The sequence below is a fragment of the Gadus morhua genome, chromosome 1, assembly GCF_902167405.1.
Source record: "Gadus morhua chromosome 1, gadMor3.0, whole genome shotgun sequence".
Lineage (NCBI taxonomy): Eukaryota > Metazoa > Chordata > Actinopteri > Gadiformes > Gadidae > Gadus > Gadus morhua.
In genome coordinates this window covers 4850980-4994272 of record NC_044048.1, presented here as the reverse complement: position 1 = coordinate 4994272, position 143293 = coordinate 4850980, and the positions used below count along the sequence as shown (strand labels likewise).

General features: G+C 46.1%; 6 protein-coding genes and 1 long non-coding RNA gene across 7 annotated transcripts in view; 5 read left to right on the top strand and 2 right to left on the bottom strand.

Annotated features, from left to right (window-relative positions):
- Nucleotides 1–8356, bottom strand: part of ccdc3b (coiled-coil domain containing 3b) — an 8958-nt gene extending 602 nt beyond the window's left edge. The window contains exons 1-3 of the mRNA XM_030363788.1: nt 7616–8356; nt 4115–4289; nt 1–727 (exon numbers count right to left, since the gene is read on the bottom strand). The exon at nt 1–727 is cut by the window's left edge and continues 602 nt beyond it. Of these exons, the coding sequence (XP_030219648.1) occupies nt 434–727; nt 4115–4289; nt 7616–7974 (828 nt within the window). The 5' untranslated portion in view covers nt 7975–8356 and the 3' untranslated portion in view covers nt 1–433. The remainder of the gene's footprint in view (nt 728–4114; nt 4290–7615) is intronic.
- Nucleotides 8357–15613: 7257 nt separating this feature from the next.
- On the top strand, nt 15614–30412 carry LOC115553347 (uncharacterized). Its single transcript, XR_003978448.1, has 3 exons — nt 15614–15674; nt 27663–27722; nt 27998–30412. It is a non-coding gene; the product is annotated as an uncharacterized LOC115553347 (long non-coding RNA).
- Nucleotides 30413–52027: 21615 nt separating this feature from the next.
- Nucleotides 52028–63211, top strand: LOC115543949 (inositol hexakisphosphate kinase 2). The gene is made up of 5 exons (XM_030356661.1): nt 52028–53074; nt 56339–56531; nt 58569–58747; nt 59422–59597; nt 60052–63211. The coding sequence occupies exons 1-5, from the start codon at nt 52798–52800 to the stop codon at nt 60742–60744; spliced, it is 1518 nt and encodes a 505-aa protein (XP_030212521.1). The 5' UTR covers nt 52028–52797; the 3' UTR covers nt 60745–63211.
- A 10148-nt stretch (nt 63212–73359) lies between these two features.
- LOC115546491 (protein transport protein Sec61 subunit alpha) lies at nt 73360–78035 on the top strand. Its single transcript, XM_030359993.1, has 12 exons — nt 73360–73549; nt 74371–74438; nt 74560–74625; nt 74746–74824; nt 74988–75119; nt 75228–75337; nt 75463–75616; nt 75716–75876; nt 76020–76217; nt 76476–76667; nt 76754–76830; nt 76936–78035. Exons 1-12 carry the CDS (start codon nt 73543–73545, stop codon nt 77120–77122), a joined length of 1431 nt encoding a protein of 476 aa, XP_030215853.1. The 5' UTR covers nt 73360–73542; the 3' UTR covers nt 77123–78035.
- Nucleotides 78036–78391: 356 nt separating this feature from the next.
- chchd4a (coiled-coil-helix-coiled-coil-helix domain containing 4a) lies at nt 78392–81293 on the top strand. Its single transcript, XM_030361522.1, has 3 exons — nt 78392–78579; nt 79015–79113; nt 79925–81293. The coding sequence occupies exons 1-3, from the start codon at nt 78558–78560 to the stop codon at nt 80263–80265; spliced, it is 462 nt and encodes a 153-aa protein (XP_030217382.1). The 5' UTR covers nt 78392–78557; the 3' UTR covers nt 80266–81293.
- Nucleotides 81294–81439: 146 nt separating this feature from the next.
- On the bottom strand, nt 81440–87989 carry si:dkey-202e22.2 (netrin-4). The gene is made up of 10 exons (XM_030361509.1): nt 87242–87989; nt 86196–86695; nt 85673–85993; nt 84548–84674; nt 83938–84126; nt 83441–83657; nt 83115–83245; nt 82960–83028; nt 82261–82431; nt 81440–81987 (listed from the first exon to the last, which is right to left on the bottom strand). The coding sequence occupies exons 1-10, from the start codon at nt 87363–87365 to the stop codon at nt 81851–81853; spliced, it is 1986 nt and encodes a 661-aa protein (XP_030217369.1). The 5' UTR covers nt 87366–87989; the 3' UTR covers nt 81440–81850.
- A 6678-nt stretch (nt 87990–94667) lies between these two features.
- dnah1 (dynein, axonemal, heavy chain 1) lies at nt 94668–143059 on the top strand. Its single transcript, XM_030357584.1, has 78 exons — nt 94668–94825; nt 95188–95248; nt 95326–95500; nt 95611–95773; nt 95882–96014; nt 96199–96351; nt 96818–97079; nt 97308–97465; nt 98380–98591; nt 98909–99207; nt 99936–100086; nt 100204–100397; nt 100764–100989; nt 101481–101600; nt 101683–101765; nt 102153–102294; nt 102968–103123; nt 103484–103682; nt 104230–104483; nt 104934–105146; nt 105345–105509; nt 105637–105758; nt 106550–106655; nt 107384–107563; nt 108281–108421; nt 109096–109259; nt 109334–109447; nt 109537–109725; nt 109836–109941; nt 110195–110308; nt 110398–110547; nt 110621–110707; nt 110794–110980; nt 111441–111532; nt 111635–111789; nt 111866–112043; nt 112434–112628; nt 112828–112947; nt 113192–113350; nt 114309–114413; nt 114494–114634; nt 117830–117990; nt 118153–118310; nt 118528–118701; nt 119020–119049; nt 119315–119493; nt 120973–121203; nt 121581–121777; nt 122216–122351; nt 122550–122758; nt 124007–124178; nt 124474–124665; nt 125009–125119; nt 125441–125626; nt 125805–125996; nt 126101–126268; nt 126382–126573; nt 126936–127067; nt 127823–127948; nt 128209–128328; nt 128643–128792; nt 128878–129038; nt 129345–129570; nt 130193–130388; nt 130705–130856; nt 130969–131165; nt 132081–132225; nt 133706–133864; nt 135131–135262; nt 135421–135591; nt 135723–135902; nt 136204–136380; nt 136774–136944; nt 137403–137533; nt 138424–138568; nt 139060–139266; nt 140866–141100; nt 142863–143059. The coding sequence occupies exons 3-78, from the start codon at nt 95364–95366 to the stop codon at nt 142982–142984; spliced, it is 12348 nt and encodes a 4115-aa protein (XP_030213444.1). The 5' UTR covers nt 94668–94825; nt 95188–95248; nt 95326–95363; the 3' UTR covers nt 142985–143059.
- Nucleotides 143060–143293: the final 234 nt, after the last annotated feature.

Here is a 143293-nt window from a genome sequence, read left to right as displayed (position 1 = left end):
TAAAAAAATGATATTCCAATAAGGACATCCAAATCCTTCAACGAATCCATCAGCCTAGAGCTCCTTCTTTGAAATCCCACCATGGCTCAATCCTTCGAGAAATGTTTAAGTATTTTGGTTTGTTTATAACGTGTATAATGACATAAGATCAAATTTTGCTTCAGTTAATCCTACTATGAAATGATATGAATGTAAGCATCAGCAACAAAAGTATAAGAATATAAAAGTAGTGCACTGGAGGACCAATCAGAGGCTCACACAGTCCAAACCAATGGCAGGACCTTATTCATCTTACTGAATGCACGGACATTGCTCAGCCTTATATTACATAACAAACAGTCCTAAATGTCCCTCCTAGGTGTCTAAGATGCTCTTTGAAAGACACAGCCGGGGTTGATAAAAAACAGCGATAACACAGAGTGTGTGTGGTACTTTAGTCCCTTAAGGTCTTGGTGAGGCCCTTCTTGAGCCGGGGGGTCCCCTGGTCCTGGCGGGTGTCCTGGTCTGGGTGGGCCTGAGGGTGTGCCTGGTAGAGCTGCTTGAGGCTGTGGGTCTGCTGTTCCTTGACGGTGGTCTCTTGCCTGGCCTGCCGCAGCAGTCGCTTCAGGGTCTTCACCTTCTCCCTCAGGTGTCCGTTGGCCTTCTCCAGGGTCCTCACCTTCACCGAGAGGGTCCTCACCTCCTCCTCTTCCTCAAACAGGGCCTTCTGCACTGCCGAGCAGAGCAGCTGCCCAGAAGAAAGAGCCATTACTTATGATTGGCCAATGATTCATGCAGATGGTTCAGTGTAAGGGGCCAATTGGGCCAATGTAAATATTGAATTAAAGGCCGTGTTGCATGGTTAATTTTCCAACGAATTTGCACAATTTGCTTGTTGGTAATAAACTTTTAAACTGTTATCCATTGTATTTGATGTTGTTGGGTATCACAAAACGGAATGTAATACAAAAAGATAAGTACTATTTTAGCGGTTTGTAATTGATTCTCATTTCCCCCTCAATGCATTGCATTACGTCACGTTGGGGAGACGACAGACCGAAGTCCGCCTTGAGACCCTTGAGACGCGTAAAGAGAAACTAGTAAGAGAGTGTTCAGCAGATTATACAGATAAATACAAAGATTTATAGATTGCCTAGATAGATAGACAGACAGACAGACAGACAGACAGACAGACAGACAGACAGACAGACAGACAGACAGACAGACAGACAGACAGACAGACAGACAGACAGACAGACAGATAGACAGATAGAGAGGCAGACAGCCAGATAGCTAGATAGCTAAATATATAGAAATATATAAAAAATGTTACAATTTGTAGTCAATTTATATAGTCAATTTATTTAAGCTCTCAACAGCATAAGCATACAGAGATTTACACAGTTCAAAGCCAGTCTGCATGAACTTTATGAAAACTGGATGGCAGGGGATGCGGAAAAGTAATACACCGCAGGAGGGGAACATGAGAGCCCCAGCTCGTCACATACTAGTAGCCTGGGTGCTCAAAGAGTGGAACAAGCTGGATACGGAGCAGGTGAAAAACTCCTTCAAGGTGTGTGCGTGCGTTGCGTGCGTGCCACTCTCTTCAAACCTGCCCAAGAGTTCAATGTCGTCATGGCTGTTACGTCTTTCTGACCAACCGCAGTACAAGGCCCACCTGGGCTATACCACTTGGGGAGGGGCTGCTCAGTTACGTCAGCCATCATGCATGTTATTTGTGGTTCATGCCACCTCTTCCTCATTCCAGTTAGATGCCATAGTTCTAGTACTAGGCTGAGGCTACCTTCCACCACGTCTCCCCAACGTGACGTCACCGCCGAATTGCGTTAAAAGAACTGGATGCATCCTTGGTAGTAACCAAAAACTGTAATCCAAAAACGACAAAACTGGACTTTAACACCATTTTCGGAGACATTTTTTAATGATACACATATCTTGAGTGCTTCATTTACCCTCGAAATCGACAGTGGTGGCTAACCTGCAACACAGCCTTTGTCTTAGGTTATATGAAGTGAATGCTGGTACAACCTGTTGACCCTTTTGATTTTCATTAATCATGCAAAAGCTTGTTCATTAATCATCAGCAAGGATGACATATACTGGCATATGCCAGATCACTATACAAACACTGACGGAGTGTTATTTTGGGCTGACGACCAATCATAACAGCCCAAACCTAACCCTATTTCCCATGCTAGGAACAACTGAATCTGATATGATCCTTTTTCTCACTTTCGCTACAACATCGAAGCCAATCTGAGGTTAAAGGCAAGAGTCAGTACATACATACACAACTCAACCCAAGTCAAACTCAATTCCAATATTGATTTCCTAGTTTAAAATAGTGCAGCATGTATTGGTGCACATGAAAGAAAGAAGACATTTCTTCTATTCTACATTTCTTGCCAGAGTCTACAATAAGTTGGTGCCCGGCTCTCCTCTGTAGAAAAGGCCAGGTGGTTCTCAATGCATGGCCGCCTCTCAGATGGGTGTAGATTTCCTTTTCCGATCCCAGTACTGCCACATGGGTCAGATAGAATCACGGCAGAACATTTGACTCGTATAACTGTGGGATAGGGTTTGAGGAAATGTAAAATATGTGCTGCCGGCCGCCTTCCCATATCGCTGATTAGTATCAGTTATTTTTCTTTTCTACCACGCTTTATCATACTTCCTATTACTTATGCCACACGGACCTCTGAAACTGAGCAATCTCTGACCTATACGGCACAATAAGGCACTATAAAGAATATAAAGTCTTACCTCTGTGGAAGTGATCATACATCACCCATGAGGCAAGCTATTTCCCAAAGGAGAATGCCTGTTTGTTAGCACGAATCCCGCTACAGAAAGCTGGGTGTTCTTCGGTCACAGGTTTGAATTTCATTCAAGGAGTCAATCTACAGATGGTTTCAATCCCTGTCTACCCTGATGTATTTTTCCGTCTAAGCTCCTGTGTGGACAAATACTTGGATAATTGGCCTTGGGAAAGCCCAGAGACGAAGCTTGAGATGCTGTGAGGAAATACAGCATTGACCTGCCTATTCTGTGGTTACTGCAACACTGGAAAGCAGCAATCTAAATGAAGCAAAGCATTACCAATACTTTTGTTGGAATGGAAGGCTTACCTGGTATTAATGTTCTAAAACTAAACTTAACTTCAACAACTCATCATGAAGGCAAGGATAGAATTGTAGGAATAGGATTAACCAGGGGATGTTGTACCAGACAACCCTAATTATTTTCCATTCCTATTCATGTCTATAATCCATAATCAATCCCAAATGCCATAAAGAAATCAAGGACATTTTGGAAAACCTGTGCATCCTTTGCAGGATGGTGAACCAATTTCTGGTTCATAAGGGACTTCATAAGAGGAGGCAGATGTTTCTCTGCACTACAACTGTTCACCAGAGTCTGGTAACTCTTAATCTGTACAGCATGCCAGCCATTACAAAACGCTGAGCATGAGAAGATCCAAATATGTTCACTGCATGCATCATAATTATTGACAGTTGTTATAAGATGGCTGATAAGATGCTGCTGTACTGTTGCCATAACGTTGTGTTGAATTGTTTGTTGCTGTTGGGAGTTCTTTTTTACTGAGCCAAAAGAGAAAAATAAAAGTGTTTGTAAGGAACAAGCTTTTAAGGCATGTTTCTCTTCAGCAGAGCTGGTGGTTGATTCTCACCACAGCACAGGCAGGTTTCACCAACTTAATACTCATGCATTGGACGCTGCATGAGGCGATCACGCAAAGGTTGATGTCAAGTCTATTATCCGTTCTTGCGTAGAGGAAGTAAAAACAAACGTGTTTTTCTTTAGTTCAGGAGAACCCTAAGCATGACATGAACCAGCTGTCTGGGTCAGCCCAGACGGCTCTGAGTGTAATCAGAGTCCCCGGTAGAGGGGTCATTAATGGAAAACTGAGCCACAATTTTGTCATCTTTTCCAAGAGAGATCCTGATTTATTTTCTCTTCCAAATAATCAGCGACATAGAAGGAAGGCAGAGCAGGGAAGACGGAGCGATGTCAATGCCGAGATAGTGCTACTAAATCCTCTGAATGTGAAACTCAATACTTTAGCGGTTCAGACGACCATTGTGCTTCTCACCCTGCTGTCCTCCTGAGCCTCCCACTCGGGGCTGTAGGTGTGGACCTGCGTCCCGGCCGTGCAGTTGGAGAACTGGAAGAGGCTGGAGAACATGTGGTGGCTCTCGGCCGTGTCGGGGAAGATGGGGTCCTGGAAGTTGACCCCATGGGGAAGGATGCTGTAGTTCTCATCCATCCTGGGGGGGAATCGGCAGGTAGTTATGGAGGTGGTTGGATTGCAAGTGATTGCATAGATACGTGCATACAATTCATGCACAGAGTAACACCCAGTGCATGTGAGAAACATACAGTACGTTAATAAGAACTGAGTAGTAGTAAAAGTTTGGATGGAAGCAGGAACACCATTCCATGCATGAATCATTATTAACTGGTTCTGCCTCTAGAGGCCCATTCGGTGTCGTTCGACAATGTGTTGAAATCATTGCACAAATGTGTGTATTTCTTCAAATATGACCTCTCCATATATTTGTGTAACAGTGCACAACGTATCTGGAATTTCAGTGTGTGGATTCAAATGATGCCTTTTTTGGATTATTTTCCTTAAAAATAAGATTCAGTCAAGAGTAAGATAAAAAGAGTGTCATTTGTTTGTTGGGGGCATTTATCTAGGTGAAGGTTAACACAACAAGTTTAAGCAAAGTAAGCAATGCAAAGCAGGTAGTGTGATAATACTCCTTACCAAACATTTAAAACAAACGTATAGCCAATTTAAGTTTTTATTTAGAAGATTAATACCCATTGGATGAGGGTAAGGCAGAGACCTTCATGTGAATAGGCTCTGCCTGGTACATATCTTCTCCTCCCCTATGGAGGGAGTAGGAGAGGAAGTCTGAGAAGCAGCATGGCTCCGATCCATCTGGATCCCATCTAGGGTCCCTTGTGGGACATCAAAAGCTTGACTAACCCTGTCCAGTCCATCATCACTCTGGGACTCTCAAGCCTGGGTGTGTGTATGAGTGTGTGTGGGTGTACATGTGTGTGTCTGTGTGTTTGCATTTGAATCTGTGCGTAGTACGTGTGTGTAAATGAATGCAGGGCGCACGTGTGTTTGAGCACACACAGGCTGAGTGTTTGTATACTTGATTTACTATACTTGAAATATACAAACACACCTTCCTATGTTTTCCATGTTTGTATAATCCTTAATTGTTTTGTTTTGGCTTGTGGGGCTTCTCATAATACAAATCAAATTTCTAGACCTCGCAACTCAGATAAGCTATGACTTCATTGTGTTGAAAGTTGTGCATCACGAAGGGGTGCAGTGTGATCTTTATTGGTTATAACAAGTCTCATGAACTCCTCCAACAGCATCTCACACACAAGACTACATGAACCCAACAATCATGGTATACTCCCCCAACACAAATGTAGCACACAATCTCCCATTATCCAACAGAGAAAATGGTAACCCTTTTATAAAATACAGAAACCACTTGTGGCATTTTGAAAATATCTCCACGCCACATTCATAAACACTTGAGGTATTTTTAACTCCTTTAAATGAAAGCTGATGTTTTTCTTTCTAGCTGGCCTGACCTCCTGACACTGGTCTTAATCTCAAGGGAGTAAATTACAGACTAGGAAGAACGACTGAGTACACGTCTCCTTCCCGGTCCACTGGGAGACCCCAACATGTATTTTTCTCCGTGCTTCAGTCTGACCAGCACTGGCACAGGGCTCTTTATCAGTGATTGATTGGGGAGGGTTATTTTGGTCTGGGAAGATGTTTTTGGGGATATTTTATCGCAGGAAATGGAACTCACTGGAGATTACAGAGAAAATGAATAAACTCTTGCTTTTTGATCCAAGGCCTTATTCTCAGTGTTGCAAATGAAAACAATAAAACACTCAAAGTGTAGGATTTATTTTTTATTTTTCAGATTTATCAGTGTTTTTTCTTTTGACTCAGTTGGACTTTGTCTTGCTGACTGAAAACAAATAGTCAAAAAAGATTGCACGTTTGCATGGACTCGTTGATTTAAGTTGACCCTGCCTCCGAGATTCATCCCGTTGCTTGCTGTTGAGTTTGCACTGTCTGTCCTAAATGACCGTAGTACACTGTAACAACAGTGAAGATAAATCTCATGGAGAAGCTGGCGTACCAAGGATGCATACAGGCTTACTTTGTAAACATTAGGGGTCAAACCCACAAGACTTTTGGCTGGGACTTAAACTCCTTGGAACCCTACACCACCCCCTTTCAAAGTGAGGTCATCACACCATACCTAGCATGGTACTCTTACTCATAAAACCATGACCGAAAACCTCTCGCTGACGTCCTTCATCATTCACACTGTGAATTGTGAATACGTGTCTGTCTGAGAATTCACTGCATCCTCCAAATGTTCCTGGCCATTTTTCAGGCCCCATTATGGAATTGAAAGAGGACCTCCGTGGTGAAGGTGGCGTCTGAATGCCTTTGCAACCCTGAGCCTTTATTGTAGGGTTACCCAGCCGACCGGCTGACACATGAGTTCTATGGGTCCTGATGAGTTTGTAGCAGAGGACTCAGGACGCTGACGCATGTAAGAGGGAGGAGGAGGCCATCATATCAAAAGCCATTATCAGGCTAACACTGGAGTTCAGACTCCTTCAGCTCCACATCCAATCTGCCTTGCTCTGTTATCCTGCAGGCTGGGACGCAGCCCGGGCGAGGTCCTATGGAAAGAGCTTGGTCCACAAGAACAAATGCATATTGAAACAAAAATATGCCTTTGTGTTTGTGTCATAACCACGATCCCTTGTCTCCCGGGTACCAAATCGACCAAAGATTAAACGATACAGATGTGCTGAGGAGTTCACAAATTCTATATTAGTGGATAGGCTATAGTGTGAGAGAAGGTCACAGTTTATAAGAACCCTTTAATCCCTCATCACTGCTATTGCAATCATCAAAACGCTTTCTCTTCTCCAAATGGGGTTCATGTTATTTAGGGTTAGGCCTATACAATTCTACCACAGGACACACACGCACACGCACACACACACACACACACACACACACACACACACACACACACACACACACACACACACACACACACACACACACGCATTGAAAAACATGGCCAAATAAATTCGCTACCCAAATATTCAACATTCATGGCAGCCAGATGTTTAGTTACATGAAGTAGGGCAGGGCAAACAATCGGACATGATGAAAATATATCGACCAAGGTGTTTCAGCAGTAGACATATCAGCATGATGGAAATCAATCAACAAGGTGTTTCAGCAGTAGACATTTAGTTTGACGAAAAGTTTGGGTCAGCAACACTCTGACTCAGAATTGTACCCAGCATTGCACATTCCACATGAAGGCCTGTTCATTTACCAATAGGATGAGGTTGAAACCCTTACGTTGATCAGATTCATGCATGTATTTATCATCCTGGGGGTAGCCTCAAGAAACACATGTACTACAATATACAAGTATATTTCAACATTTCAATATTCAAAATGTGGCGATCAAATGCAGGGCAAAGCTTGTCGGGTTTGTTTTACCTTAGGAAGAAATAATAGGAGTTGTTCTCTGTGACACTGTAGGTGAAGCATTGGAAGTAGCCCAGCCCGGTGATGTTGAGCCGGGACCCGGCGGGGATCTCCAGCATGCTACCCCAGGCCTGGTCGCAGAGCAGCTCCACCTCGGCGGTGTAAAACAGATCCGGGTCGTGCCTCCAGGGAAGAGAGTTGTACACGCTGTACGACTCCTGGTGCAGCGCGAGCACCTTGGCGAACACGATGATCTCCGCGAGTTCAGCGCGGCACGCCTCGGTCTGGGGTCTCCAGTCCCCGGCCAGCTGACACCCAAGGCCCACCTCCACATGCACCACTGCTAAGATAAACGTTACAATTATCCACATCTTCAGTGATCATTTAACTTTAACACACTAAGGAAAGTCTCCTACACGGTTGGGGATGATGCGTTAAGGTGCTGCAACCGTCCGGCGACCCGCGGGGTTTCTATCTAATAGCGCTGATTAAATAGAAGAAAAAATTGAAATGAATGTGAACAGAAACACAACGGGATGTAAAACGGGTCCCTTTGTCTTCCTCCAGTCCACTTTAACGCTAAAAAAAAAATTAGTCTGATTACACTAACCAGCATCTAATCAGCCCCTCGCGTATCCGACACATTTTCATATTTGTGATTCTAGCGCAGCAGCCCGAGCTAAAGTTTCCCCAAACACCGCTGTGCTATCAGGGAGCATTTAGATGAGGACTGAAATGAGTCACCCTGATCCCTTTAGAAAGTAAAATACATGATACTGATTTGGATTAGCAATTAAAAATGAGGGCATTTGACGCCCCCTCGTGGCACTAAAATATATTCACACACACACACAAACCCACGGACGCACACACACACACACACACACACACACACACACACACACACACACACACACACACACACACACACACACACACACACACACACACACACACACACACACACAGACAGACAGACAGACAGACAGACAGACAGACAGACAGACAGACAGACAGACAGACAGACAGACAGACAGACAGACAGACACACCATCAACTCAGGGCCCATCGCAGCAAGGTCCATCCTGCAGGTCCCTGAGCAGATGAGGGAAAGAGTAAAGGTGCCAGACAGTACCCCTGTTTGAAAGGGTAGAATGCAGAGGTGAGTGTTTGTTAGCCAGTATGTGCTGGTAGTTATCTGTATTGATATAGATCATTTAAGTCTTAAGACTAGACTTTGATGAAACGATTCAGAAGTTCCCCAAGGATACCTTATAGTTCAGTGAATCACAGTATTTAATACTTTTTTATAATGACGTCAAGTTTACTTCACAAGCAATGTGCTTTGCACTTGGGGACATATCAAATAGTAGTGCTGTCGAGGACAAGCAGGCTCACTGGGTAAGCCCAACATGTTCCCATAATTCAGCTGTGCTATCAGGTAGCATGAAATGAGTTGGAAATCACTCGTCTTTCAAACCTTAACGGTCCCATGGCATGCTACTTTATGGATGCTTATATATAGGTGTTAGTTGGCCCTTAATACAGTATTTGTAGATGTTCAAGAAATTCAGCCTTGGTGCAGAATTACAGCCACTACGAGCCAGTCCCACAATGAGCTTTCCACAAACCCGCCGTTTTTTAAAGGCGGGTCAAGGTGGGGGTTGGGGGTGTGGCTCTGAGCAGCTTGCCGCCAGGGTACCATGCGCTCATGTTTACAGTGGATGTATTGCAATGGCGAGGTGCAGACATCCTTTGGCCGTGTTCTGTAAATATTCTAGAATAGTCTGGGTGCTCCGGCGGGAGTCATGGAGCTCTACATCTAAATAATATCATATTATGCATAGATATCTATGTCATATAATATATATTATCACGGCCAAAAGCTGTGTGCGACTCCAGACGATATTATGAATCACAATCGACTGCGTCGGGTTCTCAGACATCTCTGGTTCTTCCACTTTCACATTAATCTGAAGTAGACTGAACCGCGACATGGAGGAGAAAGGGATTGTTGCCCGCGATTGTCTCCCGCCGGAGCCTCGCTGCCCGCACCGAGGCAGTGGTGCCCCGGCAGCGGGCAGCGGGGCTCCGGCGGGAGACAATCGCGGTCAACAATCCCTTTCTCCACCATGTCGCGGTGCAAGTACTTCAGGGAGTCAAAGCCATAGTTCCTTTCCCCCAATTCCTTCTCAACCATGGCTGAGATAACCCCCACTACGAGTCTCGTTGTGGAATTACCAGAGACGTCAGAGAACCCGACTTGTTATGCGCAATAACACCAACAGCAGAACGGTTATCCCAATAACCAAGAAGTGTACAACAGTCATAGCTCATTGTCTCATTGGCGGGCCAAATTCTCTGGGCGGGCAAAGCAGAGAAGGGGAGGTAACCTGGCACCTTATGACGACATAAGGGGCCAAATTCGAAATTGGAGCGCCTGAGCTTTCATTTTTCAAAGGCGGAGAAGGATACCTAGTGCTTGTTTTACACCTAACGCCTTTTCTAGCTACTGGGGTACCATAGGCAAGCTAGGGGAACTCATATCAATGTTAGAAAATATCATAAAGTGAAATGTTCATGCCATGGGACCTTTAAAAACCTGTTTGGATCAACCATTAAAACTACCTTTGGCGCCCCCAAGCGGCACCACGACATTCTTGCATGTGTGGTCAATTTGACAATGAATGCAATGCAACTGCACTGACTGTATCATACAGTCAGTGCAGGGGCACTGCATTCACTGTATATAGTGAAATATACACTGTAATACAGTCAAATGATGTGTTGACATGACTATACTGTTTCTATATTGTCATAATGCCTGCAGAAGTGAGCAGGTGGTTTTCAGTGGGACAACGGCCTTGAGGAGCTGCTGTCCAGAGTGACTGCAGCTGAAGAGAGAGAGCGCGGCAGATTGCACTCATGGAACTGACCGTGGGTCAGTTCCATCAGAAAACTCACCCATCAGAAAACTCACCCGTCAGAAGAAGGGTGAGTTTTCTATTCAGTAGATAATTAACTAAAACATTCAATGTATAAATCTGAGTATGTGCAGATGCCTCTAACACTGTTAATCTATAATTGTTTTGAAGATGTTATAATAACCTACGGCAACTATCTTAAGACTTGATGAAAAGAAGGACAATGGTTTAGAAAACCTAAAGGGTTTGAGAGGCAGTGATCAATGTGAGCCCACAATGAGGTGCTTAAAGGAGAAATCCGGTGTAAAATGGATCTGGGATATGTTTAACATGATAACGAGTTTGGATGTTTGTTTGGGAGCAAAAAAGCGCATGTAGTTGGCATTCTTAAGTTGGCTGTTTTTAGCCAATTCAATCAAAACGCTATAAACTTGGAACGATGGGGGCATGTGTTAAGGTATAATCTAAATCGCTATTTTCAACCACTAAAAAGGCTAGAAGTAGCCGACACTTCTTTTGTACTATAATAAGGGTCTTTACATATAAAACGAGGCATTGATAACTTTGTAAGTGTACAGATTGTTTATTAAAAAGGACATTTTATACACAGTAGTTCACCCGTCGTGTCTTTAAGGCTCGATAGGTTGATTGACGAACACAGAGATTGTGACATCCGTGAACCACACGCAAGCTCTGTGTTCACCAATGAACTTATCAGCTCCGCCGTCATCGCATTGACTTCCATTGTTTGCTGGAAATAGCTTTTAGGAAGAAAAAAATCTCGCCTACCGCTATTTCCCTCCCGGAGCTCCCGGAACTTTGGCCTTGAATTTCTGCAGTCCATATTGAAACGCGACATGGAGGAGAAAGGGATTGCCCTCCGTGAGCTGAGCGGCCGGGCTGCCGCCGAGCTCCCCCCGCCGGAGCTGCTCATCCGCTGGTCCACAAATAGCTATGCTCTGATTGGAGGGGGGTGGGGAAGTGGGAGGTAATATTCAAAATGTACCCCCTTCCTCAAAAAGTAATGTACAGACTTTTTTCAAAGATTGTATGCGTGTGGGAGCACCAGAGACCCAAAACAACACCCCCAATCCCAGGAAAAGTTGCGTTTTCATAATATGTCCCCTTTAATCTTATCTTAAAAGTATAAAATATTTGAAAAAAACAGAAAAGAAGCGCGATTCCAAGCTCATGAACATTTAAAAATTGAAATTGAGTCTCTAGGTAAAAAATTTAGGAAGGAGATAGGTCCCAAGGTTTGTAGAGAATAAGAAAGAAAGAAAGAAAGAAAGAAAGAAAGAAAGAAAGAAAGAAAGAAAGAAAGAAAGAAAGGAAGAAAAAACTTAAGAAGAACAATAGTTGAGCGCTGCATACAGCACTCACCTAATAAAACTTAAAAAGAACAATAGTTGAACGCTGCATGCTCGCAACCAAACCTGGTCAGGAGCAGCTTTTCAGCGAGTCTACCCGGAGATCGGCTACTTATATCGGCGTGCGCAGCTTCCTAGCCCCTCCTCCGATAATGGCGTCACCATTTGTGGGTGTTCCCATGGACCTCGACGCACTTATCGTACAGGCGTCTCTCCGGAGACAGAGGGTTTTTCGGGACAGTACCGATCCCTTGGCATTGTCTGACGATATTCTTTATGAGAGATACAGATTCGGCATTTATTTAAGGCATTTATTTAATGGTCAAGATATTATTAATCAATGGCGTAAATATTGACGGTGCAACCGGTGCAGCTGCCCGGTAGGCACGGTCCAAAAGAATTGAACAGTGCTCGGGCAACGACTGATGACGTTTCACGAGTCCACGAGCACACGAGCACGCACAAGTACGCGAATTGAGAAACCTGTCTATAGCTGTGTTCGAAATCGTTCCCTATACACTCGTTCCCTATTCCCTATATAGTGTACATGGTATAGTGCACTATATAGGGAATAGGGAACGAGAATTCGGACACTACGCCCAACATTTCTAAACGTCATTTGCGTCAGTAAATGCGCCTGGTATTTGTGTGACGTGATGCGCCGACATCATCTAAACAAACCGGGCTGGAGGTTGTATTGATGTTGAATGTTACATTTCCTTGTTCAAGTTTTTTTAAATTAATTTTGAATGTTAAATCCCAAATAAATTGTTGACATTTCTAAACACAAGCCGGAGACTCCATCATTAAATGTATTCGTTTTCGCGGTTATTCAGCTTCTTCTTCTCCCCTGGAAAAATACAACCGCATTGCATTGTGGTATACGGGAGTAACATGTAGGGAACATCGTATGTACCCTATTTTAAGTTCACTATATAGTGCCCTATATAGTGGACCACTGAGAATTCGAACACCCTACAAAATGGCGTGCACCCTATTTAGTGCACTACATCCATGATAGGGAACGATTTCGAACACATCTTATGTGAGAAACGGCTTGGGCCTTTAAGAAACTGCCGTAAAGCAGTACCTCTGACAGCATGATAATGTGTGACGTCATCGGATGTTTTTAACGCCTTTTTAGAAAAGATACGTGACCTTAAAAAATGCAATATTCAGCTAAGTTTATTATCTTAGCCCCTCCTTTTGAACGCAACTTTCAAATTACTTGACAAAAAATTACATCGTGAGAAAAGTGGATTCTGAGGATAAAACCCCATAGGCTCCCATTCAATCTGGACTCGCCTGCGAGCGCCCCGCGTAGACAGAGATTATTACTGCAACCAGTCCAGAAAACCGGAACTAACCAGCGAGTGCCCATTCTCCTCATATTAGACATTCTCTGCTGTAGCTAAGTCATATAGTAATGATGTCGCCGGTGAATGTGTAATATCCTCTATCCTAAAGAATGGACCGATAGCTTTATAATCTTTAGGTTGGCTTTTACTGAACACTAGTCCGTACAATGAGTATGACATTCAACTGTCTACTACCACACTAAACTACCCAGTGCTTCACCTATGCATTGCTGCCACCTAGGGGACAGAACGGAGATACAATTCCCCAACTACTACAGTGACATGGGAAGGTCCAGTCATTAGTACTGTACGAGTATTTATTAGTACAAACCTGGCCACTGTAAGCTGTTTTTTTTCGTAGGATAAATCGGGGAATCTCATAAATATTCATGATATTTATGAGATTGATTGGCAGATGAAGGCGCTACGTGATTGGCTGGTGTGCGTTGGCTGGTGTGTTTGACTCAATGAGCAGATATCGACCACACCATCTGAGGTAATGTAAAGTAAAACATATTGGCACATATTAGCACCACACTTATGTGCCTTAATATCAGGGCAGCCCACAAAGGCCTCGGCGATGGAGCACCCCTAGCATATGACGGGGAGAAAGAGGAGGGCTCCTCGTTGTTTGGCCCAATGTGTGGTAGTAAACATGGTGGAACATACTAATCACACTGATTATTTTCATGATGATTCAAAATAATTGTGTGTAATGATGGGCTCTGTCATTATTGTCAAGATTATTAACTGTTTTAAGATGTTTGCAGTCCATGATGTCAGACACTAGTATAACCAGAGTGTAATTAATATTTCCTTGAGAGCATTTTAGGCCTCAGACTCTCTCTCTCTCTCTCTCTCTCTCTCTCTCTCTCTCTCTCTCTCTCTCTCTCTCTCTCTCTCTCTCTCTCTCTCTCTCTCTCTCTCTCTCTATATATATATATATATATATATATATATATATATATATATATATATATATAAATAAAAAGCCTGCACGTGATCCACCCTTCCCAAGAAATAAATAGGACCAGGGGTACCGACCCTATCCACCACCCAGGCCGACCAGAGGCCACCTCGGTCAGCCTGGGCACCAGGGAGGCCTGGGTGTGCTGAGGCCTGTTTCAGGTAGCTGGTTTAACTCTTGAGTTTAATCCTGCGCTCCGAGTTGGTTGACTCAGAGTTCAGGGTTGAAAAGAAACTCTGTGTTTTCGGTTTCAGAACAGGTGATCAGCGTTGGGTTAATCAACTCTGAGTATGTTCACTCTGGGTTGAGGGCGTGCCTGTTGACTATAAAGAGCCATCATCAATGGATCTCTGATAACATGATCAAACATGGACCAAAAGCGTAGATCCACTTACTTTCTCCCACGGAATTGGAAATTCTAATGAACGCGTATGCCGAGCAGTTACCCAGAGAGAGCTTGGCCTGAAATAGCTGAACAAGTCAATGCGTGAGTAAAATAAATTGGTAAAATAAAATAAAATAAGAGGAAAGTTTAATATCTTCCACTTAATCAATATGTAAATTGTGTGTATGTGTGTGTGTCAATTTACGCAACCCAGAATTGCCCCAAGAGGACTTGGCGGCAAATGAAGATGAAGTACAAAAATATAGTTCAAACAGGTAAACTAATGTTGAATTGAAATCAAATCAATTGTGCTGTTTTGCCTGCTGTACCTAATTTAACAGCTATATTCAACATGTGATGGGCCTATATTTAAGCAGTAAATGTAAGTATTACATTTCCCAGCCACCCCCAACACTGCCAATATTTAATAGGATTTAGATATATTAGAAGGCTACACCTAGGCAAAATGCATTATATATATATATATATATATATATATATAATGCATTTTGCCTAGGTGTAGCCTTCTAATATATCTAAATCCTATTAAATATTGGATATATATATATATATATATATATATATATATATATAGTCTTCAAAATAGCGCTTACTGAATATTAGGGTAACATTTTCCTCTATGTTAGCAAATCGAAAAAAAGCAGAGGCCCGGAAGACTGGAGGGGGTCCACCTCTGCAGCCCTCACAGAGGCTGAGGAGATGGCCCTCAGACAACAGAGTATGCGTCATGTGGCTGAGGGCATCCCTGGGGGGAGCTCCTCTGATCCCCCCCCCACCCCCCAGGATAGAAGTGCCTTTATAAGAGGTTGGTTATTCAAAATAATTAAATATGTACACGCAACCCAGCATGTTGCAAATTAGATGGGGCAATATTCTGCGGCTGCGCTCAAGTAATAATTTCACTGTCTAATCATCTTCTTCCAGTTACTGATGGCGTCATCGCCCTACTTGAACCAGATGCCCTCACCAACCTCCATGCAATTGTAACAATTCAAAAGATGCAAAAGGATGCTTTGGAGATCCACATTTTGGAACATAAGTTAAAGGTGAGTGAGGTGCAAACTGGGATACTGTTCCCTGCTCTACTGTATTTTCAGGAAATAAAGAAATCCTAGAGTAGTAAGTAGATTGTCTTTATTAGAACACGGGCTGTGGTGGGACAAGTTATTTTGTTGAACAGTTTACTCAAAGGGTTTTACTTCAGTGAACAATGCAGACGATTATGCTGAGCATGTGCATGTAGAGAAGAACAGCATCTGGTTAAAAGCAGTACCAGGGTCTTTTCTGCCTTGCATTCTTAAAATTAGTTTCTTGACTTGCATGCAAGTCAAGAAACTAATTTAATCTAATCTAATCCCTGCCGGCGATTTTCATTGGATTAGGAAATTATGGGCGGGACTATTTTGTCCCGCTCACGGACGCTCTGTCATCTACGGATACGAATACTTTTGCTACACATTTACCACCTAGGGGTGTTGCAAAACAACCTGCAAAAAACCCCACAGCTGAGACTTGCAGGAGCAGATTCGAGCAGTTGTAAAATGGTTTTGTGCTCGCTCATTAAAATGCTGAATTAACATAGCGTTCACAGATGTGCAACTTCTGATGCATTTGTTCAAATTTGGTTTTACGAATGCACACCTTTTGGGCATGTTCTCAGATTATGAAACACGGGTGTGCGAATGTGTTTTGCACCAACTGCGCTGCAATAATTGTAGCAAAAGGATTTGTGCACCTGTAACACAGATTAGCGTACTCGTAGACCCTATTTTGTGTTTACAATGGTATAAAAAATATATATTTTTTTTTTTACGACTACAAATGTACTGTTACACATTTGTGACTTTAGAGTACACATGCAAAATAAATATATACGACTTCAAATTTACTGTGACTTTAGTGTACGCATTCAAATTCTGCAGTTACAGGTGCTAAAGACTTTTGCTACAATAATACCTTCATACAAAACCAGCTACCTGAAACAGGCCTCTGCTCTGGAGCCCGACAACTCGGAACTTAGGCTGTTGAGTAGGGGCGTACCCACATGGGCCAGGGGGGGCCACGTCCCCTCCTGGCCCCCCGAGTATGACCGTTTCCTGAACGGAAATGGTCTAAAAGGAAATATATTGATTATTAGTTTGATCGAACTTTGACTTATTATTCTTATTCAAAGTGTTATACTTTGACCCCCCCCCCCCCCCCCCCATTCACGTAGCGCCTTCTGTTCTCCCAAGCCCCTCCCCCAGCTGTCCTGGTGATTCGCCACCCACTGATTGACAGGTAGAACATTCCAATACATGCACATGGAACAACTGGGATAACAGACAACAATATACATTAGTAAACACATAACACACAAATTCTTAAAGAGTCCCTGGGTCTCTACAATAAGATTTAAGTAACAATATTACCCATGATTTTATACAAATCTTTTTACTTTTTAAATCTTTTTATCTGATATTCTTTATGAATACATCATATACATCTAGTTTTGTATGGATAAAGCCTATATCATATGACTGGAAGGCTGGTTCAGCCTCTTCGTGAGTGGTTGATTCCTGTTTACTGTTTGCCAGACCTCCTCTGGGTGAAAGCTGTGGGACAGGAGTGCAGATCTTGGCTCAAGGCCCCCTCATCAGTCATGGATTTGCGTCATCTCCATTGAAACCTGAGTGAATGGCCCAGGGCTCTCTGTGATGGTGTGGTAGCCAAGCAATGCTGTGATAATGAACACATTTCAAAGGTAGAAAAAGTTGACACAGGCAAGAAGAGCAAGATAGAGTGTGTGTGAGTTTGTGTGTGAGCAAACGTCCATGTGTGTACATGTGTGTTTGAGCGTACATCTTAACATGATTCAGTAACAAAAGGTTTTCTCCAGAGTTTTCAGCTTTTATTGCTAGATGCTCAATAAATTCACCTGCGAAACTGGCCAATGCATGCTGATATGCACACGGTGTGAGCTCTGGTCAGGACAGCCAAGGCTTTTGTTCTCTTATTAACGGGGGCTGCATTGAGTTGCGTTCCAGTTCAGTTCAAAGCAGGTCTCACAGGCAGACCAGTAAACAAGCAACAACACTCCAAGGGTTGCATAACTGGGGGAAGTGTTGACTTCTACAAGAACAAATTCTCTCCTCCTTAATGTCCTGTTCTGCCATACTGAGCCTGCTTAATTGTAGTGCTGTGTCAGTGACTCGACAAAGACAGAAAAGATAGATGACATTATAACTAGATTAAGAGTAATTCACCTCCATCGTCATCGGTCAATCGACAGCTGCTTAGTGGTTGGGTGGGTGTCTAGTCAGAAAATAAGATTATATTAATATTCAAACAATAGCCAATCTATAACCTTAATCCCCTGAGGTGATTTGGAAATGTATAATTTCCTTTAAGGATTATTTTGCCACAACAACCCTTAAACTGATCTGTCTAAAGGCTTTGTCTGGTCATCTTCAATTAATGCTAATAGAGTAATAAACCTTTTGTGTCAATATTTCCTGTAAACACAGCAGTCAATCGCAAAACAAACCAGAAGTGCTACATCACTGGAGTCCAGCCAACATGTAAAAGGGCAGCATGTGACCTCCGGCTGTTTGCTTTTTCTCTGTGGGACCAATGGGATGCATTGTCCGCTTGGTCCGTGAGAGTAGAGACTAAGCAACCCACACACTGCTGCCAGAACAAGCTCTAGTCCAGACAGTAGGGGGCTTGTTCGGGGCTCACTCTATCTGAGGGGGAGAGGGTAATTATCGGCTCCTTTCACGCAGTGTCGCAACGCCCTTCTGACCTTTTTGAATGCCTTCATGGAGATATTTACATCAAAAACACTGTTCTATAATTAGTGAACTGTTGCCCGGTTTCCTCCAAACACTGCTTGTAGCTTCGTTGATGATGCATATTGTTGAGTTGATATGTCCTTAGCTCATAATAATAATAATAATATATAATGGATCGTTCTGGCAATGTTTGGGGGATGCATCTGTGTCTCTAAATGGTCCTAGATGTGATTTGTTATGAATATATATATGTGTTTGTTTAGGTAGCCTGTACGGTCATTAGTTTGGCGCTCTTGCAAAATAGATCTCAGTGACACATTTTTGTTTAGGGGAAAAAAATGTGACGCATCCAGAAGGCTTCCTTCTCCCGTTTCAAGTTTCAACCTTTGGCTGACATGTGAGAATTACATTGGGGTAAATGCCATGCTGACCAAAGAGCTGCACCAAAAAAGAGTGTTAGGCTAGGATTATGACTCGGGCCAGCGGGGCGTAAGATAAAGGCTACATGATTATCAGTAGGTGTGCCTGGTGACTGTTTGACTGTATAGGTCACACAGAGTGTAGAACACACACTCGCACACACTATAACTATCTTCCTCCGAAAAAGGGCACTTCTCATATTGGCGCCATTACCTAATTGCTATAGGAAGCATCCAACCCTAAGGGGGTTTTATGTTACAAATGGTAAATCATCCAAGTTATCAGTTTATTATTTGTGTCCTCTTTTAACTCCATTTATTTAACCTGCTATGAATACAAATTACATCAAGACAACGTTCTCCAGTCTCATCCCGGGTCATCCTAGCGATATAAATATCCGGAAAAGTTAGGACGCATCAACGGTACTCCTCTATGTCATTTATCACATTGCATTATGAATCATTGTGGTTTTATGCGTTTAAATGGGTTAATAAAACTACCAGCAACATCAGTGAATTGGGTGAAAAAAATTGAAAAAAAATTGAGTGATTAGCTCCACTCAGGCTTGCTAGCCAAAACAGAGGGGCACTGGTAGGTTTATGAGTGCCCTGGTTTCAAACTAATGCTAGAATTCCCGGATTTTGAACTTGTGCCACTTGCCATAATGTCATCCGCATATGATCTCAAATATAATCATTGAACGCATTATGTAATCATTGTGCTGCCTCTCATGCCCTGAGCCATTGCGGTCTTGACCTCCCCCTGACCCTTCAGCAGTGCTCCTTGCAGCCCTTCTCCCTCCCTTCTGACCCAGACCCCCGGGCTGTGGTCCAATCGGAGAGCTGCTGACAGTCGCTAGTCTATCATTAGGGATTAGTTCATCAGAACTGGAGTGAACACAATTCAAGCGCTGTGGAGAAAGTGACTCCTCATCCCTACATTCTAGGAGCTCAAATGTTACCGAGCAACATTTGTTGTCCAAGCAGGCAGCCTGTTTAGAGAGTAAAGTTTGTTTGTAAAAGTCCAAATGTCAAGGGATTGTTTACCTTTAAAGACTTGGAGACATTGTAAAGCTGTGTGCCTTGTCTGAGGATCAGAAAACGTGTATGGAGTGAAGTGTTGATAACTGAAGTCCACCATAGTTTATTTAACCTGTTGCGAGGTATTTGAACACACAAACACACACCCACACACAGAAGGCAAATCGCTTCCCATGGTGGTCAGTCCCCTCTCCTGTTAATCAGTTCTCTGGTGTCTAAGGTTACACCTACACTCACACACTCAGACACATCCATTGGCAGGCTTACCCTCTCTGCTCGTGCGACATACAGTCACATTAGTGAGTTGAGCAGACTGGCAGACCACACACAGGGGTGAGATTAATTATATATAGCAGGGTATTGGCGCCGTTTTGGTGTGATTCAATCCTGCCACGCGAACATGCAGTTCCTGTTGCCTTGAGATCGCATGCAGGACTTGTGACGTGATGCAGTCCTGCTCATTTACACTGTGCTTTATGTCAATTAGTCCCGTCATATACGCGGTATTTGACTCACTGACCGCATATTATCTATGTATGTATTTAGAAATCGATTGAAATGTTATATGGATGCGTTGGGTTAGGTTTACTCTGTTTGTAATTATAGTCCATTGTATTCTGCCCACTCTAAAATCGCCTAATGTGTTCTTGTTTGCTCTTGTTTCCTCTTTCTGCCCTTTCCGCAACACTGGCCAGCTAGCGCTACCTTCTTATTAGCAATGCACAATAACTTAACTTAACAATAGACAAGCACAACGAATGAATATAAATCAGTAAGACATCCCCAAAACCAGGCGACTGAAAAAAACTGTTCTCTGCAATGTGCTAATTCTCATGATACGCACTCCAGTATCCCATTGTCACAAAGTATGGTGCATTAATGGAGCTTCCAATATTAACAGTCACAAGTGACCCAACACATGACATCTCGTCTCTTCATCTCAGACTTCTGATGCAAGTGTGTGTGTGTGTGTTTGTGTGTTTGTTTTAATCCTGTCACCATGCAGTACGACTTTTTGTTATGACCTTGACCTGTGCCAGAACCTTCAGACCTCCCTAGAGCGGGTTGAAGGCGTGGGACATAGAGGGACGGGAGGACATGTTGTTCTGCTGGAGAGGAAAGGTCACAGCCCACTGTCTGGACCACTTAGCCTGGTCTGGGCTCAGCGCCAACGTCAACACCGCTTTGACCTTTATAATAATTCATGTTGTTGATCTTAATCGAACCGGTGGGAGTCTACCATTCACATCGATGGCTCTAGCTTGTTCCTTGTCATTCGAGCATGTACTTTGAAAGGAATCCTATTGCTGCACTGCTCACACTACACATGCGGATCGGAATGGTTTGATGAGCGTTGGATGAAGGTGGCAGATGGTTGACGCTAAAGGGATGCAGCATTTGTCATCGAGAGGGCAACGGTCACAGGGCTTTGGCATGCCATGGTCAGTCGACCTGCTTAGGTTTCTAGATTAATGGCAGCAGAATTCGGTTATTTTGCCAACTACATTCCTCTAACCATATCTCTGTCAGTCTGTGGGTCTCTCTTGAGCTCACTCTCTGTCTTTGTTTCTTGCCCTGTCGTCTCCCTCTCTGTCTCTGGCATCCAGCCCTGCGTTGGGCGTCTCATTAGGGACCCCTTTGTTCAGGGATTACTCTGGTTATATTTAACCTCACTTCTGCCTTTCCTTGATTGCAGAGGCAGTTGCTGGTGCTAGTGCTGCTTCACATAATCCCATACAAATCTTTTGGATACATTTGATGTGATCTCATCCCAGCGTGACAAGGTTACTGCCAAATTAACAAGATGTTGCTTCTGCCTTGCACTGCATCAAATCTGAACAATGTAGAACAGTGTGCAATGTAGAATCATGCCTCAGTTTATCAACATCCCGATTGCTTACCACGTATTAACATACATTCATCAATCATGAAGGATTATACGGGTTGTCATTTGGGTCACAATGGTCAAGCCCTTGTCGATGCTGGTGGGCTCTTGTTTTTGTTTGGCTTCTGGCCAACTCTGCTAGGTTACATTCTCTCTCTCTCTGCCTATCTCTGTTTCACTCCCCATGTGTTGTTGTTGGACCCCTGCCTCGGTTCGATCATCTGCTCCATAGGTGGTCTTCAATAATGGTGTGACATACTTTCTCCCAGCCCAAACATTCTGTCTGGAGAGTGCTGGAAAAACACCAAGCTAGAGGGTTAGTGTAAGTGATGGGGTTAGTGTGAGTGATGGGGTTAGTGTGAGTGAGAGGGTTAGTGTGAGAGATGGGGTTAGTGTGAGTGATGGGGTCAGTGTGAGTGATGGGGTCAGTGTGAGTGATAGGGTTAGTGTGAGTGTGAGTGATGGGGTTAGTGTGAGTGAGAGGGTTAGTATGAGTGAGAGGGTTAGTATGAGTGATGGGGTTAGTGTGAGTGATGGGGTTAGTGTGAGTGATGGGGTTAGTGTGAATGATGGGGTTAGTGTGAGTGAGAGGGTTAGTGTGAGTGATGGGGTTAGTGTGAGTGATGGGGTTAGTGTGAGTGATGGGGTTAGTGTGAGTGATGGGGTTAGTGTGAGTGATGGGGTTAGTGTGAGTGATGGGGTCAGTGTGAGTGATGGGGTCAGTGTGAGTGATGGGGTCAGTGTGAGAGATGGGGTTAGTGTGAGTGATGGGGTTAGTGTGAATGATGGGGTTAGTGTGAGTGAGAGGGTTAGTGTGACTGAGAGGGTTAGTGTGAGTGATGGGGTTAGTGTGAGTGAGAGGGTTAGTGTGAGTGAGAGGGTTAGTGTGAATGATGGGGTTAGTGTGAGTGATGGGGTTAGTGTGAGTGATGGGGTCAGTGTGAGTGATGGGGTCAGTGTGAGTGAGAGGGTTAGTGTGAGTGAGAGGGTTAGTGTGAGTGATGGGGTTAGTGTGAGTGATACGGTTAGTGTGAATGATGGGGTTAGTGTGAGTGTGAGTGATGGGGTTAGTGTGAGAGATGGGGTTAGTGTGAGTGATGGGGTTAGTGTAAGTGATGGGGTCAGTGTGAGTGATGGGGTCAATGTGAGTGATGGGGTCAATGTGAGTGATAGGGTTAGTGTGAGTGAGAGGGTTAGTGTGAGTGATGGGGTTAGTGTGAGTGATGGGGTTAGTGTGAGTGATGGGGTTAGTGTGAGAGATGGGGTTAGTGTGAGTGATGGGGTTAGTGTGAGTGAGAGGGTTAGTGTGAGTGATACGGTTAGTGTGAATGATGGGGTTAGTGTGAGTTTGAGTGATGGGGTTAGTGTGAGAGATGGGGTTAGTGTGAGTGATGGGGTTAGTGTGAGTGATGGGGTTAGTGTGAGTGATGGGGTTAGTGTGAGTGATGGGGTTAGTGTGAGTGATAGGGTTAGTGTGAGTGTGAGTGATGGGGTTAGTGTGAGTGAGAGGGTTAGTGTGAGTGATACGGTTAGTGTGAATGATGGGGTTAGTGTGAGTGATGGGGTTAGTGTGAATGATGGGGTTAGTGTGAGTGATGGGGTCAATGTGAGTGATGGGGTTAGTGTGAGTGATAGGGTTAGTGTGAGTGTGAGTGATGGGGTTAGTGTGAGTGAGAGGGTTAGTGTGAGTGATACGGTTAGTGTGAATGATGGGGTTAGTGTGAGTGATGGGGTTAGTGTGAATGATGGGGTTAGTGTGAGTGATGGGGTCAATGTGAGTGATAGGGTTAGTGTGAGTGATAGGGTTAGTGTGAGTGTGAGTGATGGGGTTAGTGTGAGTGATACGGTTAGTGTGAATGATGGGGTTAGTGTGAATGATGGGGTTTGTATGAGTGATGGGGTTAGTGTGAGTGAGAGGGTTAGTGTGAGTGATACGGTTAGTGTGAATGATGGGGTTAGTGTGAATGATGGGGTTTGTATGAGTGATGGGGTTTGTATGAGTGATGGGGTTAGTGTGAGTGATGGGGTTAGTGTGAGTGATGGGGTTAGTGTGAGTGAGAGGGTTAGTGTGAGTGAGAGGGTTAGTGTGAATGATGGGGTCAGTGTGAGTGAGAGGGTTAGTGTGAGTGAGAGGGTTAGTGTGAGTGATGGGGTTAGTGTGAGTGATACGGTTAGTGTGAATGATGGGGTTAGTGTGAGTGTGAGTGATGGGGTTAGTGTGAGAGATGGGGTTAGTGTGAGTGATGGGGTTAGTGTAAGTGATGGGGTCAGTGTGAGTGATGGGGTTAGTGTGAGTGAGAGGGTTAGTGTGAGTGAGAGGGTTAGTGTGAGTGATGGGGTTAGTGTGAGTGAGAGGGTTAGTGTGAGTGAGAGGGTTAGTGTGAATGATGGGGTTAGTGTGAGTGATGGGGTTAGTGTGAGTGATGGGGTCAGTGTGAGTGATGGGGTCAGTGTGAGTGAGAGGGTTAGTGTGAGTGAGAGGGTTAGTGTGAGTGATGGGGTTAGTGTGAGTGATACGGTTAGTGTGAATGATGGGGTTAGTGTGAGTGTGAGTGATGGGGTTAGTGTGAGAGATGGGGTTAGTGTGAGTGATGGGGTTAGTGTAAGTGATGGGGTCAGTGTGAGTGATGGGGTCAATGTGAGTGATGGGGTCAATGTGAGTGATAGGGTTAGTGTGAGTGAGAGGGTTAGTGTGAGTGATGGGGTTAGTGTGAGTGATGGGGTTAGTGTGAGTGATGGGGTTAGTGTGAGTGATGGGGTTAGTGTGAGTGATGGGGTTAGTGTGAGTGAGAGGGTTAGTGTGAGTGATACGGTTAGTGTGAATGATGGGGTTAGTGTGAGTTTGAGTGATGGGGTTAGTGTGAGTGATGGGGTTAGTGTGAGTGATGGGGTTAGTGTGAGTGATGGGGTTAGTGTGAGTGATGGGGTTAGTGTGAGTGATGGGGTTAGTGTGAGTGATAGGGTTAGTGTGAGTGTGAGTGATGGGGTTAGTGTGAGTGAGAGGGTTAGTGTGAGTGATACGGTTAGTGTGAATGATGGGGTTAGTGTGAGTGATGGGGTTAGTGTGAATGATGGGGTTAGTGTGAGTGATGGGGTCAATGTGAGTGATGGGGTTAGTGTGAGTGATAGGGTTAGTGTGAGTGTGAGTGATGGGGTTAGTGTGAGTGAGAGGGTTAGTGTGAGTGATACGGTTAGTGTGAATGATGGGGTTAGTGTGAGTGATGGGGTTAGTGTGAGTGATGGGGTTAGTGTGAGTGATGGGGTCAATGTGAGTGATAGGGTTAGTGTGAGTGATAGGGTTAGTGTGAGTGTGAGTGATGGGGTTAGTGTGAGTGATACGGTTAGTGTGAATGATGGGGTTAGTGTGAATGATGGGGTTTGTATGAGTGATGGGGTTAGTGTGAGTGAGAGGGTTAGTGTGAGTGATACGGTTAGTGTGAATGATGGGGTTAGTGTGAATGATGGGGTTTGTATGAGTGATGGGGTTTGTATGAGTGATGGGGTTAGTGTGAGTGATGGGGTTAGTGTGAGTGATGGGGTTAGTGTGAGTGAGAGGGTAAGTGTGAGTGATAGGGTTAGTGTGAGTGAGAGGGTTAGTGTGAGTGGGGTTAGTGTGAGTGAGAGGGTTAGTGTGAGTGATGGGGTTAGTGTGAGTGAGAGGGTTAGTGTGAGTAATGGGGTTAGTTTGAGTGATGGGGTTAGTGTGAGTGATGGGGTTAGTGTGAGTGATAGGGTTAGTGTGAGTGTGAGTGATGGGGTTAGTGTGAGTGATACGGTTAGTGTGAATGATGGGGTTAGTGTGAATGATGGGGTTTGTATGAGTGATGGGGTTAGTGTGAGTGAGAGGGTTAGTGTGAGTGATACGGTTAGTGTGAATGATGGGGTTAGTGTGAATGATGGGGTTTGTATGAGTGATGGGGTTTGTATGAGTGATGGGGTTAGTGTGAGTGATGGGGTTAGTGTGAGTGATGGGGTTAGTGTGAGTGAGAGGGTTAGTGTGAGTGATAGGGTTAGTGTGAGTGAGAGGGTTAGTGTGAGTGGGGTTAGTGTGAGTGAGAGGGTTAGTGTGAGTGATGGGGTTAGTGTGAGTGAGAGGGTTAGTGTGAGTAATGGGGTTAGTTTGAGTGATGGGGTTAGTGTGAGTGATGGGGTTAGTGTGAGTGATGGGGTTAGTGTGAGTGATGGGGTCAGTGTGAGTGAGAGGGTCAGTGTGAGTGAGAGGGTCAGTGTGAGTGAGAGGGTTAGTGTGAGTGATAGGGTTAGTGTGAGTGATGGGGTTAGTGTGAGTGAGAGGGTTAGTGTGAGTGATGGGGTTAGTGTGAGTGATGGGGTTAGTGTGAGTGATGGGGTTCGTGTGAGTGGCCCTCATTTATCAAACAAACATAGAAATTTAATTAAATTAATTAAATAATAGATTAAATGTAAAATTTCTGTTATCCAGCTTAAAACATTTCACATATATGCTATTGTTTGCATTGCATTAGAGTTATTTTATTCCGAATAAGGTGAAGAAAAAATGGTCCGACATGAAGCTCAGCACCAAAAAACGTGTTGCGGCTGTGAAGCGGGCCAAGCAAGAAACGGGAGGAGGCCGGTGCAGTGCGACTGCAGCGTAACTCACCGAGATGACTCTGACCATGTAGTGCGCCCTGATGTAGACGATGCCCAACGTTGCTTTTTTGGAAAATAAAAGAATCGTGCGTGCCCCCAGGCCATCGGGCTACCATGTTCAGGATTGACATTCTGGCATCGCAAATAATCTGAACATTAACTGAATGGTAGCTTTTGCGGTTGATGTACGTGTAATCATTAATAGATGGTGGCTTCATACGCACATGGGTATACTCAACCGCACCAATCACATTTGGAAACCTAGCAATAGCATAAAAATCCTGTTTGATTCCAGTTTGCTGATCGTTATTATATGGGAATTTAATATAATATTCGGAGAGGGACATTATAGCTGCCAAAACTGCTGGCATGGTTCGGCTAATACTTGGCTGGGAAATACCAGACCTGTCCCCGATCTCCCGCTGAAAGGTCCCGGTGGCCAAAAAACCTCAAGGTAGAGCACACCTGCACTGGCACAGGTATTGCGTTTGGTCGCCTAGTTTCTCGCCTTAACTGTGGCTCCAAAGCATTGCATAGCTCCATCAGGAGATGCCGTGGGAGACGAAAACGGCTCAAGAGCCATTCATCACTCTCCATAAAAAAATCGGCGCGGTCTCGAAAAACTCTCTCTCGTCTTAGACGTGCGTTGAGGTCCTCTAACAGAGCCAGATCTGCCATCGCTGAGACTCGACCACTTATTTGGCAAATCTTCTGTTTATATAGACAGCTGAATAAACATTTCACCTGTCACATTCTAATTATTTTCATAGCTATACTGTTTTTAATTAGGCCTGACTTTAATTGTTTGAACGGCTGGGCTAATTCCAATTTATTTAGTAATTAATACAGATGTGCAACATGGGCTACTTTGCTGCACTATTCATCAGTGAAATACCCGTATGTTGCGCCAAAAAAACTTGCGTACACGAGCTCAGACCTGACTTGAGATTTCATCGCATGAGCGTACGTCCATTTTACGCACGTTTTCTGTCGTACGCTCGTTTGATAAATGAGCGCCAGTGTGTATTATGAGTACTGATAAAATGGATGGACCATGTTCTTGGTGTAAATACTGTAGTTTGGTTAAACCAAAGTGGTTGCGATAATTTCAGCTGCTACAAAGATAACTAGGATCCGTTTGACGGTGGAAGGATCAGGGGTTGATTTATTTGAGGTAGAGGAGACAGCTACCGAAGCAGATTCAGTATAAACGACCTTGACCTGTGTCATTGTCAAAATGTTTTCAATGTAGACACATATTTAGAGATTTGTTGTATTATTAACTGCCTGTCTTTATCTTTACAGATATCTGGCACCTATACAAAAAACTGTGCTGGACCATTTTGAAACCACAGTTGTAATTGGGTTGGTGTTTGTTGTTTTTAATACTTCTTTGTAGCATAAGACTGTATCAGTGATGTATCTCAGCAAAACGTCCGTAAATGCTAAAGCTATGAATCAATTTAAGTTTGGCTCCCATTGCTGGCTTATGAGGCTTATTTTCCAAGACCTTTTTCTATTTGATATGTTTTTCTATGACTTATAAAAGCAACACTTAATTAGCAACCTTAGTTAACATTTAAAAGGTGAATAATATACTGCACAAATGTCAAAGAAACGATTGAATGATGTCTTCACAGGGCTGACACAAAGGCTGTGCGAGGATTGTGGTTGAAGACCAGCCGACCCGAAGACCCGTAGGTGTAAGGGGTCGGGAGAGGACCCAAATGCAGCACACGTAGGCAGGCAGACAGTCGGTAATGACCTTTATTTAACACGTTCTTTATGGACAGTTTGAAGATATGGGGTCAACTTGCAGGAGTCAGCACAACAGGCAGGTGTGCTTGGCAAAGGCAGATCCGTTGTTGGTAGTGATGGCCAAAATGAAAAGACTCTTCGGAGCACGTACCAAGCAAAAAGGGGAGTTCCAGATGAAGCTTGTGTCGAGGCTTGTGTCGTTCCCATAATAATCAAGTGACCAATGACAAACAAAGCCTCGGTTTATGAGGGTGACGTTTGAAGCTTCGTTTGGGACCCACGCGAGTCAACCCTCTCGACTCAGACAAGACTGTTTCGGAATGCAGTTCCAGAGTCTAGTTCACGGACAAAGCGTTTCTGTGTTACAAAATAAGAACTTTAATTTAGTATGTACATTGAAAGTAGCCTACCTAAGTTTGTTGGCGGCGGAAGGAAGGGTCGATCCCCGGGACAGAGACAGAGCAGGCAGGTCGGGGACAGGCAGGGTCGATACCAGGGAATCAGTCGGGAAAAAATGCTGGAGAGACTAATACGGATGACATAGGACAATCTGGCACTGAGTGAACTGAGAGGGGAGTCTATATACCGGATTGATTAGTGATCAGAGGCAGCTGAGCGCAAAACAGGTGAGGAGAGTTGGACTGATGATCGGAGAGTGGCAGGCAGGCAGGTGAGGAGAAGGGAGGGCCGGTGGAAAAACCCTGGTAGCTAAGGTGAATGAGATGACTGAGAGGGGAGCTCATGACAGTAGGATTGAATTAATCTGCATGTACCAGGTAGGACTGGACCAGCAGTGCACCCCTCAACACCCCTACAGCCATCAAGGTTGTCCCTCTCCCCTCCCTTGCATCTTCTCCTTGATCAAATTCTCTTCCACTTTGTCTTTCTTTTTGCCTCCATTTCTGGGTGATACGATGATGAGAGCAGTTTACACTTGCTTGACGTAACAGATCGAGGTAAAGAGAGATGGTGAAGATGACAAATGGATCTGTCATCTTCACCTCAGGGAAAGGGGTGCTGACGGCCAAGTCTCTGCTGCTAGAGCTAAACTATCCAAAGGCTCCGTTTGGATAAGATAATGGAGACCTGTGGGGTATACTACGAACCTCGCTGAACATACCCAGGCGCTCTTGGGAAAAACTGGATTGACAAACGAAACTCGCAATCAGACTTAAATGGTACTACGAAGCTCACTTAGGATTCGATTTGTCAATCCAGGTTTTCCGCTTTAGGGTCAATGCGCGTTCACATAAAAGGGGTGTATATCGCATAATTTTACTCACCTTTACAAACTCGATAGAATAAGAGCAGTATATTTCACTCAAGAGGAACAGATAGTCATAATGAACTCCTATGGGGAGTTCAATAATCAGATAACAGCTAGGGGCAACACAGTTGCACATAATAAGGCTTTGGGGGTGTGCTGGCAAAAAACAGGCAATTAAGTTTAAATTCGTAGATGAAAAGATTCTGCATGTTGTCTGAAAAAGTACTATGCCAAATGCAGAATTGTTTGTTATTAATCCCAATAGAGTGATGATGATTTCAAAATGCACATGGTCCACAGGAACACCCAGAAATGTTGACGATATAACCCGATAGATTTAGGCTCCGCTTACACGAGGACGCTTGCGGGTAAAAACAACCAAATATTTTATCTGAAGTGCCTTTCGTTTACATGGTGACTGCGTTTTCGGTGTTGTGTGATAGTGTATCACAGCAACACACTTTTGCGTCACCGTATGCACGCAGATTTCCTCATTCCCATCTGACCCTGGCATACCCAGTTGCTCACCCGCTTTTGATGCTGGTATAATTCTACCAAGCTAGGTGTGAGAAAGCTAGAATGCTTGGAAAGGGAACCAGGGGGGGGGGGGGGGGGGGGGGGAGCACCACAGGGTTGGGGTGAGGGTGAGTTGTACGATGATTGATAGCTAGCAAAGATAACTGATCCAACTCTGGTGTCCTCCTGTTAGCCCGTATAGAGCTCTAGACCTTCTATCGCGGGTCTCTACAAAAAAATCAAAATCATCAGTCTTCCTGCAACATACAGTATTCACATAAAGCACTTACAGAAGCACTTACAAACATCTTGAGGTTTAGAGAGGACATGATCAGATGACAATATTTATGTGGCTTCATTGAAAGAGCTGTCATTTGTTTTAGCAAACGTTAGTACGTACTCTCTCTGAGCACTGAGAGGGGGAGAGCATTGAGAGGGGAGAGCAGAGAGAGAGAGAGAGAGAGAGAGAGAGAGAGAGAGAGAGAGAGAGAGAGAGAGAGAGAGAGAGAGAGAGAGAGAGAGAGAGAGAGAGAGAGAGAGAGAGAGAGAGAGAGAGCACTGAGAGAGAGAGAGAGAGAGAGAGAGAGAGAGAGAGAGAGAGAGAGCACTGAGAGAGAGAGAGAGAGCACTGAGAGAGAGAGAGAGAGAGAGAGAGAGAGAGAGAGAGAGAGAGAGAGAGAGAGAGAGCGCACTGAGAGAGAGAGAGCGAGCGCACTGAGAGAGAGAGAGCGAGCGCACTGAGAGAGAGAGAGCGAGCGAGAGAGAGAGAGAGAGAGAGAGCGCACTGAGAGAGAGAGAGAGAGCGAGAGAGAGAGAGAGCACTGAGAGAGAGAGAGCACTGAGAGAGAGAGAGCACTGAGAGAGAGAGAGAGAGAGAGAGCACTGAGAGAGAGAGCACTGAGAGAGAGAGAGAGAGCACTGAGAGAGAGAGAGAGAGAGAGAGAGAGAGAGAGAGAGAGAGAGAGAGAGAGAGAGAGAGAGAGAGAGAGAGAGAGAGAGAGAGAGAGAGAGAGAGAGCGCACTGAGAGAGAGAGAGAGATAGAGCGCACTGAGAGAGAGAGCACTGAGAGAGAGAGAGAGAGAGAGAGAGAGAGAGAGAGAGCGCACTGAGAGAGAGAGAGAGAGCACTGAGAGAGAGAGAGAGAGAGAGAGAGAGAGCACTGAGAGAGAGACAGAGAGAGAGCACTGAGAGAGAGAGAGAGAGAGAGAGAGAGAGAGAGAGAGAGAGAGAGAGAGAGAGAGAGAGAGAGAGAGAGAGAGAGCACTGAGAGAGAGAGAGAGAGAGAGAGAGAGAGAGAGAGAGAGAGAGAGAGAGAGAGAGAGAGAGAGAGAGAGCGAGCACTGAGAGAGAGAGAGAGAGAGAGAGAGAGAGAGAGAGAGAGAGAGAGCACTGAGAGAGAGAGAGAGGAGAGAGAGAGAGCACTGAGAGAGAGAGCACTGAGAGAGAGAGCACAGAGAGAGAGAGAGAGAGAGAGAGAGAGAGAGAGAGAGAGAGAGAGAGAGAGAGAGAGAGAGAGAGCACTGAGGCAGTGCTCTCTGGTCGATATTTTCACCAAAATGCTCAGTAATAATCATTAACTAACAATTTACTTCCAATTAATTAAAAGTTCATTTAATGCTATATTAGTCATTTACTAAACGGTTTTCATGTTTCACTTTATTTCATCCCATACATGGGAAATTAACTTGTTACAGCAGCCCATGGAATATAAAATATGCAATAAAATAATAAGATAATAATAAGATAATACAAAATAATACAAAATAAAATACAAACAAAAAGATCACACAGTGATTACAATTTCATGCCATAAGGGCATTAGTGCACACGCCCAGGAGCTACACAATACATGAGGCCAAGAGGTGCCTCACTACAGAATAAATACTTAGTCACACATGTACAGTGGAAAGTCTACATTATTACATTCTTATTTAAAGTATTGCATTATTATTTAGGTGAAGGCATTTTTGGTTGCCCAATATTTCATACCAGATGTGTTAAAAGAGTCAGATGACAGATGGAATAAAAACATTCCTTCTTGCATGCTGGGTGTAATAGTCTCTTACTCAAGGAACTGTTGTGTGCTGCCTCTGTCTCGTGGAGAGGATCAGAGGAATTGGACCTGATGGATGCCAATTTCTCCAACATTCCTCCTCTCCCCTACCACCTCAACAGGCTCCAGTGTACAGCCTAGGACAGAGCCATCCCTTCCCACCAGGTGTGTAGTCTCTTCCTGTCCCTCTCAGTGGACCCACGACCCCGACAGACTACTGCATAAAAAATTACAGATGCAACAACAGTGTCATAAAAAGTCCTTAACAGCGGCCTGCACGCCCCAAAAGACCTCAATCTTCTCAGCAAGTGCAGACGACTTTGGCCCTTCTTGTACAAGGCATCTGTGTTATGTGACCAGTCCAGTTTATTGTTGAGGTGAGCCCCCAGGTATTTGTAGACTGATACAACCTCAATGTCGCCTCCCTGGATGTTCACTGGTGCAATTGGTGGTGCCTTCCGGCTGAAGTGAGGCCCGCCTCTCCCTATAAGCAGAGTACGCAGAGTGCGTAGGGCAGCAAGTACCTGGGGGGGGCAACAAAAATTAAAGTTTGTAAAAAATAAAATACAATTATTACATTATTGAGTGACAAAAATATATAAATTAGCTATGAAGTGGCCCACCGTTGTTTTTTCTTAATTGTATAACCTATCACTCAATTTCGGCAGATTTCTAATACATAAAATTTGGTAATTTTATGTATTTCGGTAGTGCACCAAAACGGCCAGCATCGGCCCTGGCTGAAGTCAATCTCCATCTCCTTTGTCATACTGGTGTTCATCTGAAGATGTTTTTTTCCACACCATTCAACAAAGCTGGTGATGACCCCCCTGTACTCCAGCTTATTCCCCTTTTTAACACAGCCAAAAACAATTGTTGGCTATGTTATCAGAGAACTTCTGGAGATGACAACTGTATGTAATGTATCTGAACAGAAAGGGGCACAGGGCCTTGTGGGGTCCCTGTGCAGAGTACCACATCCGAGTCACAGCCACGCAGCCTCACGTACTGTGGTCTGTTGGCGAGGTGGTCCATGATCCAGGCAGCAAGATGACAGTAGTTAACATGAACATTATTCCCTTAGTTACCATTATCCCCATTATAAACATGACCACCATGCTTATTACTGCATGCATTAACTCATGTGAATGAACGTTTTATTAGTGTACCTTTATTGTAAAGTGAAACCGCCTTGTTGAACCTAAGATTCAAATATTATTAAAGAATAAATCTTTAACAATTCTGAGATATCTGATGGTCACAATATGTATAGATATTTGAATGGATGGTCAGCCATTTCTTGTTGTGTTATTGGTTGATCAGAATATTCCTTCAGCCTCCTGAATGGATAGTTGTGAAACCTGCTCATTAACTACATCACACTGCAAAAAGCAAAGCAAATAACTTCAAGGACTCATTCAGCAGTGTTTTCGTCAGGAAGAGGTCAGCTTTTATCTGCATGTTGATACACAACACAGAGGCAATGTGTCTCTCAGAAGTAGGATGGGCACATGCATGGGGCCTTGGCTGTCTAGTAGTATCCACTAGGCAGCCTGAACAGCCAGCCACAGTCTATTTCGGGGTGCCTTGGATATGTGGGGACCTCGAAGGCTTATCTGGTGTTAGGTGATGGGAGACGATTGGCCCAGGGGATGACCCTGCAAATCACCACACAGGTGACATAATCTCCTGTTGAACACACCATAACATGGATTATGGTGGATTCTTTTAGTGTGTGTGTGTGTGTGTGTGTGTGTGTGTGTGTGTGTGTGTGTGTGTGTGTGTGTGTGTGTGTGTGTGTGTGTGTGTGTGTGTGTGTGTGTGTGTGTGTGTATGCATGTGTGTGTACTTGCATGATTTCCATCTTGCATCATGCATGTCAATATTTGTGGTTTGTTATGTTGATGCTCTTGCCATGTGTTTACCAGAAAGAGACTCCTGGTGAACCCTATCAGACTATTTATCTCTGGCTGTAAATCCTTTAAGACCATTAACAGAACATCGCTACTCAACAACAGTTCTCAGAACATGAAGATAAACACTTAGTGAACACATAAGACATCTGAATTCTTACACAAGCAACAAAATGTTGTTCTGCTGGATTGTGTGTGTGTGTGTGTGTGTGTGTGTGTGTGTGTGTGTGTGTGTGTGTGTGTGTGTGTGTGTGTGTGTGTGTGTGTGTGTGTGTGTGTGTGTGGCAGGGTGAGAAAAACACACACACAAACACAAACACACACACCCAGGACCCACACAAGGTACCCTTAGCATACCTTGAGATTTCAGGGAGCTTTTCTCCACCAACCTGTTAAATTTGATTATATGCATACAAGGCCAGGTGTGAGTGTGTTTAGCCATCACAAGACGTTTCAAGATCTGACTTGCCCTGTTACTTATGGACATCATAAGTGGGAGAGTCCATCCATTGGTAAGATGGATGGGCTGGTAGGCTTATCTATCCATCATGCATCCAAGTGGACAGAGGCGCCGCATCCCATTAGGCATACCAGGCAACTGCCTGGGGCCCCGCAATTGTTTGGGGGCCCCAGGCCACGGGGGGGGGCCCCTAGAGCAAAAAAAAAAAAAAAAAAAAATCGCTCCACCCCCCCCCCCGTAAACAATCGCTCCATACACCAACAATCGCTCCACACACACCCCCCCCACCCCCGTCAACAATCGCTCCACACACCAACAATCGCTCCACCCCCCCCCCCCCCCCGTCAACAATCCTCTGCCTAGGGCCCCCACACTACCTAGAATCGCCCATGCAAGTGGATGCCCACTTGTGATGTCGTCAAGTCACAGGATTTTGAAATGGCTAATCACACTTAGCTGGTGGTAAAATAGGAGCTCTTTAAACAACCCTCCATTTTGACTACAGTTCGTAAATGTCGATGGTTGTTAAATTTCATCCCTCCGTTCTGATGTGGAGGTGAGTGTAGCAGGATCAGCAGAAATGATAAGAGAACTGTCTTTGATTTTGGAAGCGGACACCGAGTGGCACTAGAAGGCCGAACACGGCTGCACAATCCGCAACCAGAACCTGTACCCTACCTCATTGTAACGTCAACAATCTTTGATTTTCCCAACAGTCACTATGTCAAATTAGACAATAAGTGCATGCCCACTAGACGTTTGACCACGACCCATTCCGTCCTATGTGACCTAGCATCAATTTCCCCATGAGAGCATTCAATATTTAATGAATCAACATCTGTACACGTTGTAGATGTTGTCAGACAATGCAGTAACGGTAAATAAATTCAAGCATGCTTGAATTTCCTTCGGGGCATCACTTGGGTACGACGTTCTGACGTTCAAAGGTTGTCTGTGACGCCACCATCTTGTTGGAATCTAGCTGAATTTGTGTAGTGATCCCGGCATTAAAGAGTGAACAGGATAAACCACAAATAGATGCATCCGGCTTTCTCGTCTTGACGCCTTTCCACGCCCCCTCCACACCACAGGGAGGTTAATGAGTTTAGAGGAAGCCTTTGGGTTTTATTTAGGCCTGTGGGTTTTGAATAAACACACATGCACTGTGCCTGTGTTGTGCACTGCTTGTCTATGGCCTTCCCTCATCCCTCTCTATCTGTTTTGTCTGGCTGTCTGTGTTTACTCGTGGTCATGGGTCATGGTTCATATTCTCACAGATCTCCACAGGCAGCAGGTTCAAAGGCCTAGCTGGTGATTTTTGGGTTTATTATGTGGTGGTTCACTACCTTTGAAGTTACCTTTGATTTCCCTGAAGTGAAAAGTTCAACATAAAAATAGTGGTTCCACTTGTAAAAGCTGATCCACCCTGTTTTTGTAATTTATTTACAAAAAAAACAAAACAAAACTGAATTTCTGTACTCTAAGTCACTGTACTCTAACTGAATTTCTTGAAATATCATTGGTCCCCAATGATAGGCAGTGGCCCCAAGGTTTAATGTATCCCACATTTCCCAAGAAACATAAATGGTAGATATTGGTAGGCTAACAGGGAAATAAAAATAAAAATATATTTCCTTTAAACTTTATATCAAGACACTGGCATGACCCAGCTGATTTGGATTTGGCATTCCGTTGATCAAGTAAGTGTTAAACAGATTCTTATTTTCTTCAGATCAGATTTTGTCAAGTTAGGCCCCGTCCACACGAAGCCGATTTCATGGCGAAACCGCAAAGGTCTTGTACGGTTCGGCCTTCCGTCCACACGAAGCCGGCGAATCCGCTGACCGAAACCGCAAACTTCTGAAACCATCAAATCTATCCGGTTTCGTTTTGGTTTCGTGTGGACGCCTGAAACCGACTGAAACCGCAAACCATGACGTCATCGCCCCACCCCTCGACCTCCTAGCCAATGGCTCTTAAGCCCGCTGAGTCTCAGAAATCACAACAAAAAAGATGATGGCGGACTACAAGCTTGTAATCGTTCTGCAGCATATCATCACAATGTTGGGTTGCTAAGCCATTATTTATTGAGAATCTAGTTCGCCATCGTAGAAGAGCTGTTTGTTTGTGTTGTTAGTGGTTCGGGGGGCAGCCTTTATGCGCATGCTCGCCTCTTCTTCTTCTGGATTTGTGTACCAGAAGCAGCGCCCCTTATGGGCCTGGAATGTTTACTACAGCGTTTCTACAGATCTATCCGGTTTCGCTTGGCTTCGTCTTTACGGAGATACTTCGAAACCGGATAGATCGAAACCGTAACGGTTTCGCCCGTTTCGGCTTCGTGTGGAAGGGGCCTTACATACTCAGTAACCATCCCCCCTCTTTTCACTTAAGTTCTTTACTTCCTCCAACCCTCTTCTTCTCTCCACCAGTCTTCCTTCTGGCTTTGGTCACATTGGTCTATTTCTCACGCCCGTACCTGTATGTCCCGTCCTGGTTCAAGCAAAGCAAGGTCTAAGTCTTCTCTGTCCTCTCTGTTTGGGATTATAAAGATTAGTGCCTATTCTGCGCTCCCCTCGACCGCGTTGCTTCCGACTGAACTGTAAACACACACGCACGCATGCGTGCATGGAAACACACACACAATTACAGACAGACAAACACTTATACGTATACCGCACACAGAAACACACACACACACACACACACACACACACACACACACACACACTCCAAACGGTTCACAAGGTACTTCCAAGGAAAGTGTGATTGTTCTTTTAAAATGTATCTGGCTCTTTTCAAAATGTCCCCAGCTTGATTGGGGCATGGTCGGCTGGGTAGCACGTGGAGTGACTGTGGACACCCAGGCTGCCTACACCACTATTGTCAGCCCCCAGACGGCTTGTGGGGGAGGATCCTCATGAAGCTGCACTAGGGCCCGTCCGACTGGATTAATCCAATCTAATTTTCCTGCCAGGATAATCTGTGTCGGAAAAATGGAGCGATTAAAGTTTCCACTTCGGCAAGAGCAATCAACCTCTTACCGCTCCACCACCCTCTATCCAACTCATCATCCTCTATATAGACTGTCCTCCGGTCATACAAACTGACCCGGGCTGCTTGGCCACTTCACAATTTATAATTCCATCTTCATTTCTATGAGCCTCATATTTTCCTCCTACTGCCAAGGGCTCGCTGATGAGTGTACTTTATAATTCCCATATTTATTATGTTTCTGGCATGGCCAATGCCTTTGTTAGCTGAAGCTGGGATCTTGGTGTTTCTCAGTGGGTCAAGGTGTTGGAGTGAATATGGATACGCCAAGAGGCTGGGAATAAGCTTTCATTTTCTCCACCTTGCAGAGTCAGCTAAAAATTCTTTGTTATGTGGCTTCCAAATGTTACCAAACCCCCTGTTTCAACTCGAATTCAAAGACTTCTAAATTGAAAAGATTGTTTTGGGATAAAAGTTATAAGAAGGAGAACCCTTGTTTTTCCCCAATGGTTACAGCTAACGGCACCAACTAGTACCATCATTGGTGTTCTAATCATCAATATATTAAAGGTTGGGTAGGTGATTTGCGAAACGCCAGCAGATTTTGAAAATACACAACTCAAATGGTCCTACCCCCTCTCCTTCAACGCTGACTCTGACTCCACCCATTCCAAGTACCTGGACGCGCAATCATGCACGAGCGCGAACAGAGATGCGCGAGAGCGAGCCAGGCTAGCGTAGGTTTTCGTTTAACAACATGGCACTACATTCAGCTGTAAGTTGCACCTAGTACCGCGGGAAGTAGGAGTGCTGGGGGTGCTGCAACACCCCCTGTCCGAGGCCCTGTCTTATCACAGAAAACGATCATTTCTAAAAACTCCGGCAAAAGTGGAGATTTCTGAAAACGCCGGTTATGTGTTGTCGTGTCAACGGGGAGAAACGGGATTTTAGGTTCTGAAGCGTCACATTATGTACCAGGAAATGCTTAACGTCATGTGAGCGCCCGCTGTACCGTATTGGTCCGAATATAAACACAAACCCCATTGTAAGACGACCTATATTTGGAAAAAAGATTTGAAGACCAGATCCGTTTTTTATGAATAAATAAATTGTATTCATTGAAATAATATACGAAAATAAAAAGGCATAGAATAAGACACTGCATTGCCACTAAACAGTGGTGCAAATAGGCCGTACTGATGTGTACACCAAAGACTATTCCTGACACTCCTCTGCCCCGCTGTGTTCGCTCTGGCTGTGGTCGCTCCGAACTGTTTCGGCCCGTGGCAAAGCGAGTCATCCTCGCTGCTGTCCAAGGCATTTTGAGACGCAGCATTTATTTAATGCTCATATGACCTAGTGCTGAAAAAAGGTTATATGAAAAAGTGTGAGGGTAGCGGTGGTGCGCTAAACTTGTTCTGTGAGCAGCTGGATGTGAACGATCGATTTTCAACTGTCCGCGCATGCACTGGTGTAATTGAGCTGCGCTGCTATACATCTTTTTTTTATCAATGTAACGAGTTGCGAGTCTAGTGCAGGCTGAGTTTTTTTTTTTCCCAGCACCCCCTGCTGAGAATACGTTCTCGCTGCTATGGTTGGACCAGATGTTATAAACATTAAACGGTCACATAAATCATTACTATTTTTAGAAAATGTATGTTTGTTTCATATAATTGTATTGGAAGTCCTGGTTTTCACTAGGGTTGCCGCGGTGTGGACATTTTCACACCGAGTAATACACTCGTCTCCACACCGGTATTACCGAGTATAAACGGTATAAACTTTGAAACTAGGTCAACCGCCACACAAGCATCGGTTTTTAGACCCTTCTCGTCCTTCAGTTGCCGCCAACGTTCGAAAGCAGCGCCTAGGATTATTCTTGATTTCAGTTTTTCTCTTTCAGCGTTTTTATTATCAATTACTCTCTGAAAAAGAGTTTTCCTTCTCTTTGCTGGTGGTGGTGGTGGTGGTGGGGATGGTGGCGTCTTGTCTGCCATGGAAATTGTCTTCTACTGCTAGGTCCAAATGTGGATTAACTAGTTCCAGTAGCTACCGCAGGATAACAACAAACAGGAGCTTGCTCTGGGTCACGAGCTCTGGGTCACGAGTACTGCACGAAGGGGTCGCGCGCGGGGCGCGGGGGAGGGGGAGTGCAGTACGACCGTTTGATTGACGTACTTACTGTCCAATGCAACTCGGTGGCAATGGAAATGATTGGCTGGAGTTTTTCGAGCCCTGCCCGTTCCACAGATGATTGACTTGTTTAATTTTCATGTCAGTACTTCTAACTCAGTGGCTGTAAGCGGGTTATGATAAGGATTTCAAGTAATTTTGCAAAAATGGCCTAAAAAGCAAATCACCTATCCAACCTTTAAGTTCACCACACGCCGTGTTCGAGACACTCTCCCTGGGAGAAAGCCAACATTAGCCCTATACATCACCGCAGCTGTGTTACAAGCCTACTCTTTCGATGTTTGGTAATTCGACGTTCAACATGCGTCAGCTTGACGCGTTTCGGCCGTTGCAGGTTTGAGCCTGACACAGTTGGAAGCTCAGTTGAAAATGACAAACCTGCATGGACCCCCTTTGGGAATTGTTCATCTTTGGTCAATGCACCCGGATAATCCACAACGCGTTAGTGCTTCCTTGTAGTTTTGTGTCTGTCTGAGAACAAAGTAGAACAAGTCATCAAAGTGTGAGCTGTTAAGGTTGTTTATCACTCTTGCCACACAGGTACACCTGACCACTGTCCCACACCAATCCGAACCACCTCGACTGACTCCTTTCTAAGCAGAGGAGCAGCGGCTCTACTCTGAGTTCCTCACAGATGGCTGAGCTTCTCACCCTATCAACACCTTCAGTGTCTAAACGAGGAGATTCACTGAGTCCATAGTTCATCATACTGGCTGGAAGGTAGTATCCCTGCCACTTGATGACCAAATCTTTATGACTCTGATGAAGCTCCGTGATAACTATACCAACCTTCATCTTGCTCAGCTCTTCCAGTGTAGCTCTACTTGTGTGGCAAATTCAGTGCTTACATTCATCCATGTTCTCCATGAGTTGTGGTTCAAGGATATCCTGACCAATGTGCCAAGTCGGAAGAAAACCCTGTCAAGCTTACACTCGTCATTCCAGATGAATCAGAACTGCAGGATGATCATAGATTTAAAGAAAGTTTAAATTGATACTCCTGCCTCTATGGACCTTCAGAAGGACACCTTCTCCAAATACGAAGGCATGCAATTATTTCAAATCTTGATAGGTGTGGCGCCAAATGCTGTCTTCACGTACTGTATCAAATTCTATCCTGGATCGGTCTCTGACAAGGCCATCGTGGCTGAGAGTGGAATCCAGGAGGTCTTCAAGTCAGGTGATCTCATACTTGTTGATTAAGGGTTTCTAATGCCATTGTGTCTAATGTCTAATGTAAGGAGTCGGTGTCAACATGATTTGGAAAGTGACTTTCAGCTTGCAGTTCCACAGTGGAATACAATTGATTTGAATTGGTGTTGGAATCTCTTTGAGCAGAATGTAACTAAGCTACATAACAAATTCTATGACTTTTTATACCCTAAGGAATTGATCACTATTGTATTCCTCTGATGTTTTGGACCATTAGCTTCACTGTTACCAACTACTGACAGGTGAGAACGCTGATCCATTGCCTCCCAAAAAATGTTAAACCTTACAGCTAACCAAACTTAGTTATAGCTCAAACTTTCCTTAAGCCTTTGTTGTTATCAGCATTAAGCTAGACGTGTAATGCAATTTTTTTTTAGAATAGTTTTTTTTGAATTATCGTAGGCCTACAACTCATGTCAGCTACCAGCTACTAGCCAGCCTGCAAAACTCACCACAGCCCTGTACGTCTTCTCTTTCACACTGGCCCTGGCAGATCCCAAATGCTGGCCCTCACAAACCCTACACGTAAGTACGTGACCTGACCTAGGCCCCGTCCACACGGGCGTGGCGGCTGGTGATCAAAAATGTTGGTGGGGCACAGTAATAGACAGGGGGTCTGGGGTTCCCCCCCCCCCAAAAAAATCTGAATTGAATAGATTTGATTTCCTGTATTCTGGTGCATTTTTTGGGATGGCCACTACCTATCACCTATTACCTACTATTCATTCAGATTCATAGCCTACATCCTGACTTGCCGGGCTTGGACAAGCTTATACTGCATATACAGATCTACTTTATGGCCATTCCACCAGCCATTGCTATTTGACCCATTGTTGTTATTCTGATATTGACGCAAATCATGATCACTGTCCTATAGCGTCCATTTTTTGTGAGTCTCAATGTCTAATTCAAATGCATTTAGAAATATGGGACAGTTGCTTAATTTTGTTTATATGCTACAGGCCGAAATACTAAATTAATATATAACTTACTTGCTCCTTTTAAGTAGGCCTATAACATTGCTTGGGGAGTCCAATTCCGCTACTGAAATGCAATTAACACAATTAAACGAGGATAAACGCTATGTATTTTAGTTGATTTATTTCTTATTGATAATAGTTGATTAATAGTTTGCAGATATATTCCAGTGAATATTTCACTGAGGGGCGGCGCCCTAGCGCCCTCCACTGACCAACCGCCACTGGCAAAAACGATCTCTTCCCCTCTGTTTCCTTGCCAACATTTCAGGAATTTTTCTGCAAAGACGGACTCATTGCAAGCACGCATCTAGCTGTAGAAACACTGTAGTACATAAATAAGAACAACTTTCCATTTGTTCACTTTCTTTAATGAAAGATAGCAGTGAAATGACAATAACCAAACATGTCATGAGCAGCTAAAGGTGCTGGTATGTTTACATCTAAATAGTCATTAACTTCCGGTTCCGTTATGTGTAACAACATAGAGGTCCGTAGTGCAATATTCCCTATCTCCCCCTGAGCCTTTAACACTCTAACACAAAGGCTGATTAAAACAACAAAACAGCACCAAACGAATGGTTGGACGCACTATGCGCCACAAAAACGAGCGGAAGGCCCAACATGAACACACTGCCCACAGAACCCATCAAAGACTACCCCATAGCAAAGTCCTTATGCCAGGCAGGCACACCGGCACTCCTGGTGGACCGGCGCAAGTCTGTCGCCGGCGGCACATCGGGTGGCGGTGGGAGAGGGGCCATAGGGGCCACAAAGCCCGGCAGTGGCGTACCAAGGACGCCCTGGGCCGGCACCACTGGCACGATAGGGGTGGGCTGCATCCCGCGCCGGGGAGAGCCTGCAGGTGGCAGTGCCGGTGGTGGAGCGGGCCCTGACTCCGTCACAGGCCTCACCGGGCCGCTCACAAGACCAGGCAGCCGCGGCGTTGCACTAAGTGCTGGTACAGCGACACGAGACGCCAGATCGTCATAGATCGATCGAGGCGGGGGCCGGTCGCTGTGGACCGGGTAGAACTTGCGCAGAAATCTTCGGTTCCGATGTGAGATCCTGCCCGATCCGTCAATCTTGATCACGTACTGATCGTGCTGGCGCACCTCAACGACACTGCCCGTCCTGTCCCACTTGTTAGGGTGAGGTCCCGTCTGGTTCTGTACGCGGACAAGGTCCCCCACCTCGAGAGGAGGGAGGCGTTTGGTGTGCTCTGCCCAAGCGTCAGCTGTGCGGATGTGGCGTTTGCGGAGGGCCTCCTCCCTTGCCGTCAGCGTCTCACGCCATGTTACGTGCGGCCTGTACCTCCCGGGTGGAATCGGGATGAAGTCGCGGATGGGCCGGCCGAAGACACACATCGCTGGGGATAGCTTTGTGTCAGGGTCCGGCGTATTACGGTACTGGAGTATCGCCCTCTGCACAGCGTCGGTGTCGAGTTCGCCTTTCGGGCCTGTATTGTCAGTGATGAGCCGCTTCATCGTCTTCACCCCGATCTCTGCGCGGCAGTTGCTGTGGGGGAAGGCCACCGATGAGAGGCGGTGGTGTACGCCCCATCTGTGAAGGAAAGACCTGGTCTCGGCGGAGGTGAACTCTGGCCCCCCGTCCGATGCAAGCTCCTCCGGAGTCCCGTACGTGGCAAAGGCACGGCGTAGGTGGCATATGAGGTCTGCGGCGCCACCCGTCGACCTCGAGATGATTGGCCAATTCGAGTAGCGGTCGACTATCACAAGATAGTGCACACCCCTGTGCATGAAAAAGTCTGAACACACTGCCTGGAAGGGGTAAATGGCCATGACAGGCGGGGTCGGCGGCGCCGCGGGCTGAGAGGGCGCCATCCGGTGGCAGTGTTCACAGTTATTCCGAGTGGCGCAGATGTCAGCCGACATGCCTGGCCAGAACACAGACGACTCCGCGCGGGCGGTCATCATGGAGACGCCTTGGTGGGCAGCGTGCAGGGCGCTCAGCACTTCGCCACGGAGTGAGGGTGGTATGACTACCCTATCCTTGTACAGGACCACCCCATCAGCTGATGTGATATCCTCGCGGTACTGGTGGAAGCCACGAATCGCCGCCGGCATCCCAGCCCTTGACTCGGGGAAGCTGTCTGCCGCCATCTCCTCCAACGTGCGCATATCGTCGCTGCTGCTCATGGCCTCCCTGACACGGTCCCATGTCACGGACTGCAGCGATTCCAGCCCCGCAGCGCACCAGGCCAGGTCGCCCTCCTCAACATCATCGGCCACCGGCCCTGCCCACCGTATGAGAGACAGCACATCAGCGTGTGCGCTGGGTGAGAGGTGGGTCACCATGGCGGCATTGTCGTCTGGAAGATCCATGGGCGACGGGCACGGTGTGCCGACCGGCCTGCGCGACATGGCATCTGCAGCCCTGTTCTTCATCCCGGGGACATGAATGATGCGGAAATGATAGCGCAGGGTCTTCTCCTTGAGGTTCCTGAGACGGGGGTTGGGTATGTCGTCGAGTGCTCTGTCGCCAAGGAGTTTGAGTAACGGCTTGTGGTCGACTGCCACAATCAGGTCCCTGCAGCCCAACACGAAGTAGCGCGCTTTGTCCAAGGCGTCAGCGACCGCAAGCGCCTCGCCCTCTACAGGCGCGTATCTGGACTCGGCCGCGTGTGTGAACCTGCTGCCAACCAGGGTCACCTTCCATCCATCAGCGCAGCAGAAGGGCCTGACCGGCATGCACTGACAGTGCTTCTGGAACAGCCAGAAGCCGACGCCCTCCTTTGACCAGTCCGTGGCGAGGCATGTTGGCTTGGACTTGTCAAAGATGCGGACGCCGCGCTCGATCTCCTGGACGATCTCTTCCTTTGATTCGCGGAAAACGTTCTCTAATTCCGGAGACCACTCGAAGCGTACCCCATGCAGTAGGAGTTTCCGGAACGGTTGCATGCGTTCGGCCATACTGAAGGCGTAGGCCACCTGGTTGACCAGTCCGAACCAGGACCTGACATCGGTGACGTTGCGCGGTCGTGGGAAGTCTCGGATAGCCTCCAGGTAACGGCTGCATGGCCGTACGTCGGACATGGTGATTGTGAAGCCCGCGAAGTCCACCGAGGGTGCGGCGAAGACAAATTTTTCCGGGTTGAGGATGATTCCGTTCCTGCCACAAACGTCCAGCCATTGTGCCGCCTGGAAGTAACTCTCCTCAACTGTATCAGCCCACAGGAGTGTGTCGTCCACACACTTGGTCTTGTTGCCGATGTCCGCAACCACCTCATCATAGCGCCGTGAGTAACCGTCTCCCGACGCTATGTACCCCTGTGGCGCCGAAAGGTACCGGTAGCGCCCCCACGGTGTGATGAACGTCGTCTTGTGGCGGTCATCTTCATGCAGTGGGACGCTGTGGTAGCCATTCCAGGCGTCGAATACAGTCTTGCATTTCCCACTGGGCACCTGTCTCGCCTGGTGGAAGGGAGATTGCGTGTGGTGGGTCTCACGGAGCGCATGCTTGTTCAGTGCTTGGAAATCGACGGTACGTCGTGGCTTGCCGTTCTTCTTTGCGCAGATCACCATGCGGTGACACCACGTCACTGGCGTGCCAATGGGCACTTCTTCCAGCACGCCAAGACGAACGTCCTGGTCAAGGCCCGCCTTCACCTCACCTTGCCAGTGTATGGCGACTGGGATGGGGGTGTGGCAGGCGACCGGCGTTGCATTCTCATTGAGCATGAGACGAAGAGGTGGACCAGACATTCTCGGCAAGGGCTGTTGGGGACATGTATTGAATGTGCTCTGAGCGTATAGTCGAAGTAAGTGTTTCCGTAGAGCTCCCCTGTTAGCCTCCGTGGCCGGCATGGGGAGCGTGGTTGGCTTGGTCGGAGGTTCGGCACGCCGCGGGCAGTCACATGGGTCTGAGGTCGCAAGGTTGACCTCCCCGAGTGTTGGGAACCTGTCTGAGATCATGCCCAGGTCCACACAGGCTGTACGAGACAGGAATATACGGTCTGAGGTGTCAGTCACGTACGCGATCTGGCGCGTCTCCGATCTCCGGGCGTCGCTGCTGTTACCAGCGAACCTGACGACGGCGGCCCCGAGGATCCGTATGCCTTCATTATTCGCGGCCTTCATGGTCATGGATACAGGAATGAGGTCGTCTGTGTTCAGGCCCATCTGTTGGGCGACCTTGACGCCGATCAGGCAGCTCTGGCACCCCGTGTCAGCCATGGCAGGCAGGGTCACAGTGCGGGTGCGTTTCCGGAGGTCGAGGCCCAGTGCTTTGTAATCCTCGTTTTCAATGCTGAGTGTGAGGTGGATGTATGGCTGTGAGTTGGACGGGCGCTTCATCCACTTGTCACACATGTCATCATACAGGTGGTGAGCGAGGGGGAGTGTGCTTACCATGTCGGCGGTGCTGGTAAGTGTGCACAGCTCGCCGAAGGCGGTCGCCTGCTGTTCGTCGCACACCCAATCAGTCTCCTCCGGTGCGGGCCTAGATGACCGGCCACCCAGGCAGGCCTTGTCGAGGTGGTTTTGACGGTTGCATTTCCGGCATGTCTTGCCGTACGCGGGGCACTCGGCGCGCCTGGCACGCCACTGAGGCGTCTTGCCGTGGCCTGCCTCGCCGCAGTAGATGCACGTCCCCTCGGCCTTGACCTTGGATTGCTCCGCTCTGGCGCCCCCTCTGGCGCGGACGTCCTGCTGCTTCCCCCGTCGATATGAGCTGCTGATAGAGTCCGTGCTCTGAGGGTTAAGCAGGCGTGACGCTGAGCGCTTTCCGGACTCTTTGGCTTCGATGTACTCTATTATGTCCTTTAGTGGCATATCCTGATTCTTTTCGCCAAGCAGATCGAGCTGTATTTCTTGGTCTGCTATGCCGCGGGCGATCACATCGCGCAATATTTCCTCTGTGAAGTCATTGACTTGGTCACACCCCTCCTTAGTGCATGTCATTTCGTATTTACACGTGCCTGCCTGCCCCTTTAAGCGAGCATGAAATGATCGGATGGGCTCTTCGTGTCCCTGTCGCATGTTAGATAGGGCCACTCGAGCTACCATTGTGTTTTCTGCACGGACAGAGAGTGACCTTATGACCGGGAGAACGTCCTTTTCATCACTGTCCACTAGGCTTTTGCCTGCAGCACGGGTGAGGTCTTTTCTCAGATCCTCCTCACAGCACTCCAGCAGTTGTGTGACAACATCTGATCCAATTAATTTAGTGCCCCTCTTGTACTCACCCCAGCGGGTTAGGAAGTATGACCAGGTCTCGGCTGTTCCAGCCAATGCTATGGACGGGCGCCTGAGTTTCTCCACTTTGCCGTTTGCGCGCGGTTCCCTGGGGACTGCAGTGTGTGTGGTCGCGTGTATGTTCAGCATGGCCACCACCACCGCTACTTCCGCATGTGTAGCCACATAGTCACACTCCTCGATAGGGCAAGGCACATCCATCCTTGGTTCCACAGTTTTATAAAAAAATATATATTTTTTTATTTTTTCATGCGCTCATATATTCAGGTTCCCGGGCGACGTTACTTGTAAATACACTCGCGGCCCACTTGTTCGTTTGATCGCATTTTTTCGCGACGTCGGAGGTGTCTGCTTGGCTTCATCCAGGTGTTTGGTTATAAATAAGAACAACTTTCCATTTGTTGAATGAAAGATAGCAGTGAAATGACAATAACCAAACATGTCATGAGCAGCTAAAGGTGCTGGTATGTTTACATCTAAATAGTCATTAACTTCCGGTTCCGTTATGTGTAACAACATAGAGGTCCATAGTGCAATATTCCCTAGTACATATTCAAGGCCTCTATGTGGCGCTGGTTCTCCACCAAAAAAAGAAGTTGAGGCGGAGAATGCGTATCAAGCCTGCGCGCTGTATACAAACATAGAGTCGAGGATGATAAAGCAGTTGTTAAACCGAATCTAGATCAAGGGTCTCAAACTCATCTTACCTGGGGGCCGCTGGAGGTAGAGTCTGGGTCAGGCTGGGCCACAACAAGTATTCCACAGAAAACATTTCATAGTGGTCAGTGGAAACCGGGACACTTTAGCGTCCTTTGGCTTTTGTCGGGACTCAGGACACACAACTCAAAATTGGGACTGTCCCGGCAAAACCGGGACATCTGGTCAGTGGTCACCCTATCACAAGTGATAAAAAAAAGCGTGGCAAGCGACTCAGCAAAAATGTGCGTTTGACAACAACACGCGGGCCGCAGTAACACTAAACTTTGATGTCAAGTAGGGGGCCACAAAATATCATCCCGTGGACGTAAATTGGCCCCCGGGGCTGCGAGTTTGAGACCCCTGTTCTAGATTGAGCAGAAAATGCTTTACAGTCTAATTTACAGTTAGTAGGGGAGAGCCAGGTCGATTGAAACACGGGACAATTGAAACACAGCGATTTCCTCGAAAACCACGCAAGTCTTTGCGTTACCAAGTTCAGCACCAGTCACTAAGATCAGCACGCAAGACTGACTAACCCCGGGAAATTTTGTGTAATGACGTCATACCGTTCAAATGTTATCCCCGCAAACCTGTTTTTGAGTGAGGCAAGTAAAATCTTCTGTGAGGTAGTTTTTTTGTAATAAACAGTTGTGTTTTTTGTTTCATGGCAATGTCAGAGTTTTGAAGTTAAGAGGCAAAAAAGGTGCCAGTAGTTGCTGTCGGGACGATTGAAACACTTGTTTGTAATTTCCCGCACGTCAAGTTTGTTTACAATAAATAACAGGATGTTGAACTATGTATCCCTTAACATGACTTAGGACAGGGAAATAGGTAAATTAAATGATATATAGTCGTCCAACTGGTATAAAAGAAGAAAGGTGAGTTTTAATCGAAACTTGCATCTTGACAATTATGCACAGTACAAAAATATTAAAATTACTTAAAATATTTTTGAGCTATTTAAATTATGAGATATTATGTGAAATTTTAGCAATGACGAGTACGCTAGTATGCTGTCCGGTATGTTGCATAAAAACCAGAGTAAGGTCAATAGTTTCTGTTTAAAATATGCTGTTTCATTCGTCCCACATATGTGTTTCAAACGTCCCGATAGGCGGGGCGTTTAAAACAAGTGTCAACTTACGTTCAAAGTAAAAAAACAGCGCGATCATCCAACATGTATTAAATTATACTTGTATTATGCCGGCCATGCATTCCTTTGAAAACTGTTAAACGGCGCCGGGCAACATCAGGGAGAGATTTGCTTCCGCGTCATGGGAGCCAGCCACGCCCTAGTGCATGACGTGCTGAATGCAGAAATATTCTCGTTGTCTAGCATTGTTAGCATTGTAGCTTCATAAGCGAGAGGTCTGTCTACACATCCCTCGGAGACTTTAAGTGATAAAAAGTAAAAGGAAAACCTCGGACACGAGAAGTTAACGGAGCCGTGCACTGAGCCCTTTCGGATGCCGGACCGAAACAACATTTGTTTCACTACGACTCCTTCAGCTGCCCGACCCTCCTTCTTCCGCAAAAAAAACAAAAAAACAACGGCTAATAAAACGCTTGAGGTGATTTCTGGGCCCCTGGAATCGAGGGACCCGTCCACAGCCCACGTAAACAGCTGCAATACCAGTCTTGGCCACTGAGCACTGGTGGATTGCGGAAGTATGCACTGCTCCAGGGGGGCTGATCCTAACACGAAAACGCAGGGCAGTTTTTTCTATTTTTTCACCCTCGGACCTGGTTTCAAAAAAGTGAAAACGCCTGATCCGTCTCGTCTGGACCGTCTGCCCAAAGACTTCTGCGTTTTCACAAAAAAATCGTTTCCGTGTGGACGGGGCCTTATAGCGGTTTTCACCCCTTTGGACACTCTTGTCCTCATCTTGCCCTCCAAAAAAATCTTGTCAGAAAGGGAAATCATGTTTGCTATGTACTAAACTTATTGATTGCTCTTCCTATCATTATCACGCCATTACTACTTATTTTTATAATTTGTAACTGAGTAACTAATTTAGTAACTTTTTGGGAGAAGTTACTAATAACTGTAACTAATAACTCTTTTTTAAGTAATTTGCCCAACACTGGTGGTAAACGATCAGGTCAGTTGTAGCAAGCGACCACTTTTGCGGGTGTAGTAAACGTTTCCATGGCACCAGTGAGCTCCACCAATCAAAGACGTAGGGTTACACTTTAAGATTGTTGGTAGTGTAGTGCTTCTATATAACATCATGAATAAAACATGTATACCATCGTTTCACAATATAACGGTGCGTGGTAAGGCTTTTAATCAAAAGCTCTATGGAGAAAATTAATGAGATCTTTCCTTCCGCAACCACAGTGTTGCGCTCTATAGGGCCTCCCGGCTCTGCAGGTATACATATTCTCCTTTTGGTTTCCACACTCCCATTGACTTTAGAATGAATGTGCAATGATTTGCACAAATATTGAATCCGAGTTTTACTTTTCCACAAAAACCTAAAATGTATTTTTGTCCATACGAATTATGTAGCATGACTATCTAACATCGGCTTGTAAACTATTGGGTGGATTCGCCGATCAAGTGACCAACGTAGTTTTGAGAAAATCTCTTTTTCTCTTTTTAATTTTGAGACAAATGTCTTGCTCTCTCTCTCTCTCTCTCTCTCTCTCTCTCTCTCTCTCTCTCTCTCTCTCTCTCTCTCTCTCTCTCTCTCTCTCTCTAAATTCAATAGATTCAATTCAATTAAAAAAAGTTTTATTAGCCTGATAAATAAACAATTTACATTGCCAAAGCAGGTGAACAATAAAGAGGTCAAAGTATAAAACGTTAAATACAAAATATATATACATATAAGATATTATACAAGTACTCAATATATAAAAAGTACAATGTTGGATTTTATAAAAAAAGAAATTAGTATTTTCTATAAACAGAAAAACTAAAGATACACTCTAAAACACAATATTTACAATATGGAGGTTGTGTGCAATAGTTTAATCAATGTGGGAAAAAAAAGAGTCCAGGCGGGAGTTTGAGGTCCTTCTCTCATCACAACTCTCTCTTTAACTGTGTGCGTGTGCATGTGTGCGTGTGGGACGTCCTTAGGGGGGGGGGTAAATTAGGATGATTCCAGGGGCGCAGCACTGACGGGGGCGCCCCAGAGGACACTGGTGGAATTATTAATGCAAAAAAAGAAAAAAAGTTTTATTTTTCGGATTAAATCATCAAATTAAGGTGTTTTGTTGTAGTTTGTTTCTCAATTTTTACAAAATCATTAGAAAGTCTTCACCCTATTATCACCCCTCTCGTTTGTCATTATTTGGTACAGCCCAAGTCTTACGCTACTGCAGAGCAAATTAGCAGCCAGGCAGATCATTGTGAAGCAAGTGCAGACTGCTAGTGTCTTAAACTAGCAGTCTAATGTCAGTTTGTGTGTATCCCGGTCGGTGAAATGAAGAAGTCAGGTTGTCAGGGGAGGAAAGAGAGAGAGGAAAGAGCTCAAAGCGGTCGACAGTTCGTCACCCAGTTTTATTTATTTTTAACAGTCCATACTGCTTACCAGCATGATGATAACATTTATGGAAACAGATTTTGAATACTTTGATTGGCTGCATTACAATATTAGCAGACATTAAACTAAGGATACTTACATTTTAGCTGACTTTTAAGTTTTAAATCAGCTAAAATTACAAGTAGTCTACCCTTAGATTAATAGCTACTATTTATTGTAGGCTAATGCAGCAAATCAACACATACAAATACATATTTAGTCATGCCCAGCTCAATCCAATCAAATAGACTGTTGACAACATTGTTTAATATGTTCAGATAATTATGAGACATATTCTGAATTATATGATGTATCTTAGAGTCAGGGCCCTCTTCAAGCCATGATGAACCCACAGAAGAAACCAGTGAGGTTGAAATAGAAGAAGGGGAGAAGGAGGACAGTCTAAGTAGAAGCAGCACTGTCACAGTCTATTATCTTATTTCTGTCTATAGTAACTACAACCCAGGTAAATGTGTAACTAAATACTAACTAACTATCTAGTGTACAAAGTAGCCTAGGTAAGTAGATAGGTTTATCATTTTGTTATTCAGTTGTTATTCATTTTCTTCTGATGATAATGACTACCCAATTTTGACCCAGTATTACCCAATATTGAATGATTATTAAATGTGAATGAATATATAACATAGAAATGTAGGCTATATATACATTTTTTTTTGATGAAAGTATATATATTTTTTGGGTTGGGTGGGGGGGGGCTCCATAACTGAATTTTGTCAGGGGGCCCAGAATTCCTAGGGACGTCCCTGCGTGTGTGTGCGCGTGTGTGTGTGTGCGCGTGTGTGTGTGTGCGTGTGCGTGTGCGTGCGTGTGCGTGTGCGTGTGTGTGTGTGTGTGTGTGTGTGTGTGTGTGTGTGTTTGCTAACTCGCTCTCTGCATACTCGCTCTCCCCTCCCCCAAGCCTCCTCCTCCTCGTCTTTGTTTGCTCTCTCCTTTCCCTCGAACGTTCACCGGTCAACGCTCTGCTTCTACCTCTTCTGATTGGCTGATCAGGCAGACAGTAGGCGGGCTCAGGGCCAAAAATCTGCTCTGCCTCTTCTGATTGGTGGGGGTGCAGGCTCAGCGTCACGCAGCAGGAGGTCTAGTGTAGAGCGAGCTGAGCTGTCAGACACTCTGAAACTGCAGTGGAGAAATCAGTAGGACCTATCTCTCTCTGCCACTGCAGCAACGGACTAAACTCCTAAGCCGTTTGTTTTGGACTCTAAACCGACGGGGAACACGCAGGAGTCCAACTGCTACTCAAGGACACAAAAAAGGAGAAGTGGACACAGCTTCGCCGAGCTGAGCCCTTTTTTTTTCCATCAAATCTTCGCTTTCCTGCGTTGCTTTGTTGTTTCACCAGGAGGACCCCTTCCCCCCTCTCTGCAACAACCAACAGCCCCTCCACGGAGTACACGGATGGGCGAGTCCTGCTAGCAACCACAACACCTGAACCAACGCACATAAAGCACCTTCTCCGGCAGGCCACACTGTATCTCAGTTAGTAGCTCTGCGTGCGTGGTTGTGTGCGCGTGCACGTCTGTGAGCGTGCACAGCTCCTCTTTGCCCGGAGACGACTCCCTGGCACGGTGTGTGTGCACGCGTGCAAGGAGGCTAATGCCAGCGGTAGCGTGGTCGGGACCAGAGGAGGATGAGTCCGGCTGTGGATGCTCAGGGCCGGGGGGGCTCGGGCGCAGAGCCGCCGCAGAAACTACTGCAGCCGCAGCAGCCGCAGCCACAGCCGCAGCCGCAGCACTGCTACCTGGAGAAGGGGGTGATGCTTGAGCCCTTCATCCACCAGGTGGGGGGGCACTCGTGCGTGCTGCGCTTTGGGGAGCAGACCATCTGCAAGCCCCTCATCCCCCGAGAGTACCAGTTCTACAAGAGCCTGCCGCCGCCCATGAGGGAGTTCACCCCGCAGTACAGAGGTACAGTACACAACACAACACAGAGGTACACACACACACACACACACACACACAGTACACAATACAGCGGTACAGTTCACAACACAGGTACAGTACACAACACTGGGGTACAGTACACAACACTGAGGTACAGTACACAATACAAAACGGAGGTACAGTACATAACACGGAGGTACAGTACACAACACGAGACGGAGGCACAGTACACAATACAGAGGTACAGTACACAATACAGAGGTACAGTACACAATACAGAGGTGCAGTACACAATACAGGTGCAGTACACAATACAGAGGTACAGTACACAATACAGAGGTACAGTTCACAATACAGAGGTACTTTACACAACACGGAGGCACAGTACACAATACAGAGGTACACAACACAGGGTTGCAGTACACAACACAGAGGTACAGTGCACAACACAAGAGAGGTACAGTACACAACACGGGTTCATGTTTAACGAACTGATTGGGTTGTGTGGCTGTTGTTGAATTCTGTTGGGTGGCAGTGGTTCGTTTCTGTTGTGTGGCTGTTGTTCATGTCTGTTGTGGGGCTGTTTTTCCTTTCGGTTGTGTGTCTGTTCCCCTTCATCATGTTAGCCACCACTCTCTCACAATATTAATAAGTAATTGGGTGTAATGATTACAGTTCCTCTTATTTGCTTTGGCTCATTTCTTGAAACAACAAGTGTTGACATTCTCAGACTCCACCTGCATTGGTCAATGTTGCTTCTATGGTACAGCACAAAAGCATGCATTACTAACTCATAACTCATAATTCAAAACAAAGCTATTGTTTCAGATAAAAAAGAAAACTCAAAATGAACCCCCTACGCATTCTGTAAACAATGGTGGTCAAATGTTTAGATGTTGGGTAAGTATGGCAGTGGACCCTGGAAATGTTCCTTTCATCCACATCTCAGTCTTCACAGACACTGAATGTTTTCTCTACTAGAATGACATTTTTGTCTAGCTATCTGAATGCTGTTGTGTATCAAACGGAATGATAGCAATCCTTGAACAGTTCAAGGATTTACATTACACACTTTGCACTCACATTTCCAACAATGGAATCAATCAGACAATCAAATCTGTGCTTAGTGGTCTGGAGGTTTGCAGATTTTGTTTTGAAGATGTTTATGATAATTTCAGAATTGTCTCCACTCTCCACTCCCAGATGTGGAGGAGACATAGATAACCCGCTCCTTTAGAAAGGAGGCTTTTACATGTTAAACACCATGTCAACAACATGTCTCCAAAAGGGCCTCAATATGTATTTTATTTTGACCTTAGACCTTTTCTTTGATTGTTCATGTTTGGTATATAGCCTGCAATTTACACTTCCTTCTCTGCTTATATATGAGGAATACATCAATGTACATTTTGTTTAAAAAAAAATGCTTATTGTGAAGCATACAGTTAAAAAATATAGATATATTGTTATTATTAATATTCTTAATTGTATTATTGTTATAAGATTATTATTTGATCTTTATTATAAATTATTCTCTTTATATTTTATTATTTATAGATATTTTCTTGATGTGTCATTGACTCTTATGGATTTATGCAATGCATGCGAGCCAGTATCTTCGGGTGCATGTTTTGCCATTTGTCACTTTTTTGGGTGCGCCCTGTGGATTGGACAGGTGTCACCCTTTGGGTCATGTGATATAAGTCATCTCACCCATTTTTTTCAATGCCTGATGGAGATCCCTAGAGATGTAAATGTTGCCTGTTAATAAATCCACTTCTTGAGCATTTAAACAGTGTGCAGACCATCCCTTTTTTCTCATTTCAGAATTGTGCCAAGCAATTGAGAAAAACGATCTTGCCATCCTTTATTTGTGTCGTATGTTGAGGACTTGACCAGCTGAGGGTACTGTAGCAGGGACTCCTTAGAACCCCCAGGTAGCCTATATAGACGATGTATGTAAGATGCTACAAGCGAGAGGGTATAGTTGCGTGGCCGCTGGCCAGGTGTTTCTGTTCCAGTCTCTCGGCGGATCCTGCCTGACCTGGTTACACCCTACACAGGGTTGTCCCTTTCTGGTACTTATGTTACGAAGGCAACACACAGAGAGAGACAGAGAGAGAGAGAAAATGAAAATGAACAACACAATACCAAAAATGTAATAACGCACACTGGATGTATGTGTTGACGTAATGGACGGTGTCCCTTTACAAGGTGAAGCAGGAAGTACCAGATATGTGAACTGTTGGTGGACCGGTTAAGGTTTATATGCTGTGCTCTGCTTAGTCAACAAAACAGACACTCTGACACAACGCACCAAATGCACATACTCGGCAGATATTTTCCACCACTCTAAATGATTCAGAGCGCGTGGCAGGTGATATCTGAGATACGGTGACATCAGCCAGTAGGAAAAACACGGGTGCGGGGCTGTGAACAGACGAGGGCTGTAGGGTAGTCTTCCCTCAGCCTGCGTCCTACCTGCCTACTGGTCTGTCCTCCTGGTTGGAAACCAAACACAGCCCTGATTCGCACAAGCCCCTTGGGAGCATGGGGGGTGGGGGGGTGGGGGTGTGTGTGTGTGTGAGTTTGTATGTGTGTGCGTGTGTGTGCACGTACAGAGGGTGTCGGGGGAGGGGCTTCCTTTACCTCTTTAATATCTTGTCTCTGGCTTAATGTGTCTCATCTGGCTTCCCATATACCACTATTAAAGTTTGATAGGACCCACATGAAATTATGTTTATTAGCATTCGTTTTTCGAGTTTAGGTTCTCGATTTCCATGTCAATACATGGATTTATACTTCGGAGTTTTTATTGAAATATTGCTCATCGTTCTTTCCCATTCCCACGGATTCTGAATGCTTGAAATTAGAAAGTGCTGTAGGAGTCAAGAAGCGTCTGTGTGTGTCTTTAAGGGGAGTTGAGAGAAGCACTGCACGTTTAATTTTACTGTCTCACCAGCTTTACAGTAGAGGGTTTGAATGCCCACAACTTTATATTGTTTAATCTCTCTCTATGTCTCTCTCTCTCTCTCTCTCTCTCTCTCTCTCTCTCTCTCTCTCTCTCTCTCTCTCTCTCTCTCTCTCTCTCTCTCTCTCTCTCTCTCTCTCTCTCTCTCTCTCTCTCTCTCTCTCCGTCTCTCTCTCTCTCTCTCTCTCTCTCTCTCTCTCTCTCTCTCTCCGTCTCTCTCTCTGTCTGTCTGTGTCTCTCTCTCTATCTGTCTCTGTCTGTCTGTCTGTGTGTGTCTCTCACTCTCACTCTCTCTGTGTCTCTGTGTTTCTCTTCAGGTGTAGTCTCTGTGAGCTTCGAGGAGGATGACGAGGGTAACCTGTGCCTCATTGCCTACCCGCTCCACAGCGACCAGGAGACCAAGGAGCTGGCGGTCGATAGCCAGCCCAAGAACAAGATTCTCCAGTGGGTGAACGACAACCAGGCCATGGAAGTCTGCAGCCATAACTCCCAGAAAGACAAGGACGAGAGGTGAGAGGGAGAGAGGGGAGGGTGGACATAAGACGGCGGGTAGGAGTGCCTATCTTTAGAGTTGTCCCACAAATCACACTTAAGATTGATATATACAGGCTAAAAGGTCTTACTGGTGGGGTTTGCCGTCAGACCCGGGGTAATTATAATAATATATAATTAATAAATAAGCAGCTTTTCAAGATAACACCTGGAACAGGCAATTTTAACTAACCAAATATTAAAAAATAAATAAAGTGCTAAACAACATTGTCAAAACAACAACTGAGCAGTCAAATAATTAGTGTAATTTTAACTATACAAATATTAACAAATTAAATAAAGTGCATGTCTAACAACAACTGAATATATTCAAAATGTATATATATATTTTAGATCTTAAAAAATTATTGATAAATATATTCACTTTCTTTCGCTTCATGTTTGTTTAAAACAATCATGCTGCTGGAGAATGGCATCTGTAAGCGTGATAACACCAACGTGGCCAGCACTAGTAAACTAAAGTGTCTGCAAAGGTTTCAAATCAACACTTGTCAGACTGGCCTTACCAATATCTTGGTAGAATATCTCAACAGAATAACATAGGACTGCTGGATTAGGGTTAGAGAGAATGCTATGTCTCCAGGATGGTGACGGGAGCGTGTGGAGAGCTGGCTCACACTGACGTAAAGGCTGATGCAAACAATCCAGCGAGTTACTGGAGGCTGGCAATGCTCCTGAGAACAATATGTCAACAACAGTCACGCACAGGGCTCCTCCTAGCTACTAGGACAGCGTACTATACTAGCCCATTATGCTGCTATTAATACTGCTACGGTGACACCACAGCACAGGGCGTTGGCATCGGGACAAAGGCTTCACAGGACCCAAGATAAGCACAATGGTTCCCACACACACACTCAGACAACCACAGGCACACACCCGTGCTACCTCACGGCGATAGGCCCCAGCTGCAGAGCACAGTCCCGTTCCAAGTGCCAGGGCCACGGAGTAATATCACACTCAACTCTTTGTAGACCAGTCAGGAATCCAACCCGTGCACTTTCTGGCAAACGACACCTGCGTGAGCGCACGTGTCACTCATGAAGATATCCGGAGGTGCGGACTTGTACTCAACGCAGAGGTGAAGGGACTATAATGTCTAGCATTGTTTAGTAGAAGTGAGAGAAGTTATATAGTGGTCACCCGGGTCCTGTATAACAATCAAAACCATGAATTAACAGACCTCTTTTGTGTTTCTTCTCTTTGAGTTATTCCTTGCCCTTAAGAGATTTCAGGTTTAGGGTTTGTGTTGTAACATGTTGCCTGTGAAACCCTTTGAGACTAAATGGGATTAAAGGCCCCTGCCGACTAGGAGCCTTTCAAAGTCGGGGATGACTTTGGCGGTTCAAACTGCACGTCATGCCTCGCTGTTGGGTCCGTACTGCGACTGGGACCTTGTGGGGGTTACACACATGATTTTATCTGAAACAAGCATTTCGAGCACAGTTACAAGCCTGTGTTTTTGCTGGTAAAAGGACAGCAGTTGTTTGAGCCATTTCTAATTCCAAAATAATCCTGGGTTTGTGTTTGTCAAAAATGGGTCCTCAGACCCAACATTACATGACAATCAGTATCACCTCCCCCCCCCCCCCGCTGACTGTTTCAGCCCTTCTATCGGGGGGATTGTCGCCTAGTGTCAAGGTACCTTAAGGGCTTTACCAATACCATGGACTTAAGCGGTTGTTGTACTTCTGGAAAGAGGGAGTAATTGATCAAGAGTGTGATACAGTGTTTCCTCAATCGTCACCATATTTGGAAGTTACCGGGATTTCCCCGCGTACGTGGGCGGAGACAAAGGCATATAAGATCTAAGAAATCTGCATATCACAGATTTAACAATTACCCAATAAGTATCACAGATAAACATTGCCCAATAATAAATAATAAATAAAGTAAAACATAACCCAATAATAATAAACCCAGAGATACATGCCCTGTTTTTCCCTTGTATTTTCCTGGTAAAAGCGGACTCCTAATCCTTCCATGTGGTTCCAGTGTCCAGCGTCGGGCGGAGAAGGTGGAGCTGGAGTGGCTGCAGCAGGCGGAGGTGCTCTACTACCGGCTGGAGCGCAGCAAGAGCAGCGCCCTCACCCAGCACAACCCCTGGAGCCTCCAGTGTCACCAGAAGCACCTGCAGACCATGAAGGACAACGCTAAGCAGCGCAACCAGTACCGTATCCTTCAGCTGCCTGCGTGTGTGTGTGTGGGAACTTAACCGTAGCATACCAGCAACCTGTGTTAACCTCCATACGATTTAATAAAACAGAACGTTAGTAGAGGAGGCCTAGAATCATTTTGTCTTATAAGTGTGGAGAATTGATGCTGTCCAAGGCCCTTCACAGTCTCACATCGAGAATTTATTTGACCGGTTCAAATCCCATCGACTGATAACCCGTCAGATAAACGGTCAATAAACGAGCTTAGCCCTTGGTGTGGAGGCCCAGTGGGGCTCAATGGTCCCCCCAGAGCTGGGCTTGTTGTTGTCTTGATACCTAGCCATCAAGGTGGCCATGGTCTTGCCCATCGGAGAGTAATTCCTTTTAGAGAGTTGTTCTCTCTGACTCCAGCTTCACATGCTCCAATGACAGGCCTGGTTAAAAATAGCCCTGGCCCCCTATCATTGGATATGGTTTGATGAGGCTCGATATCGTATGGGATGTTGTGATCTCCTTTGACTCCTGATAGTCTCTTTGCCGTGTCCAGGTCACTGCTAATGTTATGTTATACAGTCAGTGGGGGGGGGGGGGGTCCTGGTGTGAGTGAGGTTGTTCTGCTTTGGGGCGGCGCGGTCACGTCCGAAACATGGGGGTGTTGTCCCTTGACCCTTGACCCCCCGGCCTCCTCCCAGGGTTCATCCTGCTGGAGAACCTGACGTGGCGCCATGCCGTGCCCTGCGTGCTGGACCTGAAGATGGGCACGCGGCAGCACGGAGACGACGCCTCCGAGGAGAAGAAGGCCCTCCACATGCGCAAGTGTCAGCAGAGCACGTCGGCCACCATCGGGGTCCGGCTGGGGGGCATGCAGGTAGACCTCTGGGGGGTCTCCCCCCCCCCCCCCTCCCAGGAGGACGGGGGCGGTGGAGGGCTCAGGCCACTCTCTCAGCCGTCTATGGGACCTGATTACCTCACTGCCTCGTCGCCCTGGTCCCACCGGGCTCAGGGAGGCTCGGCTTGAGAGGGAACTCAAACGAGTGTGTTACGCAATACACTACCGTTCAATAGTTTGGAAACAAGAGATTACATTTTTTAATCATAATCATAATATTGCATCAATATTGACAACATGAATCTGGTTCCTGTTTACCAGCAATCAAACCAAAGTGTGTTTTCTACTGAATTAACTGTTGAGCGTCCCAATAACTCTGACCGTCTCTCTCGCTCTCTCTCTCTCTCTCTCTCTCTCTCTCTCTCTCTCTCTCTCTCTCTCTCTCTCTCGCTCTCTCGCTCTCTCTCTCTTTCCCCCCCCCCCCCCCCCCCAGGTGTACCGCTCGGACTCCGGCCAGCTGATGTTCATGAACAAGTACCACGGCCGTAAGCTGAGCCTGCCGGGCTTCAAGGAGGCCCTGTTCCAGTTCTTCCACGACGGGCTGCGGCTGCGCGGCGAGCTGCTCTCCCCCGTCCTGCGGCGGCTGCAGCAGATGCAGGCGGCGCTGGCGGCGTGCGAGTCGTACCGCTTCTACTCCAGCTCGCTGCTCATCATCTACGACGGCGAGCCGCGCCCCGGGCACGCGCGCCGCCGCCGCCGCTCGGAGCACGGGCTCTCCGAGGAGGAGGAGGAGGAGGAGGAGGAGGAAGACGAGGACGAGGAGGATGAGGACAAGGCGGGCGACGAAGGGGCGGGAGGGTTGGAGGAGGATAACGAGGACGGCGAGGGCGAGGAGGTCAGCGTGGCGGGAGCGCTCGGTTTCGCGCACGGCTCCCCGCCGCCCGGCAGCGCAAGCTGCTCCGGCGGCGGTGCCAGCGGCGGCACGGCAACCGGCCGGCAGAGGGCGGGCCCCTCGGACCCCCGCCGGCCCTCGGTGGACGTGCGGATGATAGATTTTGCCCACACCACGTGCCGGGACTACCGGGAGGACAGCGTGGTCCATGAGGGCCAGGACAGCGGCTACATCTTTGGCCTCCAAAACCTGATCACCATCATCTCAGAGCTGGAGGAGCACAGCTCCGACTAGACCCCACTGCACACACACATGTACACAGCCTTACATTACAAAGACACACACACACACACACACACACACACATATAGAAACACATAGATGCACACACACATATAACCAGCCTTACATGCACACATACACACACACAAACACTCAAGCACACTTTTGATTCTTCTTGGAACAAAAGTGTGACTGGTCTCTGCACAAGGGGAGAGGTTGTACCTGGGGTTTTGGTGTCTCCGGTCCGGTTGTGTCGAGGAGACCCCCAGCCACCTGACGGTCTCCCGGTCAGCATGTTTGGTGCTTCTTTGCGTCACATTCACGCGTGTTCGTCTTTGGGATACTAAGGGATTCTTTTTTTCTGCTTTGTTTCAAGTTGTTAACTTTTAAGGTTCAAGGTTTATAAACCCCGAAGCTTGACACTACCTCCTGCAGATCGGCCCCAGCCTATCTAATAGGCTCAGTAACATCTCAATCGGAGTAATATCCCACTCAAAACGCTTTTTAGACCAACTGAGACTCTAACCCTGGCCCTTTCTGGCTGAAAACCCCCCGCGTTGGTGCTGGTATCGTTCTGGAGGTTTCCCGATAGTGTTGGTCTAAGGGATTTGGTTCTTGTGTACAGTGACTAAGCCAGCGTCCAATGACTGGCACCCCTTCCTATTCTTTTTTTGTTTTGTTTGGTTTTATTTGTTAACTTTAGAAGTTCTCGGTTAAGTCCTCCTAGCTTCATGTTTATCACAATAGAGCATCGCTGACGTCAGGGACAATAACAGCCCCTTCTCGACCCATGCATCCTTCCCCATGTCTCATTCCAAAGAAAGCGGCAGACATTTGGTTGACCATCCCGCACATGGACACTGGGTGCCTGTTGTGGGCCGTGGTACAGACAGACAGACAGACAGACAGACAGACAGACAGACAGACAGACAGACAGACAGACAGACAGACAGACAGTGGTGGGTTTGGTATTGAGGCGGTGGATGGCAGAAGGCCCCATGGTCTGTCTCCTCCTTCTGATCCCTCCTCCAGCTCCTTTTCATCCAGCCCTCCCCTCAACCCCCCCCGCCCTACATTTTGAAGAGACTATATTCATATAGAGTTCAGAAACAGATCCTATAGAGTTATTTATTTATTGACTTGTTTCCTAAGATAAAACTAAAAACAAAAGCTAAAAACAAAATAAGAATGTCAATGAAGGACACTACATTCCATGTTATTAATGTGACAATAATGATATTAATAAATATTGTTATTTAACATGTTCCAGATACCTCTATCTTGTATATCTGTGTTGTCCACAGCTGGTCAGAAGGAGAAATAAAGACTTGGTTTGTGGAAAACCATCTTGTCTTGTTATCTATTGTCAGGCAACTCCTTTAGTTTGTGTGATGATGATGATGATGATGATGATGATGATGATGATGATGATGATGATGATGAAGATCTGCAAGAACTGCAACTCAATATTTCTTGAGTGCCAATCCCATGACTTGCTGAGTGGAAAAATTGTTGAAGCGTACCATTGCGCGTCTGCTAGCAGCCCTGTTTTTAGTAGCATGTGACAGATCTGCTCCAGGATTATAATGGCGTATGGGTCTAAAATAGCACTGTGGGTCATGTTTTTAATTGTGTCTGTCCCACCCCTAATAGTCCTCTCTACTTTTACATAATAACATTGTTCGTAGGATATATGGCATTATTTCTAATATATGAAGAGCCAATAGCTCCCAAAGGCTGGTTTTGACTAAAAGTATTGTTTGGGAAGGGGTTTGCTCTGAATGTGTAGTTCTCTAGTCTATTCAACATTGAAAAAATTCATCTAAATAGACATCCACCAAGATAAGCAAATGATTGTATGTATATGTGTCTATTCCTGGGTGGGCAGTGGTTGTTTGGAGTTCATTGGATAACGCTGTTATCAAGTGACTTGGTGGTGATGTAGGCCAGCTTCTGGTGCTCTGGGACAATCTGGAGTCTTCCGCGTAAAGACGCTCAGTGCTAATCTGTAGCTAAAGCCAGCTAGATGAAGTGCTCTAGGCTGTGTGTGTGCGTGAGATGTGTGTGTGTGAGATATTTTGTTATACTGCCCTGTTTAATGCAAATCGGATGTATTTTTAATGCTGGAAAATGGACAGATAAGAGAGATGTTGACGGACTGACAATGTAGAGTGAGCGAGGTTCCCTAAGCTGGAGCAGAAGACCGATGTAGGGTTAGTCAGGTGGTGGTGGTGATGGGGGGGAGGCACTGTGGGAGTTGTGTAACAGCACAAAGGTCAGTGTGTTGTTTGTGCACTCATTCTGTCATCCTATTGTGTGGTTGTTTGTGTCATCATAATAATCATCATTTTATTAGATATAATATATTTTATCTATCAAGTTTATATCTATATTTCATACAAATGTATGTGTGGAGGTATTGTAAGTCTATATATATATGTGCTTTTCAATACATACATTAAACCATACACGGGTGTTATGCATGATTCAGATTCCAGTTGATATTGTCGGTTCTTTGCGTTTGTGTGACTGCGTGTGTGACTGTAGGACTGGCCCCTTTCATGTTTAGGATTGCATGTTGCATGGAGTCCAGTGGCAAGCAGCGTTTAGCATCACTATGGCAACAGTGACAGGGTTATGTGCCTCAGCTGGAATCAGCAGGACAGAAGAGAGTCCTACATGTTCAAACTGGAGGAGTTGGAGCCTGAACCAACTGAAGTGTCCTTAAAATAAATACGAGGACAGAAATACTTTGACAATAACTCAAAATAACATGAGTGTTCGCTCATGTTATGGTTTAAAATAATATCTGTTCCGTTTCTCAATGTTTCGATAAAGGCTCAATCTTATTAGTTTTGGAGCTTCTCTTTAAAAATCACCTCATTTCAAAAGGCCTGAAGGTAACCGGTTTGAGGATGTGATTTGAGCATTTGCTGTGGATTTGTTATTCAAAGCAGGCTTTTATCAACAACCACCAAACAACATGTTTTTATACAAATAGGCTTTATTTTGAATACTGAGTTCCTAGTTCTGCTCGCCTGACATCGCCTGGCATCTCTTGTACAAATACATATACAAATGTGTATTAATTTGGAATAACCCCAGTTAATTTTCGAATTCCAAGGGCTTTGTCAATAAAGTGACATCAATGGCGCAGACCAAAATGCCTCTGGACGCAATTTGATAGACCTGGCTAAAATCAATCAGAGCACATAACGTCTGACATAGCTCTGAGGTTTGTTAAACTTGGTAAATGATTACTGTTTCTTATCAACGAAAACTTCAACCATTCAGAACTGGAAAGGATTCTGAGAGAGAACACTTTCGAGTTTGTTTAATACTGTCGCGATAGGGGATTAAACAAACCATACCACAGCCATCAACTGCAGCCATCTTGGTTGTCTATGAAAATCAAATCCACAGCAATCCCACAGGGTGCTCCTCTTTACCAGATCGCATCAAACCTGCCTCATTGTAGATAACCGGTTCTGACTGGCCTGACTCAGGCCAGGTCGGCTGGAAATCAGTGTGATCGGGACCACGTAGCAGATGACACTGGCTCAAATGTGACATCAAGCTGACACTGCTGGCATTGCCAAGAGGCCTGCTTACAGAATGCGGGCCATGGCGATGATGGCACTGTTTATGTGATGGCACAACACATGTGGGCCGATTGTGGATAGAGTTATGGTTATGGGGGCAGATCTTCCTCATATTAACTTGCCCCCATTTGTTCTCTAACAACAAATGTCTAGCCTCACCCAACATAGCTAAGTCGGCCTGGCCCAGTTAATCCATTTCCAGCCGGCCCACATGCAGCAGAGAATGACAGGCCATGAGTGGTCCACATCTGTTGCGTCAAAGCAGGTCCATGGATAGGCCATAATGCTACGGTATCTCAGCCAACAGTATGTCCACAGAATGCCCTATGCTGGACCAGAAAAGGTCCAACACTGGCACCAGATGTCAGCCTCAAGTATACCTTAACAAGCCTCGTAATAACAAGTCCCCCTATTTGGCCCAGAATGCCCCCACTCTGTACAATAACAAAAACATTTATTCAGCTGTTAGTTGTTGCATTTGGAAATATTAACTACAACCATAGGGCTAAGATAATCTTAATAACTGGCAAATATATGATCTCGGATTCAAAGAATATAATTCTTTAGAACTCTGAGATTAAATGAGTTAGAATTCTGAGACTAGAATTAGAATTCTGAGAATAAAGTCAGAATGCTGACGACACAGTCAGAATTCTGACTTTAAAAGCCTGACTTTATCCTCATAGTTTTGACTTTGAACCCGGAACAAAAAAAATAAATCACATTTTGCACAAACCTCTTCCGCAACAAGAAACCATTGTTTGTCTTTAATATTCAAAGCAGGGGGAACTGGTTTCAGAAAAATAACTCAAAAACAATTATTTGTATGTCGCATGCACTGCATGTTCAGTTACAGGAAGAAGTCCACAGAGGGGGGAAAGAGACAAGAGGTAATTAGCATGTTGCATAACTGCTCCATGGTCTGCTCTGGGCTCACGGAAACAGACTTTTAAAACCATTGCACACTCTGGCCTTCATTACCATACTGAAGAACCAGGGGGACAAACACACCAACAGTTGACCAGCTGCTGTTGGATGCACCCCAAGGTAATGTGCGAACGATCATCTACTTATTTTACAGACAATACATTATATTGCAGCAATTTAGTCCAGGATTAAATGGGTTTTGGTCAACAAGTCATTGGGAAATGTCTCTTGAACTACGGTATCTCAGCCAACAGTATGTCCACAGAATGCCCTATGCTATGCTATAACACTGGCACCAGATGTCAGCCTCAAGTATACCTTAATCAAGCCTCGTAATAACAAGTCCCCCTATTTGGCCTAGAATGCCCCCACTCTGTACAATAACAAAAACATTTATTCAGCTCTTAGTTGTTGCATTTGGAAATATTAACGACATTTTTAATTACCGGCAAATATATTATCTCATATTCAAATCTAGTCTAATTAACAATTGTCCAATATGACGGTTTCGCATTTTACACTTATATCATATAATAATATATACCATCCAAAAAGTTATAATTAGAATATAGAAATAAGAGAATGCAAAGAAATATCTTGCATATAATAATAAAAAGGTTGTTTGTGGAACCAGGAATTGTTATTATATGGCAAATAAACCCAGTCTGAATTAAATTAAAGAAATATATGAAACTTTAACATGACTGGAGAATGGAATTACTAAGGGTCAGAAATACAGCATCATGCATAAAAACATAGTCATTATCCTTTCTTCATATTCAAAATAAACAACTAACAAAACTGAAATTGTGACTTTCAAGAGTCAGATATGCATCACGCTTCAGAGATTGTCTCGTCCTACTTTCTGATCATCCTTCCCTTTCTTCCCATTCCTATAAGGGCCCAGCTGAAGCCACCTATTAATATTCTATTAAATCTCTCAGTCTGTGGCCCCAGAAGCCAGAAAACTATCTCTCAGCCGCAAAATCAAAGAATTATAAAGTCACTACTATCATAATTGGGCCTTTAAACCCCAGAAGGTCTTGATCAACAATATTTTGAACCACTGGCATAATCACCTGAACATGTCTTCAAACAATTGAGTTTCTATAGTGAATAACAATACTGCAATAAAAATATGTTCATTTTAGGATTCATAATATAGTATTTTCTTTTACATTTTGTGTAGCATATATTGGAAACGCTAGTTTTCTTATTGTTGCCTCAGGAAAACTTTGTGCAGAGAGAGGAGCTTTCCGGAGCAGTATCGTGGTCGATGTGGATATGATATGCAGCTTCAACGGAAATGATGACCTTGGTCAATATTTCTGTGAATATATGAACTGCTATTCCCAAGAAATGGAAATTAGACTTTCTCTTTAGCAGAAAGGAGCAGTTCAACCCTTTCCTTCTCATAGGGAACTCATCATAGAACAGTGAGAACCGTGGGGCAGGTTGGATTGGTAGTGAAATATTGACCTTTTTAGTGGCGATGGAGGCTTTTATAGGCTCTGATCACTTTTACTAAGTAGACAATAAACGTAGCAATTTGGAACTATTGTGAAGCATTATTAGGAGTGATCGAAGAAAAGGCTAAGGAAAGTTAAACTGAACTGTGAGCTTTACATCGGGGAACATGGAAGCACATAGAGGCGTCGTCAGCCCCTTTTTACTGGGGCACGTGCCCCATTAAAAGTCTCCAGTGCCCCAGTAAAATTCCATTGATCATTATTAAATTAATCTGCAGAAGCGCCGCTCTCGCTATGGAATCGGCAGGATTCATCAAGTGCATCTCCTGCTGCCTCGGGAGTCTTCAGTCGAGCCTGCCTCTTACCAGCCAATCAAAAAACGAAAGGGGCTACATAAAAGCCAATCAGAAAATAGCCCTATTGTATCTGGGTAAGATTTAACGCAACAACCAATGAAAAAAATCAGTTATTTACGGATTCGTCCACGTGACTCTTCTGAATGTTTCAGTGGTAAAGTGTGTAAAGTATGACCAAAGTGTTTCTTTCTGTTCAATAGTAGATAGAACTTTATCAATCCCCTGTAGGAGAAATTTGTTAATAAAACAATAATGGTAAAAAAATAAGGAATCTCCCACTTCCGGCTTCCATGAAAGAGAACCATACTAATTCACACAATAGCGTTGATGCAAATCTAGCATTAAAGGTTAATTTAAGGAAGTTCTCTCCAGTCACGCCGAAACTAGTTTGCTAGTAGTAGCGCTTTAATTTGCAGTGTAAGAGAATTCTGAGAAATCTGAATACTGACAAAATTCTCAGAATTCTGACACTGCAATTTATTTGCACGCTACGACTAGTGAACTACTTTAAAAAAAAAACTCGACACTGCGACCAGGCGACAAATGACTGGTGAGAACCTTCTTAAATTAACCTTTAATGCTGGATTTAATTATCAGAATTCGGATTTTATCCAAGTATTCTGACTTTATTATCAGAATGCTGAATTGTATCTCACAATTCAGAGTTTATTAGCCTATTCGATTTCTGAATTAAAATTCTTGTGATGAATAATCTACATTTGTACAGTCGATGTGCAGCACTTTAATTCCCGTCAACTTTGTTTTCTAACACCAGCATTTCCACAACTATGCTCATGTTCGTGACTGCTATAGGCCTACAAAACCATTTATAGTGCATCTATTTTTCTGCTGGGTAGTGATAGTCGCCCTAAATGCAGCTTTAATTTGGGCTCTGATTCTGAATAAATGCCGCTGCTGAACTGTGTGAATAAATAAAGGGAACTGAAATCTAAAGAAGACACGTGGTTTTGATGTAGGCCTACCGTGAATTCCAGCTGAAAGTGGAACATTGCTGCCATCAGGGGAAATTAATGTAACCTAGGCATATTGTAAGTAGCTTTCAATTCCTTGTTTTTTTGTTGATCATGTTTCGTTGGAAACCACGGGAGCTGGAAACAGCCCAGAGTAAGTCATCTCCTTTTTTAACGTTACAACAAATTCACAACTTGTTTGACATAAACAATGACAACTTGATTGCTGTTAAAGAATGTTGCCCACATAATTAGCACCAGTTTTTCAATACTGAGCGTCTGTAGCCTGTAGTTTTATAGCACACACACACACACACACACACACACACACACACACACACACACACACACACACACACACACACACACACACACACACACACACACACACACACACACACACACACACACCATGCGTGCACGCACACACGCGGAAAATGAATAATGAATGAAAAATTGTCTGTCTTCAAAACTTGAGGAAGTTTTAGTGGACAAAAACTTCCTTAACACAAAAAAGGAAATTATGGATATACAGGGTGTTTTTAACATACTGGATCCAACAATGTTCCCAACACTGACACAGATAATTCAGATCATTGCACTCACAATTCCTGTAAACAGTTGTAGTTGTGAGCGATCTTTCAGTGTGTCGAGAAGGCTCCACACCTGGCTTAGGTCAACCATGGGGCAAGGAAGGCTTCACCAACTTTCTCTTTTGTCCATTGAAAAGGATAAACTATGCAAAGTGAGTCAAAGCCACGTTATTGACCGCTTTGCCACCATGAAGGCGCGGCGATACAGCTTAATAGTGAAAAAATAATCATTTAAAAAGGCTCTATGCGGTAGTGTATGGCCTTATTTAGTTTAATTTAAGAGCTTTGATGGTTCTATAACATTTTCCAGGTTGATTGGTGGCAATGAGCCACCTCACCTTAAGTCAGAAATTCTATTAGTTTTAAACCTTGTTTCTTGCCTTTTTAGTACATGTCGTTCTGGCAAAATTATGCTGTTTCCACACAGCTTCTAAATAAATATAGATGTGTAGACTTCTCCTGATAAAGAGGTGAAGGTCATAAAGAGACTTTTTGTTTATTTGTCAGTTACCTTATTTGTAAATCTTTGAGATGTGTATGTGTTTAAATAAATATAATTGTACGGTACTCATGAATCCGTCTTTGCGTCTTTACCTTTACCAGTGCTTTAATATAGCCTACAATATGTCAGTGACAATGATTTTGAAGCTCGTACATACCCTTCTGTATCCATCTATTTCATATTGTGCACACGTAAAAAAAAAAAAGTTGGCAGTTGGGGGCCTGTGCCCCAGTAAAACTCTAGGTCTAGCAACGCCCCTTATTCTCTAGACCAGACGTGATCAATCATCGGCACCGCTTGGATGTTAGAAGTTTACCCTAAAGACAGGCCTCAAATAAATTAAAGCTACCTTCTTTTAAATAGCAGAGGCGTGGTTTGATACAAATAGAGACCTGTAGCCTTTCCTAAACAAAGCCTCCTACCTGATATGAAAAGTTGCTTCTGGATAAAAGCGTCTACAAAATGACAAGACATCTTGTTGCAGTCTACTGTTCGAATAATATCCCTATTATTCATGGTTAAATATTTCTGCTGTTAGAATATTAGCCCTGTTTAAACATTTAATAACTAAAAATAAATGCTGAAGACATCAAACACACAAGTCTTTCCACTTGTCGGATAGCGCTTTCACCTTATATTATCAAACTCTTCGATTATTTTAATTGAAGGTAGAGGATTCAGGTTACATTTTACATACTCTGAGATCTCAGTTTAAAGACATAATTCTGACTTCAAAAGTTTTCTGAGATTAAGGTCAGAATTCTGAGCATAAAGTCAGAACTCTGACCATAAAGCCAGAATTCCGACTTTAAAAGCCTGACTTTATTTCTCCGAATTTTTGCTTTAAACCCAGAACTGTTATAACTGTGATATAAGCGAGTGTGTTGGCAGTGGGGAGCTTGATGTACACTATTGGCACCTGGCACCGTTTCAAACAGGGGCTGGAGCCAAATCTCACTCCCTGACTGTGATACAAGAGAGCTGACGGTGGACATAAAGTAAAGATAGTACTGCGCTTTCTATACATTCACTCCCTTTTGCTGTTCATCCAGAACTGATCTTTATATATTCTGACATAGACATATTCTGGAGAGAGAGAAAGAGAGAGAGAGAGCGAGAGAGAGAGAGAGAGAGAGAGAGAGAGAGAGAGAGAGAGAGAGAGAGAGAGAGAGAGAGAGAGAGAGAGAGAGAGAGAGAGAGAGAGAGAGAGAGAGAGAGAGAAAGGGAGAGAGAGAGAGAGAGAGAGAGAGAGAGAGAGAGAGAGAGAGAGAGAGAGAGAGAGAGAGAGAGAGAGAGAGAGAGAGAGAGAGAGAGAGAGAGAGAATTACACTGTGTTTTGGCCTTTAGTTATTTAATCCACAGCTTTTTGGCCAATTAAACATATGGATTCTGGGATCTGGAACTTGACTTGAAGAGGGTATTGTTTTAACATTGTCTGTTGCCACCAGGGGTTTGATTTGCAGTACAGTTATAATAAAGTCAACAGTTTTCCAGTTTTGGACCATCTAAGCTCCTGTGACAGAGTGACTCACACTACTCACACTCATCCCTGCCTGTGTGAGATTCTGTGTGAGTATTTGCTCATCTCAGAAGTGAACAACAAGAATTACTGAATAGCCGATCTATTTACATACCCATATCCCGTGCATCAAGAGGTTCCCATATCTCCTTCCCGCACCTCATAGCCGTCATGTGCCATGGCTGGTAGGAAGCCCCAATTGGGCTTCACATTAGGATCCATAGGACCTCTCCCCCTCTTTACAGATCACATTGCCACTCACCCTTGTTGCAACAACTGGCTTGTAGCAAATGTTCAGTGGGGAGAGGTTGAAGGTTTCCATGGTCTGAATGTGTGAAAGAAAACGGTTCGCCACAGCTGACTAATTCCAGAGCTTGGTTGTTGACGTCTTACTTATATCTCAACAGCAGGCGTGTGTGTGTGTGTGTGTGTGTGTGTGTGTGTGTGTGTGTGTGTGTGTGTGTGTGTGTGTGTGTGTGTGTGTGTGTGTGTGTGTGTGTGTGTGTGTGTGTGTGTGTTTGTGTGTGTTAGTGCACTTGTGCTTGCTTGGTATTTGTGTGAGTGCATGCATGCTGCGTGTCTGTGTGGTTCTATGTATGTACAGTTATGTACATGCATAGTACGTACACTCTAAAGTTTTCAGTACTTATGCTACTATGCTTAGAACAACATTCCAATCTACATTTAATTGATTTAACTTGGATATACTTCTCCAATGTGTGATTTTTGTTACTGTGGGTGATGGTGAACCATCACTTAATACAAGATTAATCATAGGATCAAGACATAACAGCACAGATTGACTCATTATTCACGCTTATTATTCAGAGTCAGTCATCATAGTATTTAATATTGATTATTGATAAGTGCTTCTACTTCGTGGAACATGATGTATTGTAGGCCGGGTATATCCAATAGAGATCACCAATATAGCCCAAAGGACACTATAGCTTTGTTTTGAAAGCAGACAGTACATCGAGGGTCAAAAGGAACAATCAATAGGATAACATAACCTTCTAGTAGTCCCACCACGGCTCTACATACGCAAAAGGGACAATTCCTGAAATCACCAGTAGTAGTTCAAATATGCTTCTGCTATTTTTGTTGTATCTTGAAGAGCCCATAAATGTCTGATATTAACATGTTGGTATTGTGATAAAAACCTCTAGAGGAAGTTATACTAAGGGATTGGGCTTGAAGGCTGAATAAACTAAGTTATGAGGTCTTGATTTATTAACATACTTTACATTCCAACACATTGGCTGAAATTATTTAAATAGCCCATAAACAATTTCAACATAAATAGTGTGGAACATGTTAATTCAATGTCTTCAACGGTCACTCATTGTCAGTGTGCTCTAACAAGTTGGGACCATTTCTACATAGGATATTATTCTCTCTATTATAGACTGTATGTTTTTCTGTTGCCATATCTCCCTGGGACCTACAGGCTTAAACGATGGGAAACATGACCAAACAAGAAATGTGGCGAGAACCGTGAAATTACAAATTTTGTGTTCAAAGGTGTCTGTTCTGTTTTTTTCAAGTTGTTTGATCATCTCTCTCTCTCTCTCTCTCTCTCTCCCTCTCTCTCTCTCTCTCTCTCTCTCTCTCTCTCTCTCTCTCTCTCTCTCTCTCTCTCTCTCTCTCTCTCTCTCTCTCTCTCTCTCTCTCTCTCTCTCAAGCTTTTTCTATCAAACAAACGTGCACCATGTCTAACACATGTGCACCATGGACATATAAGTATAATTTTCACACTCAATTCCGTCAAACGTGGCAAGCAGACTCATAATGGAATTCATGGTGGTTGTTTTTTTATAATGGTAGAACAACACTGAACCCTTGTGGCAGAGAATATTACTGTTAAAATAAACGCAGCTCAAAGCAAAACGCCGTGGCAGCAGCGTTACCTAGTTTTGACATTCTAAACATAGGTCTGTAATCCTCAGGTGGTTTCCTTAACTTGGTGAAAGTAAGCCTAAACTTTATCTATATTTATGAAATTGCATCAAAAAATGACGAGCGCTCAATTATTTTGTTGATAGTAATGACATCAGAATCTCTGATTCTGAAGGCCTAATGTGAAGGCCTATGTCAGCCAAAAAGGCCTAATATTCTTACATTAAAAGGCCTGTATTTTTTCTTTATCATTATGTTATCGACTTACAATTAACGGGCTGTTGCTGTAAGAGCAGGTCTGGGCCTTTAAATCAATGTCGAAGGATGACTAATCTACTTCTCTTATTCTGCTTCCCCATACATTAACGGTGTGATTTTTCATTTGAGAAAACGGAACGAATAATCACTTAAACTGTAAATGACTCACCCTCCCACATTCAGATTGTATTGCTTTATTAGAAAACATATATATACATATGGAAACATAAATATGTGTTTGCATATAAAAAATAGAACAATATATATAAAAACTAATATTATACACTAGAAAATGCAATTCTTGCAGAGAATGAGGTGAGTGCTGTAGTGCAAAGTGAGGTTGTAAATATGTTTTTTCAGTTAACAATTTTACAAGTTACGGAGTCTGAAGTAGTTGAGGCGTCAGAGAATGAGCGTCGGCTTCGCCTTATTGTATGCACAATACATTGTGTAGAGTAAAGTATGTGAACGTGAAGGCAACAGCTGTGCCCTGGGAACGCCTCAGCGCTGCCTGGCTGTATTGAACGTTGGAGACGCTACACTACAGCACACTACACGAAACCATACTACACTACTGACGTGTAGCAGCGGCTCAGTGTGGTGACGTGTCTCTCCGCCGGTCCTTCTTTTGGCTGCACGGTGCCACACACACACTGCTGTGCTGACCATTCACAGTGGCACCGGGAACACAACGGGGACAGGATCAAGGACATCATGGGGAGTGAGTAGTCGTTTGGATCTCTGCACATGCATTCGTGCACGAAAAACATACATTGATCGTGTTATTGGACTATTGCACAGAGATATATCTCTTTAGCATGTTAGCTTGATGTTGCTAGCTTGCAGAGTACAGCCTGATGTACCTCTACAGCCATCTAGCTGCTAGCTGACACTAGCTGCTGCAACCAACTTAACGTTTCTAAAATTGGGCTTTGCACAAAAAAGTGTTTATTAACCGTCCACATAGGGAGATATGGTATAGTTCAGTGCTTTATCAGGTAGATCATGCTGTAACGTTAATGACCAACAAAATATTAATATTGTAGCTCAGGGCAGTTTACGTTAGCAACATTTTAAATGTAATTCATTGTGTCCTTCCAGTTTGTCTTTAACACTTTACTGTAAGGACGCATATCTTCGGAGTAATTATTTTAGTAGTTGCTTAGAATAAACCGAGAAGTGGAATAAACAAAGCGAACCCTTCTTCTGTCAGTCAATCTCACAGATTGACAGGCACGTCTTTATCGAGTTATTGTTACAAGAAGTTCTGGATCTTTTAAACTCCTTTTTTAAAATATAAAATCGAACAAATCTCAGCTACAGATTAAATAAATGAAACTTCTTGCTTTGACTGCAGGTACATAGATGCTACATACAATGATGACGTAGCCTCTGGGGACAAGTTTAGGATGACGAGAAACATCCAACTCGTTGTTGTTTAAAATGTAGCGGTTCTTTGCTGTTACTGTTAAACACAAAAAACGATCTCCTAATTGAATACTGATCTGTTCTTTTTTCATTTAAATGCATTTTTTTCTGCAGTCAAATTTTTGGAAGTAATCAAGCCGTTCTGCGCGGTTCTGCCTGAGATCCAGAAACCAGAAAGAAAGGTAGGAATCTTTTTCACTTTTCAGATGTAATTTCAAACTATTACCTACGGTTTTTTTATGTGTTGTTTAAAATCTGAAGGTCATGGTAGTTACACCTTTTCCGATTTTTATAATTATACAGATTCAATTCAGGGAAAAGGTGCTATGGACAGCCATCACCCTCTTCATATTTCTTGTGTGCTGCCAGGTTGGTACCCCCATACATTCTTTTAACGCTCAATCGAAGACATTGAATATTTCTTTGATGTTGTCAACGGTCCAAATGAATACACATTGCTCAGGATTGTGTTCCATGCTGTCCCATCAGATCCCACTGTTTGGCATCATGTCATCAGATTCAGCCGATCCCTTCTACTGGATGAGAGTAATCCTGGCTTCCAACAGAGGTGAATGACCTCCTCGCCCTTATCTAAGGCGTCGATTGAATTTTGGCAGCTACCTTATCAAACAGCACGAAGGGGCTGAGCACAGAAGTAATTATTCTCAGGAGCAGTGAATTAATTGATAAGGGATTCCACCATGTATACTTAATGATGTTGTGGCACATAGGTACTCTCATGGAGCTGGGTATCTCACCCATCGTCACCTCGGGCCTGATCATGCAGCTGCTGGCTGGAGCTAAGATCATAGAGGTGGGGGACACCCCGAAGGACCGGGCCCTCTTCAATGGAGCTCAGAAACGTACGCCTTCTTACCGCTACTCTGCCACCTTCCTCTGAATTCTGAATTACAAACTTGGTAGTATAAACGTTTGGGTGTTAAGTGACATCAATGAATTTATTGTTCCAGTGTTCGGTATGATCATCACCATCGGGCAGGCCATCGTTTATGTGATGACTGGCATGTACGGTGACCCTTCTGAGATGGGCGCCGGCATTTGCTTGGTCATCATCATCCAGGTGAATAAACACTCAGACCCCTGCCCTTCTATCGGAGTGTCAAAATATCCCGACCAAGGTTTGGGGATTTTGATATTATTGATGTTAAATAAAAACGCCTGACCTTGTGCTCCTGATCGTGACAGCTGTTTGTGGCCGGTCTGATCGTCCTGCTTCTGGATGAGCTGCTGCAGAAGGGCTATGGCCTGGGCTCTGGGATCTCCCTCTTCATAGCCACCAACATCTGTGAGACCATTGTGTGGAAGGCGTTCAGCCCAACCACAGTCAACACTGGCAGAGGTACGCCTGAAGGAGAAACTAAACGTCAATACCCTTGTTCTCAACTGGAACACTGCTGCCTTATTGTACTGGTTTCTCTCTAATGTTGTTGTTTTTTAGGCACCGAGTTTGAGGGCGCCATCATCGCTCTGTTTCATCTGCTGGCCACCCGTACTGACAAGGTGCGAGCCTTGAGGGAGGCCTTCTACAGGCAGAACCTGCCCAACCTCATGAACCTCATTGCCACAGTCTTCGTGTTTGCTGTAGTCATATACTTCCAGGTTTGTGTTCCACTCAAGCCCACTTCATGAATTATACACCGTTATGTACCTTTCAAATAAAATATCTTTTGATTCATGAATAAAAGTTATCATAAGGTCAATAGATGAATTGGAACCAATCCTTTGCTGTGTTTGTAATTCAGGGCTTCAGGGTAGACCTGCCCATCAAGTCGGCCCGCTACCGTGGTCAGTACAACACCTACCCCATCAAGCTGTTCTACACCTCCAACATCCCCATCATCCTGCAGTCTGCGCTCGTCTCCAACCTTTACGTCATCTCCCAGATGCTCTCCACGCGCTTTAGCGGGAACTTCTTGGTCAACCTTCTTGGAACCTGGTCTGTAAGTATACACTGGTTTTTGATGTTTTCCGATCTCTACGACCGGCAGTTTCAGCCATATGTTGCTTGTTGTTGCTTATATTATTATCGACCAAGCACAGGAATGGTCAGACTGGATGTCTTAGGTGCTTTATGACTGTTGTACTGGGCGGTGCATTTGTTTCCCATTCTTCTGACTGTATTGACTGCAGGAGGGTAGAGTCCAGCCTTTCCAAGCCTCACAAAATGTCCAAGCCTCACAAAATGTCTCCTTGTTTAGGACACGTCGACTGGTGGACCGGCGCGAGCGTACCCAGTAGGAGGTCTTTGCTACTTCCTTTCACCCCCGGAGTCGTTTGGTTCAGTCCTGGACGACCCGGTTCACGCTACCATCTACATAGTCTTCATGCTGGGATCCTGTGCCTTCTTCTCCAAGACCTGGATTGAGGTCTCGGGGTCCTCTGCAAAAGATGTAAGAATCATTGAGTTAGTTTTTAGTGCATTAAAGCAGTGCAAACACTTACCTTTCATGAGATTATAATGTTGTGTGTGTCCCAGGTGGCTAAGCAGCTTAAGGAGCAGCAGATGGTCATGAGGGGCCACAGAGAGACCTCCATGGTGCATGAACTCAACAGGTAACACAAAACGATCAAGCATAGAAACTGTCCCCTAATGTCCATTATTATTGCTGATTTTGAACTGCCAGCACCGTGAGTATCTATTTGGATTTCTCTTTCTAGGTACATTCCCACGGCTGCGGCCTTCGGGGGCCTGTGCATAGGAGGTCTGTCCGTCATGGCCGACTTCCTGGGGGCCATCGGCTCCGGCACGGGTATCCTCTTGGCTGTGACCATCATCTATCAGTACTTTGAGATCTTCGTCAAGGAACAGAGTGAAATGGGAAGCATGGGAGGACTGTTCTTCTAGAATCACCCATCGTCCAGACAGACACACAGCAAACTCTTCCTCTATTTTTTTTGTCAGTTTTTATTTTGCTTTTATGAAACACAATCATCAACATCATCATCATAAGAAAAAGTGATTCAGAAACCGGGATTCTGCCGCTTTCTTTTCGTCATCAAGTCTCCTCTCCGTGGTGTCCTTCATGGGTACAAGGAAGGTCCAACTGGAGAAGATGGCTGGGTGGCGTTTTTCGTTCGGAGGTCCAGCATAACGTTGTGTTTATTCTGTATCGTTCCCGATGTTCATCCGTCAACAGGCTGCCTCGAGTCCCCACGGTCTTCCCATGCTGAAGAATACCTAAAGCACATATGCGAGAGGTAGTGTCACGGACCGGCCTCAGGGGTGGTTCATTGCTGCTCGTTAAATGAACGCTCACGACGGTTAAGTGCCGAGTCACAACGTAAAGCACTGAACTTGGACATTTTGTGGGAGGAAGAGAACAGAAGCCATGTCACACTCATTTCAGGTCATCAGAAGCCACGCCTGAGATATATTCGAGGATCGTAAACGCCAAGTAAAGCTACCTGGGATACCTGGTAGAGCATACCTGGGATGGTTTTATTGGAATCTCTACGCTGGCTTCTAGCAATTTATCTTTTACCTTTTGTATTTGTATGTTTTTAAGAAACAATGGACTATGTTTATTATCAGGCCGATCTTAAACAGGGGCACACGGCTTGCTGGTTGTCTCTGGGTCCTAAAGGGATGTTTGTCTGTGTCGTCATGCTCTTCTATTTTGACAGATTCGCCGCACAATACTGCCCAGACATGGTTGGCTGAGGGTGGGTTTGGTAAGGATGAAAGGGGGGTTCATTATTGTTTTTACTTTCTCTACAAGACATAATTGTTATTAAAAGAAAAGTTTTTTTCAAACGGTCATTGTGTCTTTTTGGTTCCATGTTCAGTGTATAGGTTATACTAATTTGAGCTTCTTATTCCATTCATTTAGTTGAGTTCTGCTTATCAAACAGATCAAACTTACTGCTTATAACTCCTGTAAAGGTGATCAAAAATATCCCAGTGCGCATCCTAATTGTGCTTATGGAGCTAATCATGTGCAGCATTATAACATTATTTAATCACAAATATTGGTCTGTATTAATGTTTTGAGTCCAAAGTTGAACTATAATTTCTCTATGACAAATATGCAAGTTAGAAAATACATAGAAAATACCTGCTACAATATAGTCTCAGCCCATTGGCTGTATGTATCGCTGACGTCAGATCGCGTGGTGACGTCAGTCTTGTGCGACCCGACTCCGTCGCGTTGACAGGTCAGAAGGGTAACAGTTGTCTAGAACTGAGTGGCTATCCAATGTTACGTCTTAGATTGAGAAAGTAATCTACGAAAGCATCGGCTCCTGCAGAAGAGTGTCGCAGGACATTGATAGTCACCGGGATGTCGTACTGCAGAGAAGAAGGTAAAGTGATCTCAGTGGGTTTCATTCATCGAAGAGGTGAATGTCATTGAGGAGCCTCCATGCTGGTGGTATGTAACGTTGACTGGTCTGCATAGTGGGCCAAGGGGAAGCGAGCCTTTTTGTTCTTCTGTTTTAAAGCGGGACTATCGACCGGTATCATGTTAATTCTAATAAAAACACAAACCAACCCTCTTCATTAGCTCGTTATAGTGTATGGACCAGGAGGTAGGCTCTGCTCACCTTCCGGTCCACACTGGCCCAGGAATAGGTTTCTGAATTAGTTGCTTGACTCAAGTACAGTACACCTCATGGAATTTAATTATACTACTTCAGAAAGTCATTCCTTTAGAGAATTGGACGATATCAATGGACGTGTCCTGATAATAGCTTATCTTATACCCCAAAGAACCCTATTCAAAATATATTATCCCTCAGGCAAAGATCGCATCATCTTCGTGACCAAAGAGGACCATGAGGCCCCCAGCAACGCTGAGTTGATCGCAGATGACCCCAACGATCCGTACGAAGAGCAAGGTGTGTATAACTGATGCTCAGGCCGATCACTCGAGGTCGTGCTGTTGTACTGAATATCAGAAAGGCTTTGATTATCTTCGCCAGTCGGTCTACGGCTTCGTACCTACGACTGAATCACATTCAGTACAACAGCACTCCCTCTCGTGTGACATTGCTTAAATAGCCAATAAATAAATGATCAGCAAAGGGAGGATATGATTAACATTTATTTCTTATCATTGGTGATTATTTTTCTCTCACTTACTACTTAACACTTTTTCCTAATATTCCATAATTATAATAAACAGATGAATTTACTTTTGATCAGTTGTGCAGGTAATGTGCCAAATGGAAGGTTAGCTTAACTCCTCATGTTTGTTGGTTCCTCGTGGTTGTTTATTCCTCGTAGTTGTTTATTCCTCATGTATGTTACTCATATAAATGTAATGGCGTCCATCTTGCCCACATCCCGCCCCACCTTACTGTGTCTCCATTGTAACAAATGTTTTTCAAGGCATGTATAAAATGCCTGCTTAGTACTTCAGTGACCGACCGACGCTATGCTTAAAAGAAGAGTATAGGAAGCGTTTTGTTGGTGTCAAAGACAGTTGTACTAATCACTATCTATACAAGGTCATTTCCCACACAGGACCAGATCTAACTCATAATACATCCACACACCAGACGGGCATGATATCGCAGCAGTGAGAAAACAAGTATCTAGTTTCATGTCACCAAATCTCCATAAAGCCTAAACTACATCCCAGCCATCTTTTTGTGTCGAGACGTCGAAGTATCTTAAGATAATTTTCTCCCCACATCTTTCCCCTAGGCTTGATCCTGCCAAATGGAGAGGTCAACTGGAACTGCCCATGTCTCGGGGGCATGGCCAGTGGGCCCTGTGGTTCTCAGTTCAAGGAGGCGTTCTCCTGTTTCCACTACAGTAAGGAGGAGGTGAAGGGGTCCGAGTGCATAGACAACTTCCGTGCCATGCAGGAATGCATGCAGAGGTACCCCGAGCTCTACCCCCAAGATGAAGATAGTGAAAGCAGCCCCCCCCAGGGGCAGTCCGGCTCCGCCCCTCCTACTGACTCTGATCCTCCTGCCTCAACGACCCAGTCTGCTCCCTCTTCTGACAGTGAAGCACCTTCAGAAGGACAGAATGCCAGCTAAGAAGAGCCCCATCTACGGCTTCCCTGTTACCTCTGTCTGACGCCCGGTGGAGACCACTCTCCAGACAGGAGACATCGGTGTGTGTGTGTGGTGCAATTCATCCAGACATGTCGTCTGGTTCAGAAGAAGAAACGTATGACCGGGATTGATGGATAATAAGTGAACCCTACAATGTAACACCAAGACAAGTGGAGGAATTTTATCTTAGATGGCTTCGTCTGTTCATTTCTTAAAGGTCATGCGGTTATAAGTTTTACATTGGAACAGCTACAGAAAAAAATTATCAATGACAATTTATTTTGATGTCTTTGTCAATGCTTCAATCAGTTGATGAGTTTCTTGTCCATTGTGTGTTAATTATCAATGTGCTCCTGTTACCGTGTGACTGCTTTCCACTAGTTGTTTAATATGACGCTTGGCACATCGTCCTATGAGATACTTGAGGAATCTTTACTGTCGTCTGTCTTTTGCATAATAGTGTATTTCTGAGCAGTTGAGTTCATTGTTGACATGTATCACTGTAAAGTTTTAATTCACTTTCCATCTGAAGAGACCAAAGTATAGTGAACCTTTTTAGGCAAAAATAACTGTTGGGGAAATTATTGTCCATGTCTGAATTGGGAACCATTCATATGAAGGTTATTTATCACTGATGTGTAAACTGGGTGAATTTGAGATTTTGAATTAGTGACGCGTGTCATTTGGACAAGAAATTACCAATCAATTTTCTGTGGAATATTCAGTGTCTCACTGGTATCTTCCTGCACTTGTAGTCCAACCCCTTTGGCACAACATTATCCAACAACGTTGTGTCCTATGTTCTTGCAACATTGATGGTCACCTAGAAAGCATTGTGAAATCAGCACGGCTCAGTATAAATGGAAGATACATTACAAGTTTCTTTTCCGGCACTGTATGGATGAGACTCAGAAAGGGTAACCATTTGAATTACCTGCCATGCACGCCTTAATGGACAACACAGTTATTTTATATGTAATCCACATTAAACTTAAATTGACCAACATCTACCAACAACTTTATTTTCTTGTGCTGCATGCCTCAAACTCGAAGGGATCCAAGGAAATGGAAATCTGAGAAGAGTAACATTGGCATGTGTTCGTAAGAGATCCAAATAACTTACCCCCTCTCTTTGAACAAATGACCGTATTCCAAAAACATAGAAACTGTTTATTAGTTATTTTAAATCCAAATGTAACTACGTCAGAAAAGTTTTCTGCATCCACCCTTTAATATAAGAGGTTTCTGCTCGCCCTCATATAAAGCCTGCAGCAGGCAGACACCCAGCCGGCTACTGTATCACACTCCAAAGCCTGTCGGATCTCTTCCTCCCCTGCCCTGTGTTAATACCATGCTTTACTTAGAGATACATTAGGAGAGTTACACATTCTCACTGCACACAGCCTGGTACTAGGCAGGGCTTTCAGGGATACACCCAGTACTGGCAACTGAAGGTGGAAGTAGATCCAAACGAGCGCCTACTTGTTTTTGCATCCCTGTATTGTCCACTGATTCCGTATGACCACGTTGACAACCATCATCTTTGTTTATGGTTTAGGATTGTGGCTCATGGACATTCATGCCTGAGGCCCTTTGATAGGTTCAAGCCTAGTCTGGGTGTCCAGAGTGCCACCACACTCTGCAAAGTGACTAGTAATCGGCCAGTCTCGGGATCCTCTGGGCCAGCCAGAAGATAATCCATACCTGGAGAAGGGACGCAGGCATCTGTCAAAGGTACTTTTGTGATAAATACAAACAAGTAGTTGGTTCTATGTCAAATAACGTAGAACATAGCTAGAAAATGTCTACACCCAAAGAACATATGCTTTGCTTTAAAAACTCAATAGAGCGCAATATACCATAATGTTGTACATTAAAGACTGACATCACTGCCAACGTCCATTGCACAGCAGTCTCCACACACGTTGCTGTCACATGGTAGATCACGTGATCAGTTCATCGGAATAGCGTACCTACCTGGGTTGAGGATGGGACAGGTGCAGCCGCGACTGGTCCAGGTGAGAGGGTAGACACTGAGGGTCCCCAGAGACAGGGGCACCTGTCCAGAACGCAGGACCTTGCGAACCTTGACCTGCACCTCTGCATGGCTGCCCTTGTCATGGGCGGACAGCACACTGATCCTGATCACTGCAGTGAGACACACACAGTGCACAGACAACACAATACATGGGGAGTGACTTACAAGTAATTTCCCAACTCCTGTTATGTTTAGAGTTGCAAATCGCATGCATGAAAACATTACCACTCATTGAAGTTATCGATTAATCATAATTAATGAAATAGAAGACGATGTCCTTCTCAGTTTAATTTTTATTTAAACAATTCCAGTGCCATATTAGTAATGTGATATATACATTTTTGAAGCACAAACAATTTCAACCAACAGAATAACAAACAATGAGCTTCTCGCCCAAAATGGCTGCACTCCTTTAGTCCTTTGCCGGTCCTTGAGTAGTAAACGTAACAAATGTCGAAAAGGGGCACAATTACTGCCATTTCAGGAATAACAAGGAAAAGCAAAGCAAACCCAAATTCTAAGAAATTGTACATAAAAAATAGATTGTCGGCTGAGACATTTTGAATCAGTTGAACACCTAACAGCGATTAATTGACGGTTAATCATTAACATCCCTGGTTCATAGTCATGCTCCCTACCATAGTCGTGTTTGGCTTTACAGAGGTCAGACAGACTCCTCAGCTTCCTCTCCTTACAGGCACACTTTCCTGTGAAGGATCATCAGAACATTAGAACAACGAATCATAGCGGCATTATTCCCGCTCTACCAGACACGCCGGAGCACCAGGGTTACCTGTGGAGCGCAGGGCGGAGACGGCCAGGTCCTTGGGCCACACCGCCTCCCCTTCATGGGTGAACATAGGCTCCCCATCAGGGATTCTTCCCCCAATGGGTACGTGGACAATCTGATTGTCTGCGTAGCTCCTATAATATAAAAGATACATATGATCAACGGTTATTTTGTATACGTTATATCGTTAATTCTGTATTAGAATGTGTGTCGTAAGTAGATTGCTATTTTTTTTTTTTACACAAAACTATATTTGATGAACAGTACTGTTGACTTCTGTGAAAAGTGAGTAACATTAATAGCAGATCAGTAAATGCTTTTTTCTCCACCTGTCTAGGCACTGGCCGGTCTTGGGGTCGCAGGCCTGGGGGCAGACACAGGGCTGACAGCCCTTCGCACCGAGGCCCCAGTGTCCAGGCATGCACTGGCTGCATCTCACACCTCCCACCCCAGCTTTACAGGTACACTGACCACTTCTAGGGTTGCACCAGGGCCCCTCCTCTCTGTGCTGCAGCGACAGAGAGCCCAGAGGGTCACACCGGCACCCTGAGGAAGAAGGAAGGAAGACAGCTAGACTCATCTATAGCCCTCTTGCTGCTGTCAGCATGTGCAGTTACACATAATCCCCTGCAGAGGGAGCTGCTGGATAACTGATTCCCAGAGCAGTACGTTATGTCCTCCATCACAATAACTTGTAGTTTAATAGCTTGATGCTTAATGGCTTGACAACACAACATACAAAAGTCTGATCAAATCAGTCGAATCAACTCTTCTCCCTGACCGACTAAAGCAACACCACCCATCACCACGGACTGCGGTCTCATACGTATGCAGGTGTGGGGTGAGTTCAGGGGCAGGGAGGGTTGGCGGTGGTAACCGCGACGACAGCGCTGACACCGGCGCCCCACGGTGTTGTGACGGCAGTCGTCGCACACGCCCCCACTGGTGCCTTCGGAGGACAGCCACGTCCGTTGGGAGAGATGGCAGCTGTCCGCATGGCCGTGGCACTCACACTCTGAGGGGAAGAGGGAACAACAGAAGACATGAGCAATGTTATTTCTTATGGCGTCTCTTTCACATGTGTGTACTGTGATCTCGGCACTACAACAGTAAAGTCGTCAACCAACCATTACCATTTTAAGCATTGCAGGTCTCTCAGTTTGCGTATAATAGAGAGGCAGAAGGATGTAGTGGCTGGGGTGTTTGACTGCCAGCCAATAGGTTCAGCGTTTTACCCACAATGTCTACCTACAGCCCTCCTTGCAAGGCTTAAACCCACCTGTTCCTTGATGATATGGATCTGAATTCACTCTACATGTATTTAAATAAAATAATCTGCTAAATAAGATTATAGTACTAAATAGTTCAAAGACTGGACAAATAAGTCAACCAACTGCCACTTTGAGAGACAGTTGTTGTGTCTTCAAGTCACTCACTCTGACAGCCGTTGGGCGCTCCGCTGCTGCCATTGGCCGGTCTCCAAGGACGATCGTTGTAGAGCGGGGAGCACCTCTCACAGTGGTCCCCCGCGGTGTGGTGACTGCACACACACCTCCCGGCCACCTGAGGGGACACAGCCGCTGGTCACTGAGATCCTCTCACTGAGTTACAATCACAGAGGGAATAGGCAGGACGGGCCGTAAATCACTGCCAGACGGCCACTGGAAACATGCGGTAGGTCAGCGAGGTATGTAGGGTTATTATTGCACATCTCCCGTACGTTCCACAGCTGGACAAAACATCTGCACACCTGTGTTGACAATCCTGTAAGCGCTCATGTGCCAATGCAATGACATAACGACAGACACACATGCAGGCATACACACGAACGCACACATACACACACACACAAGCACACACACACGCACACACACACACACACACACACGCACACACACACACACACACACACACACACTCACACACACACACACACACACACACACACACACACACACACACACACACACACACATACACACCCGTACACACACACACACACACACACACACACACACACACACACACACACACACACACACACACACACACACTCACACACACACTCTCACACACACACACACACACACACACACAACACACACCCGTACACATACACACACACACACACACACACACACTCACACACACACTCACACAATACACTATGCACATACACACTCACAAACACACTCACACGATGCACATACACACACACATACATACCCACACATGCATACTTAGTCACATACACACACATACACACAGATGACTCACAGACACATTTACACATGCATACTCACGTACAGAGACACAAGCTTACTCTTTCTCACACACACACACACACACACACACACACACACACACACACACACACACACACACACACACACACACACACACACACACACACACACACACACACACACACACACACACACATAAACACACATACACATGCATACAGACACACTCACACAACCACAACCAGAAGCACAACACACACATTGTGAGTATTCCTCCTCTAGTCCATCACAACGACTCGTTCCTCGGTTTCTCACCCAGTTGCTGTCCCGTGGCAGGGCCTGGCTGACGTTGTGGGACACACAGTGCTCCCCGTGGCCGTGGCACAGGCAGGTTCCTCTGGCCAGCAGGGTGTAGATGGAGTAGTAGGGTGCCGAGACGGGATCCTGCGTCGCCGTGGGAACTCGGGTTGAGTTGGACGGCCTCCCCCCCTCCTCTGGGGGGTCCAGATGGGCGGGGCAGCCCTGAGCCTTGAGGAGTCTGACGCGGAGGTTGGTGACACTGAGCCGGGCGAGGGTCTCTGGGCTGTAGGGGTCGGTCGCCCTGATGCTGCTGGAGCTCAAGGTCCGCACTATCACCTGGGCACAGAGACACCGGGCACAACTCAATCCCGCTCTCTCTGCAGCCTTCCTCTGAGAATCCTTGAGCAAGAGGCCCCTACCTGCGCCTCAATGACCTGAGTCTGGATTTGGGTTCCCTTTGGATAAAGGCAACTGCTAAATTAGCAAACAGTCAACGATGGTCTTAAAGTCCTCAATGGCTCATGATGCGTCCACTCACCTCCCCGCCAGTGCAGGGTGTAGCTTTGCTGTAGCGGGAAGTACAAGGGGCGCCGGGCTCGGTGACATCGTCCAGGAGACCAAACTCCAGGCTGCAGTTGTGGGCAAACAGTTTGAGGGTCTCCCAGGTTCGTCCAAAGTCCCCCGAGCGCTCCACAGCCATGGCCCTGGGCCGCGGCGAGTGGAACCGTAGGAACACATGGGACAGACAGAAGCGGGTCTCTAGATCCAAGCGGATCTCATCCCGCTCAGTTTGGGGACGGGCTGCGCCCGATGCCCACCAGGTACCGGGGTGGGAGAAGGGGTCGTCGGTCATGTGCGCGGGGGGATGGGGGTCTTCGGGGCAGGGCCTTGGGCTCTCGAGGGCCCCTTGGTGGCGGGAGGGGCATGGCCGCAGCAGGGGGCGGGCGTCTCCGTAGCAGCCTGTGAGGGTGGTCAGAGTCCGGCCGCTGGCCAGGTTCCCGAGGGGCGGACTGCAGGCATGACCCGCACACCTGGAGGCTGAGAAGGCAGAGGGAGGGACGGATTACATTCTGGAGGAGACTGAGGGGGAACAAAGGTTTTCAAGGAGAATCCTTCAAAAGCTCAGGGTGTATTCTCGGTAGAGATGGTAGGGATACGTCTCTTGGATGTGCGCATCAGTTGTGCCACATCAAATATTTAAACCTAGAGCCTTGCTACTGTTATATGGTACGAAGTCTGGTATAACCGCCATGGGGCAAAAGCTTTACAGATGCATACAATACATGTTTAATAAAACAGATATTAAATTGCTTCCTTTAGATTATGAGTAGGCCTACTACCTTTTCCCGAAGGAAGAGCTTGACGAGTCTCTTGTTGCATCTATTTAAAACTCACAGAATGATCTCCATAAAGCTATCAGATTAACCACACGATTGACCTATTACCCGTGATAAGGTAAGATAAAGGCTAGAAGTTTAAACATTCACTACAACAAAAGAAAACATTGATAGGTAAATAAATATCCCACCATTTCAATACGATTTGATCAATATTAAACCAATATAGTAACCGAATCCACATTACCTGCCCCGGTGCGCATCAGCGCAACAGACAGCCAAACCAGAACTGCTTGCATCTGGAGTCGACTCCAAACCTCCATGCAGTGAACGCACTCTCCTCTGTTTCCTTTATTGTCTACACTTGCCATAGGAAAGGAGTGTTGACATCATGTGCCTTTATCTCCCTCACGACCAATGCATTTCCTTTAACGGGCAATTGCGCAATGTCCTCAAGACGCGCACATGCATCAGTCCACGAATAATTCTACAATTATTAACATCCAAATAGTAGAGCATCCATGTATATGCAGGCTTTGTCCTTGTTGCGACAGGTCGTGTGTCCGAGAACCTGGCAGCAGGTGGTCAGCCGCCGGGAGAGGTTGTGATGGATTCTGCGCTTTAGAATTTTTTTTCATGTCCAAATTCCAGCTGTTTGAACCGTTCACTGTTTGTTAAATAAGAAAAAAAAAAAATGAACAAAGGAGGGACAGCGCTGACCTCCGGGTCTCGCACGAGGCAGTGGACACGGGGACGCCGTGCGCATCCACAAGTCTGAACCTCCCTGTGGAAAACGAGCTGCTCTTGTCCTCCACTTGCGGTAATTCGAGTCATCCACAAGGATTCCGCTGAAGAGCGTGAGCACTCACTAAGGCGACGGGCGCGAGCAGTCAGTAAATAGGAGAGAGCAGTCAGTCAGTAGAAAACAATGAGCAGTCAGTAAGCAGAAGAGAATGAGAATGAGTAGAAGGGCGTGAGGAGTCAGTCAGTAGGAGAGCCCGAGCAGTCAGTCATTAGAAGAGCGTGAGCAGTCAGAAAGAAGAAGAGCTTGAGCAGTCAGTAGGAGAGCTTGAGCAGTCATGGAATAACCTTCCCCAACATATTAGGGTAGCAGGGCCTGTGGATGCTTTTAAATCTAGGTTGAAGTCATTTTTGTTTTCAAAACACTGGAGTGTAATCTGTTGTTGTTGTCCTAAGTCATTATTGTTCTTGTCCTAAGTCATTATTTGTTTTAAGACTTTTTGTTCATCAATGTTCTTATCAATGCATTGATGTTGTTTTTTTATCTGGAAGTGTTCTGAGACCATTTGGATGGTGCACTTAAAATAATAAATTGATTGATTGATTGATAAGTAAAAGAGCGTGAGCAGTCAGTCAGTAGGAGAGTGTGAGCAGATAGTAAGTTGAAGAGCGTGAGCAGTCAGTAAGCAGAAGCCCTTTGTTGGGGTAAGACGCTGAACGTGGTTAATGTGAACCAGCCGCGCAGTGCATACCAGTCAGACCAGGTCCCGCCGTAACCAGAGCCTCATAATAGGGGCGAGGAAAATTTGTTTATCTACTCCTGTTTTTCTACAGCAGTAATTCCATCTTGCACGTCTCTTTGAAATTAAATTAGAAGAAACGTCAGGCAGAGCTGGCATGAAAGAAAAAATACTTTCATGTTCCCGACTCCCAATGACACCAGGAGCTTTACTGCCATTCATTCACGTTCAGAATCTCCTGTCTCACCGCACGTCTCAACAGACGACTGCACTACAAAGAAATGACACACGTGTTCCTTCTAGTGATGGCATATGAAACACTTTCTATTTAATTGTCTTCCCACTAATGATATCAACATCTTCATGGAGCTGGCAGTGAACTCCCGCCCCTCCGTTAAGGTCAAGACATAAACAACAAGCCTCTCAGGTTTTATTGCACAAAGTAGCTCCAAAATTGGAATGGAGTACCAAATTGAAATGTTATATAAATCTCCTTAATGTGATGCAAATGTTTTTTGCTGAACAGCTAATCGAAAAAGTTCAGAATCAAAAGTGAAAATGGCAAAGAATGAGCTAGCGTCTCGATGCAAGATGTTAAGAACATCTTGAACGCTGCAGAGACAACAAGGCATTCTACTAAAGAGAGGTACAAAGAAAGAGTCAAGTCTTTGTATTACACTTCACCAGCTTTCGCTCCCGCAAGAGATCCCAGCTGTCTGGGACCAGAAAAACAGAACAGAGAGAAACTGTATGATTCAGAAACCCATTCTTTATAAAGAACACTTAAAGTGCATCATTCTGTAACAACTTTCTGTAACTTAAAGTGCATCATTCTGTAACAACTTTCTGTAACTTAAAGTGCATCATTCTGTAACAACTTTCGAACCAAAATTTTGTTTGAAAGCGTGACGACAAAAAATTATCTGGTTGATGTAACGATGTTGTATTGCCAAGTAGTCAGCGAGTTAAGCAAGGATACCTCATGACACCCTGAACACAACACACATACAGTATAGTTCTACCAGTATATTAAGATTAGCGAGTTAAGTAAGGATACCCCATGACACACTGAACACAATACACATACAGTATAGTTATATCAGTATGATATGTTCAGCGAGTTAGGTAAGGACACCTGATGAGACACTTTATGTCCTGACCGTCTCCCTGTGCGTGCGTACATGCTCTCAGAGATGTTGATATGTACTGATCTTCTTCCCTGTGCGTGCGTACATGCTCTCAGATGTTAATATGTACTCATCGTAGCCCCTGTGTGTGCGTACATGCTCTCAGTGATGTTAATATGTACTCATCGCGGCCCCCAGCCGCGAGGGGTCAAATACCAGGCAGACGAGGTCAGAGGGATCTCCTCCCAGACCCGTGACCCTCCCTCTAATTGCTCCTCTTTCTCTCATTTAGCGGGGCTTAGCCGCGGCGGGGTTAGGGAGGCTGTGGCTGCTCCCTCCTGGGACCCCCTCTTCCTTCCTCCCTCTCCCCCGTGGTGTTTGTTCACGGCGCTGCTCAAACATGCGTGACTTTCGAGGAACATGGGGTGTAACTTATGGCTTCTCCCTCCCCCCTTCCTCCACCTGTCTCCTAACTGATATAGTTGTGTCACCGCGTCAGCTCCAATGTTCTTACAGGAACAAAGCTCATTAAGTTGCCCTCTGGCATGACCTGACCGGCCATCCATGTGTGTCCATAGACACACGTAGACAGACGTGATCGCAGACTGGGAGACAAAACTGGGAGGCTGTGTTACCAACAAAGGTCAAGTTGGCAGTTATAATATTCTACCTCATAGGTCTAGTTCAAGGTATACATCTTTTTTTGCTGTTTGATGTACTTTTCTATTCCCTTCCTTTTTATAAGCTAGTTTTAAAGGTGATTTGGTCAAGTTAGCAGTTGACTGTAATGTTCAGAAAGGGTTTAATTTGAAGATAATCTGGTGGAGTAGTGGTGCCATATTTATAGCTGAAGCTGTTTCAAATTGTAACTGCAAATGCAGAAAAATGGCCAAAATATAAACTCTTACTGGTCTGCTATAGCATAATGAATGCATGATGTCTGCACCATTATCAAGATGCAGCTGACCACATGCTACTGATCTTACTTGTGATTATAACTACGAACAAACACATCCACACATATCTATCTTACTACTTGTACATTCTTACAATCAAATGCAACCACCTGTTTACAGATTTACTCAGCTTTCCTTTGCCCAACCAATTAAAGACAACAAGGCCATTGGTGTTTTTCTCAAACCAATTATTTAATAACAGGCAGACCTCTTTGATGATTCTTCCTCATAATTCATATCTGGACCACTGAAATGGAGAAGCCCTTTGAACGGGGCTCCATTGGTGATAAAAGAGCAGTTGAACAAGATCCCTCACGGTCGGGACAGTCGAGGGCGATAAATAAATACAACGTACGTACAAAAGAACACGCAAAATTCCACAAAAGGTAGTGCTTACCCCATCTCCCACATACACATGTTCATACATGTTGCGTGCAGAATTTAGAGCTACCAGCACCTCGTATGTGAAATATTTTACAACCCTTGTGGTTTCTGACATTTGAGTGCTGAAGTGGCTTTGGTCCCCCCCCATAAAGGTCACTGGGAGAACTGGGCAGAATGGGAGGGGAAAATAAGAGGCAGATGTTCCTACTAGGCTCATGTCTGGACACTTTTATGCTTTAGGGTCCTTTCCCGATCATTAAGCCTTTGCTTAACTAGCATGCCGCAGGTCTACCTGTGGTTCAACCCTTCCCAAATGGACACCTTGATATCCGTCCAGGTCACCACCAACGGCCCAAAGCCCCAAACTATATAAAGTGTGACTCACACATGCCTGGTCTAGGTGCTGTATACACTCTCAAAAGAACCTGTTGGGGGTAATTTGCTTTTGGCTACCAAAGTAGGAGTATGTATTCCTTCTAATAATTCATCCTTATACACCAGACGCTGTACCAGCAGAGCCAGAAGGATCCCTATTACCCCGGTAACTTTTTGTGACTCTCAAAATACGCACAGCGAGACTGAGGAATAGTGTTTTCCACCAGTCAATCAGAGGCCTTTCACTTTAACCCTGGCCATATTGCACAATACAATTTGTACATCTCCCTTTTTAGTTTTATATATATTGATAATATTCTTAATTTCTGTTAAATATGTTGTATGTTGTATTTTATTTTATTTGTATTCTATTCTTTTATTTATTTTTCAAGCACAGAAATATGGAGTATGTGACACAAACATCTCACTGCGCATCCTGTATGAGTATGTGACAAAACGTTGAATCTTGAATCTTGAAATGTTATGTTATTTAAATGATAATGAAGATTTGCTGTTCATTTTGTGAATACTTCTATGTACTAGAAAAAGAAGTATACATGTGTGAAAAAGGTTTTTACATGAACTGGCAACACACCCGGCTGTCGAACACTTGTGACCGTGAAAAATGTTAACCATGTGAAAGCATTCCCGACAACATAATGGAACATCACATGTAAGACAAGGTGCACTACATATGCAGTTTGCACGTGGCTTTGTAAAAATACCTGACATTGTGGGTCAATAATGTGAGACCACTCCATCCTCCTGCTTTGCCCATCAGCGTCCCAATAAGAAGAGAGACGCCGGCGTTTGATCCTGCGGACCAAAAACATCTGGTCCTCAGTAGGAGCTATACTTAGAAACACATGCTGCTAACATTACTGTAAAATAGGAGTTAAATTCACTCAGACGTGACCCCCACACCAGCCCAACACAGTCAAAAGGAAGGGGACCAGAAGGCAGAGAATGAGAATGAATCAAACACACCGTTTGGGAGAAGGAATCGATGGGTGGCTAAGTGCACTGGGTGGGCGTGCACAGAACTAACGATGGAGTTGTTTGATGGTTGGTATTTGGCCAGCCGGTTAACTTGAGGATATAGCCGCTGTCGACCGAGTCATAAGGCAGCAGGGTGATGGGGTGAATCAAAGCTAATTACAAGCATATTAGGATTTAATTGGCTCAACCCAGCCAGCACTGCTCGCCCACATCTGTGTGATCAGGTCCCATTGTGGACGTTTCCCGGGCCAACGGCCTCAGAAACTGCCCACCAACGCCTGGTAGTCGGCTATGCCCTGACGACAGGGTGGCTGAGGAAGCTTTTCGTGATTTGTCTTGGATACCATCTTGCCCACATCTTCTCACATGACAATTAGGCACCTGATAATGATTATTACAACTGTGCGGTCCGCGAGTTGTTTGGCATTGGAAGGCAGAGACGGGGACATGATAATGTCGTCATTAGATGTGGTTTGGCTTTTGTCCCCATGGGAAGTCCTCTGTTGGCTTTGGAGCACTACAATTGCTGGCTGATGTCATGGCTTTCCATTTCAGCTCTGTGCTCACTCTGCGGCGAAAAACAGACTGAGGGTTTGGTCGGGTTATAACAGAATCACAGAATAAACCTAGAGCCTAGAGCAGCTCACCTATAGCGACCGGTCAACCATTACCAGAAGGCCTCCGGATATGTCCTTTTGAATTTTCGCTCAAAATGCAGAATGCAGAGGGATTCTCGGCATTCCTGATTTTGCATTCCTGCTTTCGCAATGAAGCACACCAGGGACCTGAGTTGAAGCTTTAATGACATGAGGCCTTGTCATCCACCATGGGAAAAAGGCCCAAACTTGGGGCCCTTGTGACCTAGGAGTGTGGGGATAGCAGGGGTTAGGGGGGTTGTCTTCTCCCTTCAGACACTTGGAGATGGGCATCAACCAGGGGTTGATGGGAAGAGAAGTTTGATGGTGGTGTGTGTTTGTGTGTGTGTGTGTGTGTGTGTGTGTGTGTGTGTGTGTGTGTGTGTGTGTGTGTGTGTGTGTGTGTGTGTGTGTGTGTGTGTGTGTGTGTGTGTGTGTGTGTGTGTGTGTTTCTGTGTGTTTTAGTCAGAACAATTACTGCCATTAGCATCAATATTCTTGGTCAGAACAGCTGGCAAGTGAGAGGCTAACCCATGTAGAGAGAAATGTCAATTATTGTTATTAGTCTGGTAACTGTACATTATTATTGACTCTTTATGTACAGATTAAATACGTTAAATCTTTCCCATCAATGTGTGGACTTTAATCAAAATTTCGCGAATTAAGTTTGTTATCATTATAATGTTTAAAGAGGTGTATACAAAGATATTAACATGAGAAGCATAACTTCATGCAGCTCTCATTTATGGATGCAGCAGTCTTTTGTGGGTACCAGAGTTCATGGTTGAGGATATATTGCTTTTGTATTTATTATGTGATAGAAACAAAAACCTTATCATACAGTTGACAGAATGAAACTATAGAAATGAAAGGGGACTATGTACAACAAAACTGAAAAATGAACCTCAAAGTAATTTTGTGCAATAATTCGTTAGACATGTTCGGAAGACATTGTGTTTGAGCTGACTATATAACGTGATCCTTCAACTGTACATGATTGATAACATCTTTCAGTTTCAGCAGAGGTCTGTCTCCATGTGTAAACCCGCCCTCTGTCGACCGGTGTAGGAACACGCGCTCTGGCGGCCGCTGTAATCCCGCAGACTGTCGTTCTCTGGCGGCTGGTTTAAACCAGCAGTTTGGCGCCCTCTGGCGGCTGGTGTAAACCCGCAGTCTGGCTCCCTCTTCAGCTGTTGTAAACCCGCTGTCTGGCGCCCTCTGGCCCACCGGTGCAGGAAGGAACCTCCCTAACAACCGTTGCCGTCTCAGCGCGTCAAACTTTTGAATTGGAAACCGAGATTTCTACACAGAAGTTAAGAGTAACCTCTTCAGGTAGCTATCATTTATAGATATTGCGTTTGTTTCCTACTTTTAAACATATTGTGGTCTTTCTGTTCGATTTAAAATACAAGAGAATAAGGCTAGTGCGCACTGTTAAAGGTATTGTTAACCTTAAATATTATCAAGTAGCCAACTGTCGTTGAACGGTAAAGTTAAACTGACGCCTCAACGCTTTCAGACAAATTGCTAGAATAGTGTCACCGCGTCCACTGTTATTGTTTGAGCTTTTATAGGTACATTATTGAAAAGAAAGCAGACTTTTCATTTTCTTTGTAAAATAACTTGTGGACGTTTTCTACGTTGACAGTATGGAAGGCAAGCACCTGCCTCATTTTGGGATCCTGGTACCGAGACCACCCCCCAGACCCCCAGAGACCCCCAGACCCCCAGAGACCCCCAGACCCCCAGAGACCCCCAGACCCCCAGAGGTTTTTCGTCATGGGACAAAACTACCACCTATCAGGAAAACCCCAGTGAATGAACCGACCGGTCTATACTCAGATTTGATCACTAAGAGAGTGTCTACAAACAAGGTACAATTTAAACACATCATACACAGCACCATGTATTAACACAAATTCACACATACATTCACACATACTTCCAAACACACATTCACGTATACACGCAGGCATCCACACACACACACACACACACACACACACACACACACACACACACACACACACACACACACACACACACACACACACACACACACACACACACACACACACACACACACAAACACACACACACACACACACACACACACACACACACACACACACACACACACACACACGCACACACACACATAATTGCTTGACAGAATGGTTGCATGCAATGCAGTAACCATTTTGCTGACCGTTCATTCATTTCTATTTCTGTTTAGTTTTCAAGCGACAGACCAGAAACCCAACGGAGCTCTCTCTGTCAGCCCAACACCCCAACAGGTCAGCTGCCACTCGCAGAATAGGTGACACGTCGTTTTAAAATGGTATTTTGTTATTTATTCTTTCCTATCTTTCAGTGAAGACCTTCCAGGTGGCGGCTGATGTGTATGAGCGGATGGAAAACCTTCCTCCGGGACCAACCACGGAGTTACCGCCCAACACTGACTTCTATGCCGGGGCGTATGCAGCCAAAGTCCAGCTGCCCTATCAGTCCATACCTGGCAAGACCCCCCGCAAGATAGAGATCGAGAGGTACGCCGTGTGGTCAGAACAACAGAAAGTCATTGGTGGAATCCACGTCACATTGTTTGGTTTTAGTTTGGCTCATGTGTCCCGTTTCTTCTGGTTTTGTTTGAACTTAGACGGAGAAAGGAGTACATGAAACTCGACATAGAAAAGCTCCTGTCGGAAAAGGGCATAGACGCTACGCACCTTATGCCTGTACCTCAAAGCAGTGGTAGTGAGGACCATGTGCCGAACCTAAATCAACCTGGCCCGCCTGCCTCTAACTATCTACCCTTGGAGGTAGGCCTTGTCTTGCTAAAACACCTCGTTTTAGATCCATCTATACAGTGTCATGGTCTAGCTGATATCAGAGACTAAGCTGTCCGTCGCCGGCTCCTCCCCCCTCAGGTGTTTGACAATGAGGAGTTTGACTGCCGTACGCCGGCTGACTGGCTGGCTCTGGGCTGTGCAGAGGCCTCTTCTGAGCGGAAGCCTGTCCCAGCTCGGGCGCTGCTGCCCACCGACGACCAGCCTCCACCAGGTACCTTCAGTGGAGCGTTTCTCGGGGCACAAACTGCCCTAAACATTCAATATATTAACATTTTGTTGCGCAGATAATGGATGGAAATGTGTGGTCTTTCATAACATTTAATTGGGTGCATGATTTTTTTTCACATAGTACATTTATTGGATATTTGTTGATCGTTTTCTTTTGTTCTCTGCAGAAGAGCCTGACAGCCCCAGCGGTCCCCACAGCTGGCAGGCGGTGGGGGTTCTGGCCTACAGCCAGGAGAAAGGCCGGTACCTGGTGCAGAAGGCAGATCAACACGGCCGATTACGGCAGCAACAGATCACCCCCTTTCTGAACGGAGGGGCCGGTAAGGGCATGTACTCTGCTGAGCAACACGTCATTCGGGGACATTTTCCTTTCATCTCTTTAAACTCCGTTTTTTTATCAACCATTATTCGTAGCTCATTTTGGACATGGTAATTTGACGCAATTTGAATGCAGTGGCAGTTCCTTTAAGGAGGATTCTGCCTGTCCACAAGGCGCCCTCCTCTTCCCACTTGGTTTTGTGGAGTTATTAGGGTAAGGGGTAGTCGGACAATGCCTTTCTGTGGAGCTCCAAGAGTCATTTTGCAGATGCTTTTTTCCAAAGCAAATTGAAACATTTAAATGCGTTCATTAAGGGGAAGGGTAAGGGCAGGGCCACTACACCACTCTGGCTTCTGCGTTGAAGCCCAGAACCTTTCCCCTGGGAGTCGAACACCTTCATCCCCAGACTATCCAATACTAGTCCCTGTTCACGTGGGTTGGACTCCTCCATCTTCTCCCCGGTCCAGGTGACGATGTCCTGCCAGGGGGTGGGTTCTGGGTGCCCCGGATCCGGCTGCTGTTCAGCGCCGAGGACCCTCGTGGGTTTGCCGAGCGCGTGCAGTGGGCCCAGCGTGCGAGGGAGAAGGCGGAGGCCATGATTCTGTACGGCCTCTCGGTGGACTGCATGCCTGTGTGGAGCGGGACGGGTGGGACGCCCTCCTTGGACGCGGCCACTCTGCAGCACATCTCGGCCGACGCCCTCTCCACGCCTGGACTCAGAGGGAGGACGTAAGCATGGCTCATGACGGCATCATGTTGTCTCCCAGGATCTGGGTCACGGTGGGGATAGGAGACAGCGGTGGAAGAGATAGAACACAAGTAGATATTGCATAGGAAACTCTTTTATCAATTATCTACTTTAATTATTTATTATTATTTACTCTTTTATCACTTTATAATAGCAAAATATCTAAAATAAAAGATATATAATGCCCATATGATGCCATGCTGTGTCAGGCTGCAGGAGTGTGTGAAGAGGCTGGAGGTGGAGATGAAGCAGGAATATGATCACACCATGAACCGCATCACCTTTGAGAAGGTGGTGAGGAGTCACCCAGAAGAGTTTCCAAACATCACGCTGCCGCAGCCACAACCCTGGCCAGTACCACGCAAAGGTGTCCATATATGTATTTTTGTGTGTGTGTGTGTTTGCACTTGCACTGGCAGCCGTTTCCCCAGAAACGTACTGTTTATTTACAAATAAATACGGCAGATTGCTGTAATCTCAAAATAAGCATGCAGCTGTAATATGTAAATGTACATTTATTTGTAAAGCACATAATAATATGACAGTAATCTACTGGCAGCAAAATGATAAGGCTTGTACTGTTGGACTCCTTAGGGCTTAGCTTTCATAGTTTGTGTAGATAGCATGATGTTCAAAGATCGTTTTCAAGCACATTAGCATTTAGCTTCTACTGGAACTAAACCAGAGATGTAGAAAGCACTTAGCCTCTAGCAATAAAACGCTGCTCGACTACGAGATCAGCCTTCTGCTTCATCAGCCAGAACAAACAACCAACACAGGGGTTATCCCATCACCCTAAGTGCCCTATTTCCCCCAACCTCACCAAGGGGAAATGTTATTTTCCCAAGATTCTTTGCAATTCGCAGTATATGGCTGTAAATGAACACATTGACCGATGAGGTGCTTGAACGATCATTGAGACTCCCACAATGCACTGTTTTTCACAGCATTCCATAATCCTAAATACAGTAGATTACTGTTAGAATTTCGCTGTCAATATACATCAAAGTCTTACAGTGTGTGTGTGTGCGTGTGTGTGAACGCATGGGAGACAATGTTTGTATTTTTGTGTGTGTGTATGTGTCTGTATGTGTGAGTGTGTGTGTGTGTGTGTGTGTGTGTTTGTATGTGTGTGTGTTTGTCTTTGTCCATGAGTTTGTTTGTGTGCGTCTTCGTGTGAGTGCATGGGAGAGCATTTGTGTGTATTTGTCTGCATGTGTTTCATGACTGTGGCAGTGAAAGGACTCTGTGTCCATGACTGATACGAAGATGTGTCCACAGGCTGTTGGTCTCTTCCTGATTATCCCTTCAAGAAGAACCGAGCTGTATTTGTCGTCAGCTGTCTGCTGACCAAACCTGAGGTGATCGGCGCTCTGTCCGAAGTATGCGCTCAGTGCAACCGCCTGGGCACCATGTGTCTCTTCCACATCACGTTCAGCAGGCCGGTGCGTCTGGAAGCCTTCGAGCTCATCCAGTCTCAGATGCGTTCACAGGTATTGCCATCAAAGCTTATTGATTGTATCAAGTAGAAGAAACCAACAAAAAAAGTGTGAAAGTGAAACTGTGATGTAGGGGCAGAAAACATTTCATAGACATCATGTTTCAGAGAATGTTTTTTGCTTGGTCAAAAACCATGTTAAGCCCATAACGGGGATATCAGAGACATGCAAAAGAGAGAATACCTCAAACTCACGCACAAAGTCATACCGCTTTTCTCTTCTGAAAGAATATCCCAAACTATCAAGAACCAAGCCGCCCCTGCTCCTCCACCCATCTCCTCCCTCCTTCCCTGCCAAACCCCTCTCCCCAGGTCTCTCTGTTCCTCCGGGAGACCTGGGTGTCCACGTTGTGTGAAAACATCAGCTCCAAGCTGCGCTCGATGGGCCCCGGCTGGTACAACCTGGAGGAGTCGTGCTGGGAGGTGTACAGGATGTCCAAGCTGTGTCGCCTGCTGTCCGTGGTGCGCTACAGGCTGCAGGACTCGCTGCGTTTCCTCGTGCAGGGCTCACTGCAGGGCCTGGCCCAGCTGGTGCTGGACAGCTGCCACTGTGTCCATGCTGCTCCTCCAGAACTGGTCTGGGGCAGCGACCTCATCACCAGCCCATACAGGTAAAGGCAAACAGCCATGGGGAGTTTAAATGGACATTTACTTTTAGGGCATTTAGCAGACGCTTTTATCCAAGGTGACTTACAATAAGTATATTTGTCAGAAGAAGGTGAAACAACAATAATCGCTGTCGGTACAAGGATGTTCGTAGACCCAAGTACCAAGCACAATCGCTAGGTTAACCCATTCCCCGTATACAACACAGATAGCTAGGGTAAGATGTTGCAAAAAAAAGTACTAAAACTAAGTACGTAATACAATAAGTTTGTACATTAAGTGGCAGGACGTACAACATACATTAAGTGGGTAGGAGGGGTGGAAGGGGGAAGCTATGCAGAGTCGAGGTGAACTCACAAACTATCAAGACTTTGTGCTTTCCCATTTAAAATGGGAAGAATAAAAGAAGGAAAATGGAATACACCAGTGCATCTGTACATACATTATTAAAGAGAGCTTCTGCATTACACATATGCAAGGAACTGACTGCAAACCTTAAACAAACACACACACACACACACACGCACGCACGCACGCACGCACGCACGCACGCACGCACGCACGCACGCACGCACGCACGCACGCACGCACGCACGCACGCACACACACACACACACACACACACACACACACACACACACACATACACACACACACACACACACACACACACACACACACACACACACACACACGGCTCCACTGCATTATGTCTGTCTGTATCTGGGTCCAGGCCCAAGAAGAATCCCCTCTTCCTGGTGGACCTGGTTTTGGATCAAACCGGAGTCCACTACAGCACTCCACTGGAGGTGTTTGGAAGCTCTGTCATCAACCTGTTTGACAAAGGCATCATGGCCACACACAATGTGCCACAGCTCGACAAGGTGAGGAGATAGAGCTATCCAGCATCCTTCTTAGTTCACAATCGGCTGCCCTTTCGTTTCTTCTCCGATGGTATCGGAGTACTTGGCATCGTAGTTACATATGCTCTTGATCTGCAGTTTGTGATGCAGCAGATGTTCTACAGTGGGGTGCCGCTGCTGGAGTCGGTTGGTTTGTGGGAACCGGCGGTGTGCGAGCTGAGAGACCAGGTCAGCGCGGCTCTGAGACAGGCCTGTGGACCCCTCAGGGCCTATGCTGCTGAATACGAGCAGTACCTGGAACTGCACAACTCAGACTTAGAAAGCCTGCTCTGGTACGCACCTCCAGAAGACGCTCCTCGTGCACACTTACTATGCACTATTAGTTTAGCATATATTCTGCTAAATCACTATAATCAATAGTGATTTTGCCCTATTTTACCCAAGGCAACAGACTCAGATACAAGTCCTAAAGAGTGTTTAAACTATTTGGTCTAGGATATCAAGGTTCTGAGTCCTGTCCCCTTCTCTTATTACACCTTTATTTATCTTACAATTGATATGTTTAATTGATATTGTTATTTATCACGTGAGAAAAGCCCTCTGTCTATGAACTGGTGAACACAGAGATGTCCAGCTAGATGGAAGTAGAACCGCTGTCAGTAGACAGCTGAACTTGTTACCGTTTGTTTGTCCACCAGGGCTCAGAAGCAGGTTGCGCAGACAGCGCAGGAGGTGAAGAAGGAGGTGCTGGAGATCCTGAAGGAGAAGAAGAGGCTGGAGTCCTCCTTGCCCTCCCTCATTGTGATCGGTCCGTTTGCAGTCAGTGTGGACAGCGTGCGCCAGGCTCTCTCTAAGAAGCGGAAGGCCCTGGCTAACGGCATGATAGACCATCTTACCTCTACGCTACGCAAGGAGGTCGACCTGGTGAGCCCAAGATAGACTCTACATAGTCACCCCCCTTACCCCCCCACAGCCGCACTTATGGTATCTTGTACGGCCTGGCATTTAATGTACACACTTTTTGTAGGTTATACGTCCTGGCAGTTAATGTACGCACTTATTGTATGTTGTACGAGCTTGCACTTAAAAACAGTACTTAGCATTGTGTAGCATCTTATCCTAGCTAGCTTTGATGTATACGGGGAATGGGTTAACCTAACAATTGTTAGTGCTTGGCACTTGGTTCTATGAACATCCTTACTGTACAGACGGCGATATATTGTTGTTTCTCTTTCTTCAGACAAATGTACGCTTTGGATATAAAACGTCTGCTAAATGCCCTCAATGTAAATGTATATGTAGGGGACTCCCGGCTGATAACTCGTTTACACATTGAGATGTTCTTTTAGGTAACCCGCATAGTTATTGATCACTGCCCCTCTCCTTGCATCATGATCTACTCTGCATGTGTCCAGGCCTGCGAGCAGTGCAAGGCCATCAGCAAGAAGCTGAATGAGAAGCCCAACACCATCGAGGAACTTACTGAACAAAGAGAGTGGATGCAGCAGATCCCTGACCTGCTCAAGAGTCACCAGGTACGGATAAGAAAGAAGATAAAAGCTTCTACACCCTTGTTCCACTCAATCACTTGTGAACGGACCCATCTGTCCATTACAGGAGGTTCTGGAGAAGGCCCTGTCGGACTACGACCTGGTGGATGAGTTCTACTGCAGTCTGTCTAAGGAGGATTTCAACGCAAAGTAAGGCCGCTGACGGCACACAGCATAGTAGGCCCTACTACTGATACTACCTTCACTTATATGTACTATTTATACACTTCAGATGTTCAGCAGACACTGACATCCAAAGTGATTTACAGGGACTTTAGATACGTGAATTGGGGAGCAGGCTTGATTTGGGAATCTTGCTCGTCTAGTCTATGTGTAGCCGGCGGGCATGGGGGATCAAACATAGTACCCTTCAGCTCGGAAATCCCTAATCACTATGCTTTCCTGCCCTATAACTGATGATATGATGTTGAGCTTTTTGTAATCGGTTGTGTCATGTGTTGACATGGGACCTGTTTAGGGAAAGGTGCACATGAAGTTGTTCGTGACGCGCTCTGACTGTGGTGGGGTTGTGTTCAGGTGGGCCGCCATCGGCTGGCCTCAGAAGATCCTGACCCAGATGGAAGAGGCGGCTGCCCAGCACCTAGAGGACGAGCAGAGCTTCCACAAGATCCAGATGGTGGACCAGAACAACTTCCAGGAGAGGCTGGACTCACTGCAGGTTGGTGTAGCAGAATACTGTGAGAGAGTCCTGGTGCTGTGGTTCCCAGGCTTGGACTTTAGGTTTGCCACTTATTGGTCATCAAGATCTTTCACAGACCACCTCATATAAATACACATGCAATGGCCGGTTAGTATTGCGAGAAAGACATGGCCAGTGGGAACCAGTGGAAAGATAAAATCAGTAATCCCTGTTACTGTGTTTATTTAGCAATCAACAATAAACAAAGAACATCAATGGAAAACATGGACATGGAAACATATGATTTAATGCACAAAGGTCGACTCTTTGTTTGTAATAACAAGCCATTCTATTATATTTATTCAAAATATTTATCATTTATTTATATAATTATTTTGATTAATATTATAAATGTGTATTTTAGGAATATAATCCCATGTACCACCTGCAGTACCCTCGCAGACCAGCAGTGACAAGTGTACTAACTAAGGTTAAAAACACTGTTCTAGTGTTATTAGCCTTAATTACGTTAGGTTTCTGTTCCACCTTTCTATGACGATTTAGGTTGTTTAAAATGCAAAAACATTATAAGTATCATGGATAAAGTGTCGTATCATGATTTTAATTTATTTTTATGAACCTCGTTTTTTAAAGCAAACCACTGCATTTTTTGAAAGGATAGGATTTCTAATTCCCAGCCCATTCCTCTTAGATGTTGGTGGCTGGGTTTTCTGCCCACACAGATGTTGGGCGGGCCCATGAAACAGCCAATGAGGTGAGGCGTCTGGCCAAACAGATCCAGGAGTCCCAGGTGATGGCCCAGACGTACAACAACCGGGAGCGTCTCTTCGGGAATCCCATCACAAATGTAAGCATGAAAGCCTACAACTTTCCCCTTTTGAATAGCTCGAAGGCTACCATTGATTGTATCTCCCAGTCCATTGTGTTGCCAACCCCTGTGGTTTGCTGTGATAGAAAAAAAAAAGACTGCTTTCCAAGTTTGAGTGTGAGTTTAAGATATTCTCTCTTATGTTTGTCTCTGATATTCCCCTTATTTGTGTTAATATGTTCTATAAGACTATCAAGAAGAGGGTTATGGGCATCCCTGATGATCTCAATTAAATTAAATGAAAAACCAACTCGTCCCAACAAACTGGAAATCAACCTGTGTTAGTCCACAGGTCAACCTTGCCTTATTCCTCTACCCTAACACTGCCTTGTTGTGCAGTACGACCGGCTCCAGAAGCTGACCAAGGACTTCCAGCCGTTCAGGGACCTGTGGGCCACCACGTCCGACTGGCTGCGCTGGCACGACAGCTGGATGAACGACCCGCTGGGCGCCATCGACCCCGAGCTGCTGGAGCGCAACGTGAACCAAGCCTTCAAGAGCATGCACAAGTGTGTGAAGCAGCTCAAGGACGTCTCCGGTGAGTCACTCTGAGGGGGCTAGCCTGGGACCTACAAGCCTGCCCCATGGGCAGTGTCCTTTATGCTGTCGTGTACTGGGGCAACAGCAGTACTGTAGATGACAGAAGCAGAATTGACAAGTGGACTAAGAGGGCTGGCTCTATAATGGGCTCTTGTGTTGTGGAGGTCCACCCCTGAAGTAAGGTGAAGGCCATACTAGAGCACAACAGCACTGCCAACTGTTGCATAGTATATCTTTTAGTAAAAGTGCCTTTAGAGCCTAATAATTCCCTGATTTTCACGTCACGTAAATTATATTCTTGTATATTTTCTTTCTACTACTGTTTAACACTAACCCTGTGTTTTTACTCTATAACCTTTGTGTGTTGTACGGTGAGCAATGATCGAGCGCTCTTCCATGCGTTGTAACAAGTCTCTGTAAGGCTGTGTGATTGTGGGCTTGGATGAAATAATGTATTTATTTGAGTGCACTTTTTGACAGCAAATCGGTCAAAAAGTATAGGATTCAATTTGGTAGTGATCGACCGAGCCCTCCTTCTACCTCAGACTGCCAGGCGGTGGCGGTCGAAATCTGTGACAAGATCGAGGACTTCCGGCCCTACATCCCCCTGATCCAGGGCCTGAGGAACCCGGGGATGAGGATGCGCCACTGGCAGCAGCTCTCGGACGACATCCAGATGAATGTGAAGCCCAAGGCCAACCTCACCTTCTCCCGCTGCCTGGAGATGGGTCTGCACAACCACGTGGAGGAGATAGCCAGCGCTGCCGAGGGCGCTGGGAAGGAGTACGCCATCGAACAGGTAGGGTCGTCGGCTCAGGGGGCTTCCGTAGAACGGAATCTATTTTGATCTAATATTGCAATCAAAATATGAAAAGGCTGTTGAATTGAATATGGGATCATGAACTCAAAGTCAGGTTTCTAGGTCATGTTTTTCATCATTCTCAATGTTGTACTTGTGGGGTTGCGATGTGAAATTCAATATTTTCTTATCAAAAGGGCTGTAGGTGCTACTTAAGAGATGTTATTTGAGTGTAATATGTTGGTTTGGAGAATCCATCCTACCTGTCAATCACATTTGCGTGAAATCCAAAGCTTCTCAATGGTGGAGAAGCGTAGTGTGGGAGGGGTGCTTTTTATGTGTTATATTTCCAAGACAATTCTGCGCTCTGTCCTAGAACTCTTGAATCTTACCTACAGCACCTTAATGCCGAAATGCGCTGCTCAAACACTTCCTGTCTGTCCAACGCAGGCTCTTGACAAGATGGAGAAGGACTGGTCCACGGTGGCATTTGATATAGTGGCCTACAAGGATACAGGCACCTACGTCCTGAAGAGCCCCGAAGAGGCGTCCCAGCTCCTGGACGACCACATCGTCATGACCCAGAGCATGTCCTTCTCGCCCTACAAAAAGGCTTTTGAGGAGCGCATCAGCAGCTGGGAGAGCAAGCTCCGGATGACACAGGTACACAAATGCACACACACACACACACGCACACACGCACACACGCACACACGCACACACACACACACACACACACACACACACACACACACACACACACACACACACACACACACACACACAATAAATACGGTGCAACTCTCACTGATATGGTTGTGTCTCTTTGTGGCCCTGTTGCCCACTGCTGGTTGGCTGAAGGACGTGATGGAGGAGTGGGTCACTTGCCAGAACTCGTGGCTCTACCTGGAGCCCATCTTCAGCTCGGATGACATCAACCGGCAGCTTCCTGTCGAGGCCAAGAGGTACCAGAGCATGGAGAGGATGTGGAGGAAGATCATGAAGAGCGCCTTTGAAAACAGACAGGTGGGCATGCTGATACACCGTTCTGGTCCTGGGATATAGGATTATTACTGCAATGATACCAGAGACACTGTTGGAAATAGCTGTGTGTGCATGTTCCTGCTATAATGGTAACTGTGTTTGTCTTTAGGTGATTGAGGTGTGTCCAAATGCCCGTCTGCTGGACAGCTTGAGGGAGTGTAACAAGCTGCTGGAGCAGGTCCAGAAGGGGCTCAGTGAATACCTGGAGACCAAGAGAGGCGCCTTCCCCAGGTACAAGACCCAATAGAGCCAGGCTCCTAACAGAGGTACAAGACCCTGTAGAGCCAGGCTCCTAACAGAGGTACAAGACCCTGTAGAGCCAGGCTCCTAACAGAGGTACAAGACCCAATAGAGCCAGGCTCCTAACAGAGGTACAAGACCCTATACAGCCAGACTCCTAACAGAGGTACAAGACCCTGTAGAGCCAGGCTCCTAACAGAGGTACAAGACCCAATAGAGCCAGGCTCCTAACAGAGGTACAAGACCCTATACAGCCAGACTCCTAACAGAGGTACAAGACCCTGTAGAGCCAGGCTCCTAACAGAGGTACAAGACCCTGTAGAGCCAGGCTCCTAACAGAGGTACAAGACCCTGTAGAGCCAGGCTCCTAACAGAGGTACAAGACCCTGTAGAGCCAGGCTCCTAACAGAGGTACAAGACCCTATACAGCCAGACTCCTAACAGAGGTACAAGACCCTGTAGAGCTATGCTCCTTCCCTACGTACACGAAGGACTTCCACTGGAACGGATGCAACCTGCAGCCTCTTGTCAAGTCTGTGTTTGACTCTGAACTATATGTGATGGCTGCTTTGGAGTACTGGCTCTTTGGCTCTTCTTGGGAGAAGAGCCATGTTCTATACCTACTGTGGACGCTGTGAATGTTGTGGTGTCACAATTCACTATCCACGTTGATGCATATTGGGATTGTTATTATAATTACTTCAACTGTCGATGTGTGACCTCAGGATAAATAGTCTATCAAGGTGCTGGTAACAGATTGATTGTTATCAATGTTTCTTCAGGTTCTATTTCCTGTCGGACGACGAGCTCCTGGAGATCCTGTCCCAGACCAAGGATCCCACCGCTGTGCAGCCCCACCTGCGCAAGTGCTTTGAGAACATTGCTCGGGTCGGTCCTGACACGCATTTATCATCCCTGAAACTCCCTTTATTCACCATTTAGATCTAACTATCAAAGGTGTCAAACTTGCCCGTTGGGCGATTCAATCCTCCCAAAAAGTGTGCAGGTCGGTATATTTGAGGGAAAAAGCAGAAACGGATTTGAAAAAAGCCAAAAGAAATAAAATAGAATAACAGGTAAAGAAACAAAATAAACATTAATTAAATGAAGTCAATAGTAAGCCAGCAGGACTAGTTTGTACGCAGCAAGTTAAATTGATTTATTATGTTGTGTCCGCTGCCATTTCCATACCCTCAGGGAAAGTTAAGACAAACACACTGGTAAACTTTGTGAACAATTTTATATTTTTATGCGGGTCACAGTAAAAAGGAATCGTCCGGCCCTAGTTGACTAGCATTTGGTCTATTACGGCCCGCAGCCTCGATTGGGTTCGAAACCCTTGTCTATACGCGGTCCATATCCACATTTTTCTCTTCACCCAATATGTTTCCCTGTCTGTCCTTCCATTGAACCTTCCATCTCAGACCTTGGTCTGTAACGTTACGTCTATGTTTGCTGCGTATTTGTTTATATTTGTATACATTTGTATATTTGTATTTGTTTATAAGTGGGGCTCCGTGTTCAGCGTGGTTCTGGTTTGCATTGCTTTTTGTCGGCGTTGTTGCAGTAATGCGTAGTACTGAGTCCGATGCCATCCCCCCCTGCTCTGCCCACAGCTGAAGTTCCAGGCAGACTTGCAGATCACCCACATGTACTCCGGGGAGGGCGAGGAGGTGGAGCTGCTGCAGCCCGTGAGGCCCAGCGGGAACGTGGAGAACTGGCTGAGGGAGGTTGAGAGGTCCATGAAGGCCAGCCTGAGGGACAACATCCACCGCTCCCTGCTGGCCTACCCTGAGGTCTGGAAGGATGACTGGACCGCTCTGGGTCCTGGACCCTCACATCAAGCTTTCTTACCCCGTATTTACTATACTCTAATATACGTATATATTAGAGCTGTCAAGCGATTAAAATATTTAATCGTGATTAATCGCATTAACGTCATAGTTAACTCACGATTAATCGCAAATTCTTTTTCTATGCTAAATATCCCTTGATTTCTTTGTCCCATAATTCTTCTCATTTTAATTCTCTTATCAACATGGTGAAGTGCATCGGCTTGCCTTGTGCAAATGATTTTTTATTGATAACAACATTGGCATATACTGATCAAAACAGGACGATATAAAAAAAGATTCTATCGTGCAATTAAACGACTGCTTTGAACAAATGTCATTTGAACATAGTAGTCAGGCTACTGCTTCTTTGTTTTGAGCCAAAGAAAAAAATAAATAAAGTTTTTTCCTTTTAAATGAAAGAATTGCGCGATAAAAAATGTAACGCCGTTAAAATTGGTTTGCGTTAACACCGTTAATAACGCGTTTAACTGACAGCTCTAGTATATATATAGTCTATTTACTATACTCTAATATACGTATATATACTCTAGTATACGTATATATATATAGGCTATTTACTATACTCTAATATACATATATATGTATTCTATTTACTATACTCTACTATACGTATATAGTCTTGTGACTGCTGTGTGTTGTGCTTTTGGCGCCCCATAGCAACCCCGAACGGATTGGGTGTTGTCCTGGCCGGGCCAGGTGGTGATAGCCGGCTGCCAGGTGTTCTGGACCACTGAGGTCTCCGAGGCCCTGGAACGGGGAGACCTGTCACATCGCCTCTACCCTGAGCTCCAGACACAGGTAGGGTCAAGGGGGTACCCCGCTACTACCACATCAGTCGGCTTGGGATGCTATTGTTCATCAAGGATTCTTTTGGAAGAAACAAAAGGCCATTGCTCTGCGTATGTGCATATAATGCCTCCTCAAGAAGCTTAAAGGTGCTTGCACAGTTCTCCCACAAAAACCCACTTTGGGAAAACCTCACCGGTTCAACGTGTTCACCAATAAGAAACTTCACCTCAACGGTCAACAACCACCAACGGTGTGGCACACTGACCCGTGGTAGTGTTTGTCGGGGCAGAGTGTAAGCACCTTAATGGGTAAGAAAAAAACACTTTTAGCAACTACAACCTCTGTCTAAGAGATTCAAGCAATGCAATCTAAGCCGTTGTGACAGTCGCATAGGGAAAATTGGGTTCCATAGGAGCAAGTGTGAGGGGCATTGTCAAAACACACTTCACACTCGCTTTAGCTACGGTGTGCAGCCAGTAGAAAACTACCGATCTGGAAGAGTGTTTTAGCTGGAAGGATCAGACTTCTTATATTTTACTGGACAATTTTCCTTCTTTTTAGTAAAAAAATAAAGAAATGTCCAATTCCTTAGAAACAAACTGAACCCTTTCAACTGAAAAAAGTGATTGTTCGGTGAACAAAATAGTGTCCTATATTAAGTGTATGCTGTTTGCGGTGTTCAGCTGGGGGACTTGGTGCAGCTGGTGAGAGGCGGTCTATCCAAGATGCAGAGGGCTGTGCTCTCGGCTCTCATCGTCATCGAGGTCCACTCTAAGGATGTGGTGGCCAAGCTGGTGGAGGAGGGCGTCTCCAGCGTTAACGACTTTGAGTGGATCAGCCAGCTGAGGTTGGATTCGCTGCAGCATTGTGATTCACACTCACTCACTCACACTCACTGATCTGGATACCTGTTGTTTGCAGATATTACTGGGCCAAAGAGGACCTGTATGTCAGGGCAGTGAATGCAGAGTTCCTGTACGGATACGAGTACCTGGGCAACTCTGGGCGTCTCGTCATCACCCCTCTGACCGACAGGTGAACTCCCAGCTGTTCAACTGATGTTCTGGCTCAGCAGGTACCTTAAGGCTGGTTTAAACGGTTTAAACACACCCAGATTATTTCAGGTGCTACCTGACCCTCACCGGAGCACTCCACCTGAAGTTTGGGGGGGCTCCCGCGGGCCCGGCTGGGACGGGAAAGACGGAGACCACCAAGGATCTGGGCAAGGCCCTGGCCATTCAGACCGTGGTGTTCAACTGCTCGGACCAGCTGGACTTCATCGCCATGGGCAAGTTCCTTAAAGGACTGGCCACGTGAGTCCTGCACAATCCTTCGTATCATGCAGACATTTGCTCTAGCATGTACACCAAATAAGTGGTCACTCTAGACCTACATTGTATTGGCTTGTTTGTGTCTCTTTCAGCTCCGGGGCCTGGGCGTGCTTTGATGAGTTTAACCGTATTGACGTGGAGGTGCTGTCTGTAGTCGCACAACAGATCACCACCATACAAAAGGCACAGCAGCAAAGGGTATTAGGCTGCCTCAGAATATATATATACATGGATCTTTATATGGATATTAGAATATAAATGATGCTCGCTACCGCTCAAACAGTAACCACTCAAACAATGGAAATTTAAAGAAAATCTTTGCAATAATAAATGTATTCCCTCTTGTCCCTCAACTCATTTTGTGCAAACCAAATAACATGAACCAAGGTGTACTCACCACTCTCAGCTTAATGTGTGTGTGTGTGTGTGTGTGTGTGTGTGGCGGTTGTAGGCGGAGCGCTTTGTTTTTGAGGGGGCCGAGATCCCCCTTGTCCCCTCGTGCGCAGTCTTCATCACCATGAACCCTGGTTATGCTGGCCGCACCGAACTACCTGACAACCTCAAGGTCCTCGACTATGATGAGAAGATAATAACAGTCTGCGTTCACTCTAACCAGTACTAACTCTGATTCATGTATGTTTAAAACCACTTCAGGCCCTGTTCCGGCCCATGGCTATGATGGTTCCTGACTATGCTATGATTGCAGAGATCTCTCTGTACTCGTTTGGCTTCAGCAACGCCAAAGTCCTCTCCAAAAAGATCACCACCACCTTCAAGCTCTCCTCCGAGCAGCTTAGCGCTCAGGTAAAGAAATGCAGTTTAATCACGGACATTTACTAGCCAGATAAAACTTGTGAACTTGTATTGCTGTTTTCAGGATCACTATGACTTTGGCATGAGAGCCGTGAAGACTGTGATCTCAGCTGCTGGAAACCTTAAGAGAGAGAATCCAGACATGGATGAGGTAAGGGCATTTTTTTTGCTTTGACTTTTTTCAATTCATTCGAAAATATCAGTAAACTGTTTCCTACTTAACCCTCTCTCCCCCAGGAGTTAATCTGCCTGCGGGCCATCCGAGACGTCAACGTCCCCAAGTTCCTTCAGGATGACCTGAAGCTCTTCAACGGTATTGTGTCAGATCTGTTCCCGAAGATCAAGGAGGAGCCCGTAGACTATGGCGCCCTGGAGGAATCAATACGCAACGTCTGCAACAAGAGGAACCTCAAAGATGTCGATGGTGAGTGTGGCGTGTACGTTTGGAAGCCCAATCCAAATTTGCCGTGGCATATACTGCTAAATCAAGGATACAGGGACTAGAATCACTCAATGTTTGAGTGCTGTGTGTTATATGTGTTGCGATTCTGTGAAAATATCTTAACTTATTTTTGTACGATTTACGTGTTTAACGTATGGGTATTATATTGGTGTACCGGTTCTACTTTCCTGTTAGTGTCTGCTGTAGTTTTCTTTTCAAAGTTTCTTAACAAAACCTCATTGTTAATGCAAATTAACTGTTAGCAAATAGACTATAGCTCCCTCTGTAGGATGGTATCATCATCATATATCATATATATATCCACTAAGAAAACATCCATGTTTCCAAGGCAGAATATCCCGATACTAAAATGAGCCGATTTATCCCCCATCCCTACAAGGCTAATGTTGATCGGTGATGATTCCTACCTTCTGTCTGTCAGGATACATCACCAAGTGTATCCAGCTGTACGAGACTACAGTGGTAAGACATGGCCTGATGTTGGTGGGGCCAGCTGGATCAGGCAAAACCAAGGTGAGTACTTCAACCCTGTGCATCCCTCCTCATTGTCTACATGTATAATACCCAGGCATGATTCAGCAAGGTCAGATAGTCAAGGGTACGTCCATGTGCTAGTGTTACCAGACACTAGGAGCAGCCATCACAGCCCTCAAGGGACAGCCGTCGGTGAGCGGTGGTGTGTACGAGGTGGTTCACATCTTCGTGCTCAACCCGAAGTCCATCACCATGGGGCAGCTCTACGGGCAGTTTGACCCGCTCACACATGAATGGTAAGCATTGATTCCCTAATCAGCTCAAAAGGGGAAACATCCTTCATACACAAACCCACATCTTGTCCGCTCGTAGGACTGACGGCATCCTTTCCTCCCTGATCCGTGGCGGGGCGGTGTCCATGAACGAGGAGAAGAAGTGGTACATGTTCGACGGGCCCGTGGACGCTGTGTGGATCGAGAACATGAACACGGTGCTGGACGACAACAAGAAGCTATGTCTCAGCTCTGGGGAGATCATGAAGCTCACCGATGTGAGCCATTCTTACTATTTGAGGAAACTCCTTGTTCCTGGTTATAGACTTTATTTCAATGCTTCTTTTCCATTGCGACTTTCAGTGAAGTCATATACATGTTAATCAAGAGCAGGTAACGTTTAGGCAAGGATACCTATAGTTATGCTGCGGACATTTGAGATTAAACCTAGTAACTCTGGCTGGGAATCAAAGCCATCAGCCACTATACTATCCTGCTAACTATAGAGCAAAAAAAACAATAATCAAGCAACAAAAAAATGGATGTTATGTAATCGTAACAAAGCAATTATAATGACCTGTTTATTCGCTGAGATGACAGCATGACCTTCAAGCCGTTTCGGTTATGTTATGAGTCCTTCTCTGTCCTTTTGGGTGTGTTCTATGCAGGTGATGACCATGATGTTCGAGGTGCAGGACCTGGCCGTGGCATCTCCAGCCACCGTGTCTCGCTGCGGCATGGTGTACCTGGAGCCCAGCATCCTGGGCCTGACGCCCTTCACTGAGTGCTGGCTGCGGCAGCTCCCCGGACCCCTCCGAGCCCACACAGAGCAGCTCAGCTCCCTCTTCACGGCCTTCCTGCAGGTATCACTTCCACATCTAGCTCTGTGTTTCTCATCCTAATCAAAAACGAGTACACATCGATGTCCATGACCACATATAGTTGGTTACATGTGGATCATAAATTTGTTGCCGTTGTAAGCATATTGAATATCCTCGGAAATCAGAAGATAATACTTTGATATCTGCTGAAATGAGAAATTGCTTCTATGTGTTTCAACAGGACTCCATCACTTTTGTGCACGAGTCAGTGAAGGAGGTCATCGCCTCAACGGACAGCAACCTGACCTGTAGCCTTCTGAACCTGATGGACTGCTTCTTCAAACCATTCGTTCCAAAAGAGGTAGGTCTGCAACCCACCTCTGGTTAACTCTGTGCTGTTTATCCAATGGCCATTTATGAAGAAATGATTCTCCAAGCTTGATCTAAAACACATTTGCAAAATAATAGTTGTAAAGTAGTTTTAGTGAAACAGCAATGAGACCATGAGATCATGGTATGTGGTACATCACAGCGGTTTGAACGAACAACACAAAGAGGAGGCTACAGCTCAATCTCCACTCATCTCCTAATGTTTGGTACTGCAGGATGTGAAGCCCCCTCCCCAGCAGACACTGAGCCGCCTGGGGGAGCTGATCCAACCCTGGTTCATGTTCTCTCTGGTGTGGAGTGTTGGAGCCACCGGAGACGGGGGCAGCCGCCAGCGCTTCAGTGCCTGGCTCAGGGGCAGAATGGCTGAGGAGAAGGTCAGTTCACATGTGTCAGAGTGGTTTGCATGGCTGAAGGATGTGAAAGGTCTGGCGGAACACTTTACTAATACTGACACTGTCTCCTCTAGAGGAACACTGCTCATACTGACACTGTCTCCTCTAGAGGAACACTGTGCTCATACTGACACTGTCTCCTCTAGAGGAACACTGCTCATACTGACACTGTCTCCTCTAGAGGAACACTGCTCATACTGACACTGTCTCCTCTAGAGGAACACTGTGCTCATACTGACACTGTCTCCTCTAGAGGAACACTGTGCTCATACTGACACTGTCTCCTCTAGAGGAACACTGTGCTCATACTGACACTGTCTCCTCTAGAGGAACACTGTGCTCATACTGACACTGTCTCCTCTAGAGGAACACTGTGCTCATACTGACACTGTCTCCTCTAGAGGAACACTGTGCTCATACTGACACTGTCTCCTCTAGAGGAACACTGTGCTCATACTGACACTGTCTCCTCTAGAGGAACACTGCTCATACTGACACTGTCTCCTCTAGAGGAACACTGTGCTCATACTGACACTGTCTCCTCTAGAGGAACACTGCTCGTACTGACACTGTCTCCTCTAGAGGAACACTGCTCATACTGACACTGTCTCCTCTAGAGGAACACTGCTCATACTGACACTGTCTCCTCTAGAGGAACACTGCTCATACTGACACTGTCTCCTCTAGAGGAACACTGTGCTCATACTGACACTGTCTCCTCTAGAGGAACACTGCTCATACTGACACTGTCTCCTCTAGAGGAACACTGCTCATACTGACACTGTCTCCTCTAGAGGAACACTGTGCTCATACTGACACTGTCTCCTCTAGAGGAACACTGTGCTCATACTGACACTGTCTCCTCTAGAGGAACACTGTGCTCATACTGACACTGTCTCCTCTAGAGGAACACTGCTCATACTGACACTGTCTCCTCCAGATGGACATGTGTTTTCCAGATGAAGGCGTGGTCTATGATTACATGCTCGATGATGCAGGGATCTCTAACTTTGTGGATGGACATGAGGATGACCAAGAGAGAAAGGTATGTCAACTACATTCATACAAATCAATTCATGAATATGAGTAGATGGCCGATATGGAGAGCGGCGTGCTGGTCCTTAGGTGCAGTGGGTGGGCTGGATGGAATGCACCCCCAACGTGGTCATCGACAAAGAGACAAGCTATTCTGACATAATCGTTCCCACACTGGACACTGTGAGAACGTCATTCCTGCTGGACATGCTCTTAGCAAACAGGAAGCCTGTGAGTATTAACGCCTTCTTCCCCAAATGATCCGTGGACGGGTTGAGCCCCTCCCCCCCAATTCAAAGATATTTTAAGGCATTTTAGGGCGTAGAAAAGAAGTCATACATATGATACTCCACTGATACTAGATAGTATACAGATGGTATTCAATCTAAACCATGACATTTATTTCCGGCGGAAATTAAATCTTCCACTTATGCTGTGTTCTAGCTTTATTTACTCTTACCAAGTAGCATCCACGTTGACTTTTTCACCTGCACAACTATCAGCTGTTATCCTTCTTTCTTTTTCTCTTTTTGTTTTCGTTACCAAGATTACATTACAGCCCTTGCATTTGTGGAGATATACTCTTTTTACTTTTGGTATGTTATTTTCAGAAAGAACTTGTTAACTGAAAATATTAACTGACATTTGACCTCTCTGTCTCCAAGAACATTGAAACAACATAACGGGTTCAATTTTAGGTGAGTTCTGGGCCCAGTTTCCCGGAAGCATCGTTAGCCTAAGTGGTTTGTGAAGTTCGTCGTACGAGCATCTTACAGATTTCACACGGTTTCCCGAAAGCATCGTTGGTAACGAACGTCGTGAAAACACTCGTAGCTAACGAGGACTCCAGGGGTACTCGTAGGGTGCTAAGAGCATCGTTACTAAAGCCTCAGTGGAGACGCCAGCTGGACATTCCGTGGTATTAGATGTGTTTTATTAAAACACATCCAATACCACTGAATGTCCAGCTGGAGCAATTTCGCAATACCCCAAAAACAGTGGTTACCGCCGATATATTAATCATAGACTAGGCTACTGTTATATTTAAAACAGCAAAAACCGAGACATGTTAGAAGTCAACAGCAACATAATTTATTGCAGCAATTTAGAATTCCAAAAATACATGCGCAGCTGAAATGTACCGATCAAACGCCACGTCACAAGGCATATAATAAAATCAAATGATTCCATTCTCTTGTGTCGGAGGTCGCTTTCGAGCTGCACTTGCTGTCTCCCTCTGATTTTAATTCAACCATCGTAGTTCAAATGTCCTCATATTGTTTAATGACAGAAGAATACCATACATGAATCATGCTGAGACCAGCAGGTGTCTGAGAATTTCTACGAACATCCCTGACCATTGTTCATTTGCGTTTGTAGCCTACACTCAGACATGAACTCATTATTGCATGCGGGTGCCTTCATTCATAAAAAATTTAAAACATTCAGGAATATGCAAATTATTCTTAAGAGGTCTAGACTCTGTGCGCAGCCCCGCCTTCTCCAGTCAACAAAGAAAGCCCGCGCCGTGACGAACGGGGGATTTTGCTCCCTCGGTTTTACACAGGAAACTTGAGATAAGCCGGTGAAATCGCCGGGCGTGCCATGCCGAACCGGCTTGGAAGTATAAAAAGGCCTATACATCCTCCTGCCCAACAATATGGGCAGGATCTAGACCAAGCTCTCCTAATCAGGTCAGCAATAGCCGTGTGTCAATGCCCAGCTTCTGCGTTTGAATGATAATGAATGCATTTTTTATGTTTACACCAAAGATTCTAGACTAGAGAGTGCGCGCCAATCAATGAAACCTTATGCGGAATCAGATAAAGAAAAAAAATAAAATAATAATAATAATAATAATAATAATAATAATAATAATAATAATAATAATAATTGATCGAGTTACAGAAAACCCGGTCAAGAAAGATGAGAAGAATTCATAGAATTCGAAGGCAAACCCATGCGTCTAGTTTGCTTAGAAGCGATATCAGTCATTAAAGATATCCACTTAAGTCGCCACTACAACTACTACAACTGCTTGTTGGGTTTGAGTTCATTGAGTTGTTGCACTTAATGTTGGGCCACTGTTTTTCAGTTTTTTGACTTCATTGAATGATGATGTATGTGAGCCCTTTGCACTGATAAAAATACCGACCATTCATGTGGCTGTTTGAGCATGGAAAACATGAAATGAATGTATGTTGGTTCAATTAACATACCGTACATAGGTTATGATTCTGGATGATTTTTTAGGTAGTGACCATCCCCAAAATGCACCAGAATACAGGAAATCATATCTACCAAATTCAAAATTGTGTAGCTTCTCTCAGCTCACGTTTAGTTGAAGTGTGCAGTCATGTGGCCCTTCGATGGTTATGATGAAAAATGTGGCCCTCTTTATCATGAAAGTTACCCATCCCTGAAATAGGAAGTGTAAGAGGTGAGGATTCTCGTAAGACTACAAGCACTAGTCCCACTGACGCTACAGACCTATTAGAGCAGTGCCAGTGGGTGGGACTTTACCAGCAGAAACTAACATCCACAGCGTCTGAAGCTAAGCTAACAGAGGCTGTTGATAAAACTGAAGTAAAATGGCGGAAGGTACTGGATCTGACAAAGAAGATGGCACCATGCAAAAGTTCACCATTTCGAAGTTCACCAACTAATACTCTTGACTAGAAATGTTGTGTGAAATGGATTTTCAAGCAGTCTTGCGGTATCAGCTTGGTAGATGGAACAGCGAGGTGTCCAATAGGCGGAGATCTAGATCAGCAGGAGTGGCCAGCGAAGCTGTGCATCGTGGTGCATGGTGGGAGTTGTTGTCTTCAATCCACAAGCGCCAAAAAGTCACTTTCTGCCTTTGCTTGGTCATGAAGGCACCAAATTAGAATTTTATTTTATTATTCGACTACATATAGGACCCAATTTCAATACATATTCATGCCTTCACCGGTGAAATGCTCCTTTAAAATATGGAATTATTTGAGGGGGGAAAATGCCGTGAAAAAATATACGCCCAGTACGTTCAGGATTATGACTGATAAAGTTTTAATATTTGTAGCGTTCATATTGTTGTGGTCTATTCCTTTCGTAGGACACTCGATACTTGATGGTGAGATATTTGAACCCGTTTGAACCCTATTTTACTGCGACATTCCTGCGTCTCCCCCTCCTACAGAGCCCATTTCAGCACTGTGTCAGTGGACAGTTACAAGCCTACGAACGTTGTTAGCGCAGTGCACCCGCGTTCATGTTAAGAGGGGTTTCGGGAAACGCTCCAAAGAAATGTACAAAGGTTCGCACGATCCTTCGTGAGAATGATCGTACGAGCTTGGATCCGCCGTTATGGCTCTAGTTCATCTGAATGAAGGAGCTAATTTGTGTGTTGTGATTTATCGTTTCGCCCCCTTAACCTTTGTTGTGAAGGTCCTGTGTGTTGGTCCCACCGGCACAGGGAAGACCCTGACCATGTCAGACAAGCTGCTCAACAACATGCCCGCTCAATACGTCACACACTTCCTCAATTTCTCGGCCCGCACTTCAGCCAATCAGACTCAAGATTACATCGACAGCAAATTGGACAAGAGGTACTTACTGGCAATATGCACTATCACACAAGCTTCACTTTTATACTCATTATAGTCCAGTACATAAGATGACCTGCATTCCAACAATACATACTCTCCCTTAACTCAGCCTGTGTTTCTCTGTGAAGTGTATTTATTGATGTATGTGTGTACGTCTGTCAGACGTAAGGGTGTGTTCGGGCCTCCGCTGGGCAAGAGCTTCATCATCTTCATCGATGATCTGAACATGCCCATGTTGGAGACCTACGGCGCCCAGCCTCCCATAGAACTGCTCCGCCAGTGGATGGACCACCGAGGCTGGTACGACAGGAAGCAGATAGGTAAGACAGGAAGCTACATATCATTCATGCTGCAGGTTCCGTTTAAGCCTCTGGCTCAACTGAGCATACTGGCGCTCGCAGACTATGGACATTGGCGCTCAAACCCGGTACCCTTCGTCTGGGGGTCAAACATCCTAAACACAAGCCTACCCGGCCCCTTCTGCTTGCAACAAGGAATGTAATGACCTATCTCCTGTTGCTATTACGTCCAACACAGGAACCTTCAAAAAGGTGGTGGACATTAACTTTGCGTGTGCCATGGGCCTGCCCGGAGGTGGACGCAACCCGGTAACGCAACGCTTCACGCGCCACTTCAACATGTTGTCCCTGACCCAGATGGAAGATGCCAGCATGAAGACCATCTTCTCTACCATTCTAGGGAGCTGGATGGGTGAGTAGTGTGTGTGTGTGTGTGTGTGTGTGTGTGTGTGTGTGTGTGTGTGTGTGTGTGTGTGTGTGTGTGTGGGTGTGGTGTGGGTGTGGGTGTGCTTTTCTGTGTGTACGTGTGTGTGTGTGTCCGTGTATGTGTGTGTGTGCGTTTGTGCGCGTGTGTGTGTGGGCTTTTCTGTGTGTACGTGTGTGTCCGTGTATGTGTGTGTGTGCCTTTGTGCATGTGTGCCTTTGCGTATGTGACCATGCATGCATGCAGAGGTGAAGCAGTGACGAGTCTTGAAGCTTGCATCCTGTCTTGTTTTCCCCTCCTTTTCAGATGGACAGATGAGTCAGAAGGCACCTGGCGGTAAGGCAGGGAAAGAGAGGAAGCAAGTGAAGTGAGGGCATAGCATTTAAAATGACGCGAGCCAGTTTCAGCGCAGGGCGTTAACCACGTCTGAAGTCTACATTGACAAGACAGAGGGTATAGCTGAGCTTTACAATCATTGATCAGGCAAGCTATTACCGTAGACGTAATAATTGATTTACAGTTGAAGATGCTCTCTAGACTCTCCCTCCCTTCATCTCCTCTCTCCACCTCTTCATCTCTTCATCTCTGTGTTGTTCACCAGTCCCTGTCCCGACCCTCCAGCCCCTGAACAGTCCTCTAGTAGATGCCACGCTGAAGGTCTACTCCACCATCACCTCTCAGCTCCTGCCAACACCCGCCAAATCCCACTACACCTTCAACCTGCGGGACCTGTCCAAGGTCTTTCAGGGCGTGCTGATGGCCGAGGCCTCCTCCGTAGAGGTACGTAGTCCAAGCGTTCAACAATGTATGGTAATAGGTGCTGGAATGAATTCCCCATGGTTAATGTGACTAGGTTTGACTCCCAGCTGGTAGGTTATGGGTTCTGACCTCAAGGTCCACAGTATACCTGAAAGAGTCCCTGGGCAAAATAATTAACCCACAGCTGCTCCTGACATACCAAACCAACGTCGAAGAAAAAACAACGACTGTTGCGTCACCTCGCATCGCCTGAGACTTGGCCAAAACATTGCACTTGATCACACTGCACTAGAGACAATGGCCAACTAGCAAGGTCTGTATTTATCTTTTAAAAAAGGGACAACTGTGGCCCAGGAAGGCGGATGATAATGAAACAAAGCAGCGTTTGTCCACAATTTCACACCACTCTCGCTCTGACGGTTTCGTAATATACTTCTGTAAATTGGTCGAAGATGAACAGCCAATCCGAGCGACTAAGCAGATGCCTCGTAACTCCAGTTTCTGCAGGACATACCACAGAAATTAGGGCTACAGACGCTCACCGACTGCACCATATTGTCCTGCAGCCGACCGCTGGCCTGGTGTGTCAGGGTCTTTAAAGATCCCATATCATGTTTTTTAGGGTTTAATAACTGCATTTGTGGGTACTACTAGACAATGGGGTTACATCCTGTATGTTGGAAATGCGCCTTATTATTCTCCAACTGTAAACCAATTTCAGCTTCCTTCAAAAACGATCTGTTTTGTATCATGTTGCTTTAAGGCCGCAGTCCCGAGTAGCCCACTCTGTTGCGATTGGTCGAACGCTTTGCGCGAGCGTCGGCAAATTCACAACCCAGAGAAGTTTTAAACATTACGGGTAGCCGGGAGGTAGGACTTCTGCACTTCAGCCCCTCCCACTTCACAGTCTGACATTCCATTTATTACAGAAGTAAAGTTTCCCCCTAGATATAGATAGATAGATAGACACTTTATTGATCCCTTGGGAATGCTCCTTCAGGGAAATTCAAAATTCCAGCAGCGGCTGGAAACCCCTGGCTCGGGCTTCGATTTTTCTAGCTAAGCAGACGTAAAACATACGAGGGGTATTTCAGACGCACGTTCAAGTTAATTCGAACTTTCCTAATGCGGCCCCCTCCTCGGCCTCACATCCCTCCTACCTATATTGAGTTCCAAGAGGAATCTCAAGCCACCATTAAGAGTGCAAGAAGGGGGAGGTTATTTTCAATAAAATAGAAGTAAGGATAAATTGACCCTAACATCATGATATAACCCCTTTAAAAAGGAACCTTATCTGTTGATCCACCTTTGTAACATGCTTCAGCTTTTGTCCGTCAGTTTGGTTTTCCTATTCACAGATAAAATATGCATAAAATAATCAACTAAATTAATCAAGATTGTGCGTTTTGCTACTACTTCATTGACCAAAACAAGTTTTATATTATAGTAAGTTGATTTACTAGTTACTGACTCCAGCACTGCTGTGATGATCTCCCCCAGGACAAAGTGCAGCTGCTCCGGCTCTGGTACCATGAGAACTGCCGGGTGTTCCAGGACCGCCTGGTCAGTCCCCAGGACAGGGACTGGTTCGACCGGCTCCTGCAGAGCTGCATGGAGGAGCTGGGCTGCAGCGTGGAGGAGGTGGTGCCCTCCAGGCCCGTCCTGTACGGAGACTTCATGACCCCCGGCACGGACAACAAGGTCTACGCACCCATGGACAACCAGGAGAAGGTATGATCTCCAATGTCTGGTCCTGCACAAATAGGAATAACTGCTTCTAAAAAATTATAGAAATATGTATTTAAATAACCTGTGGTTGTAGTGTGTGGGGGGATGGTTTGGGGATTGTTGATTCCTCCAGGTGTTGTTTTAGTGTGTGTGGGGATGGTTTAGAGGTTGTGGATTCCTCCAGGTGTTGTTGTAGTGTGTGTGAGGATGGTTTGGGGGTGGTCATCCTCTGGGTTTTGTCCCTGAGGCTTCGGTACTGTTCCCCTGACGACAGTATCTCAAACCCTTTCTGGTGGGGGTGGCTGGGGTCCCTGATGATTCTGAGGGCCGTCTTGCCCCACCGGGCCCTGTAGGTGACGCTGTTTGTCCGTCCTCCCCAGCTGGTGCGCGTGATGGAGGAGTACATGGAGGACTACAACCAGGGCAGCACCAGCAAGATGAGGCTGGTGCTGTTCATGGACGCCGTGCAGCACGTGTGCTGCATCAGCCGCATCCTGCGCCAGCCGCTGGGCAACGCGCTGCTGCTGGGGGTGGGGGGCAGCGGACGGCAGTCCCTCACCAGGCTGGCCTCCCACATGTAGGAGCACAGCACACACGCTCGGCTGCAAGGCTGTGTGTTAGCCTCTTCCAGACACTTTCCCCACACTTCCGCACGCTTTACACTGAAGCAGTGGTACCCTGCTTGGTTTAGAACTCCTGAATCGATCTTCTTCAGGTGGAGAAATCCACAAACTTTGATACACACATGCTCTAAATTAATTGACTGGAACTGGATTGGTGCTTATACACTTCAATTAGTGCGTAAAGATAAAATATTCGTCACCTCTCAAGCTTTTGTTTATGAGCTGATGCTGATTTTCTCCTTATTGTGGTGGTCTATGTGTGTGTGTGTGTGTGTGCGTGCTTGTGTGAATGTGTGTGTGTGTGCGTGTGTGTCTGTTCGTGTGTGTGTGTGTGTGTGACTGTGTGTGTGTGTGTGTGTGTGTGTCTGTGTGTGTGTGTGTCTGCCCCTCAGCTCGGATTATGAATGTTTCCAGATTGAATTGTCTAAGAACTATGGTCAGACTGAGTGGAGGGAAGACATCAAGGGCATCATGCTGAAGGCCGGCCTGACCAACCAGCAGATCACCTTCCTGTTTGTAGACACACAGGTGTGTGTGCTGTGTGCTCACGTGCATTCATGTGTGTATGTGTGTTTCTTTTTGTAATGCAGGCTACCAATACTGACTAATTGTTATGCAAAACAACTTAGCTAAGTGATAAAAAACCTTTTCTCATTGACGGTTAGAACTGTTCCAGATATGCTTTTCAGCCTGTCTAGGAGTGATGGGTGTCTCTGATCCCCCCAGATAAAGAGTGAGTCGTTTTTGGAGGATGTGAACAGCATCCTGAACTCCGGAGACGTGCCCAACCTGTACGCGTCCGACGAGCAGGAGCGGATCCTCAGCTCCATGAAGCCGGTGGTGCAGAACGCGGGCCAGCAGCCCACCAAGGCCAACCTGATGTCCGCCTACATCAAGAGGGTCCGCAGCAACATCCACACAGTGCTCTGTATGAGGTGAACAACTCACATCAACTCTGCCTAGAACGCTTGTTTATGATTGTAACGACTCACCATGAAGGTCCTAAGACCCCAAGGAGTAGACTCCTCCCACTCGCTCTCCAGGTTCATGGTTCACAGGGCTTCATTGCCATGGAAAATGTACATTTATGTTGCCAAAGCACAACAATTCAATAGGATAGAACATTAGAGCGAAAAATCCATTTTCTAAAAATGCAATGTAATAAAAACATTAATGTATATACAATGAAAAGAGAGCCTATGATCTTAGACTATGTGGTAATGGGCTAGAATCAGATGATTTTTCTTCAATGAGCTCTGTAAATCTCTCTTTCTCTGCATTTGGAGAACAGTCAGTCTTCTTAAGGGAGCCAGGTCTGTCTGTGGTGTCCCTTCTCGATGGCAGACTGTACCTGGTCGAGGATTTCTTTAGTTTTGGGTCACGGTAGTCAGGTATTCTGCAACTGTGTATTCTCTGTTAAGGGAGACATAGCATTGAAGTTTACTCTGGTTTTTGGTGGATGTCTTCCAAGGTGCCAAATATTTGTCCTTTTGTTTTCTTATAATTTGGTTTGGCCCGTGGTGGTGGTTGTTGTGTGTTGGACAGAGTCCCAGGACAAGCCGGCTAAGGGGAGATTTTTCTGGGTCTGACATTGTGGGTGAGGGCCTTATTGTGGAGTGTGTTGCTGAAACTTTTGTTAAATTTTTATAACGATTGTATATTGTCCTAATTCTGCTCTACAGGCATTATTATTATTATTATTTTCTCTGGGTGTGTGGTTTCCTGTGATGTTCATGTTTCTCTCTCTCTCTCTCTCTCTCTCTCTCTCTCTCTCTCTCTCTCTCTCTCTCTCTCTCTCTCTCTCTCTCTCTCTCTCTCTCTCTCTCTCTCTCTCTCTCTCTCTCTCTCTCTGTCTCTGTCTCTCTCTCTCTCTCTGTCTCTCTCTCTCTCTTTCTCTCTGTCTCTCTCTCTCTCTCTCTCTCTCTCTCTCTCTCTCTCTCTCTCTCTCTCTCTCTCTCTCTCTCTCTCTCTCTCTCTCTCTTTCTCTCTCTCTCTCTCTCTCTCTCTCTCTCTCTCTCTCTCTCTCTCTCTCTCTCTCTCTCTCTCTCTCTCTCTCTCTCTCTCTCTCCCCCTCCCTCCCCCTCCCTCTCTCTCTCTCTCTCTCTCTCCCCCTCCCTCCCCCTCCCTCTCTCTCTCTCTCTCTCTCTCTCTCTCTCTCTCTCTCTCTCTCTCTCTCTCTCCAGTCCCATTGGGGAGGTGTTCAGGGCCCGTCTCAGGCAGTTCCCCTCCCTGGTGACCTGCTGCACCATAGACTGGTTCAGCGCCTGGCCCCAGGAGGCGCTGCAGTCTGTGGCCACCTCCTTCCTCAGCGAGCTCCCCGAGCTGGAGGCCAGCCCCGCAGCCATGATAGGACTGGTATGGATGGCTATGTGTGTGTGAGGGATAAGGGGCTCTTTTGACAATGTCAAAGTCAGGAATTGTCTTGTACTCCGTCAACATCGGTTTGTAATGTTAATGTCCTAGACGAAGTATGCACATTATACCAAACTTTCCTTTGCTATGAATTCTTCAGTTGTTCCCCTTAAAAAGCAACTTCAAATATCCTAAGCTTCCAAGCCATGTCCATGTCAGGGGCCCATACGTGGGGCCCTCCTGGGCCGTTAATGCCCAGAGTATACCGGTCTCTGACCACGTTCTCCCTGCTCCCCAGACCTCCATGTGCATGAGGATCCACCAGACGGTGGCGACCAAGTGCGGGCAGTACCTGGCCGAGCTGTCACGCCACAACTACGTCACGCCCAAGAGCTACCTGGAGCTGCTCAGCGTCTTCTCCTCTCTCATTGGCCGCAAGAAGCAGGAGCTCCACAGCGAGCGGCAGCGCATGAAGACCGGCCTCGACAAGGTCGGGCCTCACTGAAGCTCTGCACTGCATCACGTTTCCTCTTGTGTTGTTACGCCCTTCATAACTATCATAGCAGTAAACAGCCTTTCCTTGTCAGGTCCAAGTTCTTACTTAGCATCTTTGGATTCTAATTTAGAATAAGAGAAAGAAATAAAGAATGGACTGTCAAGTACTCAAATATGCATAAGTGGCTCAAGGAGGGTATGTATATCGCACATGTGATATTGACCATTGAAAATGTCGAGCTATTACACGCATGCACATTTAAATATGAACTTGCTGGAGTGTCCCTGCTTGGGAGGGTTGTTGACCGGGTGATGCGCGACGCTGTGGCTCCCCTCAGCTCCTCAGCACGGCCGACGACGTGAGCAAGATGCAGGAGGAGCTGGAGAACATGGGGCCTCTTCTGGAGGAGGCAGCCAGAGACACTGAGGCCACCATGCAGCAGATCAAGGTAGGAGGGAGGCAGATACCACCTTACTAACCATCCTGAGGGTCTCGTTTTAGGTCTTCTGCATAGTTTGCTGCTGCATAAGTTGTGTCAAATTCACCTTTGTAAAAAATGTCTATCTTGAGCGTTCCTTTGGACAAGGTTGTCCTGTTATGTGTGCGTGTGCGTGACACTGACACTCCAGTTCTTGTGCATTTTTCTTCATCCAGTAGATAATCAGGTCATGGCAATATGAACGAAAACCAAAAAGTCTGTATTGAGATAACTGATGTCTAGCTGTGCCAGTGACAGGGGGGGGTGACATGTCACACCTGCTCCTACCAGGAAGACACGGTGGTGGCCGAGGAGACGCGCACGGCTGTGCAGGCCGAGGAGGCCAAGGCCCTGGAGAAGGCCCGGGTGGCAGGCGCCATCGCGGCGGACGCCCAGAAGGACCTGGACGAGGCCCTGCCCGCGCTGGACGCCGCCCTCACCAGCCTCAAGTCACTCAACAAGAACGACGTCACGGAGGTCAGGGCCCTGATCTGCCACCACGCCATGTGATGCTGGGATTATAGAGGAGCACCTGAAAGGATTGAACACGTATTCACAAAGTCCACCTCGCTGTATAGGGGGCAGGATAGTCTCGTAGTTGCGTCAGATAGATAACCTTCCTTGTGAACAGTTGAATATATAGATCTTTCTGTAGGTGCGTGCGATGCAGCGCCCTCCACATGGTGTGAGGCTGGTGGTGGAGGCGGTGTGCATCATGAAGGGCATCAAGCCCAAGAAGGTAGCAGGCGAGAAGCCAGGAACCCGGGTGGACGACTACTGGGACCCGGGAAAAGCTCTGCTCCAAGACCCGGGCAAGTTCCTGGATGGCCTCTTTAAGTTCGATAAGGTAGGGAAACAAAGAGGAAGAAGAGTGTCTGCTAATGACCAAATAGTTAGGAGCTGTTGAGCGCCAACATTTGTGTACCCGTAAATGTCGTCCTTTTCCCACAGGAGAACATTCCAGATTCTGTGATCAAGCTGGTACAGCCATACATCGATAATGAGGAGTTCCAGCCAGCCTCAATCGCCAAGGTGTCCAAGGCCTGCACCTCCATCTGCCAGTGGGTGCGCGCCATGCACATGTATCACTTCGTGGCCAGAGCTGTGGAGCCAAAACGGGTACGACCTGGACCTCACACGGCCCGATAGCGGGGCACCGCTGCCGACACGGCGCTCCTAGCACACCCGCTCGTACTCTTAACTCAACGTCCGACTTGTACCTGTTGCCGCAGCAAGCGCTGCAAGGCGCCCAGGAGGACCTGGAGGCCACCCAGCTCATCCTGGACGATGCCAAGGCCAAGCTGTCTGTGGTGGAGGAGGGCATCACCGCCCTGCAGGCCAAGTACCACGACTGCCTGGCCAAAAGGGACGAGCTGCAGGCCAAGTGTCTGCTGTGTGAGGGCCGCCTGGTCCGAGCAGACAAGGTCTGATATGTACACAAGTAAACGTCCATATTTAGGCCCAATCCCATTTCTACCCCTTACCCCTTCTCCTTACCCCTCCCCCTTGTTTTGAAGGGGTAAGGGGTAAGGGTAAGGGGTAGAAATGTGATTGGGCCTTAGTCTAAGAGTAATGAAGAAGTCCTTACGCGCCATGTGTGGAATCATTTGGCAAAACCGGGTAGTGTTCCCTTTGATGTTTTACAATAATTGCGAAGGAAAATCTGAATCCGGAAATGATTGTGTAAATAACGAGGAAATTGAATGCAGCAGTCAGCTGACATGACACGCGCCATTGAATAGGAGAGGCCTTCATTTCAGTGTTACTGGGGCTATCTCCTCTTTAGCTGATTGGAGGACTGGCAGACGAGAAGGTGCGCTGGAAGGAGACGGTGAAGCACCTGGACTACATGGTCAACAATGTATCCGGAGACGTGCTGCTGTCTGCGGGCTTCGTGGCCTACCTGGGGCCCTTCACTGTGAGTCTGAGGTACCTGGCTACATGGCCTATCTGGGGCCCTTCACTGTGAGCCTGAGGTACCTGGCTACGTGGCCTATCTGGGGCCCTTCACTGTGAGTCTGAGGTACCTGGCTACGTGGCCTATCTGGGGCCCTTCACTGTGAGCCTGAGGTACCTGGCTACGTGGCCTATCTGGGGCCCTTCACTGTGAGCCTGAGGTACCTGGCTACGTGGCCTATCTGGGGCCCTTCACTGTGAGCCTGAGGATCCTCCAAGGATCTAAAGTGGCTTCATCTGCTGAACTCTTTATGATACTTCTATAATAGAAATGAAGGTTTGTCACTCATTACATGCACACAAGGCAATCATCATTTCATTTTATTTGTAACCTATGCACAATGTTTGAGAAGATCTAATAAGGTAGTATAATAAAAATAAAATAATTTATTGAATGAACACACACACACACACACACACACACACACACACACACACACACACACACACACACACACACACACACACACACACACACACACACTAACAAAGACACACACACACACACACACACACACACACACACACACACACACCCACACACACACAAACCCCCACACACCCCATCACAAACACATAAAAGATATTAAAAAGCAGACTCACACATACAGATACACACAAAATCTCCCCAACACACTTGAAGACTTGATGTTGAGTCCTGTGAGAGAGCAGTGGCCCCTGGCCTGTGTGGTCCCTGACGTTGACCTCTGACCTCAGGGGGAGTACCGCGCGGCCATGGCTGAGGAATGGCTCCATGGCTTCAGAGAGCTCAGCGTCCCTCACACACAAGAACCCAGCCTCATCAGCACGCTGGGAGACCCCGTCAAGATCCGGTCCTGGCAGGTCAGTCCCCCCAATCATCTATCTGCTTGTGTTAGTTCTGGGTGACTCTTATCTTTACTTCTGCATGTATTCATTTAATTCATATTATTTATTTTTTTCAAAATCACCTACATAAAGAGAGACTGGCTAACATTAAACCATACAATCAAATTTCGATTAACATAAAGAAATTTGAGCTCCCCGAGCACTTTATCGGATTATTAACATATCTATTGGAACCATAAAGCTTCACTTCTGCAGTGTCTTTCTACTGTGTGCAGATAACAGGCTTGCCCAAGGACAGCCTATCGGTGGAGAATGGGGTGATCACCCAGTTCTCAGCGCGTTGGCCTCTGTTCATCGACCCACAGGGACAGGCCAACAAGTGGATCAAAAACATGGTGAGGAGGCTGCTCCGTGCACATACCTGGCAATGGTCACAGAGGGCGCAAGAGAGACTATATCTTGACTGTTTTGTTATTGATTCATTAAGATTTCATAAAAAAAAAAGAACTAGATACATGTCTTGATGAGCAGGTAGTTTGGCAGCATGGTGGCTTGAGGCTTACAGGTAGACGTCATTAGGCTGCTGTTATTGAATCTACTGTATTTCAATTCGATCCAAACACCTCCGTGAAAGCCTCAGAGTAGCCTGAAGGGCAGTGTGTAAGTAGACACAGCTCCATCATCCGTGTTTCCTGCTCATGCACCCAAGGAGCGGGAGAAGGGATTGGATGTCATGAAGCTCAGTGACCGGGACTTCCTGCGCAGCCTGGAGAACGCCATCCGCTTCGGGAAGCCCTGCCTGTTGGAAAACGTCGGGGAGGAGCTGGACCCTGCTCTGGAACCCGTTCTGCTGCGCCAGGTGCATAAGCCCGCTCCTCTCCCGGAGAACCGTGCATGGTGCGTCGTACGGAGGGTGTGTAATGTTGATGTGTTGTGGTGCGTAGACCTATAAGCACCAGGGGACCACCATGATGAAGCTGGGAGACACGGTCATCCCCTACCACCACGACTTCAAGATGTACATCACCAGCAAGCTGCCCAACCCCCATTACTCTCCCGAAGTCTCCACCAAGGTCACCCTCATCAACTTCACCCTCTCGCCCAGGTCATTAGAATTAAGATGAACTAACAAAGCTTCTGGGAGATATAATTCAACTATATAGATAAGCTGGGAGTTCAAATTGAAAGCTAGTTAAAAAGTGTGTGTGTGTTGGTTTATATGAATGTGTGTGTGTGTTTATATGTGTATGCATTTGCATATGTGTGAATGTGTGAGTACGTGTGTGTGCATGTGTGTGTGTGTGTGTGTGTGTGTGTGTGTGTGTGTGTGTGTGTGTGTGTGTGCGTGTGCGTGTGTGTATGTGTGTGTGTGTGCGTGTGCGTGTGTGTGTGCGTGTGCGTGCGGGTCCAGCGGGCTGGAGGACCAGCTGCTGGGCCAGGTGGTGGCCGAGGAGCGAGCCGACCTGGAGGAGGCCAAGAACCAGCTGATCGTCAGCGGCGCCCGCATGAGGCAGGAGCTGAAGGACATCGAGGACCAGATCCTGCTCCGCCTCAGCTCCTCCGAGGGGAACCCCGTGGACGACGAGGAGCTCATCAGGGTGCTGGGAGCCTCCAAGATCAAGGCTGCAGAGATCCAGGTGACAGATTTTATGCGATGAAATTGCGGGAACTTGCAAAAATTGCGGGAACTTGCGAAAAATGCAGCTCTTCGATGACGTTCACTTCGCCTATTTATGTCACTTCATAACGTTCCCATTGCAACAGGGGGAAATGGCTGCTCTTGTGTGAAGTAAACCCAACATTTTTCAACTTTCTGCTAAGATATATGTGACTTTTTTCCAACGAAAATGCGGGGATTATGAAATCATGCAAGCCCCGCATATTTTGCACAGAATCTGCAATTTATGCGGTGAAAGTGCAGCATATTTGAAAGAATGCGGCCCTATTAGAGCCACAGAGGGCCTGTTCTGGGCCCGGGTCTCAGCTCTCAGCCCGGGCTGGATGGGGATGGGGAAGTATTAACTACACTGCAATATCTGCAATGTTCATCACATCGATAGTTTATTAAAGGGCTTAAACAAATTTATCCAGTCCGAAAAGTTTAAGTAACTCTTGACAATCCCTTTGGCAAGTTTACGGAGAAAAAGACTAATGCTTCACCAAATACAACCACCAATGTCCTACTATTAGTGATTTTATTTTTCAATGCAGTAGGACACCAATAACCACATGACACAACGAGCTAACCCTCTGCGGCAGGCTAAAGTGACTGTTGCCGAGGCGACGGAGAGGGACATCGACGCCACGCGGCAGGAGTATGTGCCGGTGGCGGTGCGCACCCAGATCCTGTTCTTCTGCGTGTCGGACCTCTCCAACGTGGATCCCATGTACCAGTACTGCCTGGAATGGTTCCTCAGCATCTTCATTGCCGGGATCGCAAACTCTGAGACCGCAGGTAAAAGAGGGAATGACTTATAAGTTAAACGAGGGTACACGATAGTCGGGAGGTTTGCGTGATTCGGGGTTGGAAATCCAATGTCAGCAGTCTACATGTAGGCGTCCTTGAGCAAGATGTCTCCCCCCTTCCTGCCATTAATGACTCCAGCATCTGAACTCATTGTAGTGAGATTCAGATACAGACATCCATTCTCTGTGCATGAAAGAAGCTTCTAAATCACATAACCCTCGATACTTCCGGCGTGTGCACCCATTAAGAGTGAAGGGGTTTTTAGTTGACCGTCAGAGAGTAACCCCCTTCCCGGCCTGCCTAGACACGGTGGAGCAGAGGATCGTCAACATCAACGACTACTTCACCTTCAGCCTGTACAGCAACGTGTGCCGCAGCCTGTTTGAGAAACACAAGCTGATGTTTGCCTTCCTCGTGTGCGCGCGCATCATGATGAACGACAACAACATCGACATGGTGAGGGAGCCTTCGATCCGACCTCCTTCAGGTCAACCGGTGTGCTTTTGATCATCAGTGTGTGTGTATGTTTCCGGTGTATGTGTCCTTATGTGTGAGTGTGTCCCCCCAGGCCGAGTGGAGCTACCTCCTGTCGGGGGGCATGGCGAGCCAGGAGCTGGCTAACCCGGCGTCAGACTGGCTGTCGGAGCGCGCCTGGCAGGACGTCCTGTCCCTCAGCGCCCTGCCCAGCTTCAGCGGCCTGGTCCACAGCTTCCCCACACACACGCAGGACCTCAAGACGATGTTCGACAGCAGCCAGCCCCACAGGTACCTCTTCACCAACACCGTGGTAAAGGTGTGTGGGACTGTGTTACTGCTTGTCTCAATACTTTCTAGGTTGTGTGTGCGCGTGTGTTACTCTGTTCAGGGTTGTTTCATTTTTGTAATTTTTTATGAATCTATTTTATGGTATTTCTGTTTTGGGGTTCCGTTTCCAAACACATATTCCAACCTATTGAATGCAATCAACCGATATCCAACCTAGGTTATAACAACGAAACAATCCTATTTTATTAAACCTCTTGGAATAAGTAGATTCTACAAAGCAGCTGAGTTATGCATTGTTGGATATTACTACGTACCACTGATACTTACAGAAGTATAATACTTTTACTTTTCCCTTCGCCCTGTATCTCAGAATTATCATGATTATTATTTCAGAATTCCCCAAAAACATCTAAGGATTCTGAGGTAAAAAGTAAAAAAAGTAAAAAATAAAAAATATATATATATCCCATCTCAGGTAAATGCATTACACCACAGCAGATACTAACAGCTACAATGGTCATCTTAAATTTTGGCCATTAGCAATTAAACGCTTACCCCATCTATCAGTCTTCAGATTTCAGGTGATTGATTGTAAGAAAAACAGGAATATCTTGCCTTATCCCGATGAGTTCAATGTGGTAGACAAGTTTTTTGTCACCTGACGTCACCTTGTCTAGCGATGACTCTGCAGACTCAAGATCTTGATGCTGGGGCAGACACAAGGTCTTGATGCTTGGGCATCACCAGGTCTCACCAAACGCTATTGTCCAAAGCGACTCAACGGTTCATCCACACAATCACACAGCCTTTCTCGGGACTCTGCCTGAAGGAATCAGTGCGGACGTCGGTCTGCCTTTCCTCTCTCTCGTGTCTTTCTGGCTCGGGTCTGTCTGACGGTGTCTGTCTGTGTGTCAGGGAGCCTCTCACTGGGCCGTTGGGCAGCACGCTGACTCCGTTCCAGAGGTTGCTGCTACTGCGCTGTCTGAGGGCCGACCGGCTGACCCACGGCCTGCAGGACTTTGTGTCCTCCCAGCTGGGACAGCGCTTCATAGAGCCACAGGTTAGATACATGTTGTATGCTGAATACGCGTCTGACACTTAGACACTAAGGGCCCTATTTTAGTATGACGTATGAAACGCGAAACACAAGGAGCATTGTTGTCGGATCTGGGTCGCTGTTGCTATTATAACAGCTGATAAATGAGATTACCAATGAGAGTTCCATCTACCATCCCCTAAGAGCCATGAGTGCATTTGAATTCGACGAGTTGATGTTTTGACAGGGCGTTTGCAGCCTCCCCTGAGAAGGATTCATGACCACATGAATTTCAAACTTCAAATGGCTCAGTTTATGTCCAAATAATAGGCCTAATTCACACATGGAATAGCGTTTTATGCTACAACTTCAGAAACACTGAGTCGTCATGTCAATTTCGGCAAAGAGAACTTAACACATAGCCCATGATATGCGTTCCTGTGGCCGTGGCTCTATTTACTGATATGCAGCAATACATTAAAAAACATTGTTTGTTACCAGTATTGTAAAGATTATCGTTATCGACACTTGTGTTTATAATAAGCATGTGTCCCCCCGTTAATATGCATTGCCATTGACTGTATTTTGCGTAACGTGTTTAGCATGCGTGTGTTTAAACAGATAGATGCACACATATAGTTGAACTGCGCACCAAACATCACCCGCATTCATTCATTCTTTTAAACACTAACTCGCGGTAAAACTTTTCTCAATCAAATCAAATACTCATCAATCCTAAAAGTTATGGGCTTGTACACGATGTCTGTGTCAAGAAAATATGTGTTTGCTGTACTATGTTTGCAGATGCATTATTTTAAAAGTACAACTTCTAACCGCTGTATCATTTGTTCTTTCCCAAATAATTTAACCAACGTTATCATTTACCCTAAAACAAGATTTTGTTTTGGAAGGCTGGGATATACCTTCGAGTTTTTTGTTGTTATTATTTTAACGCATGGCATACAGTGTTCATTCTTGCAGCCCTATGGAAAAAATCATAAGAAAAATCATAATATCTAAATTTGGCTAATCGTTTGCATGTTTGCGCTGTGTATAGCCTACGTGTGTGTACTACACTGCAACATAAGCCTACACACTGTGTAGGCTTATGTTGCAGTTCCGCCCTGCCATGGCACATCAAAATAGCAACACCAACTGTGCTATCCGCTAGTGCATTTAGACCAGGTACTTCCGGCCAGTGGCTCAATTGCTTTTTGGATCTCTAAAATAGAACCAAATATCATTTGCGCCGGAACACCCCTCTGCAAACTAGCAACGATACATGCGTCGGGGTGGAGAGTAAATTGCGCTGGGTGCAAGATAGGGCGACCCTTAATCATGTATCGGCCTCATGCATCTTTCTGCCATCATGGTTCTAAACGCTTGGTGGAGGAGTTCCACTTTCAGTTCCCCCACCTGGAACCAAGATGGAGCCTAGGGGTCTGCGGCCCTTTGGCCCGAGGGTGAGGAATGAACTAGTATGTGTGGTGGTGTCTCCACCCAGACCTCAGACCTGGCGGTGGTCTTCAAGGACTCCTCCCCCTCCACCCCCCTCATCTTCGTCCTCTCCGCTGGCACCGACCCCGCCGCAGACCTCTACAAGTTTGCCGACACCATGAAGTTCTCCAAGAAGATGAATGCCATTTCCCTGGGCCAGGGCCAGGTACAAGCTGTGGGGAACTCACTGGCCCTGAACGCCTCCCTCATCTCCCCATTCGTCCAAAACCTCCCTCTTGCTCTGTCTGTCTATCTCTGTCTCTCTCTCTGTCCCTCTCTATTTGCCTCTCATTCTACCTCTGTCCGTCTTTCACTCTCTATCTCTCTGTCTCTCTCTCTCTCTCTCCCTTTTGCCTCTCAGTCTATCTCTGTGTCTTTCACTCTCTTTCTCTCTGTCTCTCTCGGTCCCTCTCTGTCTCTCTCTGTCTGTCTCTCTCTCCCTTTGCCTCTCAGTCTATCTCTGTGTCTCTCACTCTCTTTCACTCTGTCTCTCTCGGTCCCTCTCTGTCTCTCTCGGTCTCTCTCTGTGTCTTTCTCCCATTGCCTCACAGTATATCTCTGTGTATCTCACTCTTTTTCTTAGTGTCTTTCTCTCTGTCTGTCTCTCTCTCTCCCTTTGCCTCTCAGTCTATCTCTCTGTGCCTCTCACTCTTTTTCTCAGTGTCTCTCTCTGTCTCTCTCCCTTTGCCTCTCAGTCTACCTCTGTGTGTCTCTCACTCTCTTTCTCTCTGTCTCCCTCTGTCTATCTCTGTCTCTCTCTCTCTGTCTCTCACTCTTTTTCTATATGTCTCTCTGTTCTCGTTTGAGAAGCAGGTCGTTGTCGTTTGTTCGTCTGGACAGGAAAGGTGCTAATTAGCCTGTGTCTATTTAAAGCTTGAGGACAGCTCTGTAGGTCACAGATGTGCTTGAGGAACACTACAGGACACGCAGAACAGCGCCATATCAAAACAAACAGAAAGAACGCAGCTCAGGCACAACCTATCTACTGGGATACTCCTACTCCAACTCAGACTTTGTGACACACAAATTAAACAAAAAACAAACAGATCTTCCCCTGGGAGAGACCTCATTCCCAATGGCCGTATTCCAGGATTATGGCCTTTTACATCAGCATGTTAATAGTGGCTGACCAGCTCCATTGTGCTGCAGGCAACAAAGGGGCCCTTCATCTCCGAGTGGAGATGAGGGACACAACTAACAACACAACATGTTGACGGTGACTGCCTCCTACTCAATTTGTGTCTTACAATTCCATGACCATGTGTTTATAAGACTAAATATTATTATACTCACTGTGCGTCTGTGGGTGTGTGTGTGTGTGTGTGTGTGTATGCATTCATATGCGTGTGTGTGTGTGCGTGTTTCTGCCTGGTTGTGTGCATAATTGTGTGTGTTTGCGTGTGTGCGTGTGTGTCTACTATCTGTCGATCAGGGCCCCTGGGCGGAGGCCCTGATGCACAGCGCCATGGAAACGGGTAAATGGTCGTTCCTTCAGAACTGTCACCTGGCGCCAAGCTGGATGCCCTCCCTGGAGAGACTGATCGAGAACATCCAACCGGATAAGGTCAGGACACTGGAGTCACCGCACACACACACACGCACAAACACAGACACACACACAGCATCTACTCACACACAAACACACACTCACCGATGGATACATCAGTAGATACGTCAATGTAACCCATTCCCAACCTGTATCCTGTGTTCCTGTTGCCTCAGGTGCACAGAGACTTCCGTCTGTGGCTCACCAGTATGCCCAGCAACAAGTTCCCCGTCTCCATCCTCCAGAACGGCTCGAAGATGACCATCGAGCCCCCACGGGGGATCAAGGCCAACCTGCTGAAGACCTACCTGAGCCTCACCGACGACTTCCTGAGCTCCTGCTCCAAGGTCTCACCCATCACGTCATGTACCCTGTATATTCTGACGCTGGATGTCTTGGCAGGGTAGAGTTGGCATGTAGATGTAGCTTCTCTTTCTCCCTCCCTTCAATCCCCTCTCTCTCATCTCTCTCTCTCCAGGCTCAAGAGTTCAAGTCGCTGCTCCTCTCTCTGTGTCTGTTCCACGGCAACGCCATCGAGCGCAGGAAGTTTGGCCCCCTGGGCTTCAATATCCCCTACGAGTTCACAGACGGCGACCTGCGCATCTGCATCAGCCAGCTGCACATGTTCCTGGACGAATACCAAGACATCCCATACAAGGTAGGCTGGAACAGTACAGTAGGTTACATTTCTATGCAATTTATTTCATTGCTCTTGTCCCTTCATCCTTAACCTAATCATCAATAATAAACTATTAAATACAATATCATAAGCTTAAATACAATATAATAAGCTAAACCTCCTTGCCAGCTTTTGATCAAATGATTGATTGGTAGCTACACTCATTACTGATCAGAAGTCCCTCTCCTTATGCTAGACAATAGTGCAGATCTCAAGTGGATGACCGTTTGTGAAACGAGAGCATGACCTTTTGACCTCCACACTCCTGTCTGGCCTCTAGGTGCTGAAATACACTGCGGGCCAGGTCAACTACGGCGGCCGTGTGACAGACGACTGGGACAGGCGATGCCTCCTAAACGTACTGGAGGACTTCTACTGCCCTGCCGTCCTCAGCCCCGGACACCTCTACACCGTCTCCGGGGACTACCGGCAGATCGACACCCAGTTGGGGATCCAGGTTGGACTCATCTCCCATCCAGCAGCTGTGTTACAGCACAACATCTGTGTGAACAGAAACTGCATGGGGCCGAGTCAAGTCCTGTCTCCTGTTTTGTTGCAGAGTATTATACCGCAAATAGTCCCCACGTGTTGATTTGTCACCTTTGCAGAGATTTTTAAATGCCACTAGCCGAGTTTATGGTCATCGGTTAAACTCTTGCGGATCAAAAAACGAATATTACTTTTACGAAAGTGAAGATCTGAGCTCGTCTGCCGTCAGACTAATCTAAAGTCAGTCCGTAGACACGAGGGTCTCATCGATGGGCAGATGTAGCTCCCGTGGGTCGGGGGTCGGCAGTGAGGTCTTGTAGAACCGGCCCTTAATCTCCCCATGCTCACGCTCCGTCTCCAGGACTACCTGGCCTACATCCGCAGCCTGCCTATCAACGATACGCCGGAGATATTTGGTCTCCATGACAACGCCAACATCAGCTTCGCCCAGAATGAGTCCTTCGCCCTGCTGGGAGCAGTGGTTCAACTGCAGCCGCGAGCCGCAGCCAGCGGGGGCAGGGCTCAGGAGGAGGTAAACACTCAGGGAACCCTCGTCAAAAGGAGAGGCTTTAGGAGTTATTAATTAGAGACATAGCCATTATTATTATCTTTAACTATTTTTCCATGAGTGGCCACCGTAGTTTTTATTTTAAGACAACTATATCAAACAAAAATTATTATTACCGTTATGTTTAAACTTGTTTTTGAACTGGAAACACTTTTCGCTTCAACAGGAACCATGTTTGCGTTTATTTATTTTCTACAACAAATGGTGGGGAAGATGGCGGTTGAGCCATCACCTGCCACAGTGGCTGGTGGATCTGAAAAAGAGTTAACTTTAGGCCCTGCAAGAGTCCCTGAGGCCCTGCTCAGTACCCACCCAGTGGTGTGTGTTTCACAGCCCCCATTGAACACGGGACTGCTTTCGCTGTGACCGGAGAGCAGACCTTGCCGATTGGTAACACACCCTTCTGTGTCTATGCGCCGCAGATCGTGGAGGAGATTGTGTCGGGGATTGTGGAGAAAATTCCCAAGCCTATCGATATCCGGGAGGTGCTGTCCAAGTACCCGGTCCTCTACGAGGAGTCGATGAACACTGTGCTGCTCCAGGAGGTGATCAGGTAATGATGTGAAGCTCTCTGTTGAATACTGCAGGGTAATGTAGTGGCTGGGGCCTTTCTCCCCGCCAGAAGGGCCAGGGTTGGATCCCCTCATGCCCACCAGTCTACCTGGAGCCGTCCCTAGGGCAAGATGCTTCTCTAGGACGCCATGACTTATTCACTTCTTGGTGACAGCTGAAGTCACTTTATGTCTGAATGACTAAATCACTGTATTGAGATCTGCATTTATCACTGTATGAAACCCCATTTATCCCTAAAACATTGTAGTGGTAAGACGACCATAACGTTGTTACTGTACATTATGTACACTTAGCCTGGCTCCGCCCGCCTAAGTACTTCTGCTCAATTTTCATTTCCCTTCAGTACTACGTCTGGGTCTGCGGTATGTTAGTGGGTTTTCTCCGTCCAAATTTTGTGCGTCCATTCAGCGAACAGAGGGAGTGCCAGAGAACAATGACATTAAAGTCAGCTCTCGTTGACAGACATCTTCGCGCACGGTGTTTGGTTTGTTTACATCCCGTGCGCAACGTGATTCCCGGCCAAACGTTAGCGATTGGTTATGGCAGATCCAGAGTGGCACTGGGCAGATCCAATAGTTTTAAACTTCAACAGACACCCGCCTTCAAGTGAGTTAACGTTAGTCAATTGAGTAGGTCCAGACCCTCTGTGCAAATTAAATGAAGTACGAGAGTCTGGTAGAGCCAGGCTAATGTACACTGGGCAGAAACCTCAAATCTATTTCGAGCAGCGGGAAGAAGATTGAAACCTGTACATCCTTTTTTATTCTTGCTTTCCCTCTCCCTTCTGTGGGCTTCTGGAAAGTTTGAGCAGAAGCTGGTTGGATCAATCTATCACTATCAAGCCCCCCTCTCCTCTGCTTTATCTATCAGGTATAACAAGCTGCTGGCGGTCATGTCCCAGACTCTGGGTGACATTGTGAAGGCTCTCAGGGGGTTAGTGGTGATGTCCTCTGAACTGGAGCTGATGGCCTGCAGCCTGTTTATCAACGCTGTGCCGGATGTGTGGATGGCCAAGGTAACACACTCAGCACTACATAAACACACACACACACACGCACGCACGCACGCACGCACGCACGCACGCACGCACGCACGCACACACACACACACACACACACACACACACACACACACACACACACACACACACACACACACACACACACACACACATTCATAGCTACAACAGATACTCGGATAGCACACACACACACAAATTTCGCATACAAAAAGACACTCAAACACATAGACCACAATCACACCCACACAAAGCATACACTCAGTTAACACACACAACCAGACACTCACGAACACACACATACAGCTGACAAATAGTTAACACGCAAACAGACACACACACGTGGCAGACAAACAAGCAGACAGAAACCCACACACGTACACAAACTGTACAGACAAACAAAAAACACTCAGAACACCAAACATAAAGGCCTGGTAGTGCCCTGGTGGTGCCCTGGTGCCTCCACCGTGCTGTGTCTCCTCCCTCAGGCCTACCCCTCCCTGAAGCCTCTGGCCTCCTGGGTGGCCGACCTGCTGCAGAGGGTCGGCTTCATGCAGCGCTGGATCGCTGAGGGCCCCCCCGCCGTCTTCTGGATCTCTGGCCTCTTCTTCCCCCAGGCCTTCCTCACCGGGACGCTGCAGAACTACGCCCGCAGCTCCCGGCTCTCCATAGACACCATCGGCTTCACCTTTAAGGTCCTCGTCACCTCTCTCGCACCACCCTCTGTTTCCGTTTCTCTCTCGCTTGCTCGCAGCTCTGGGCCAGGAACCACATTGCCAGCCCAGACTGGACAATAAAGTCGTATTCCATTCTATTCTATTTATCTTTCTTTCTCCCTCTGTTGCTCTCTCTCTCTCTCTCTCTCTCTCTCTCTCTCTCTCTCTCTCTCTCTCTCTCTCTCTCTCTCTCTCTCTCTCTCGCTCCCCCTGTCCCTCTCACTCTCGCTCTCTACCTCTGTTTTTCTCTCTCTCTCTCTCTCTCTCTCTCTCTCTCTCTCTCTCTCTCTCTCTCTCTCTCTTTCCCCTTGTCTCTCTCACTCTGTTTATCTCTCTCTCACTCTCTATCTCTGTGCACACTAAATCTGAGGGGATGACTCTCAGCAGGAATCCAGCGACGGATCCCACCACTCGCGAGTGAGGGTACGATGGAACGTTAGATCGGCCGGAGAATCGGAGCAGCGGGGGCGGTATTGCGTTCGCTTTACTGCAGCGTTGTGAGGAAAAGAGTGCTGGGCCACAAGGCAAAGCTCTCGATCTACCGGTAAATCACCGTTCCAACCCTCACCTATGGTCACGGAGAATGGGTGACGACCGAAAGGACGAGATGTGGGTACAAGCGGCCGAGATGGGTTTTCACAGGATGGCGTCTCCCTTAGGGATAGGGTGAAAAGCTCAGCCCTCCGTGAGGAACTCAGAGTAGAGCTTGAGGGGGTTCATCTGGTGAGGATGCCCACTGGGGGAAGACCCAGGACTAGGTGGAGAGATTATATCTCCACACTGGCATGGGAACGCCTCGGGATCCCCCCGTCAGAGCTGGTCACTGTGGAATGGGAAGTCTGGGACCCCCTGCCAGAGCTGCTATCCCCGTGACCCGAACCCGGATGAGTGGTTTTGAGGATGAGGACACACACAATGTGAATGAGTCTGGGTGGGAAGTCGGTGAGGTTGGTCAAGTGCAATATCAAGTAATTTCATAATTTGTTTGACATGACGACGGCAGTGGGATAAAGGTATTTGCCTCATTAGGATTATTGGCGAACCACTATTTCTAAAGCAGCTAGCAATCACAACATTAACAAATTAAAATTGCATTAAGGACCACATAAAATGAACTTCAGTTGAATTTAACATCAATGAAACATTTTGAATACCAAAACATACCATGAATGTTCAGCCTCTCTCTTTCTCTCTCGCTCAGTCTCTGTTTTCTCTTCATTGCAACCTCATTGGCTGTAGAATGAAGTAAGAACCACCACCATACAGGAAACAGTTCTGCCTTGTTGCTGTTTCCATCCTCTTCTCCTCCATCGCTCCCCTTACCTCCCCTCCTCCTCCCCCAGGTGATAACTACCCCCCCAGCCACCTCCATCGCTCCCCTTACCTCCCCTCCTCCTCCCCCAGGTATTAACTACCCCAGCCTCCTCCATCGCTCCCCTTACCTCCCGTCCTCCTCCCCCAGGTGATAACTACCCCAGCCTCTGACATCGCTCCCCTTACCTCCCGTCCTCCTCCCCCAGGTGATAACTACCCCAGCCTCCTCCATCGCTCCCCTTACCTCCCGTCCTCCTCCCCCAGGTGATAACTACCCCAGCCTCTGACATCGTGGAGCTGCCGTCCCGGGGCTGCTACGTCCACGGGCTGTACCTGGAGGGGGCTCGCTGGGACTCCCACACCGCCCAGCTCGCCACCTCCCGGCCCAAGGAGCTCTACAGCGAGATGGCCGTCATATGGATGATCCCCCAGGCCGACTGCAGAACCCCGGTCAGCGGGGTCTACATCTGCCCCATCTATAAGACCCTCACCCGGGCGGGTAAGTACACACAGCGGGGGCATTTACTTGTAGCCAATTGCCGGGAAGACTGTGTGCGTGTATGTGTGTGTGTGTGTGTGTGTGTGTGTGTGTGTGTGGGAGGGGGGGGGTGCGTGTGTGTGTGTGTGTGTGGGGGGGGTGGGGTGTGTGGATGGATGTGTGTGTATGTGTCTTCCCTGGTTTTATTACTTATCCCAGAATAGGCCCGGTTAGTGTCAAGTTTCAGAAAGCTTCAGAAAGTGCAGCAGTGCATTTTCCAGCTTGGAGCCAGCATAGTGAACACAGCGTAGTGAACACAGCACAGTGAACGCAGCGTAGTGAACGCAGCGTAGTGAACGCAGCGCAGTGAACGCAGCGCAGTGAACGCAGCGCAGTGAACACAGCGCAGTGAACACAGCACAGTGAACACAGCACAGTGAACACAGCGTTGTTGACCACAGCGTAGTGAACACAGCGTAGTGAACACAGAGTAGTGAACACAGCGTAGTGAACACAGCGTAGTGAACACAGCACAGTGAACACAGCGTAGTGAACACACAGAGTAGTGAACACAGCGTAATGAACACAGCGCAGTGAACACAGCGTAGTGAACACAGCGTAGTGAACACACAGAGTAGTGAACACAGCGTAGTGAACACACAGAGTAGTGAACACAGCGTAGTGAACACAGCGTAGTGAACACAGCGTAGTGAACACACAGAGTGGTGAACACAGCGTAGTGAACACAGCGTAGTGAACACAGCGCAGTGAACACAGCGTAGTGAACACAGCGTAGTGAACACAGCGCAGTGAACACAGCGTAGTGAACACACAGAGTAGTGAACACAGCGTAGTGAACACAGCGTAGTGAACACAGCGTAGTGAACACAGCGTAGTGAACACAGCACAGTGAACACAGCGTAGTGAACACAGCACAGTGAACACAGCGTAGTGAACACACAGAGTGGTGAACACAGCGTAGTGAACACAGCGTAGTGAACACAGCGCAGTGAACACAGCGTAGTGAACACAGCGTAGTGAACACAGCGCAGTGAACACAGCGTAGTGAACACACAGAGTAGTGAACACAGCGTAGTGAACACAGCGTAGTGAACACAGCGTAGTGAACACAGAGTAGTGAACACACAGAGTAGTGAACACAGCGTACTGAACACTGCATGATTTAGGCAGCACAGTGTATATAGCATAGTGTACAGGCTGGTGTCTGACGGACGTGTACCGGCCTTGTAGCAAGAGGCTGGAGATTCAGGTGAACCAGAATGTTAAGTCATGATTCAGCAGAAACAGATTCAGCTTTTCCAATACCATGATAAGACTACTCTCAGTGAAGGCTAACTGTTAAATTGGCTTCAAGTAGTCTGGCAGTCTGCCTTTGGTAGCCCTCTGCCCATGATGATGTACTGAAGAACCCACTATGCTTCAACCAACCAGAGCACTGAAATGGCACAGAGTCTCCCCAATCGATCACGTTCGCAGGGTGCAATATATGACATCTTTTAAAGCCTGAAATGAACGCACAATTGTCAGGTTCAACATAGCCCTTGAGGAACTCGTTCCTGGAGGTTGAAGTCAGCTGAACTCCTGACTGTCCGGGGAGAGGCTTGCTCTATCCAGAGTCCTGGTGTGAGGTTAGTGATGTCCTAACCTGTGTGTGTATGTGTGTGTGTGTGTGTGTGTGTGTGTGTGTGTGTGTGTGTGTGTGCGTGTGTGTGTGTGTGTGTGTGTGCGTGTGCGTGTGCGTGTGTGTGTGTTTCCCCTTCAGGCACCCTGTCCACCACCGGTCACTCCACCAACTATGTGATGGCGGTGGAGCTGCCGAGCGAGCGGCCGCAGAAACATTGGATCAAGCAGGGGGTGGCGCTCGTCTGCGCCCTGGACTACTGACGATACACACACACAGATACACACACACGCAGAGAGACACAACCCCAAACACACACACACACACACACACACACACACACACACACACACACACACACACACACACACAGATACCTACACCCCCAAACACACACAAAGACACACACACCCCCAGACACAGACCCCCCCCCCCCCCAAACACCTTTCCCAGTTAGTCCCACAGAGCTTTGTTATTTGGAAGTTTTGTTTATCAGCTAGAGGAAGATAAGGTTGGACACTGAAACCAAAGCCTAAATGGATTTTGGATCCTTTCTCCCTCAAAGGTACATG

Excerpts from the sequence above, each read along its gene's own strand:
- LOC115543949 (XM_030356661.1), top strand. The coding sequence starts at position 52,798 with ATGAGTCCGGCTGTGGATGCTCAGGGCCGGGGGGGCTCGGGCGCAGAG. Across the intron at positions 53,075-56,338 it reads GTTCACCCCGCAGTACAGAG|GTGTAGTCTCTGTGAGCTTC; the intron begins GTACAGTACACA and ends GTTTCTCTTCAG. Across the intron at positions 59,598-60,051 it reads TCCGGCTGGGGGGCATGCAG|GTGTACCGCTCGGACTCCGG; the intron begins GTAGACCTCTGG and ends CCCCCCCCCCAG.
- LOC115546491 (XM_030359993.1), top strand. Across the intron at positions 74,825-74,987 it reads AATCCTGGCTTCCAACAGAG|GTACTCTCATGGAGCTGGGT; the intron begins GTGAATGACCTC and ends TGTGGCACATAG. Across the intron at positions 75,877-76,019 it reads CTGTAGTCATATACTTCCAG|GGCTTCAGGGTAGACCTGCC; the intron begins GTTTGTGTTCCA and ends TTTGTAATTCAG.
- si:dkey-202e22.2 (XM_030361509.1), bottom strand. The coding sequence starts at position 87,365 with ATGGCAAGTGTAGACAATAAAGGAAACAGAGGAGAGTGCGTTCACTGC. Across the intron at positions 86,696-87,241 it reads GCTGATGCGCACCGGGGCAG|CCTCCAGGTGTGCGGGTCAT; the intron begins GTAATGTGGATT and ends CTGCCTTCTCAG. Across the intron at positions 84,675-85,672 it reads TGCCACGGGACAGCAACTGG|GTGGCCGGGAGGTGTGTGTG; the intron begins GTGAGAAACCGA and ends GTGTCCCCTCAG.
- chchd4a (XM_030361522.1), top strand. The coding sequence starts at position 78,558 with ATGTCGTACTGCAGAGAAGAAG. Across the intron at positions 78,580-79,014 it reads GTCGTACTGCAGAGAAGAAG|GCAAAGATCGCATCATCTTC; the intron begins GTAAAGTGATCT and ends ATTATCCCTCAG. Across the intron at positions 79,114-79,924 it reads CGATCCGTACGAAGAGCAAG|GCTTGATCCTGCCAAATGGA; the intron begins GTGTGTATAACT and ends TCTTTCCCCTAG.
- dnah1 (XM_030357584.1), top strand. The coding sequence starts at position 95,364 with ATGGAAAACCTTCCTCCGGGACCAACCACGGAGTTACCGCCCAACACT. Across the intron at positions 102,295-102,967 it reads AGAGGCTGGACTCACTGCAG|ATGTTGGTGGCTGGGTTTTC; the intron begins GTTGGTGTAGCA and ends CATTCCTCTTAG. Across the intron at positions 124,666-125,008 it reads TGAAGACCGGCCTCGACAAG|CTCCTCAGCACGGCCGACGA; the intron begins GTCGGGCCTCAC and ends GGCTCCCCTCAG.